At 32.8% G+C, this 132010-nt stretch overlaps 1 protein-coding gene and 1 long non-coding RNA gene across 2 annotated transcripts; both read right to left on the reverse strand.

Annotated features, from left to right (window-relative positions):
* Window positions 1-40458: 40458 nt before the first annotated feature.
* Window positions 40459-95639, reverse strand: LOC143048874 (uncharacterized). The gene is made up of 26 exons (XM_076222743.1): window positions 95487-95639; window positions 91061-91262; window positions 89613-89667; window positions 85938-86162; window positions 85322-85437; window positions 82489-82608; window positions 79671-79739; window positions 77768-77856; window positions 74110-74233; window positions 71718-71823; window positions 69927-69967; window positions 65051-65186; window positions 60815-60913; window positions 59966-60039; window positions 58318-59797; window positions 57071-57127; window positions 56243-56323; window positions 55723-55850; window positions 55030-55102; window positions 53079-53152; window positions 48745-48826; window positions 47794-47883; window positions 45896-46032; window positions 42250-42334; window positions 41364-41459; window positions 40459-40466 (listed from the first exon to the last, which is right to left on the reverse strand). The coding sequence occupies exons 1-26, from the start codon at window positions 95600-95602 to the stop codon at window positions 40459-40461; spliced, it is 3963 nt and encodes a 1320-aa protein (XP_076078858.1). The 5' UTR covers window positions 95603-95639.
* On the reverse strand, window positions 68523-69627 carry LOC143049902 (uncharacterized). The gene is made up of 2 exons (XR_012970353.1): window positions 69228-69627; window positions 68523-68871 (listed from the first exon to the last, which is right to left on the reverse strand). It is a non-coding gene; the product is annotated as an uncharacterized LOC143049902 (long non-coding RNA).
* Window positions 95640-132010: the final 36371 nt, after the last annotated feature.

Below are 132010 nucleotides of genomic sequence, written 5' to 3' on the forward strand. Positions count from 1 at the left end.
CAATATTCTACTTTCTACATTGTAGGAAAAAAAGCTTAGATCATCTTGAGATTATCAAACCTAAATCAAACAGAAATATATTTTACATTCCAACAGTTTCATTGATGATAAAAAAAATAAATAAAAAATACATGTATACATAACAAGAAATTACTTGTTTCCAATTTATAAAAAAATCAATGGTATGTGACCAAAATAGACTTGGTTGAGGAATGAATGAGAACATAACAGTGCAAAACTACACTACTGATTCATTATTAAAAGCATCATTTATACAGAGTATTAAGACGATTGTAATGCAGTGCAATTCAAGAAATAACACCAATGAGAGTGAATACTCTATTGCTGTTATTTAATATGATGATCTTTGTCTATAGTTTCATAATTGGGATTATCTAAAATGGAGGTATGAATAATACAGACAAAGTCACTTAAAGACTACCATTTTTAGAAGGAAACACTTAGATGACATAAGTTTAAAAAGATGTTGTTAAACGGGTGACATTTTAGAAAAGTGTATTTAAAGGAACTAAATGTATGCGTGTATCCAGAAAGAAGGTGTTTCAATGAAAGATCTATGACTCCATTATTTATAAGCGTCTCAAAACATTTGTTTTCTGGATTGACATTTCTTCAAAACAACAGATGGGATCATCTAACACAATTGATGGGCTACCATCCAACATAATTTGAAAATTTCATGAGGACATTTATGGTGAGAAAAAAACCCACTGGCAAGTAATTTATATAAGAAACTGACGACCATATATGGTGAGAAAAAAAAACCACTTGTGTTAATGTCTAACTGATATTCTCTAGTAGGACCCATTCATACAATTACTTGTATATCCATCACCGTAGACCATGACAAAAAACTTGCAATGGCTCTACTTGTTCTGCCTTTCAAATTTAGACAGCAGAAAAGAGGGCATTCAATACATCCTTAAGACAAAGAGAATTGGACAATCTATTCAAGAAACAAATTATAGCTAGTTTTAATACATTAATTGTTTTAATTATAATTTGGGATTATTAATTATTTCACCACCAGTGGAAATATGCTGGCTTAAAAAAAAGTTTAGTAGTCGGGGTATGTGACTACATTAGACTTGGTTGAGGAATGAATGAGAACATAACAGTGCAAAACTACACTACTGATTCATTATTAAAAGCATCATTTATACAGGGTATTAAGACGATTGTAATGCAGTGCAATTCAAGAAATAACACCAATGAGAGTGAATACTCTATTGCTGTTATTTAATATAATGATCTTTGTCTATAGTTTCATAATTGGGATTGTCTAAAATGGAGGTATGAATAATACAGACAAAGTCACTTAAAGTGTTTGAAAGGTAATAGATTAACTGATGTATGACATATGTAGAAAAAAGTCTATCTGATTAGGCTCAATGAACTAACAAAACAATTAAGGATGTGCTTAGATAAGGTTTTGGAAATTGATTCTGATGTTCAAATTCTTTGTTTTTTTCCCTACAATACAGGGTAAAACATTCTGCTCCATAACACTCATATATGACTGCAATATCTGATAAAGGGTCATTTACCAAAATTCAAGGCAGACTAGATTTCTTTTCTTTCGATTTAAGTCCAAAATACTACCAATGCAAAATTTATGGTCTGATCGAGTGAACCTTTTCCTGCTAATTTTTTAAAAATTGAATATCTGGAAAAGGATCTCCCCAACCATCAACATTTTAAGCTTTTTCTTAACCCAAAATTTTCTAGCTTTATGCATCAATTTCAAAATCTAGGTTTTTTTTAGGTTTCACTTCAATACATCCTTAAGACGAAGAGACTTTGACAATCTATTCAAGAAGCAAATAATAGCTAGTTTTAAGACATTAGTTGTTTTAATTATAATTTGGGATTATTAATTATTTCACCACCAGTGGAAATATGCTGGCTTAAAAAAAGTTTAGTAGTCAGGGTATGTGACTACAATAGACTTGGTTGAGGAATGAATGAGAACATAAAGAAATAACAACAATGAGCGTGAATACTCTACTGCTGTTATTTAATATGATGATCTTCGTCTATAGTTTCATATATTGGATTGTCTAAAATGGAGGTATGAATAATACAGACAAAGTCACTTAAAGACTACCATTTTTAGAAGGAAACACTTAGATGACATAAGTTTAAAAAGATGTTGTTAAACGGGTGACAATTTAGAAAAGTGTATTTAAAGGAACTAAATGTATGCGTGTATCCAGAAAGAAGGTGTTTCAATGAAAGATCTATGACTCCATTATTTATAAGCGTCTAAAAACATTTGTTTTCTGTATTGACATTTCTTCAAAACAACAGATGGGATCATCTAACACAATTGATGGGCTACCATCCAACATAATTTGAAAATTTCATGAGGACATATATGGTGAGAAAAAAACCCACTGGCAAGTAATTTATATAAGAAACTGTGACGACCATATATGGTGAGAAAAAAAAACCACTTGTGTTAATGTCTAACTGACATTCTCTAGTAGGACCCATTCAGACAATTACTTGTATATCCATCACCGTAGACCATGACAAAAAACTTGCAATGGCTCTACTTGTTCTGCCTTTCAAATTTAGACAGCAGAAAAGAGGGCATTCAATACATCCTTAAGACAAAGAGAATTGGACAATCTATTCAAGAAACAAATTATAGCTAGTTTTAATACATTAATTGTTTTAATTATAATTTGGGATTATTAATTATTTCACCACCAGTGGAAATATGCTGGCTTAAAAAAAAGTTTAGTAGTCGGGGTATGTGACTACTTTAGACTTGGTTGAGGAATGAATGAGAACATAACAGTGCAAAACTACACTACTGATTCATTATTAAAAGCATCATTTATACAGGGTATTAAGACGATTGTAATGCAGTGCAATTCAAGAAATAACACCAATGAGAGTGAATACTCTATTGCTGTTATTTAATATAATGATCTTTGTCTATAGTTTCATAATTGGGATTGTCTAAAATGGAGGTATGAATAATACAGACAAAGTCACTTAAAGTGTTTGAAAGGTAATTGATTAACTGATGTATGACATATGTAGAAAAAAGTCTATCTGATTAGGCTCAATGAACTAACAAAACAATTAAGGATGTGCTTAGATAAGGTTTTGGAAATTGATTCTGATGTTCAAATTCTTTGTTTTTTCCCCTACAATACAGGGTAAAACATTCTGCTCCATAACACTCATATATGACTGCAATATCTGATAAAGGGTCATTTACCAAAATTCAAGGCAGACTAGATTTCTTTTCCTTCGATTTAAGTCCAAAATACTACCAATGCAAAATTTATGGTCTGATCGAGTGAACCTTTTCCCGCTAATTTTTTAAAAATTAAATATCTGGAAAAGGATCTTCCAAACCATCAACATTTTAAGCTTTTTCTTAACCCAAAATTTTCTAGCTTTATGCATCAATTTCAAAATCTAGGTTTTTTTTTAGTTTCACTTCAATACATCCTTAAGACGAAGAGACTTTGACAATCTATTCAAGAAGCAAATAATAGCTAGTTTTAAGACATCAGTTGTTTTAATTATAATTTGGGAATATTAATTATTTCACCACCAGTGGAAATATGCTGGCTTAAAAAAAGTTTAGTAGTCAGGGTATGTGACTACAATAGACTTGGTTGAGGAATGAATGAGAACATAAAGAAATAACAACAATGAGCGTGAATACTCTACTGCTGTTATTTAATATGATGATCTTCGTCTATAGTTTCATATATTGGATTGTCTAAAATGGAGGTATGAATAATACAGACAAAGTCACTTAAAGACTACCAAATTTTAGGAGGAAACACTTAGATGACATAAGTTTAAAAAGATGTTGCCAACAGTCAGAGAAAAACTTTACCTAATTGTCCAATGCCAAACTATAGGTATTTACAGATGGAGTACTGTGAAGGTACATAAATGTAATATTTAGTATGGTTTTAATTTACCAATAACAAATTCAGTATCTATACCAATTAAAACAATTGTCAAAGATTTAATTACTGTTTTGAACGGGTGACATTTTAGAAAAGTGTATTTGAAGGAACTAAATGTATGCGTGTATCCAGAAAGAAGGTGTTTCAATGAAAGATCTATGACTCCATTATTTATAAGCGTCTCAAAACATCTGTTTTCTGGATTGACATTTCTTCAAAACAACAGACGGGATCATCTAACACAATTTGAAAATTTCATGAGGACATATATGGTGAGAAAAAAACCCACTGGCAAGTAATTTATATAAGAAACTGTGACGACCATATATGGTGAGAAAAAAAACCATTTGTGTTAATGTCTAACTGACATTATCTAGTAGGACCCATTCAGACAATTACTTGTATATCCATCACCGTAGACCATGACAAAAAATGACTCTACTTGTTCTGCCTTTCAAATTTAGACAGCAGAAAAGAGGGCATTCAAACATGAAAAAATGAGAAGAATTTAAATTTTTACTGGGCTGTTAATTCTATTTCATTCTATATTAATGGTATATTGTTTTATTTAGAATTGGTAATTACATATCCTAAGTTGATTGTAGCCATCTAAAATTGTTTTAAAGTCTTTCTGCATTTACAATCAAATTGCTTTATTATAACTATTTTGTTCTTGTTGTTATTGGTTTTGGTAGGTGGCTTACTTATTTAGTTATGGCGCCTTAAATTCATATAACATAAATATTATGTATATGCATTCAGTCCTTAATTTATTTTTTGTATTTCATTTTGGCAAGTAATTTATATATAGATGATGAGTGATGAGAAAAAAACGTATAATTGTGATATTTGTAACACAGCTTTTTTGCAGTCATCATCTCTGAACACACACAAGCAAATTCATCCCTGAACCTGCCTGGAATTCATGTTAGAAAGATTTTTTGTGTAAAGGGGGACTTTGAACGGATTCCCTCTACGAAATCAGTCTGATGAGGCTGTCATGTCATTGACATCAATGTAAGAAAGTACTAGTACTCTCCATTCTACCAGAAGTCTTCTTATTTATCTTTTTTTCTTGCATAAATTTACCATTTGACTTTTCGTTTCAACCATCATTTGTATTGATGAACAGACAACTGCGTCAATCAACAAATAACTACTTGTTTTCAAAGTGCCATGATATATTGATATCACAGATTGTGTTAATTGTAAACGCTGATAAGAGTGTAATTCAACAAAAAAATATGATTTTTTTTTCATTTTCTCTTTAAAAAATTGCAATACTTTGCCAAATAAAACGTGCGATAAAAAAAATCTGCTAAAAATATTATTTTCAATCATTGCCTGGTTCAATCATTTCATGTGTGAAATTATACAGTAGTATCCCTTTCAATGCTTTTGTGAGACAGGATTCCAAGACTTTTACCCAAGAGAATTCAGAACAAATGCAAATTATAATTTCAATTAAATATTGAAGCCATGGTCTTCATGGTAAATGACAAAACATATTTTGATAATTACAATTTCCGATGAGGAGGATAAAAGTGAAAATGGAGAGAAAGGTCTAGAATGAGGAGTCAGATTTTATGATCCTTTAGCTGCTGCTACCATAGTGTGGATAAAAAATCTAATATATGGTATACTATACATTATTTGAGTTAAGTTAAATGGTTTTTAAAATATTTTGATTGCTTCTATTACTTTTTTTTTATTTCATTCTGATGGTGGTCAGTTCACCTCTTAAATGGGAAAAAAGCTGCTTGATGGAGTGTTGTTTACGATTGATGTAGACAACAAAATATATTGCATAGTAGATTATCATAGGTAAATTTCTTATACATTGGGATATAATTTAAGTTCAAGGTCCCACAGAGGGCATTTTTAGTCAACAATTATGATGAAAACATATGCAATATAAGCAACAACTATATGGTGGAAGAAATTAAGCAATCAAATGTGAAACAAGGAGAAGAAATTAAAAATACTAATGAACTATTAATCAATATTGTTTTATTTAGAATTGGTAATTACATATCCTTAGTTGATTGTAGCCATTTAAAATTGTTTTAAAGTCTTTCTGCATTTACAATCAAATTGCTTTATTATTATTATTTTGTTCTTGTTGTTATTGGTTTTGGTAGGTGGCTTACTTATTTAGTTATGGGGCCTTAAATTCATTTAACATAAATATTATGTATATGCATTCAGTCCTTAATTTATTTTTTGTATTTCATTTTGGCAAGTAATTTATATATAGACGATGAGTGATGAGAAAAAAACGTATTATTGTGATATTTGTAACACAGCTTTTTTGCAGTCATCATCTCTGAACACGCACAAGCAAATTTCTCCCTGAACCTGCCTGGAATTCATGTTAGAAAGATTCTTTGTGTAAAGGGGGACTTTAAACGGATTCCCTCTACGAAACCAGTCTGATGAGGCTGTCATGTCATTGACATCAATGTAAGAAAGTACTCTCCATTCTATCAGAAGTCTTCTTATTTATCTTTTTTTCTTGCATAAATTTACCATTTGACTTTTCGTTTCAACCATCATTTGTATTGATGAACAGACAACTGTGTCAATCAACAAATAACTACTTGTTTTCAAAGTGCCATGATATATTGATATCACAGATTGTGTTAATTGTAAACGCTGATAAGAGTGTAATTCAACAAAAAAATATGATTTTTTTTTTATTTTCTCTTTAAAAAATTGCAATACTTTGCCAAATAAAACGTGCAATAAAAAAAATCTGCTAAAAATATTATTTTCAATCATTGCCTGGTTCAATCATTTCATGTGTGAAATTATACAGTAGTATCCCTTTCAATGCTTTTGTGAGACAGGATTCCAAGACTTTTACCCAAGAGAATTCAGAACAAATGCAAATTATAATTTCAATTAAATATTGAAGCCATGGTCTTCATGGTAAATGACAAAACATATTTTGATAATTACAATTTCCGATGAGGAGGATAAAAGTGAAAATGGAGAGAAAGGTCTAGAATGAGGAGTCAGATTTTATGATCCTTTAGCTGCTGCTACCATAGTGTGGATAAAAAATCTAATATATGGTATACTATACATTATTTGAGTTAAGTGAAATGGTTTTTAAAATATTTTGATTGCTTCTATTACTTTTCATACTGATGGTGGTCAGTTCACCTCTTAAATGGGAAAAAAGCTGCTTGATGGAGTGTTGTTTACGATTGATGTAGACAACAAAATATATTGTATAGAAGATTATCATAGGTAAATTTCTTATACATTGAAATATAATTTAAGTTCAAGGTCCCACAGAGGGCATTTTTAGTCAACAATTATGATAAAAACAAACGCAATATAAGCAACAACTATGGTGGAAGAAATTAAGCAATCAAATGTGAAACAAGGAGAAGAAATTAAAAATACTAATGAACTATTAATCAATATTGTTTTATTTAGAATTGGTAATTACATATCCTTAGTTGATTGTAGCCAATTAAAATTGTTTTAAAGTCTAACTGCATTCACACCCAAATTGCTTTATTATAATTATTTTGTTCTTGTTGTTATCGGTTTTGGTAGGTGGCTTACTTATTTAGTTATTGCGCCTTAAATTCATATAACATAAATATTATGTATATGCATTCAGTCCTTAATTTATTTTAGTATTTCATTTTGGCAAGTAATTTATATATGAAACATAAATATAGCAAATTCATGTTTAGGTTCTAAACACACATAGCCCATGATACATGCAAGCTTGAGGCAAATGCGCACATAGCACAAGGTTTATAAAACAGCATTGAGAAGATACAAAGAATTGGTAACACCTAACAGGCATGGCTTAAACATTTGAAACACACCACACCAACATAGGAAGGTGCATAAATACATAATTGTTGAAGGAATTTAAGTCAAGGAAGAAAACTTATATCTAGGCTATTCTGATTTATTAGATTATTATAAACCATCTATTAATTGATTAAAGGGACTATTCCAACAATTGCCTATTTTAATTGCAACTTAAAAATTGTTAGATTAATCAGAATGAAAACAAAACATAATTTTTAATTGATCCACCTGAATTTCTAGATTGGGTAAACGAAAACAAGACATTACAAGATGAAGATAATATGAATTGGAATGAAAATGGTAGGAAACAGCTGAACATGCTGAAAGACTATAAACTTCCAAATGGTGCTGATGTGGTGCTTACATAATACCAGAAGTGCCTAATTTAGCCTAGATCTCCTAATAGTAAGACATGCTTGTATTTATAAAAGAACTAACAGGAAAACACAATGATAACATTTATAGCCAGAAAAGCTAAAAAAAACCTGAAGTGATGCTCACATTTCTTGAAAGTTGTAGAATAGGGGATGAAACACCTACTTGCAAGATGCATACTGGCAAAATCAAGTTTACTAGGCTGGTAAGAAAGCTTACACACTAGTCTGCATACATCCTTAAGACAAAGAGACTTTAACAATCTATTCAAGAAGCAAATTATAGCTAGTTTTAATACATTAATTGTTTAAATTATAATTTGGGATTATTAATTATTTCACCACCAGTGGAAATATGCTGGCTTAAAAAAAGTTTTAGAAGTCGGGGTATGTGACTACAATAGACTTGGTTGAGGAATGAATGAGAACATAACAGTGCAAAACTACACTACTGATTCATTATTAAAAGCATCATTTAACCAGGGTATTGAGATGGAGTGCAATTCAAGAAATAACACCAATGAGAGTGAATACTCTATTGCTGTTTTTTAATATGATGATCTTTGTCTATAGTTTCATATAACAGTGCAAAACTGCACTACTGATTCATTATTAAAAGCATCATTTAACCAGGGTATTAAGACGATTGTAATGCAGTGCAATTCAAGAAATAACACCAATGAGAGTGAATACTCTATTGCTGTTATTTAATATGATGATCTTTGTCTATAGTTTCAAATTGGGATTGTCTTAAATGGAGGTATGAATAATACAGACAAAGTCACTTAAAGTGTTTGAAAGGTAATTGATTAACTGATGTATGACATATGTAGAAAAAAGTCTATCTGATTAGGCCCAATGAACTAACAAAACAATTAAGGATGTGCTTAGATAAGGTTTTGGAAGTTAATTCTGATGTTCAAACTCCTTGTTTTTTCCCCCTACAATACAGGGTAAAATAAGGCAGACTAGATTTCTTTTCTTTCGATTCAAGACCAAAAAACTACCAATGCAAAATTTATGGTCTGATCGAGTGAACCTTTTCCTGCTAATTTAAAAAAAATTAAATATCTGGAAAAGGAGCTCCCCAACCATCAACATTTTAAGCTTTTTCTTAACCCAAAATTTTCTAGCTTTATACATCAGTTTCAAAATCTAGGTTTTTTTTAGTTTCACTTCAATACATCCTTAAGACAAAGAGACCATGACAATCTATTCAAGAAGCAAATTATAGCTATGCATTAATTGGTTTAATAATAATTTGGGATTATTAATTATTTCACCACCAGTGGAAATATGCTGGCTTAAAAAAAGTTTAGTAGTCGTAGTCGGAGTATGTGACTACAATAGACTTGGTTGAAGAATGAATGAGAAAATAAAAGTGCAAAACTACACTACTGATTCATTATTAAAAGCATCATTTAACCAGGGTATTAAGAGGATTGTAATGCAGTGCAATTCAAGAAATAACACCAATGAGAGTGAATACTCAGGCAGACTAGATTTCTTTTCTTTCGATTTAAGACCAAAATACTACCAATGCAAAATTTATGGTCTGATCGAGTGAACCTTTTCCCGCTAATTTTTTAAAAATTAAATATCTGGAAAAGGAGCTCCCCAACCATCAACATTTTAAGCTTTTTCTTAACCCAAAATTTTCTAGCTTTATGCATCATTTTCAAAATCTAGTTTTTTTTTTAGTTTCACTTCAATACATCCTTAAGACAAAGAGACTTTGACAATCTATTCAAGAAGCACAAATTATAGCTAGTTTTAATACATTAATTGTTTAAACTATAATTTGGGGATTATTAATTATTTCCCCACCAGTGGAAATATTCTGGCTTAAAAAAAAAGTTAGTAGTAGGGGTATGTGACTACAATAGACTTGGTTGAGGAATGAATGAGAACATAACAGTGCAAAACTACACTACTGATTCATTATTAAAAGCATCATTTATACAGGGTATTAAGACGATTGTAATGCAGTGCAATTCAAGAAATAACACCAATGAGAGTGAATACTCTATTGCTGTTATTTAATATGATGATCTTTGTCTATAGTTTCATAATTGGGATTGTCTAAAATGGAGGTATGGATAATACAGACAAAGTCACTTAAAGTGTTTGAAAGGTAATTGATTTACTGATGTATGACATATGTAGAAAAAAGTCTATCTGATTAGGCTAAATGAACTAACAAAACAATTAAGGATGTGCTTAGATAAGGTTTTTGGAAATTGATTCTGATGTTCAAACTCCTTGTTTTCCCCCCTACAATACAGGGTAAAATATACTGCTCCATAACACCCATATATGACTGCCATATCTGATAAAGGGTCATTTACCAAAATTTAAGGCAGACTAGATTTCTTTTCTTTTGATTCAAGACCAAAAGACTAGCGTCAATCAACAAATGACTTCTTGATTTCACAGATTGTGTTAATTGTAAACGCTGATAAGAGTGTAATTCAACAAAAAAGATATGATATTTTTTTCATTTTCCTTATATGCCAAATAAAAAGTGCAATAAAAAATTCTGCTAAAAAATATTATTTTCAATCATTGCCTGGTTCAATCATTTCATGTGTGAAATTATAGAGTAGTATCCCTTTCAATGTTTTTGGGAGACAGGATTCCAAGAGAATTCAGAACAAGTGAATCAGATGAGCATTCAAGAAACTCTTGGAAGGATTTGATTTACAATAAACATGGTTCACACTTGAAACAGCAATTCATTATTAAAAGCATCATTTAACCAGGGTTTCAATGGTAATGCAATGCAATTCAAGAAATAGCACCAATAAGAGTGAATACTCTATTGCTGTTATTTAATATGATGATCTTTGTCTACAGTTTTATATATGGGATTGTCTAAAAGAAAAGTATGAATAATATAGACAAAGTCACTTAAAGACTAGCATTTTTAGAAGGAAACACTTAGATGACATAAGTTTAAAAAGATGTTGTTAACAGTCAAAGAAAAACTTTACCTAATTGTCCAATGCCAAAATATAGGTATTTACAGATGGAGTACTGTGAAGGTACTTAAATGTAATATTTAGCATGGTTTTAATTTACCAATAACAAATTCAGTATGTATACCAATTAAAAAAATTGTCAAAGATTTAATTACTGTATTGAAAGAGTGACATTTTAGAAAATTGTATTTAAAGGAACAAAATGTATGCGTGTATCTAGAAAGAAGGTGTTTCAATGAAAGATCTATGACTCCATTATTTAAAAGCGTCTTAAAACATCTGTTTTCTGGATTGACATTTCTTCAAAACAACAGACGGGATCATCTAACACAATTTGAAAATTTCATGAGGACATATATGGTGAGAAAAAAAACCACTGGCAAGTAATTTATATAAGAAACTGTGACGACCATATATGGTGAGAAAAAAAAACCATTTGTGTTAATGTCTGACAAAACTGACATTCTCTAGTAGGACCCATTCAGACAATTACTTGTATATCCATCACTGCAGACCATGACAAAAAATGGTACACTCTTGCAATGGCTCTACTTGTTCTGCCTTTCAAATTTAGACAGCAGAAAAGAGGGCATTCAAACATGAAAAAATGAGAAGAATTCAAATTTTTACTGGGCTGTTAATTCTATTTCATTCTATATTAATGGTATATTGTTTTATTTAGAATTGGTAATTACATATCCCTAGTTGATTGTAGCCATTTAAAATTGTTTTAAAGTCTTTCTGCATTTACAATCAAATTGCTTTATTATAATTATTTTGTTCTTGTTGTTATTGGTTTTGGTATGTGGCTTACTTATTTAGTTATGGCGCCTTAAATTCATATAACATAAATATTATGTATATGCATTCAGTCCTTAATTTATTTTTTGTATTTCATTTTGGCAAGTAATTTATATATAGACGACGACGGACGACTGAAGCCAAATGATGAGAAAAAAACGTATAATTGTGATATTTGTAACACAATTTTTTTGCAGTCATCATCTCTGAACACACACAAGCAAATTCCTCCCTGAACCTGCCTGGAATTCATGTTAGAAAGATTTTTTGTGTAAAGGGGGACTTTAAACGGATTCCCTCTACGAAATCAGTCTGATGAGGCTGTCATGTCATTGACATCAATGTATGAAAGTACTCTCCCTTCTACCAGAAGTCTTCTTATTTATCTTTTTTTCTTGCATAAATTTACCATTTGACTTTTCGTTTCAACCATCATTTGTATTGATGAACAAACAACTGTGTCAATCAACAAATGACTACTTGTTTTCAAAGTGCAATGATATATTGATATCACAGATTGTGTTAATTGTAAACGATGATAAGAGTGTAATTCAACAAAAAAAAATATGATTTTTTTTTCATTTTCCCTTTAAAAAATTGCAATACATTGCCAAATAAAAAGTGCAATAAAAAAATCTGCTGGTATAAAATGTTTACTATAAATTTGACAATTAAGTAAAATTAACTATGTGAAACTTCTTACTTTTATTTAGCTTATCTTTTTATTATAATATAATAATAAAATTACCTACATGATAGCGTCTTTTTAATGAACGGTCATACCATATGCAGAGTTTAGAAGTATTTAAAAAAGTAAACTGTAACAGAGTGTTAATTACCCTGACCATATGGTTGCACCTTTTAGAAAAGGATTTTCAATTAATTTCATATCTCTGGTGGTAATAATGTGTTCTTATAGATGAAATACCCCTATTTGCGCTATTATTTTTACTGAATATTGCGCATTGCTTTTGTGAGACAGGATTCCAAGACTTTTACCCAAGAGAATTCAGAACAAATGCAAATTATAATTTCAATTAAACATTGAAGCCATGGTCTTCATGGTAAATGACAAAACATATTTTGATAATTACATTTTCAGATGAGGAGGATAAAAGTGAAAATGGAGAGAAAGGTCTAGAATGAGGAGTCAGATTTTATGATCCTTTAGCTGCTGCTACCATAGTGTGGATATATGGTATACTATACATAATTTGAGTTAAGTTAAATGGTTTTTAAAATATTTTGATTGCTTCTATTACTTCTTTTTTTTATTTCATTCTGATGGTGGTCAGTTCACCTCTTAAATGGGGAAAAAGCTGCTTGATGGAGTGTTGTTTACAATTGATGTAGACAACAAAATATATTGTATAGAAGATTATCATAGGTAAATTTCTTATACATTGGGATATAATTTAAGTTCAAGGTCCCACAGAGGGCATTTTTAGTCAACAATTATGATAAAAACATACGCAATATAAGCAACAACTATGGTGGAAGAAATTAAGCAATCAAATGTGAAACAAGGAGAAGAAATTAAAAATACTAATGAACTATTAATCAATATTGTTTTATTTAGAATTGGTAATTACATATCCTTAGTTGATTGTAGTCAATTAAAATTGTTTTAAAATCTAACTGCATTTACAATCAAATTGCTTTATCATAATTATTTTGTTCTTGTTGTTATTGGTTTTGGTAGGTGGCTTACTTATTTAGTTATGGCGCCTTAAATTCATATAACATAAATATTATGTATATGCATTCAGTCCTTAATTTATTTTAGTATTTCATTTTGGCAAGTAATTTATATATGAAACATAAATATAGCAAATTCATGTTTAGGTTCTAAACACACATAGCCCATGATACATGCAAGCTTGAGGCAAATGCGCACATAGCATTAGGTTTATAAAACAGCATTGAAAAGATACAAAGAATTGGTAACACCTAACAGGCATGGCTTAAACATTTGAAACACACTACATCAAAATAGGAAGGTGCATAAATACATAATTGTTGAAGGAATTTAAGTCAAGGAAGAAAAATTATATCTAGGCTATTCTGATTTATTAGATTATTATAAACCATCTATTAATTGATTAAAGGGACTATTCTAACAATTGCCTTTTTTAATTGAAAGTTAAAAATTGTTAGATTAATCAGAATGAAAACAAAACATAATTTTTAATTGATCCACCTGAATTTCTAGATTGGGTAAACGAAAACAAAACATTACAAGATGAAGATAATATGAATTGGAAGGAAAATGGTAGGAAACAACTGAACATGCTGAAGGACTATAAACTTTCAAATGGTGCTGATGTGGTGCTTACATAATACCAGAAGTGCCTAATTTAGCCTAGATCTCCTAATAGTAAGACATGCTTGTATTTATAAAAGAACTAACAGAAAAACACAATGATAACATTTATAGCCAAAAAAGCTAAAAAAACCCTGAAGTGATGCTCACATTTCTTGAAAGTTGTAGAATAGGGGATGAAACACCTACTTGCAAGATGCATACTGGCCAAATCAAGTTAAATTGGCTGGTAAGATAGCTTACACACCATGACAACAGATGGTTGGGAGGTGGCATAGGTTACAGCCAACTATAACTGTTGTACTTGCAAATGGTACTGACGACAAACCATGATGACAACATTGGCCTAATGAGAGATTGCAGCTGGCAGATGACTATTCATGGGAGAAAGGATTCTATAAACAATAACAGCAACAGCTTTAAAAGTCATTTAAGATGCACTGAGGAGCAGTACAACAATCATTAATTATTTTTTTTGTAGTTCCTAATAACATCCAACATACTTGGAAAATTTCATTTGGACTGCAATTCTATTCTATAAAATATATGAACTTATTGTATTTTTTTTCTATTTTCTAATAATATGACTAAAAATCTGAAGATATGATATTTTCTTTGGGTATTACTTCTCATTTAGCTTTATATATATATACTGTTAAATACTGTAAATTCAATAATCATTGCTTGCATTTATTATTGCTATTTTGTCATTTTAGACTAAAACGTGAGTTTAAAGTTTGTGATATTGTACAGATGACAAATCACATATCATTACAGATGGCAGTAGATGATACAGTTTAAATTTTGTAATCCAAAAACAGTTAATAGGAATAAGGATTCATGGAACCCTATACAGTTCAACTTGACCAAAGATATGCTTTGATATCAAGACATACATATAGCAAATTCATGTTTAGGGCCCAAACACACATAGCCCATGGTACATGCAAGCTTGAGGCAAATGCTCAATGATCACAAAAACTCTGGATTCCGCTGGTGAGAAAAAGGCAGCCAAGCATAAGGCTAAGAAACCAGCAGCAAAGAAAGCAGCCATTACATATCCCTTTGCCAGCCTCGTTTGCAATCTTTAATTCTTGGGATAGCACATATGGATCATTCTTTCTTTTATTATTAAACCAAATTGTCTTCAACAGCATCTTTGAACTCTGATCTAAGAAGTCTGCATGCTTCCTGACCTAGTCGTCCATTGCACATTGTCAAGCGACATACCACAAGATTCCCCAAGTTAATGAAGTCTGACCATGTCCAGATTTTATATTGAGAGTGGTATCCCTTTAAATGCTTTTGGAAGACAGAATTCCAAGACTTTTACCTAGGAGCATTCAGAAGAGGTGAAGAAGAAGAGCATTCAAGAACTAATGGATGGTTTTGATTGCTTGAATAAATAATCAATTGAATGCAAATTATATATTTCAATTAAAAATTGAAGCCATGGTGTACATGGAAAATGACAATGTAGGTTTTGATAATCAAATTTTCAGACAAGGAGGATAAAAGTGAAAATGGAGGGAAAGGTCTAGCAGTTAGACAGCAAACGATTTAATGGTTTCTAAGGTTAAGACATTGGTCACGTGATAAAAGGTCAGAGTTTACGATATTTTGGTAAACGTTCATGCCTCATGGTTTTTGGATGTGTTTTGTCGTATTTGTACTCGTACATTTATAAAAATCAAAGTGTTCAATTCTAGATTGAATAAGCTTCCTTATTTCATGTAATTATTATTAAAAAGTGTTGTTAAAGTGTTATAAATTCATAGCACATATGGATCATTCTTTCTTTTTTTTATTAAACCAAATGGTCTTCAACAGCATCTTTGAACTCTGATCTAAGAAGTCTGCATGCTTCCTGACCTAGTCGTCCATTGCACATTGTAAAGCGACATACCACAAGATTCCTCAAGTTAATGAAGTCTGACCATGTCCAGATTTTATATTGAGAGTGATATCCCTTTAAATGCTTTTGGAAGACAGAATTAATGGATGGTTTTGATTGCTTGAATAAATAATCAATTGAATGCAAATTATATATTTCAATTAAAAATTGAAGCCATGGTGTACATGGAAAATGACAATGTAGGTTTTAATAATCAAATTTTCAGACAAGGAGGATAAAAGTGAAAATGGAGGGAAAGGTCTAGCAGTTAGACAGCAAACGATTTAATGGTTTCTAAGGTTAAGACATTGGTCACTTGATAAAAGGTCAGTTTACGATATTTTGGTAAACGTGCATGCCTCATGGTTTTTGGATGTATTTTGTCTTATTTGTACTTGTATATTTATAAAAATCAAGTGTTCAATTCTAGATTCAATAAGCTTCCTTACTTTACATAATTATCATTAAAAAGTGTTGTTCAAGTGTTATAACTTTTTTTTCTGAAAATTTGCAGAGGTTTTCGGGAAAATCCCTTATAATTCCTTAAATAGCTTTGGTAACGTATTGAGGGGTATACAATATGAAGTAAAACCATTTTTGACTCTTTCAGATCACAAAAACTCTGGATTCAGCTGGTGAGAAAAAGGCAGCCAAGCATAAGGCTAAGAAACCAGCAGCAAAGAAAGCAGCCATTACATATCCCTTTGCCAGCCTCATTTGCAATCTTCAGTTCTTGGGATAGCACATATGGATCATTCTTTCTTTTATTATTAAACCAAATGGTCTTCAACAGCATCTTTGAACTCTGATCCAAGAAGTCTGCATGCTTCCTGACCTAGTCGTCCATTGCACATTATCAAGCGACATACCACAAGATTCCTCAAGTTAATGAAGTCTGACTATGTCCAGATTTTATATTGAGAGTGATATCCCTTTAAATGCTTTTGGAAGACAGAATTCCAAGACTTTTACCTAGGAGCATTCAGAAGAGGTGAAGAAGAAGAGCATTCAAGAACTAATGGATGGTTTTGATTGCTTGAATAAATGATCAATTGAATGAAAATTATATGTTTCAATTAAAAATTGAAGCCATGGTGCACATGGAAAATGACAATGCAGGTTTTGATAATCAAATCTTCAGACAAGCAGGATAAAAGTGAAAATGGAGGGAAAGGTCTAGCAGTTTAGACAGCAAATGATTTATGGTGACTTGAGAAACACCAATACCACTCAGATTACAATTCTACCTTGACAGGTAAGTTTGTATCTAGCCTATAAAATACTTATTTAGCCTTGAGAATTGAAAGGTCAGTTTATCCCATGCATACAAAAGAAGTTTACCTATGAGGGTCAGAATGGGGTTTACAGAATAGAGAATACATGTAATAGCAACAAAAAATAATAGAGAATAGAGAAAATGAACATCAAAATAAAGAATAGAGAATAATTTACTGCAGTGCAAAAGTATAAGGAATAACTGTGCATAATAAAAAGGTAACTTAGGTAACTGTAAGGCATACTGATAATATAATCATGATCAATGAACATAATTGATAAATAATCTTGTAACAGAAAGACTAAATAGTAAAATCATTTTCATGAGAATTTTACAGAATGAGAGTTATTTCAAGGCTATTAAAAGAAAATGCCCTAAAACTTTAAAGAATACAGATATTAAAAAACCCATCCAGGTCCTCATGTTATTTACCATGTCAAAATATAGGCCACACCATTATAATCTACACATCTAGTCAAACTGGTTTTAAACTAGAGATCTAGTCAAACTGGTTTGGTATAACTGACAGTTTGCTCCTGCCCTAGATGTCTATTTCACACTGACCTTATGTGTTTGTGCTTAGAGTACATTGTACTGTCATATTTATTGGTTTTCTGTTGGGGCATATCTAAACCTGCAAAACAGTGGCTTGAGATTTCAATTTAAAAGGAATCAATAAAATCTTAAAAGTTTATTCTATATGAACTGATTTTAGTATAATAAATTAATATTTGGAATTTCATATCCTGATTGATGATTTTTTTTGGGACCAAGATGTTTTCTTCATTCTAATTCACATTATAATTATTTAACCTTCAATTCACATTAAAAGATAAAAAAAAAATTCAGCTCTCGTTTAGAATATTTTGCAACTAAATTATAATCCTTTAGAATTTGGTGTAAACAAAAAACAAGAGAACCTGCAAGCAGAGTCTATTTCTATAAAGCCGATAGTTTTTTTTATATCTGAAAAGAAAACTAACACGTAAAAAAAAAGGCCGAAAGTAACCCCTAAATTTCAACATTAACATATTTTGAACAATTGAATCAAGATGCACAAAGTTTAAGCATTGGTCAGAATATAGGGTTCTTTTGTACTTTAACAATATCACAATAACAATAAAGTGACCTTAATTTTGGACAAGGTAAATGGCATAAAACCAATTTTACCAACTTCTTTTGTATGAATGGGATAAACTGACCTTTCAATTCTCAAGGCTAAATAAGTATTTTATAGGCTAGATACAAACTTACCTGTCAAGGTAGAATTGTAATCTGAGTGATATCGGTGTTTCTCAAGTCACCATAATGGCTTTTAAGGTTAAGACATTGGTCACGTGATAAAAGGTCAGAGTTTACGATATTTTGGTAAACGTTCATGCCTCATGGCTTTTGGATGTGTTTTGTTGTATTTGTACTCGTACATTTATAAAAATCAAAGTGTTCAATTCTAGATTGAATATATAAGCTTCCTTATTTCATATAATTATTATTAAAAAGTGTTGTTCAAGTGTTATAACTTCATAGCACATATGGATCATTCTTTCTTTTTTTATTAAACCAAATTGTCTTCAACAGCAACTTTGAACTCTGATCTAAGAAGTCTGCATGCTTCCTGACCTAGTCGTCCATTGCACATTGTCAAGCGACATACCACAAGATTCCCCAAGTTAATGAAGTCTGACCATGTCCAGATTTTATATTGAGAGTGGTATCCCATTAAATGCTTTTGGAAGACAGAATTCCAAGACTTTTACCTAGGAGCATTCATAAGAGGTGAAGAAGAAGAGCATTCAAGAACTAATGGAAGCCAGCTGCAAAGAAACCAGCTGGAGAGAAAAAGGCAGCCAAGCCTAAGGCTAAGAAACCAGCAGCAAAGAAAGCAGCCGTTACATATTTCAAGGAATTATGAGTTTTTCAAAGACATACATGTAATTAGATAAAACTTCAACTTACTGCCTAAGGTCATCATCATCTAATAAAATAGTTGCTGCCAATGTTTCTACAGTGAACAAAACTGGTACCAGTTTATTCATCCCTTTGTCAGCCTCATAGGCAATCTTCAATTCTTGAGATAGCACATATAGATCTTTCTTTCATCTTTTATTAAAGAAATTATCTTCAACAGCATCTTTAAACTCTGATCTAAGAAGTCTGCATGCTTCCTGACCAAGTGGTCCATTGCACATTGTCAAGCGACATACCACAAGATTCCTCAAGTTAATGAAGCCTGACTATGTCCAGATTTTATATTGGTTGTACATTTCTACTATTTTTTTAATGCTTTCAATGGTGTATTGTCTGATGGTGACCAAATTATCATCTGTAATTCGATGTTGCTTTCTCAAATTAACCTGTCGATTTTTTCTTTTATTGAATAAAACATCTGAAATTGATAAATTTTTTGATGGTTTCAAAAATATGCAAAAATGTTGTGACCTCCTCTGCTTTATCGTCTGCAAATTTACTGAGATGAAGTAACGGATGATCCTTCTTGACTTCTTCTTTAAAAAAGTTGTATGTTTGAGCTAACCTCCTCATGCATGTCGTTCATCACACTCTTTCTGGCTTGGGATAATTGGTCTTCTTTTGTCTTTTTTTTAACCTACAGTATACTTTCAACTTTTTTTTACCAAATCATCAGATTGACAGATTTTACCAACATCGTCTTTGGTGAATTTTGTCTAGATGTTTTTGCCAAAACTTTCAGATACATCATTATCTTTGATCAAAAATTGGACTGGAATGGCATTTATCTGTTTTGATGATCCTCCCTGGCATGCGGCTCTGTGTCTTGACATAGCTTTTTTGGTTAATATGGCATTGCAGTTATCACACATAACCTGCACAGAATATTTTTTGGAAACTCTTTCCCTTGCAAGGACAGCATGACTATCTTTGCCAAGTTTTTCCATGTTGTTTAAATGAATTCCCTACATGCCCTAGCTCCTTTTTAAATTATGAAAATATTTTATTTTTTGTTCTTGGAGAGACCTTAAGGACTGCCTTTACTCTGTCTTCTTCTTTATGTACCAGTTGTATGTGCCTACTAAGCTTTAGGCAGTATTTGTTGCAAAATATGCAACACTCTCCTGGTCAAGTATCTAATTGGTTGCTTACAGTTGAAGATAAAGTTGCCTTGTCGTTTTTCTTATTTATAATATATATAACAAAAAATCATGCAGTGTGACTGTCTGGTCAGTAAGTTGTGGTGAAAATTTAAATCAGATGAAGAAAAAGACATCATCTGCAGATTTTGCTTTTTAAACACTTATTGAAGGCATACATGTTACTTTATTTTGTACAGTTATACCACTGTGTCAGGTTAGGAGAGGATTGGGATTCCGTTGGTGACAAACCCCTATCCTTGGTGACCGTCTGTGTGATGACAAATTGATTCAAAATGAAGAAAGACATTATCAGGACATAAACTGGAGGCATACATGTTGATGACAAACCACTATACTGTGTAACTATTTGTGTGATGACAAATCGGAGGGATATAACTTAAGAAAGATGTTATATGGAGGCATACATGTTGGTGATAAAAAATTTCCTGTGTGACTGACTGTGTTGAAAATTTAAATCAGATGAAGAAAAAGACACTATCTGCAGATTTTGCTTTTTAAACACTTATTGAAGGCATACATGTTACTTTATTTGACAAAACTTTATCTTATGTGACTGTCTGTGTGATGACAAATTGGAAGAGTATGTAGAAAGATATTATCTGGAGGGATAAATGTTGGTGACATACCATTATCCTGTGTGACTGTCTGTGTGTTGACCAATAGGAAAAATACAAAGAAAGATGTTATCTGAAGCAAACATGGTGGTGACAAAACATTATCCTGTGCGATTGTTCCGTGATTAGCAATTGGAATAACATGAAGAAGGACATTATCTGGTGGCATACAGGTTGGTGACAACGCTATCCTGTGTGACTTTCATGTGTTTGACAACTTTCACGATCTCCATAACAGCTAAAGGAGCTTGATATGTCTGTTTGTTCATTTCTTTGGAATTACAAATATGTGTATAGAAATATTGTCGCTCGTTCTCTGGTATGTCCTTTGCAGCCATTTCAGTGCTGGTAAAATGTCGAATTAAGGTGTCATTGATCTTCTTTGCCTCATCTTCTCTTATACCAGCATCACTTGCAACAAGTTGCATACCTCAGTAGCCGTTTACATATTCCAAGGAATTATGAGTGTTTGCAAAAACATACATGTTATTAGATAAAACTTCAGCTTGCTGCCTAAGGTCATCATCATCTAATAAAATAGTTGCTGACAATGTTTCTAAAAAGAACAAAACTGGTACCAGTATTTTTATCCCTTTGCCAGCCTTGTAGACATTCTTCAATACTTGGAAAAGCACATATGGATCATTCTACCATTTTTTATTAATCCAATTGTCTTCAACAGCATCTTTGAACTCTGATCTAAGACATCTGCATGCTTCTCCACCACGTCGTCCATTACACATTGTCAAGCAACATACCACAAGATTCCTCAATTTAATGAAGTCTGATAGTGTCCAGATTTTATATTCTTTGTACATTTCTACTCTATTTTTAATTCTTTCAATGGTGAATTGTCTGATGGTGAACAATAAATTATCATCTGTTATTCGATGTGGCTTTCTCAAATTAACCTGACGATTTTTTCTTTTATTGAATAAAGCATTTGAAAATTATTAATTTTTTTGTGGTTTCAAAAATATGCAAAAATGTTGTGACCTCCTCTGCTTTATCGTCTGCAAATTTACTGAGATGATCTGCTCTCAAAATCTCTGCTGACTTTTTTTAAAACATAATATAATGCATATTTAAGACCATGTTTTAACTTAAAAGATGTATCTCCATATGAATCACCTACTTCCGTATAATTACATACTGCCTCTTGCAGGTATTTGAAAACAAATCTATTAAACATATCAGCAGCAGTGTTTATTAGTAACGAGTGATCCTTCTTGACTTCTTCTTTAAAAAAGTTATATGTTTCAGCTTACCTCCTCATGTCGTCATCACACTCTTTCTGACTTGGGATAATTGGTCTACTTTTGTTATATTTTTCAAGCACAGTATATACCTCCAACTTTTTTTACCAAATTATCAGATTGTCAGATTTTACCAATGTCATCTTTGGTAAATTTTGTCAAGATGTTTTTGACAAAACTTTCAGATACATCACTATCTTTGATAATCAATTGTGCTGGAATGGCATTTATCTGTTTTGATGATACTCCCTCAGGCATGTGGCTCTGTGTCTTGACATAGCTTTTTTGGTTAATATGCATTGCAGTTATCACACATAACCTGCATAGAATCTTTTTGGGAAATTCTTTCCCTTTCAAGGACTGCATGACCATCTTTGCCAAGTTTTTCCAAAACATCGTATCACTTTATCATTTTCATACGTACTTGTAGAGATGTTCCAAAAAAGTCCAGGAAAAAATTATTTCCCTTAAATAAAATATCGGGAAAAACAGTCAACTTCCGGGCACATAAATTTGAAAGTTCTCAAAATAGTTAAAATCTTTTTATTATATGCTTGAGATGGACTAAAAATGTTATGAACAGTACCAGTTTGATAAATATAAACAATGCCTGCGATCTGACGGCAAAGAAGGCACAATTTCCATAAATTCCATAAGGTCTATTTATGTATTTATAGATAGCAGAAAATAGGGTCGAGTTAGTTGCCTTTTTGTTTCTTAGTATGGATAGTAAAATTTGGTATTTTCACTTAGTCCTTTAAATCACTCGAAACTAATTGAGAAATGCACAGAAGTGATAGATACTTATTATAAATATAGACAATTGAATAATTTAAACAACAAAAAAATACTTTAAAAAAATATGTATCATATTATACCCAAGCGCCTGTGCCACTAAGGGTAAGAATTTTACTATGTACTTTGTCAAATATACATGCAATAGCTTGCTCTGTAGTACCGTAAATCAGAACTCTTTTGGCAGTGACATAAACTTATTTTTATTCTATTGAGGTAACTATGATGAGCTTTTACAGTCTATGAACAGCAGTACAAACCAGATGACAAGCCCCTGTTTTAAAACTAGATTAATCTCACAATAACTGAAAGTGACCAAAAATGAAGATAAATACTTTTAAGGGGGCTCGCCGGTCTAAATCGAAATTTTTATTTAATATAGGACTTCGCTATATTTTTCTATAAATGAACTTTATCTTATACTTAAAAGAAAAATGAAATAAAAAAATGGGGTCACCGTTCATTTACGGTCACAATCTGCCATCGAAAGAAGCATACATTTTTGTTAATGTCCTTTTTTTCTGTTGAACTAATAGGAGAAACAGAAGTAATATCAAAATAAACTAGGGGCTCTAAAGAGCCTGTGTCGCTCACCTTGGTCTATGTGAATATTAAACAATGGACACAGATTGATTCATGACAAAATTGTGTTTTGGTGATGGTGATGTGTTCGTAGATCTTACTTTACTAAACATTCTTGCTGCTTACAATTATCTCTATCTATAATAGTACTTTCTGTGGAAAATCTTCAAATTTTAAGAAAATTGTAAAAAATTGACTATGAAGGGCAATAACTCCTTAGGGGGTCAATTGACTATTTTGGTCATACTGGCTTATTTTTAGTTCTTACTTTGCTGTACATTATTGCTGTTTACAGTTTATCTCTATCTATAATAATATTCAAGATAATAACAAAAAAACAGCAAAATTTCCTCAAAATTACCAATTCAGGGGCAGCAACCTAACAACCGATTATCCGATCATCTGAAAATTCAAGGGTAGTTAGATCGTGACCTGATCAACAATTTTAATTCCTGTCAGATTTGCTCTTGATGCTTTGGTTTTTGAGTTATAAGCCAAAAACTGCATTTTACCCCCATGTTCTATTTTTAGCCATGGCAGCCATCTTGGTTTGTTGGCCCAGTTACCGGACACATTTTTTTAACTAGATACCCCAATGATGATTATGGCTAAGTTTGGTTAAATTTGGTCCAGTAGTTTCAGAGGAGAAGATTTTTCTAAAAGATTACTAAGATTTACGAAAAATGGTTAAAAATTGACTATAAAGGGCAATAACTCCTAAAGTGGTCAACTGACCATTTTGGTCATGTTGATTTATTTGTAGATCTTACTTTGCTTAACATTATTGCTGTTTACAGTTTATCTCTATCTATAATAATATTCAAGATAATAACCAAAAACAGCAAAATTTCCTGAAATTACTATTTCAGGGGCAGCAACCCAACAACGGAATGTCCGATTCATCTGAAAATTTCAAGGCAGATAGATCTTGACCTGATGAACAATATTACCCCATTCAGATTTGCTCTAAATGCTTTGGTTTTTTAGTTATAAGCCAAAAACTGTATTTTACCCCTATGTTCTATTTTTAGCCATGGCGGCCATCTTGGTTAATTGGCCGGGTCACCGGACACATTTTTTAAACTAGATACCCCAATGATGATTGTGGCCAAGTTTGGTTAAATTTGGCCCAGTAGTTTCAGAGGAGAAGATTTTTGTAAAAGTTAACGCAGGACGACGACAACGGACGACGACGACGGACGCCGGATGCCTAGTGATGAGAAAAGCTCACTTGGCCTTTTGGCAATTTTACAATTATTTAGTTTATATACAACTTATTCGAAAACAACAATAAAAAATATAGGTCAGCGATGAGTTAAAAAAGATATTTCAATTTTAATGCCAAACTAGAGGCTCTAAAGAGCCTGTGTCGCTCACCTTGGTCTATGTGAATATTAAAGGAAGCAGATGGATTCATGACAAAATTGTGTTTTGGTGATGGTGATGTGTTTGTAAATCTTACTTTACTGAACATTCTTGCTGCTTAAAATTATCTCTATCTATAATGAACTTGGCCCATTAGTTTCAGTTGAAAATGTTAGTAAAAATTTACAAATTTTATGAAAATTGTTAGAAATTGACTATAAAGAACAATAACTCCTAAGGGGGTCAATTGACCATTTCGGTCATGTTGACTTATTTGTAAATCTTACTTTGGTGAACATTATTGCTGTTTACAGTTTATCTCTATCTATAATAATATTCAAGATAATAACCAAAAAGAGCAAAATTTCCTTAAAATTACTAATTCAGGGCCAGCAACCCAACAACGGGTTGTCCGATTCATCTAAAAATTTCAGAGCAGATAAATGTTGACCTGATTAACAATGTTACCCCATGTCAGATTTGCTCTAAATGCTTTGGGTTTTGAGTTATAAGCCAAAAACTGCATTTTACACCATGTTCTTTTTTTAGCCATGGCGGCCATCTTGGTTGGATGGCCGGGTCACCGGACATATTTTTCAAACTACTAACCAAAAAGATCATTGTGGCCAAGTTTGGATTGATTTGGCCCAGTAGTTTCAGAGGAGAAGATTTTTGTAAAATATTACTAAGATTTACGAAAAATGGTTAAAAATTGACTATAAAGGGCAATAACTCCTAAAGGGGTCAATTGACCATTTCGGTCATGTTGACTTATTTGTAAGTCTTACATTGGTGAACATTATTGCTGTTTATAGTTTATCTCTATCTATTATTATATTCAAGATAATAACCAAAAAGAGCAAAATTTCCTTAAAATTACTAATTCAGGGCCAGCAACCCAACATTCATCTAAAAATTTCAGAGCAGATAAATGTTGACCTGATAAACAATTTTTTCCCATGTCAGATTTGCTCTAAATGCTTCGGGTTTTGAGTTATAAGCCAAAAACTGCATTTTACACCATGTTCTATTTTTAGCCATGGCGGCCATCTTGGTTGGATGGCCGGGTCACCGGACACATTTTTTAAACTACTAACCCAAAAGATCATTGTGGCCAAGTTTGGATTAATTTGGCCCAGTAGTTTCAGAGGAGAAGATTTTTGTAAAATATTACTAAGATTTACGAAAAATGGTTAAAAATTGACTATTAAGGGCAATAACTCCTAAAGGGGTCAACTGACCATTTCAGTCATGTTGACTCATTTGTAAATCTTACTTTGCTGAACATTATTGCTGTTTATAGTTTATCTCTATCTATAATAATATTCAAGATAATAACCAAAAACAGCAAATTTTCCTTAAAATTACTAATTCAGGGGCAGCAACCCAACAACAGGTTATCCGATTCATCTGAAAATTTCAGGGCAGATAGATCTTTTCCTGCTTAACAATTCTACCCATGTCAGATTTGCTCTAAATGCTTTGGTTTTTGAGTTATAAGCCAAAAACTGCATTTTACCCCTATGTTCTATTTTTAGCCATGGCGGCCATCTTGGATGGTTGGCCGGGTCACCGGACACATTTTTTAAACTAGATACCCCAATGATGATTGTTGCCAAGTTTGGTTTAATTTGGCCCAGTAGTTTCAGAGGAGAAGATTTTTGTAAAAGTTAACGACGACGACGGACGACGGACGCCGGACGCCGGACGCCGGACGCCAAGTGATGAGAAAGGCTCACTTGGCCTTTTAGGCCAGGTGAGCTAAAAATGGCATTTTTGCAACAAAGGGATATAATTTGGAGCTTTTTCAATGATATCTACATTTTAAAAGTCACCTAGGGCCAACACAAATTGGTTTTTTGGAAAGATGTTTGTACCATATGATAAAGTAACAACTACTAAAGGTAATAAATAAAATTTGTAATGAAAAATAAATGTTTAATTTTTTCTAAAATTTTATACCCGCGAGCCTCCTTAAAAGAAAAAGGTGAAATTAGGTTTTTCAGTTTAATGTGAACATTTTATTACAACTAGCTGTAGACAACCTTTTTGACAAATAAGGAAAATCAATGAAGCATATGTTGACTTGTACATTATAAATGTACTGGTAAAAATACTGTAGAGTGAACTGTGTAATCAAGTCTGTAGCAGGATCATTACTGTTGGAATTGGACTTGAATCAGGCAACAGGAGCTGTTATATCAGTTGATACGTTTCAAAACTTGAACTGTGCCCAGAGAAAGAGGTTAAACATGTTTTCATGTGATAGACTGAACTAAATTTCTAGGGAACTATATCTAGCTTAATATGACTGTTATTGATAATGAACAAATATAGGTTATGTTCTTCTTTGACTAAAGACTAAATTTAACACATTATTAATTTATATTGTTAATGTAATTAACTCTGAAATTCATTTTTATTCACAGTACCAAAAGTGTCAAAGATACTTTTGTATTGTTATATTCTATTGAACGTATATTTCTATTTGACAAATAAATGTAACTTCCCTTTTAAATACAAGTTATTGAAGTCACAAAATACAAGTTGAACCATGTTCATGTCTTTAGTCATTAGCAAAGTACTTATAACTATTATCCAGTGTTGTCAGTGAGAGATTCTCACGATACCCACATTCCTTTACGTTATGTTAAAATTTTTAACAATTGAGCTAATACTTCAGTTTTAGTCAGGAAACTATATTTGTGGCTGACAATGTTGAACAGCAGTAATACCAATACATGACTGCCAAAATTTATGGTCATATAAAAACAGGGTTGCAAGTTTTTTGTATGTACTATTTTAACAATAATCCTTAAAGCTAAATAAAACAAAACTTGTAATTTCATGCCAATGTTTAAGTGTCATTTATAGAACCTTTAAACAAAATTTTATATAAGCTATGGTAAACCTTTAAACAAAATATTATATAAGCTAAGGTAAAGCAGTAAAATACTTAGCATTTTCTGAGAGTCTTCAGCTGCAGGGCTTTAAAATGGTGAAATATTGGCTAAAATATCTGCTGCAGGTCACAACTAATAGTGTAGGAATAATAAACTGCAATAAAAAAAAAGTTGATGAATTATGAATCATAAAATATGATTTTGACTTAAACAAAAAATTATTACTCTATTACAGAAGCCTGTAATTCAGTAGTTGTCTTTTGTTTATGTATTACATATTTGTTTTCTGTTCATTTTTTGTACATTAATTAGGCCGTTAGTTTTCTTGTTTGAATTGTTTTACATTGTCATGTCTTGGCCTTTTATAGTGGGCTTTACGGTGTGGGCTTTGCTTGCTGTTAAAGGCTGTACTTCTTAATTTATGTGTTAATTGGTCTGCTATGGAGAGTTGTCTCATTGGCAATCATACCACATCTTCATTTTTATATTGACACTGTATTATGGTAATGTGCTGGACACAGTAAGAAATGTCATTTTCTATGACAAATAGAGAAATGACATTTTTGATCCCTTATAGCTCAGAAACCACAAAACCTGAGCAAATCTTATTGATATAGAATGTTAAATAAACAGCTGCGCCATGAGCATATGATACACATGTCATATTTTCAAAGAATAATGTTTGATTACTTCTCGATGTCAATTGATGAAAATTAAAAAGGAGCTTTCATCAATAGAATAATCAATTCACCCAAGTTTCATGAGAACTGCTTAAAGCATTTTTCAGATATTGTTCCTAAATGAATAAAACCCCACAACTCGGATACTTAAAATCAAAACTATCTGTTGGTTGAGAAATCAGTAGTCTGATTCAATACACACCTGTCTTTCTGTTGGTGGAGGGATGATGAAGCTGATTCATAACACACCAGGCTGTGTGTTGGTTGAGAGATAAAAAGCTGTTTCAGTATACACCATGACATCTGTTGGTCACTAAGGAGGCTGTATGAGTACACACCAGGATTTCTGTAAATTTAGAGATGAAGATGTTGTTCAGTACACACCAGGCTGGCTATTAGTTTTGAGATTAAAAGGCTGTTTCAGTATAGACCCAGCTGTCTGTTGGTGGAGAGATGTGCAGGCTTCTTCAGTTCACTGTATGTTGGTAGACATATGTTGATGATGATCCATAACAACCAGACTGTGAGTTTAAAGAGGGAAGAATAGGCTGATTCGGTCCACACCAGGTTTTTGTTGGTTGAGAGATTAAGAAGCTGATTCAGTACACACTAGGCTGTTTGTTAGTTGAAAGAATATTATTATGCACCAAATTGTCAGTTGTGGAGAGATGATGAAGCTGATTCCGTATAAACAAGGCTGTATGTTGTGGACAGCAGATGCTGATTCAGTAGACACCAGACTGTCTGTTGGTCGAGAAATCTGGATTATAATTCAATACACACCAGTCTTTATGTTGGATGAGAGATGAACAGGCTGATTCAGTACACACCAGAATGTATGTTAATGCAGAGATGATGATGCTGATTCAGTACACACCAGAATGTATGTTAATGCAGAGATGATGATGCTGATTCAGTACAGACCAGGCTATCTGTTGGTAGATAAGTGATGATGCTTATGTAGTTGCTTCAGTACACATCATAACTCTGTTGATTGAGAGACGATGATGCTGATTCAATAAAAAAAAACCCAAGCTGTATGATGGTGGAGGCTTATTCAGTAGAGACAAGATTGTCTGTTGGCTGAGAGATGATGATATTGATAAAGTTAAATCAGGCTTTCTGTTGGTGGAGAGATGAGAAGACTGATTAAGTTCACGCAAGGATGTCTAATGATGAGATATGTTTATGCTGATTCAGATCACACCAAACTTTCAGTTGGTGGAAATATGATGATGCTGATTCAGTGCAAAGTAGAATATTTGTTGGTGGAAAGATCATGATGTATATGCCAGACTGTTTGTTGGTTGAAAGATGATGATGCTAATTCAGTATATGTCATACTGTTGGTTGAAAGATGATGATGCTAATTCAGAATATGCCAGACTGTTGGTTGAAAGATGATGATGCTAATTCAGTATATGCCAGACTGTTGGTTGAACGATGATGATGCTATTTCAGAATATGCCAGACTATTGGTTGAAAGATGATGATGCTAATTCAGTATATGCCAGACTGTTGGTTGAAAGATGATGATGCTAATTCAGAATATACCAGACTGTTTGTTGGTTAAAAGATGATGATGCTAATTCAGAATTTGCCACTGTTGGTTGAAAGATGATGATGCTTATTCAGTATATGCCAGTCTGTTCATTTGTTGAAACAAAATGATGATAATTCAGTATATGGCAGACTGTTTGTTGGTTGAGAGATGATGATGGTAATTCAGTATATGCCAGACTGTTTGTTGGTTGAGACATGATGATGGCAATTCAGTATATGCCAGACAGTCTGTTGGCGGAGAGATGAGGATGCTTTTTCAGTATATGCCAGACTGTTTGTTGGTTGAGAGATGATGATGCTAATTCAGTACATGCCAGACTGTTGTTGGTTGAGAGATGATGATACTAATTCCGTATATGCCAGACTGTTGGTTGGGAGATGATTATGTTAATTCAGTATATGCCAGACTGTTTGTTGGTAGAGAGATGATGATGCTAATTCAGTATATGCCAGACTGTTGGTTGAACGATGATGATGCTATTTCAGAATATGCCAGACTATTGGTTGAAAGATGATGATGCTAATTCAGTATATGCTAGACTGTTGGTTGAAAGATGATGATCTAATTCAGATTATGCCAGACTGTTTGTTGTTGAGAGATGATGATGCTAATTCAGTACATGCCAGACTGTTGTTGGTTGAGAGATGATGATGCTAATCCAGTATATGCCAGACTATTGTTGGTTGGGAGATGATGATGATAATTCAGTATATGCAAGACTGTTTGTTGGTAGAGAGATGATGATACTAATTCAGTATATGCCAGACTGGTTCAACGAAGATGATGCTAATTCAGTCTAATTCAGTATATGCCAGACTGTTTGTTGGTAGAGATATGATGATGGCAGTTCAGTATATGCCAGACTGTTTGTTGGTTGAGAGATGAGGATGCTAATTCAGTACATGCCAGACTGTTGTTGGTTGAGAGATGATGATACTAATTCCGTATATGCCAGACTGTTGGTTGGGAGATGATTATGTTAATTCAGTATATGCCAGACTGTTTGTTGGTAGAGAGATGATGATGCTAATTCAGTATATGCCAGACTGTTGGTTGAACGATGATGATGCTATTTCAGAATATGCCAGACTATTGGTTGAAAGATGATGATGCTAATTCAGTATATGCTAGACTGTTGGTTGAAAGATGATGATGCTAATTCAGAATATGCCAGACTGTTTGTTGTTGAGAGATGATGATGCTAATTCAGTACATGCCAGACTGTTTTTGGTTGAGAGATGATGATGCTAATTCAGTATATGCCAGACTATTGTTGGTTGGGAGATGATGATACTAATTCAGTATATGCAAGACTGGTTCAACGAAGATGATGCTAATTCAGTAATTCCAGACTGTTTGTTGGTTTAGAGATGATGATGCTAATTCAGTATATGCCAGACTGTTTTTGGTAGAGATATGATGATGGCAGTTCAGTGTATGCCAGACTGTTTGTTGGTTGAGAGATGAGGATGCTAATTCAGTACATGCCAGACTGTTTGTTGTTGAGAGATGATGATGCTAATTCAGTACATGCCAGACTGTTGTTGGTTGAGAGATGATGATGCTAATTCAGTATATGCCAGACTATTGTTGGTTGGGAGATGATGATGCTAATTCAGTATATGCCAGACTGTTTGTTGGTAGAGATATGATGATGGCAGTTCAGTATATGCCAGACTGTTTGTTGGTTGAGAGATGAGGATGCTTATTTAGTATATGTCAGACTGTTTGTTGGTTGAAAGATGATGATGCTAATTCAGTATTTGCTACTGTTGGTTGAAAGATGTTGATGCTTATTCAGTATATGCCAGTCTGTTCATTTGTTGAGACAAAATGATGGTAATTCAGTATATGCCAGACTGTTTGTTGGTTGAGTGATGATGATGGTAATTCAGTATATGCCAGACAGTCTGTTGGCTGAGACATGAGGATACTTTTTCAGTATATGCCAAACTGTTTGTTGGTTGAGAGATAATGATGCTTATTCAGTATATGCCATGCCAGACTGTTTATTTGTTGAGACTTGAGGATGGTAGTTCAGTATATGCCAGACTGTTTGTTGGTTAAGAAATGATGATGCTAATTCAGTATATGCCAGACTGTTGTTGGTTGAACGAAGAGGATGCTTATTCAGTAAATGCCAGACTGTTTGTTGGTTTAGAGATGATGATGCGTATATGCCAGACTGTTTGTTGGTAGGGGAATGATGATGATAATTCAGTAATTCCAGACTGTTTGTTGGTTGAGAGATGAGAAGACTGATTCAGTTCACGCAAGTATGTCTAATGATGAGATATGTTAATGCTGATTCAGCTCACACCAAACTTTCAGTTGGTGGAAATATGATGATGCTGATTCAGTACAAAGTAGAATATTTGTTGGTGGAAAGATCATGATGTATATGCCAGACTGTTTGTTGGTTGAAAGATGATAATGCTAATTCAGTATATGTCATACTGTTGGTTGAAAGATGATGATGCTAATTTAGAATATGCCAGACTGTTGGTTGAAAGATGATGACGCTAATTCAGTATATGCCAGACTGTTGGTTGAACGATGATGATGCTATTTCAGAATATGCGAGACTATTGGTTGAAAGATGATGATGCTAATTCAGTATATGCCAGACTGTTGGTTGAAAGATGATGATGCTAATTCAGAATATACCAGACTGTTTGTTGGTTGAAAGATGATGATGCTAATTCAGAATTTGCCACTGTTGGTTGAAAGATGATGATGCTTATTCAGTATATGCCAGTCTGTTCATTTGTTGAAACAAAATGATGGTAATTCAGTATATGGCAGACTGTTTGTTGGTTGAGAGATGATGATGGTAATTCAGTATATGCCAGACTGTTTGTTGGTTGAGGAATGATGATGGTAATTCAGTATATGCCAGACAGTCTGTTGGCGGAGAGATGAGGATGCTTTTTCAGTATATGCCAGACTGTTTGTTGGTTGAGAGATGATGATGCTAATTCAGTACATGCCAGACTGTTGTTGGTTGAGAGATGATGATACTAATTCCGTATATGCCAGACTATTGTTGGTTGGGAGATGATTATGTTAAATCAGTATATGCCAGACTGTTTGTTGGTAGAGAGATGATGATGGTAATTCAGTATATGCAAGACTGTTATTGGTTTAACGAAGATAATGCTAATTCAGTAAATTCCAGACTGTTTGTTGGTTTAGAGATGATGATGCTAATTCAGTATATGCCAGACTGTTTGTTGGTAGAGGGATGATGATGGTAATTCAGTATATGCCAGACTGTTTGTTGGTTGAGAGATGAGAAGACTGATTCAGTTCATACAAGGATGTCTGATGATGAGATACGTTAATGCTGATTCAGATCACACCAAACTTTCAGTTGGTGGAAATATGATGATGCTGATTCAGTACAAAGTAGAATATTTGTTGGTGGAAAGATCAAGATGTATATGCCGGATTGTTTGTTGGTTGAAAGATGATGATGCTTATTCAGTATATAATAGAAGATGCAGAAAATCATGCACTTGTGTTTGAAGAACTAAGTTTGTTGATTGAAACTATGAATAAGGTAAATGTCATACTGTTGGTTGAAAGATGATGATGCTAATTCAGTATATGCCAGACTATTTGTTGGTAGAGGGATAATAATAGTAATTCAGTATATGCCAGACTGTTTTTGGTTGAACGAAGGTAATGCTAATTCAGTAAATTCCAGACTGTTTGTTGGTTTAGAGATGATGATGCTAATTCAGTATATGCCAGACTATTTGTTGGTAGAGGGATGATAATGGTAATTCAGTATATGCCAGACTGTTTGTTGGTTGAGAGATGAGGATGCTTATTCAGTATATGTCAGACTGTTTGTTGGTTGAAAGATGATGATGCTAATTCAGTATTTGCCACTGTTGGTTGAAAGATGATGATGCTTATTCAGTATATGCCAGTCTGTTCATTTGTTGAAACAAAATGATGGTAATTCAGTATATGGCAGACTGTTTGTTGGTTGAGAAATGATGATGGTAATTCAGTATATGTCAGACAGTCTGTTGGCTGAGAGATGAGGATGCTTTGTCAGTATTTGCCAGACTGTTTGTTGGTTGAGAGATGATGATGTTTATTCAGTAAATGCCAGACTGTTTATTTGTTGAGACTTGAGGATGGTAGTTCAGTATATGCCAGACTGTTTGTTGGTTGAGAGATGATGATGCTAATTCAGTATATGCCAGACTGTTGTTGGTTGAACGAAGATGATGCTTATTCAGTAAATGCCAGACTGTTTGTTGGCTGAGAGATGATGATGCTAATTCAATATATGCCAAACTGTTTGTTGGTAGAGAGATTATGATGGTAATTCAGCATATGCCAGACTGTTAGTTGAAAGATGATGATGCTGATTCAGAATAAGCCAGATCGTTTGTTGGTTGAGAGATTATGATGTTAATTCAGTACATGCCAGACTGTTGTTGGTTGAGAGATGATGATGCTAATTCAGTATATGCCAGACTATTGTTGGTTGAAAGATGATGATGCTGATTCAGAATAAGCCAGATCGTTTGTTGGTTGAGAGATTATGATGTTAATTCAGTACATGCCAGACTGTTGTTGGTTGAGAGATGATGATGCTAATTCAGTATATGCCAGACTATTGTTGGTTGGGAGATGATTATGATAATTCAGTATATGCCAGACTGTTTGTTGGTAGAGAGATGATGATGCTAATTCAGTATATGCCAGACTGTTATTGGTTGAACGAAGATGATGCTAATTCAGTAAATTCCAGACTGTTTGTTGGTTTAGAGATGATGATGCTTATTCAGTATATGCCAGACTGTTTGTTGGTAGAGGGATGATGATGGTAATTCAGTATATGCCAGACTGTTTGTTGGTAGAGGGATGATGATGGTAATTTAGTATATGCCAGACTGTTTGTTGGTTGAGAGATGAGAAGACTGATTCAGTTCATGCAAGGATGTCTAATGATGAGATACGTTAATACTGATTGAGATCACACCAAACTTTCAGTTGGTGGAAATATGATGATGCCGATTCAGAACAAAGTAGAATATTTGTTGTTGGAAAGATCATGATGTATATGCCAGACTGTTTGTTGGTTGAAAGATGATAATGCTACTAATTCAGTATTTGTCATACTGTTGGTTGAAAGATGATGATGCTAATTCAGGTTATGCCAGACTGTTGGTTGAACGATGATGATGCTATTTCAGAATATGCCAGACTATTGGTTGAAAGATGATGATGCTAATTCAGTATATGCCAGACTGTTGGTTAGAGATGATGATGCTAATCCAGAATATGCCAGACTGTTTGTTGGTTGAGAGATGATGATGCTAATTCAGTACATGCTAGACTGTTGTTGGTTGAGAGATGATAATGCTAATTCAGTATATGCCAGACTATTGTTGGTTAGGAGATGATTATGTTAATTCAGTATATGCCAGACTGTTTGTTGGTAGAGAGATGGTGATGCTAATTCAGTACATGCCAGACGGTTTTTGGTTGAACGAAGATAATGCTAATTCAGTAAATTCCCGACTGTTTGTTGGTTTATAGATGATGATGCTAATTCAGTATATGCCAGACTATTTGTTGGTAGAGGGATGATAATGGTAATTCAGTATATTCAGTATATGCCAGACTGTTTGTTGGTTGAGACATGATGATGGTTATTCAGTATATGCCAGACAGTCTGTTGGCTGAGAGATGATGATGCTTTTTCAGTATATGCCAGACTGTTTGTTGGTTGAGAGATGATGATGCTTATTCAGTATATGCCAGACTGTTTGTTGGTTGAAAGATGATGATGCTAATTCAGTATTTGCCACTGTTGGTTGAAAGATGATGATGCTTATTCAGTATATGCCAGTCTGTTCATTTGTTGAAACAAAATGATGGTAATTCAGTATATGGCAGACTGTTTGTTGGTTGAGAAATGATGATGGTAATTCAGTATATGTCAGACAGTCTGTTGGCTGAGAGATGAGGATGCTTTGTCAGTATTTGCCAGACTGTTTGTTGGTTGAGAGATGATGATGTTTATTCAGTAAATGCCAGACTGTTTATTTGTTGAGACTTGAGGATGGTAGTTCAGTATATGCCAGACTGTTTGTTGGTTGAGAGATGATGATGCTAATTCAGTATATGCCAGACTGTTGTTGGTTGAACGAAGATGATGCTTATTCAGTAAATGCCAGACTGTTTGTTGGCTGAGAGATGATGATGCTAATTCAATATATGCCAAACTGTTTGTTGGTAGAGAAATTATGATGGTAATTCAGCATATGCCAGACTGTTAGTTGAAAGATGATGATGCTGATTCAGAATAAGCCAGATCGTTTGTTGGTTGAGAGATTATGATGTTAATTCAGTACATGCCAGACTGTTGTTGGTTGAGAGATGATGATGCTAATTCAGTATATGCCAGACTATTGTTGGTTGGGAGATGATTATGATAATTCAGTATATGCCAGACTGTTTGTTGGTAGAGAGATGATGATGCTAATTCAGTATATGCCAGACTGTTATTGGTTGAACGAAGATGATGCTAATTCAGTAAATTCCAGACTGTTTGTTGGTTTAGAGATGATGATGCTTATTCAGTATATGCCAGACTGTTTGTTGGTAGAGGGATGATGATGGTAATTCAGTATATGCCAGACTGTTTGTTGGTAGAGGGATGATGATGGTAATTTAGTATATGCCAGACTGTTTGTTGGTTGAGAGATGAGAAGACTGATTCAGTTCATGCAAGGATGTCTAATGATGAGATACGTTAATACTGATTGAGATCACACCAAACTTTCAGTTGGTGGAAATATGATGATGCCGATTCAGAACAAAGTAGAATATTTGTTGTTGGAAAGATCATGATGTATATGCCAGACTGTTTGTTGGTTGAAAGATGATAATGCTACTAATTCAGTATTTGTCATACTGTTGGTTGAAAGATGATGATGCTAATTCAGGTTATGCCAGACTGTTGGTTGAACGATGATGATGCTATTTCAGAATATGCCAGACTATTGGTTGAAAGATGATGATGCTAATTCAGTATATGCCAGACTGTTGGTTAGAGATGATGATGCTAATCCAGAATATGCCAGACTGTTTGTTGGTTGAGAGATGATGATGCTAATTCAGTACATGCTAGACTGTTGTTGGTTGAGAGATGATAATGCTAATTCAGTATATGCCAGACTATTGTTGGTTGAAAGATGATGATGCTAATTCAGGTTATGCCAGACTGTTGGTTGAAAGATGATGATGCTAATTCATAATATGCCAGACTGTTGGTTGAAAGATGATGATGCTAATTCAGGTTATGCCAGACTGTTGGTTGAACGATGATGATGCTATTTCAGAATATGCCAGACTATTGGTTGAAAGATGATGATGCTAATTCAGTATATGCCAGACTGTTGGTTAGAGATGATGATGCTAATCCAGAATATGCCAGACTGTTTGTTGGTTGAGAGATGATGATGCTAATTCAGTACATGCTAGACTGTTGTTGGTTGAGAGATGATAATGCTAATTCAGTATATGCCAGACTATTGTTGGTTAGGAGATGATTATGTTAATTCAGTATATGCCAGACTGTTTGTTGGTAGAGAGATGGTGATGCTAATTCAGTACATGCCAGACGGTTTTTGGTTGAACGAAGATAATGCTAATTCAGTAAATTCCCGACTGTTTGTTGGTTTAGAGATGATGATGCTAATTCAGTATATGCCAGACTATTTGTTGGTAGAGGGATGATAATGGTAATTCAGTATATTCAATATATGCCAGACTGTTTGTTGGTTGAGACATGATGATGGTAATTCAGTATATGCCAGACAGTCTGTTGGCTGAGAGATGATGATGCTTTTTCAGTATATGCCAGACTGTTTGTTGGTTGAGAGATGATGATGCTTATTCAGTATATGCCAGACTGTTTGTTGGTTGAACGAAGATGATGCTTATTCAGTAAGATGCTGATTTAATTAACTCTAAAACTGTCAGTTGGTTGAGACATTAGAGGCAGATTAGGTCTTCATCAGACTGTCTGTCAGTTGAGAGACGAGGAGCTGATTCAGTATTTACCAGGCTGTCTGTTGGTCGAGAGATGATGATGCTGATTCAGTTAACATAAGACTGTCTGTTGGTGGAGAGATGATATACTGGCTGTTGGTAGAGAGATGATAGACTATCTGTTGGTGACGAGATGATGATGCTGATTCAGTTAACATAAGACTGGCTGTTGGTGGAAAGATGATGATGCAGATTCAGTTAACATAAGACTGTCTGTTGGTGGAGAGATGATGATGCAGATTCAGTTAACATAAGACTGGCTGTTGGTGGAGAGATGATGATGCAGATTCAGTTAACATAAGACTGGCTGTTGGTGGAGAGATGATGATGCAGATTTAGTTAACACAAGACTGGCTGTTGGTGGAGAGATGATGATGCAGATTTAGTTAACATAAGACTGGCTGTTGGTGGAGAGGTGATGATGCAGATTCAGTTAACATAAGAAGAAAGGTGTTATCTGGAGGCATAGATGTTGGTGACAAAACTTTATCCTGTGTAACTGTCTATGTGAAGACAAATTGGAATAACATGAAGAAAGACATTATCTGGAGGCATACAGGTTGGTGAAAAAACTTTATCCTGTGCGACTGTCTGTGTGATAACAAATTGATATAACATGAAGAAAGACATTGCTTGCTGAACACTTGCTAGAGGTTTGTTTACCTGTTGTTGGTAACAAAAACATCCTGTTTGACTGTGTGCTGTAACAGCAAATTCAGCAAATTTTCAATTTATTGGCATAACTTGAGAACAACGAATGTGATGCTACTCAAATTTAAACCTGGTCTGTGTTAGGTGGTAATAAGCAATGTCTCACAAGTTTCTCTATATTTGATTAAGACCATTTTTATATGGCTGCACAAATAGGTGGCTGTAAAATGGTATTGCAATGCTGAATGAATCTCTATGAAATTGTTCTTCTCTATTCTTCCTTAATATCAAGTTCATTTCTAGAAGAAAAAGAAACACATACAAATTAATATATATATTCATATCCACTTCCTAACTAACTTAAGAATTTTAAGGATTAAGTGTGGAATCTGCTTACAATTTCATGCATGCATATATCACATAGAAAATAAAACACATACATGTATTTGCTTCTCTTGGACTTACAAGTTGAGAAAAAGAACGAAAAAATTGTTGAAAAACTGGAAATCCCCCCCCCCCTTTTTTTAAATGAATATAACCCCAAAACTTGGAATCCAAAATTAATTTAAAAAAAAAAAAACTCATGTCAATAGATCTACACAATTCACTCAAATTGGTCAAAGGTATACCATAATATGTTCCCTCAACAGGCTTATAAAAAATAAGTGCAAAATATCAATCGAGAAACCCAATGTCAAAGAAATTGCAGAAATTATGTCTTTCAAAAATAAAAATTTCTCCTAAATCCCAATCTTTTGCGCCAATATACTTTCACACCCTACACGTTCGCACCCTTCATGTTCGCGCCCGATTTGTATTTGTAGAAGATTTTAAGTGATTTGTGGTAACGAAATCCCTGACTTAATAATTTATCAGTACTTTTGCTTAGGATGCATAGCGTTCCTGAACAGGTCATGACTGGAAAATATGATTGTTTCCCCCAGCTACTTACATATTTGATCCATTTCAGTCCTTTCTCTATTTTTCTCTTCCTTTCCTTTTTCTCATTCATAATTTTAACTTTAACTTTTTTCCAGTCAAATTTTATTGATTGGTGGCTTGACAAAAACTTCTGAATATCCACTTTGCCTGAAAACATTTGCATAATTTTTGTCATATAAAATTACTGGTTATTGGCAATTGAGTAATGTTATAATAGCTTTAGGTAAGTGTTGTGCATCTGTTAATTTGGTTTACAATTTTAATCGTTATTTTTCTTCCATAAAAGCATATATTTTTTTAAACTCATGAGAAGTTTCCAAAATATCTCAGAGTATTATCGACTCTTGTTATACTGTCCCATAAAGACTCTTTGAATAATTCCATTATAGAAGGCGCACAACCTTAATAAGTTAATCTGAAAATTCTCTGTGAACTTTCAAAGATCTGGATTAAAAACAAAGATTGTACCAGTAATATGTAAATTAGTTCCAATGTCTAGAAAATAGGAGTCAAGAGCTTGCAAGCACTGACTGGTAAAGATAATGCTTCAATTCAATTTATCAGTGAGAAGTAAAATTAATGTCGCATTGGTTGTACTTGATTAAACAACAATTCTAGACAATGCAAAGGAAGGCAACTCCAATTTTTAAAGATAGCTTTAACAATGATATAGTTTATTTTTCTAGAGCAGATAATAGATTCCTGTACCTTGCAAAAGTTATGTAATTTTCTTGAAAGTGTAACATCATTTTGTGCCTTGAATATCTGAGCATATATTACATTTATAAATTTCTGGAAATGTTCATGGACAGGGTGTATAGAATGTTATGATAAATGCACTATATTTTGTGTATCAAAGAGGTAGTGATAAGTCTTGGAAAATTTAGATATCAAGTCAGTCACATAAGGTTTTGATTGCATTTTATGCAATGTTTGTCTAAAAATTGTTCAAACAATTCTAAAATGGCAGTAGCAAAACTTCAATACGTGTGCAATCATTCTGTGTATTGTCATCAATCTTGATTGAAAAATATAGGAATTTTGATAAAAAATTACTTAAAGTTCCCATGTCTGAAAAAAGATAATAAAAATCTCCCACAATTCCATAATAGCACCCAATAGGAAATGCACAACTTCAACATGTGTGAAATCTCTCAGTGAAGAATCTGGGTGGAAAACTGTTGAAGCAGTTAAATTTAAGGTATCCACTTTCCTGGTCACTTTAATAATCATTGTTGAAATTTGTTAGTACATTGTAATATCTCAAATCAAGATCTTTTAATGATCGAGGGGTTGTTGCATGAAGTATGACATTGTGAATATTATTGAAATATGACATACCAGGATATGGCTTTTCACATTTTTCTGTGATGTAATCTTTAAAATACTCCTGTACACATATTGTTTCTTCATCACTCCATCTTGAGTACTGACGTGCTAAAAGAATTAGAATGCATTTATTTTTTCAATAGAAAAGCAGGGATTTGCTCAAATATGATATTTCATTAGCACTCATTAGATTTATTAATCACTAGCACACATTCTATATTTCCTTCTTTGGTCTCTCAGGACTATTAAAATATCGTTTTACTCAAAAATCTTGCAGGTCAGACATTTATAAATAGATAGAAACTTGTGAATTAATTAAGACTTGAAGTTATTTATAATTTGTAACACAAAACAATTACATATGTTCCTTAAATAAGTGTTATCCTAATTCTTTCAAAGATGTATAAAATAACTTATTCAAGTAATAATTTGTCATTATTTTTAAAGTAACCCTTAATCTTTATTCTCCTCTTAAATCTAATAAATTCTTCATTTTATGATACAAAATGCTGTAAAAATTCACGAAAACTACAAATAATCCATGCTTCTATTGATATTTAAAATAACTCTATTAAAACAAAAATTACTTATATAAGTAACTAAGAAAAATTACTTGTTTAAGTAATGCCCCTGACTGAATATAGAATATTTAACACTTTTTATATGAAATATTGTGCAGCAAACAATATTTCAATGGGGACATTATTCATGTTACACTTACTGTTAGTTTTAAGTATGCAACACCTTTGTTATTAAAACATTCATAAGTGAATAAATTTATATCAAGTATAAGAAATGAGTCAAAATACTGATACCTTTTATAAAAAAATGCATTTTCATATAAAAAAAGTTAGATGAAAAATTCCTATAAACATAAATGTTTCCACAGAGAACTTACCTTTTGAGAATCCACTATTACCAACTTTGACGTTATCTTCATCACTTTCTACTTCCTCAACATATTTTCTTTTAACTGTAGGTATCTATATAATATTTAATTGGCACTTTTAAAATTTTGTCTAGAATCAACCCTTTTAGTCCTTAAACTTTGGAGTGAAAATATAACAAGTGAAACTGCGAGCTACTGCTCACTGATGATTATTCCCCAACCACAAGTTGACAATATATATAATAGTGTAAAATATGCAAATGTTAGGTAAACAGGAAGTTCTTGAGTGATGAATCTGAAAAAGCATCACACGGTATATAGATGACTTACATAAACCCTGAAACCAAATTTCAGAAATCCTTGTATTGTAGTTCTTGAGAAAAAACATGTACCAATTTTGTGTCAATAATGATTCATATGATTACTATATGGTTTCCTCTTGCTTCTAAGTATTAGGGCATAAAAATTGGGATGAAAACACAAAAAAAATAATGAGCAGCTGGCTAAAATATTTTTTTGGAAGCCCTGTTTCATAGTATTAATACACCTGCTGTAAACGCTTGAGATAATTCATTAACTGAGCATATCTGGCACATAATTGGTGGTGACATGCGTGTAAGAGAGTTAAATGTTAGTTCAAAACTTCATGGATTTATCTAAATAAAGGCAACAGTAGTATACCGCTGTTTCGAAATTCATAAATCGATAGAGAAAAAACTTTGCAGAAAGGATGGCAAAGACTACATACAACAAATTCAACGCTTGATCCATGTAACGAAACATTCCACATAAATTCAGGAGAAGTGGTAAAATTGTAATCAAAATCAATGTTGAACATTATATTAAATTGAAGCTGATCCATTCTCATTTGTGTATATATCAAAATACTAATATGATGTCCTAATGTCCCCTTGTAAACAAAGCTAATTAGAAAAAAATATGCCTTATGCATGCATGCACACAAACTGACTGTTTACATTCTCGTTATTTCCCTTCTTTTCCAAGTAAATTATATATCTTTCAACTGCTTACATGAAAGGATAATAAATATTGTTATTAAATGACATGAGCAAATCAGCCCTAATACAGACAAATGCCTGTGTAATACTGATGACGTTCCACTGCCTTTATAAATCAAGAGTTCATAATTTGTTTTTTTGAACAAGGCCAATACTGAAAAAAACCTGCATTGGCCCATGACGTAATACTTGGGGTTCACTTTCAGTTTCAATTGTCTTATGTCTAACTTAACTTAAGACTTATATTTAAACATAAACACATTTTGTAATGTACTTCATAACTTTAAATCATAGAATAACAAGAATGTGTCCCAAGAACACAGATGCCATACTTGCACTAACATTTTCTATGTTCAGTGGAGTGTGAAATTGGGATAAAAACTTTAATTTGGCATTCGAATTAGAAAGATCATATCATAGGGAACATGTGTACTTAGTTTCAAGTTGATTGGACTTTAAATTCATCAAAAACTACCTTGACTAAAAACTTTAACCTGAAGCGGGACGAACAAACAGACAGACAAACAAACAGAGGAACGAACGAACGAACAAACGAACAGACAGAGGAAAGGATCCACAGACCAGAAATCATAATGCCCCTCTACTATCATAAGTGGGGCATAAAAAGTTTGGAAGTCTTAAAACGGAAATATTTCTCAGCCTTTTCTGGTGAAGTACGACTTACAATTTTTGACATACTTTCATTTCCGTTGATAACTCACCATAATACACAGACTATCAAAGAGCATGAAAAGCTAAATTGTCTGATTTATTCTTCTTTGCTACTTAAAGGGGCTACGAGATATATAAAAAAATTTAAGTATGACTTTTTGTTTGTTCAATCATTAATGAATGGGAAATAGGGAAATAATAATTTGCTTTTATTAGCTAAAATGATTCAATTTTGTCAAATTAAGCTAATAAACATTGATAATACTTGCAAGTGAATAATTTGACCTCATTAAATTCATATTCATGTGAACTCCAATTTAACCCCGTAGAAAGTGATAGAATAGCGCATGCATTGTCCATGTACGGTTATTTAAAGGAAAAGAATATCAACATTGAAAGTGAAAAAAAGGTAAATAATTTGATTAACTGAATCGATCCAAAAAAAATCATTCTTATAAAGGTAAAAGCAACCATAAACACACATTTTTAATCATTAATACAAAATTTAATAGACCTATAAAAATATAATTGCAGGAGTTGCTAAATCTATTTATATCTGTGTTTATGCTTACATCCCTTATACATGGTCATAGAAGGTGAACTCCATAGTTAATTAGATGGCGTCTTGGCTTAATTTCAGACGAAATGAAGCTACATCTTATTGAGACCATGTCCTGTTTATTGTTTATTTTATACTTTCAAATTGATAATTTGGAAAAATGTTTTACATTGTTATATAATAAAATATGAGAATTTGACTCAAATCGGTGAACATGAATTTGTCAGCTAGTGCCCCTTTAATAATATTTGTGATGTAAAACATAATAAGATATGAAATTCTGTATTTTCTATAGATTCTGGATCAGCTGTGTTGGCTCTCGACTCTTCCAAGTCTTGGTTCCAATACAGCTAACCTCTAATCTATAACAGATCAAATACAGAAACAGCAAGCTAATAACACTATATTATTAAAACATCATATGTTTCAATGCTATTTATTGCGTGAACCCCTGAGGGTTTCACGCATATTTATTAGTTAGAAATATGGTCTATGGAGGAATATTCGGAAACTTTTTTTTTGTTCATTCGGAACATTTTTTCTTCTTATCTGTATAATATATAGCATCCTGCAATTAAGAGCACCTCCATACGGGGTATTCAATATATTTAAAACATGGCAATAAAGAACTTTACACTGATTGCTTACTGACTTATATGCTATATGATAATAAAATATATAGTTGAAAATCTATATAGAAAAAACCCGAAATAGCTATCCATACGTATAATTTTTAAATAATTTTCATAATGATTCAAAACATGGACACATGTACCTCAGTCTCCCAAACATTCATCAATTCATTTAGAAATAATTAATGAGGCATTGCGAACTGGTCAACTTAGTATGATACATAATGTACATTAATTAATGTTCCTTATGACCGATCATCAATAGGTTTTACTCTCCTATCAGCAAGCCGGAGATTTCCCAATTTCGGCATTTAAGCAGGAGGGTTGGCAGGTATGTGCTCTAGGTTCATCATATTAAGGCTCAGTGTAAAATATCACCAAATTTAATGCATACCCATTTTTAAATGAGCATAGAGAATAACATGAAGAAATAATTTCTTAATTTAATTGTACTGTCAAATAGAAAACAATTTCCAGGCAGGTCTGAAACTTGCCATCCCATGGCACCTTAGCATTATAAAATACATGACCAAATGATTGATTTAATAAAATAATTTATTGCAAACAAGCCTCTCATAAGGCCAATTAAAATTAATTGATAGATTTTCATCCCTGCCCACCCTAATTTCTTTTTATTTGGAAAATTATGATTTCCAGATTTTGTTCATTTTGGTATTAGTGTAAGTGTTACTTGATTACTTGATCTGACATATTTCTAATGAGCATAACTTTCATTAAATTGCATAACTATAAAAAAATAATTTATTACTTACAGCATCAATATAACTGAGCTCCCTTTCAAGTTTTCTTTTTCTTTCTTTCTTTTCATTCATAACTTTCACCTTTATAACGTCAACATTACAAGTTATATCAGGATATTTTGCCTTGAAATTGTCAATTTCAGTTGCATCTGAAACCCCAAAAAAATGATTTTTTTTGCTTTCATCTAAACTTAAGCAGTAAGAGCACACTGCATAAGTGAAATTGTTAAATAGGTGAAATCTACGTTGTCAATAATCTTCAGACTAAAGGACAACTTATTGTTGGATTACTGTCAAACTTGTCTGAAAATTTCATCACAGATAGATCATGATCGACACATTTATCACTTTAAGGGAGTTCGCTTCTCAGTTTCAAAGTAATTAACTTTTCAAAGCACTAGTTTATATTGATAGGGAATTGATAAAGGAATCCAAAGAGCAAAAAAAATATATAGGTCACCGTGCTTGTTTTCGAGATATGAGCCATTGAAATTTTGGCGGGAAAAAAATCTCTCTTGACTTTTCATAGCTTTATAATTGACAAGTTGAAGTTCTCAAAAACTGTTAAAAAGTAATTAAAATTTTATAAGACTTTTACAGATGGCTTATCATTACACATGTAAAAGATTTCCAAAAAGAAAAATGGGGGTCACCGGGCAAATTTTTTAAAGGCATTCAAATGGATAAAACCAGAGGATTCCGAAAATCTGACAAAAAATCCAAAACATGACAAGCCAGCTTCCTTAACTCCCTTTCACTTTTGCTTTCACTGTTGAAGTTTTTGAGATAAAAGCCAAGGCCTTCTTTTGTCTTCTATGTTCTATTTTTAGTCATTGCAGCCCGATGATGTATGTTGGTTGATGAATCAAATCCTTCAAATACAATTTAAAAACAAAACACCATAAGGAACATCCAATTAAAGTTTGGAAGTTTTTGACCCAGTAGTTTCAGAGAAGAAGATTTTTGAAAAAGTAATAAACTTGCAAAAAGAATGAAAAATCTAAACATTTAAAGGGCAATAAATAATTAAGGAGTCAATTGACAAAGGAGTAGGTCCGGTAAGGACCGATTTTGGCCTCAAATTTCAGGTTCATCTTACGAAAGATTTTGACCACTTTTTAAACACTTAAGTGTCTATTTCATTTGAATCAATTAATTTATGTGAAAGATTTTAACTGATTTAGTCATTAAAAACGATCCGATTCAAGCTCAAATATGAAAAATCTACCAAATCTGCCGAAAAATGTCACTTTTCAGATGGTTTTTGTCAAAAATGAAAGTGGCCGCATCCGTGTTCATCCTCAACCTTTATATATGTTATGTATTATCATAAAATACAACTTACATTTCAATATTTAGGATGAACACGAAAACTGTCTAAAATTTAACTAAAATGCTAGAATTGTGAAGATTTCAATAATTTAGCATGACTTAATGGTGCTAGTACCCGATATATGTGCATTGTATTGTCAAAAACAGCCCATATTTATGTAGCAAAAGCATTCTACTGTCCAATAAATAACTAAAAGTTTACATTTTAACAATTTTGTAAAACTGCTATATTTTGGGGCCAAAAAGGGGTCTTACTGAACCTACTCCTTTGGTCATTGAAACAATTTTGAAGATCTGACTTTGCTGAACATTTCTGAACCCTGTTAGATTTGCTCTAAATGCTTTACTTTTTTCAGATATATCGTTGTCTACAATAATTATAGTCCCAATGATGGGATTTCTTTATGTGAAAACTGTTCGATTAAAGTTTCAAGATCATGTACAAATGACTTTAAATTTAGGGCTTTTCTAACCCAAATTTAGTTATCCTTTGAAATATATTCTAGATATTATCTTAACTTTTTGTAATGTAGGAATGGAAACTGCAGGAAGCAGTTTATATTGTCTATACACCTTACCTGGACTTGGCATCTGTGCAGAATCTGTTATATAATCTTGAAAATATTGTCTAACTTTTTCAGTATCCATTTGCTTCCATATGTTTCTCTCTTTAAAGAAAGCAGAAGCAAATAATTAAGTAGTTAACAATGTCACAGTTGCTTCTTGAAACTAAAAACAGTTATGTGAACGGCTTTGAGATTATCTTTTTTTTTTCAGTAAAAGATACCATGTTAATTATAACAAGGAGGTTATGTGAAAAGGAGAGGTGCTGAATGATAATTTTACACATAAAATGTTATCGACTTGTCATGCATAATAAAGTTACAAATATTTTTTATATATAGATAAGACAGTTGTTTTTTTCATTTAGAAAGGTTTTACACTAGTCATTTTTGGCACCTTTTATAGATTCCTGTTCAGCGTGAGCCAGGACTGTATCTTGATCTATAATGGATTTTTACAAATTATGACTTGGGTAAAGAGTTGTCTCATTGGCACACATACCACATCTTATTATAGCTATAAGTTTCCACTTAACAACAGACACGTTTTTTTCAAATGTCTATATAGACCTTATCATATGATTGAACCTTAAATAAATTTGTTTGAATGAGTTTTGCATGTGTAAATCTTTTAGGAAAGATTTATCATCACTTTCATTTAAAATAATGCTTAATATATCAGTCATGCTGCTCACGGGGAACCTTTCACTTTTGTTAGAATTTTATTTGTTATAATTAACTCCTTTAGCTAATTTTGGTCACTGCTATATCTAGTGCTTTTACGTTGGCCCTTTGTATCTTTTGTCTTTTTATCAGTTGTTGTTTGAGTCTAGCCCTTCTAAATCTGTTCTTATTTCGCAGTGGTGTCTTGCCTTTGGAAAGGTGAGCTAAAAACAGTTTACATCACTCAGGAGTATGAAAATAAATCACAAAATTAAAAGACTGATTAATACATTGTTTACTTACTATCTTCCATCAGCTTGTTTCTGGTAAGGCCTTCCAAATCTCTCCCATTTTTTTTATCATTTTCTTTTTTCATTATCTGCAGCTGAAATAGGCAACATATTTTGACAAAGTTATTAATGTAAAATAATAATAAAGATCTGTGCTATTAGGGCATAATACAGTCCTTTTAGCTTGTCTTTTTGTTTTTAATGATTTTTTTTCAACAATAAATTTACATATTATTTCCGAAATATAATCAGAAATTATGTAAAAAACAAAAGGGTACTTAGTTCATAAATATATAAAAAAAAACTCACCATAGTTTCATCATAACCTGCTGATAGCATTTTTGATCTTTAGTAAAACTAGAGGCTCTAAAGAGCCTGTGTCGCTCACCTTGGGCTATGTGCATAATTCAACAAACAACAAAGATGGATTCATGACAAAATTGTGTTTTGGTGTTGATGATGTGTTTGTAGATCTTACTTTACTTAACAATCTTGCTACTTAAAATTATCTCTATCTATAATGCACTTGGCCCAAAAGTGACTGGAAAATATTTTGTAACAAGAATGTGTCCATAGTACACGGATGCCCCACTTGCACTATCATTTTCTGTGTTTAGTGGACCGTGAAATTGGGATAAAAACTCTAATTTGGCATTTAAATTAAAAAGATCATATCACAGGAAACATGTATACTAAGTTTCAAGTTGATCAGACTTCAACTTCATCAAAAACTACCTTGACCAAAAACTTTAACCTGAAGTTTGCACTTTCATTTTCTATGTTCAGTGAACCATGAAATTGGGGTAAAAACACTAATTTTGCATTAAAATAAGAAAGATCATATCATAGGGCACATGTGTACTTAGTTTCAAGTTGATTGGACTTCATCAACTTCATCAAAAACTAACTTGAACAAAAACTTAAACCTGAACAGACGGAAGGACGAACGGACGGAAGGATGAACGAACGAACGCACAGACCAGAAAACATAATGCCCCTCTTCTATCCTAGATGGGGCACAAAAATTAACAAACATTTACAAAATTTATGAAAATTGTTAAAAATTTACTATAAAGGGGAATAACTCCTTAGGGGGTCAATTGACCACTTTCGTCATGTTGACTTATTTGTAGCTCTTACTTTAATGTGAAAAATGGTTAAAAATTGACTATAAAGGGCAATAACTCCTAAAGGGGTCAACTGACCATTTCGATCGTGTTGACTTATTTGTAAATCTTACTTTGCCGAACATTATTGCTGTTTACAGTATATCTCTATCTATAATAATATTCAAGATAATAACCAAAAACAGTAAAATTTCCTTTAAATTACCAATTTAGGGGCAGCAACCCAACAACGGGTTGTCCGATTCATCTGAAAATTTCAGGACAGATAGATCTTGACCTGATAAAACAATTTTACCCCCCATGTCAGATTTGTTCTAAATGCTTTAGTTTTTGAGTTATAAGCCAAAAACTGCATTTTACCCCATGTTCTATTTTTTAGCCATGGCGGCCATCTTGGTTGGTTGGCCGGGTCACCGAACACATTTTTTAAACTAGATACCCTAATAATGATTGTGGTCAAGTTGAGTTAAATTTGGCCCAGTTGTTTTAGAGGAGAAGATTTTTGTAAAAGTTAATGACGCCGGACAACGGATAGACGCTGGACGCCAAGTGAAGGGAAAAGCTCACGTGGCCCTTTGGGCCAGGTGAGCTAAAAACAGTAAAATTTCCATAAAATTACCAATTCAGGGGCAGCAACCCAACAACGGGTTGTCTGATTCATCTGAAAATTTCAGGGCAGATAGATCTGGACCTGATGAACTATTTACTCCTGTTAGATTTGATCTAAATGCTTTGGTTTTTGAGTTATAAACCAAAAACTGCATTTTACCCCTATGTTCTATTTTTAGCCATGGCGGCCAGCTTGGTTGGTTGGCCAAGTCATCGGACACATTTTTTAAACTAGATACCCCAATGATGATTGTGGACAAGTTTGGATTAATTTGGCCCCGTAGTTTCAGAGGAGAAGATTTTTGTAAAAGATTACTAAGATTTACGAACTAGAGGCTCTAAAGAGCCTGTGTCGCTCACCTAAGTATATGTGAAAATTTAAGAAAGGAAGCAGATGGATTCATGACAAAATTGTGTTTTGGTGATGGTGATGTGTTTGTACATCTTACTTTACTGAACATTCTTGCAATTTACAATGATCTCTATCTATAATGAACTTGGCCCAGTAGTTTCAGTGGAAAATGTTAGTAAAAAATTTACAAATTTTATGAAATTTGTTAAAAATTGACTATAAAGGACAATAACTCCTTAGGGGGTTAATTGACCATTTCGGTCATGTTCACCTATTTGCAAATCTTACTTTGCTGAACATTATTGCTGTTTACAGTTTATCTCTATCTATAATAATATTCAAGATAATAACCAAAAACAGCAAAATTTCCTTAAAATTACCAATTCAGGGGCAGCAACCCAGCAACGGGTTGTCCGATTCATCTGAAAATTCCAGGCAGATAGATCTTGACCTGATAAACAATTTTACCCCCCATGTCAGATTTGCTCTTAATGCTTTGGTTTTTGAATTATAAGCCAAAAACTGCATTTTACCCCTACGTTCTATTTTTACCTGTGGCGGCCATCTTGGTTAGATGGCCGGGTCACGTGACACATTTTTTAAACTAGAAACCCCAAAGATGATTGTTGTCAAGTCTGGATTAATTTGGCCCTGTAGTTTCAGAGGAGAAGATTTTTGTAAAAATTACTAAGAAGTACCAAAAATGGTTAAAAATTGACTATAAAGGGCAATAACTCCTAAAGGGGTCAACTGACCATTTCGGTCACGTTGACTTATTTGTAAATCTTACTTTGCTGAACATTATTGCTGTTTACAGTTTATCTCTATCTATAATAATATTCAAGATAATAACCAACAAGAATGTGTCCAAAGTACACGGATGCCCCACTCGCACTATCCTTTACCATGTTCCATGAAATTGGGTAATAATCTAATTTGGCATTAAAATTAAAAAGATTATACTATAGGGAACATATGTACTAAGTTTCAAGTTGATTGGACTTCAATTTTATCAAAAACTACCTTCACCAAAAACTTTAACCTGAAACTCCCACTTTCATTTTTTATGTTTAGTGGACCGTGAAATTGGGGTCAAAAGTCTAATTTGGCTTTAAAATTAAAATGATCATATCATAAGCAACAAGTTAACTAAGTGTCAAGTTGATTGGACTTCAGCTTCATCAAAAATTACCTTGACCAAAAACCTTAAACCTAAAACTCCCACTTTCATTTTCTATGTTCAGTGGACCATGAAATTGGGGTCAAAAGTCTAATTTGGCTTAAAATTAGAAAGATCATATCATAAGCAACAAGTGTACTAAGTTTCAAGTTGATTGGACTTCAGCTTCATCAAAAACTTTAACCTGAAACTCCCACTTTCATTTTCTATGTTCAGTGGACCGTGAAATTGGAGTCAAAAGTCTTATTTGGCTTTAAAATTAGAAAGATCATATCATAAGCAACAAGTGTACTAAGTTTCAAGTTGATTGGACTTCAGCTTCATCAAAAACTACCTTGACCAAAATCTTTAACCTGAAACTCCCACTTTCATTTTCTATGTTCAGTGGACCGTGAAATTGGGGTCAAAAGTCTAATTTGGCTTTAAAATTAAAAGATCATATCATAAGCAACAAGTGTACTAAGTTTCAAGTTGATTGGACTTCAGCTTCATCGAAAACCAAAAACTTAAACCTGAATGAACGAACGGACGCACAGACGGACGGAGCCACAGACCAGAAAACATAATGCCCCTCTACTATCGTAGGTGGGGCATAAAAACAGCAGAATTTCCTTAAAATTACCAATTCAGGGGCAGCAACCCAACAACAGGTTGCCCTATGTTCTATTTTTAGCCATGGTGGCCATCTTGGTTGGTTGGCTGGGTCAGCGGACACATTTTTTTAACTAGATACTCTAATGATGGTTGTGGCTAAGTTTGGTTTAATTTGTCCCAGTTGTTTCAGAGGAGAAGATTTTTGTAAAAGTTAACGACGACAGATGACGACAGACGCCGGACGCAAACTGATGGGAAAAGCTCACTTGGCCCTTTGGGCCAGGAGAGCTAAAAAGGGCATAAACTATCCAACATAATGATTTCTTGTAAGCTTATAACTAATATGGTCTCATTGAGATCATAAATAGAATAGATATTGATATGAAAGAGTATTGGACTTTCATTTGTGATTTATTTTTGATTTATTTGTCACTAGCTAAATATTAAATAAATATAATTGACCCACAACTAATTAAAATACTCACTAGTTTTGTTCTTCTTGCTTCTCCATCTTTTAAAAGGATGTCTTCATTCAGTTCTATCAGAGGAATCTTTTCAACTTTTTTTAAATAGTAAAAATGAGATAAACATGACAATAAATGGTATGTAAACCTAACATGTAAAGTAGCTTTTTTACTTTGTTAAAGTGTTCTTTGAGCTTGACACATTTAATATCCTTTTTAGAATTGTATATGCACTGAACATAATCGGGCATAATATTGTGGATTTCTTGGGACAATTCATTTTTAGATTTAATCATCCCAGTGTGTGTTTGAAGTTTTCTTTTTTTGTTAAAATAATAATAAACAAACATTTCTATAACATTCAATCAAGTCAAATCACTGTGCAGGCCAGCTCATTCTGTTAATTCTGTTCCAAGGTACAAACTCTTCGGTGGACTATGCACAATGGACAGGGGCAGTGTCATCTGTGGTGACTGTAAATTTTGATAAATTTTGTCATGATCAATACCAGGTTTTAAAATATGATTTTAAATGAATACTTTATTTCCAGCATGTCTGGTGGTCAATTGGCAACTTCATTTCAGAAGCTACTTTGAGGGCTGCGCCTCCCTGGAGGAGGGAAGAATCTCAGAAAAAAAATCAAATAGCCTTGCAAGGCGTCTTAATTATTTGGACTTGGATTATAATGTATTCCCTATTTGATTTAATCTTCATATCCATTTTTAATTATTTCGATTCTGATTAGGACAATAAAGGTAATTTGTATGTCAACAAGTATAAGTGCAAAGCGTTTGTGTAGGCTCTTGTATGACCCACCTCCCTTTTTTGGCAAACGGCTGGCACTGTGGTTTTTCAGAGGGAGAACAGCCAGCATGAAAGGTTGTTGTATCTAGGTCAAATATGTCAATTTCAGAATGCAACCCATTAGTCATAATGAATGGAATTAGTAACATCATGTGCACCATTTAAGAGTTTGGAAGTGTTTTAAGTTAATGAAATATATTAAGTGCATGACAATTTGATAAAATTCACAATTCTACAGTAGTCAATATACCCATGTGCAACAATTTTAAAAAAAAATCTAGCGCATATGTTTGTTCACAAAGCAAAAGAAACACCTCATACTAAAATTTAAAACAAGAATGTGTCCAAAGAACACAAATACCCCATCTGCACTATCATTTTCTATGTTCAGTGGACCTTGAAAATGGGATAAAATCTCTAATTTGGCATTAAAATAAGAATGATCATATCATAGGAAACATGTTAAATAAGTTTTAAGTTGATTGGACTTCAACTACCTTGACCAAAAACTTTAACCTGAAATGTAATGATTCGATAGGTGAACGAAAGCAGACCAGAAAACATAATGCCCATAAATGGGACATAAAAATAGCAAATCTCCGATACAAGTGTATATTTTTACATTAACAATGTAATTAATGAGTTTTAAATTTGCTCTACCTTTGGCCTTCAGAATTTTGCTCTTTTGATCAAACCATCATGCAATTTAACACCACCTTAAAATGACTTCAAAATTTCCACTAGTTATATCAATTTCTCAGTAAATCTTCTGAATATTTCGTCTGCAAACTTTGGCTAAATTCTTCTGTTCAAACATGTGTGAACATTGAAAACAAGTTTTGTGCTCTATTGCACATGTCTGGGTTATTATAAGCATAATAGTCCCAGCACATGTTTACTGAATTATTTTGAATGCCCCCTCTGACGTGATTTTAAATAGACAAAACTCTAAACATAAATACAGAATGTTGTTTAAATTCATTTTCTTACTTTGTTTTTACTTTTTAAAACAGGACAATTTAAAAATCTTGTTGTTCTTTTTAATGTAAAAACAAAACGGTTAAGTCTTGGAAGGGAGTCAATGGTAAAAGTCTACAGATTGCCTGACAGCACTTGTATTCCAAAAACCTTTTACTACTTAATTATCATAAGGTAAAACTAAACTTACTCTCATTCTCTGAATTGTCTTTTGATCCATCAACTTCTGGTTCTGTAAGTTTTTTGTTTTTAACTGGTTGCTTCTGAAATATGTACAGTAGCAATAAGGATGAAAGAGTGAAATTGTGAGCAGTACCCCATAACCACTGAAATCCTTGTAATGTAGCTCCTGAGAAAGAAGCGACAAAAAAAAACATTCATGTAACAACTGACTGATGGATCACATCATATTTTAACACATGGTATTGCCACATTGATTATGATACATATATTCAAAGAGCATATTGTTCTGAGGTTGAAGAAGAAGCATTTATATTTAACATGAATATCACATGATATCATGTGGCTTTATATACAACATTAATACCATGTGATGAAAGTTTATATCACATTGTGCTCATAACTGAATACTATGTTTCTACTCCTTTCTCATACTACTCACATGGTGTGGAGAACATTAATATCACATGATTCCTATATCAAAATCATGTTGGAAATTAATTGTCTGGCTTAAATTCAATTATTCAAAAAAAATAAGACATTTAAGGCTTTAGAATGATTCAATTATTAATATGATGCAATCAATTAGGCAGTTAGTACCTGAGTAACAGAAGTGGAGGCAAAGTATTGAAATAGCTCACTAAATATTACAATGTTGGTGTCTTATGCTTTGCAAGACCATATACACAGCAATTATACTTACAATATCAACTAGGTCATAATCATCAAGCTCCAACTTTCTTTTACATCCTTTGTTCTTGTTCAAAACTGAATCTGAATTAAGCTCTTCGTCTGGATGTGGTTCAATGTGATATTCTAAGTCAGTATTATCTTTAAAAAAATAAAGCATAAGGTGAATTGATATTATCAAGTACACTAAATAAACTGTTGACACAAAGATATGTTTCACATATGTAACGTCTGACAAAATGGGCCAAAAGCCGTTAAATGTTATTTTGACTTTGATGTTGCAAAGTTAACATCGACAAACTGAAGCACCTTCAAAGTATTCATTCTTTTTCTAAAAACAATATTACTTTATTGAAGAAGCTATTAACATAACAATGTGTTTAATAAACTGTATCATTTCAAGCCTTAAGTCATACCCATACACTCTCCTTGTTTCATTGAAAGTCTTTATTCAAATGTTAGACTACAGTTCTTCCTTTATTTTATCATTATTCACTATATATTCAACTCTATATCTTTTTTGTAGTACCTACCTGACTCTGAAACATGATCAACCAAACTTTGAGGAATATCTAAGGAGGTATTGCTACTGTTTATACTGTCCACAGCTTCAGCTGAAAAATTAAAATATTACAACAATTTTAAAATAATTGTAACAGGTTGCTGTTTCCAAATCTCCCAAACAATGCTCCAATAATTTGTCATTATCCCATGGTTGCCTGTTATTGGGAAAAGTCCATTAAAAGTTGGTTATTATAGCTGACTATGCGGTATAGGCTTTGCTCATTGTTGAAGGCCGTAAGGTGACCTATAGTTGTTAATGTCTGTGTCATTTTGGTGTTTTGTGGATAGTTGTCTCATTGGCAATCATACCACATCTTCTTTTTTATAGTGGTCTAGTAAATTGATATGATTAAGTGACGAATAGTGATTGCTCGTATGGCATTCACTTCTTCTTCAAATGATGAACAGGAATTTATATGGCTAAGGGTGGGGATCTTGACTGTTTACAAGGTTTCAACTAGAGGCTCCATTAGGAACCTGTATCATATATAAATACACCATAGATAAAGACTTGTAGACAGAAATGTACCAATGACATGACAGATTCTATGACCTGTGAGCCAAGGTTATTAAACTAAGGTTTCAACTTCCTCAGGCAAAGTTGAACTTAGATAGATTTGGCTTTTATTTCGTATTTCAAATGTTTGGCTTTGAGCCTTCCTGATGAAGGTAAATCCAGAAAAGCACACTTTGGATGCATAAAAATTAATAAACATGTTGTTTTCAATTTTTTAGTATACTCCCGTCCATCAGAGTTTGAATACAAAAATCAAGGGAGAATTACAGAAAAATCTTACCTGTATAAATTTTACAGGGACTTGAACTGGTGTCTTGATGCTGTCTCAGGGCAAGTGCTGAAAATATTCAATACCATGTCTTAAATTCATCTGTGGAATTTAGTTATGATAATAAAAAGAGACATCATCATGATCATAATTCTGTTCTGTAATTGAAAACAAAAAGATACCAAATTTAAACCAAAGTCCAAGGGACAATGATGTAAAATTCAAATGTCACCATATGGCCTTCAACAATAAACAAATCCATGTATAGTTAACTATAAAAGGCCTGTTGCATGGCATGCAAAAATATGAAATCATATAAAACAAGATGAAAATCATAACAGATACTTATAATATATTTGAGGCCTTATTTGTTTTAATATTGCTATGTATGCTTCGATTCCATTCAGTGGTTCTCTTAAAGGAGACATTTGTATTTATTTCCCATAGGGTCCTATGTCAAACTGTCCCCAACTGGCGGCCATCTTGGTTGATGGATCCGCTACATGGAAACAACACTTAGTCAGCACCTCATAAGAAACATTCATGCTATGTTTGGTTTATTTCATTTAGTGGTTCTCTAAAAGAAGACATTTGTATGTATTACTATTTCCCATAGGGTCCTATGTTAAACTGTCACCAACTGGCGGCCCTCTTGGATGATGGATCGGCTACATAGTAACAACACTTAGTCAGCACCTCATAAGAAACATTCATGCTATGTTTGGTTTCATTCTATTTAGTGGTTCTCTAAAAGAAGACATGTGTATGCATTTCCCATAGGGTCCTATGTTAAACTAAGTCCTCCACTGGCGGCCATCTTGGATGATGGATCAGCTACAAAGTAACAACACTTGGTCAGCACCTCATTTGGAACATTCATGCCATATTTGGTTCCATTTCACTAGGTGGTTCTCTAAAAGAAGTTCAAAATTATAACCGATTGTTGGTTGGTTGCTGTCAACCGATAGTAATAGATAATAGGTTAATAATTTCAACTGATTATCCAACACTACATATTAGGCCTTACCGAACATACTCTTTAAATCTAAATTCTTTGTCAAGTTCTGGAACATATTTGACTAGCTTCATCGTAGGGATGAAATTTTTATTTCTTTATCCTTTTTTTTCCAATCTGTTGTAGAACTTTGGAATAATAAGATTTTATACCTTTGATTAATGCTCAGTATTAATTAACAGGTATAACTGTTTAATTTAAAAAAAAGAAATGAGATATTATAACTTAAGACAAAATATTTTACCATTATCTATGTCTTTTAGGTGTTTGCCAACTTTCACAATCTCCATAACAGCTAAAGGAGCTTGGTAGGTTTGTTTGTTCATTTCCTCGGAATGACCCATATGTGTGTAGAAATAATGGCGCTCATTCTCTGGTATGTCCTTTGCAGCCATTTCAGTGCTGGTATAATGTCTAATTAAGGTGGCATTGATCTTCTTTGCCTCATCTTCTCTTATACCAGCATCACTTGCAACACGTTGCATAGCTGTGTAGCCGTTTACATATTCCAAAGAATTTTGAGTGTTAGCAAACACATACATGTTATTGGACAAAACTTCACCTTGCTGTCTAAGGTCATCATCATCTAATAAAACAGTTGCCGCCATTGTTTCTGGAGTGAACAAAACTGGTACCAGTTTATTCATCCCTTTGCCAGCCTCGTAGGCAATCTTCAATTCTTGTTGTAGCACATATGGATCATTCCTCCATTTTTTATTTACCCAATTGTCTTCAACAGCATCTTTGAATTCTGATCTTAGAAGTCTGCATGCTTCTCCACCACGCCGTCCATTAAACATTGTCAAGCGACATACCACAAGATTCCTCAACTTAACGAAGTCTGACCGTGTCCAGATTTTATATTCATTGTACATTTCTACTATTTTTTTAATGCTTTCAATGGTGTATTGTCTGATGGTAAACAATAAATCCTCATCTGGAATTCGATGTGGTTTCCTTAAATTAACCTGACGATTTTTTCTTATATTGAATAAAGCATCAGAAAAATATAAATTTTTGGTGGTTTCAAAAATATGCAAAAATTTTGTGACCTCCTCTGCTTTATCATCTGCAAATTTACTGAGATGTTCGGCCCTCAAAATCTCTGCTGACTTTTTTAAAACATAGTATAATGCATATTTTAGTCCATGTTTTAACTTGAAAGATGTCTCCCCATATTGATCACCTACTTCCGTATATTTACATACTGCCTCTTGCAGATCTTTGAAAAATATTCTATTAAACATATCAGCAGCAGTGTTTAAAAGTAAAGGATGATCCTTCTTGACTTCTTCTTTAAAAAAGTTGTATGTGTGAGCTAACCTCCTCATGTCATTCATCACACTCTTTCTGACTTGGGATAATTGGTCTACTTTTGTCCTATTTTTTAACCACAGTATACTTCCAACTTTTTTTACCAAATTATCAGATTGACAGATTTTACCAATGTCATCTTTGGTGAATTTTGTCAAGATGTTTTTGACAAAACTTTCAGATACATCATTATCTTTGTTCAAAAATTGCGCTGGAATGGCATTTATCTGTTTTGATGATCCTCCCTGGCATGTGGCTCTGTGTCTTGACATAGCTTTTTTGGTTAATATGGCATTGCAGTTATCACACATAACCTGCACAGAATCCTTTTGAGAAATTCTTTCCCTTTCAAGGACTGCATGACTATCTTTGCCAAGTTTTTCAATGTTGTTTAAATGAATTCCCTCTTTCTTAAATTGTGAAAACATTTTATTTTTTGTTCTTGGGGAAAACTTTAGGGCTGCCTTTACTCTGTCTTCTTCTTTATGTACCAGCTGTATGTGCCTACTAAGCTGAAGGCAATATTTGTCGCAAAATATGCAATACCGTGCTGGTTTAGTATTAGATTGGTTGCTTACAGTTGATGTTGCCTTGCTGTTTTTCTTATTACATGAAGTTGTTGATGCAGCTGCCTTTTTTCCTTTCTTTATTTCTGAAATTGGAGACAAGATACATAAATAATCGTTCCTGTCCTGTATTGCTTTTTGATTGCGTCAAGGCAACACAAAAATTAATGATGATTGTAATTTAAATAAAAGAACAGAGTTTCAATTCCCAGCTTTGCATTTATGTCATATATCAAAGGGGTATAACTCTTTTGAAAAGAGTCAATCCTGAACCATTATAAAACTTGTCAAAGTATTGCTGATATTAACCTATAGTATAAGTTTTATAAAAATCTGGCAACAATTGTACTATGAGAGTGCTAATTAGACCTGACAGACGCCAGGTATTTTCATGTTCCCCACAACACCCTACACAGAAGACAATTAACATAATTTATTGACTAATACCAGATTGGTTTCATTTCATTCAATTGTTCTCTAAAAGTAAAGATGTGTATGTATTGTCTATAGGGTCCTGTGCCAAGTGAATTAAGTCCTCACTGGTTCCCATCTTGGATAAGGGACCAGCTGCAAAGGACAAACACTTGGTCAGCACCTTTTAAGGAACATTCATGCTATGTTTGGTTCCATTCCATTCAGTGGTTCTCTAGGAGAAGTTCAAAATGTAAAAAGTTTCATTCCACTTAATACTTTTCAAAATGTAAAAAGTTTCATTCCACTTAATACTTTTCAAAATGTAAAAGGTTTCATTCCACTTAATACTTTTCAAAATGTAAAAAGTTTATGATGATGTTGAAACTCTGGATTGTTGGTAAGAACATATTGAGCAGATGCAAACATACAACACTTTCATTTACTAACCTTTCAGATGTTTCTGCATATGATCAAGAAAATCTTGAAGATCTGTAAATTCATTACCACAAATAGCACATGGATATCTTACATTTCCCACATTGTCACCTGTAATTATATTTATTTGTTATGATCAATAAACATATATATTCTACATAGCTGGATATTTACAACTGTGTAATTTTTAAATATGTACTACTCAAGTTTGTACATTTTGATCAGGCTGGATTTATCTTACAGTCTACCCAACTTATTTGCACTATACCAGGGTTTCCAACAAAAATTCAAGCAAGCTGTACATTTTATATCTGATCCGTATTCAATTCTCTTAAGACTAAGTAACACAAAGGCAAATATGGTAATCAGTTGGTCAACCCAATGATTGACAATAATCAAAGCGCTGTAAGTGCTGAAGGCAATTAACCAAAAACCAATGCAAACGTAATTATGAAAAGTTGTGGCAATGTTGCTTCAACATTAAACATTCATATATAGTACAATTCATATATCAATGTATATTTTTTTATGGTGAGTCTGCAGTGGTACATGTTTGCAATGACTTCAGTTGTTCTACTTGGTAGTTAACATTGGTTTTAGTTGACTGCTAGTAGTACAAATTGACCTGGTACAAACATGTAATAGTATGAATGGACTGGTTTCCCTGGAAAGAAAACTGAGTTTGTGTTCTATAGTACAAAAGTTATGAGACACGAATCAGACAAATGTTTACTACTTCAGGCCAATATAACTAATTATATAAAAGTATAGGGGGAGTCCCTGGGGTCACCCTACCCCCCCTGTTTGAGAACTTTGAAAATAATTCAGTTATGTTCAGTTACACATAAATCATGCAGCTTGGTCAATTGATTCCAAAACAAAGATTTGTATGTTTTTTTCGAGTTCTAGAAGACAAGGCTTCACTTTATATTCATGTTTTGTATTTCCTAAAATACTTTTAATAAGTATTTACGATTTCTACCGATGCAGTTATAACGTGCCCTTTTGTAATTTTCATGCCATAAATTAAAAAAGGAAACCCCATTTAAACTGGGTTGGTTTTACACCAGAAAACAGGGACGTTCCCTGTAAGCAGGGAATACATGTATCCCACACTTCCTGACTTGTGCCCAACCTGTTCAAAGACAAAGTAGATAGATTTTAAAGCACGAGTCCGACCATTTTTAATCAAAGTCTTTAAGATTTTATCCTTTAAATAGGAACAGATGTTAGACACAAAGCAAATCAAGATGCACTCAGCAGGTTGAAAGATGCTTCAGTTTTTTTTTTATTTTCAAAAAAGATCACCGTTGTACACAAACAAATCGTGTGGCAAAGCATTTTGTTTGTTTTCCTTGATTCCGAATCATGTAGACACTTCAATGCAAACATACCTTGACTACAGCATCAGAAAGATATTACCAATAACCAACATATCAAAAAAAAATTGTGGACAAGAATGGCCAATAAAATTTTTCGGGTCGCAGTGATTTTACGGGGTCGGTCGGGTGAGGGGAAACAAACAATATTTTATTTTTGGCCTTGCAGTAATATGTTAACACTTTAAAAGCATCTCACATGCATTATCATCATTTATTACTGATAAAGAAAGTTTATACTGTGACCATGAACATATATATTGTTAGATATACTGTTCCCAGCTGTCACATTGTACTGGATTTTGAAATTAAAATTTGTCAAAAAGTAGTTTTGAGTTTCTGTATATAAAATATTTTCTGCTTTTTCTTTCTTTTACATATATCTTTTGGTTTACAATTCTAGTGTTTATATTCATTTTCCATGCATAGGTGTAAATTAGATGTGTTTTTTCCCTGCTTGGATTTTTTTGTAGCTGATCGCCAAAACCCTGATTTACCTTATCGGCTTCCGGAATCGGATCCAATATTGCAAAATTTTGTCTTCACGGCAGCCATTGTTATTGTGTTTACAATGTTGTTTTTGTCAATCAGATACGATTTTACTCGAATTTACACATTATTTGTCTGCAATTTTCTGTATAATGCTAGCGGTTGAACAAAATGAACATCTCTGTCATAAATAATAATGATAAAAATAAGTTTTTATATCGTTTATTTGGAGACTTTGGTGAAAAAGTTTGCAAAGTTATTTCTTATTTTCTTACAAGTGAAAGGTGACTACGTCGGGGGTAGCTAGAAACCAACTGTGCAAGTTAAAATTACGCTTGCAAAAACGAAAGATCACTGACCTCGGACCACCACTTATTTGCACCCCTGCCTCCAAATTGAAAAGATTCGAAAATTTCGTCTTCTAATTTGAAATTGCCGCCAACAGCATAAACAGTAGAACTTATCATATAATAGACTACTGACCTAGTTATACTACGTATTGATGACAAACAATATTCCTACGACTTTTGTCATTTGGGAAATCTAAACTACTTGTCTTAAGTGATTTTCGTCGATTAAATATTTCATACAATTGTTCTTTTGACTTCTTAGCCAAAAGCATAATAAACTACACAAGAATTTCTAATGAGCACTACTTCCTATGTGTAACTTCAAAACTTTTGGATGATTTGACAATCATTTAAGGTTTTTCTGGTCATATTTTTTGTAATCCAGAATAAAAAGTATTAAAAAAGTGTTCAATTAGTTATATATAACATAGAAGCCAGCTAGATAATAACAATGGCAAGTATTTCAGCATTTATTGGGTAGAACATAAATCTAGGGTCCTCACATATTATGCAGCTTAACTGCATAAAAAACTAAAGGCTCTTAAGAGCCTGTGTTGCTCATTTTGGTCTGTGTGCACATTAAACAAAGGACACAGATGGATTCATGACAAAATTGTGTTTTGGTGATGGTGATGTGTTTGTAGATATTACTTTACTGAACATTCTTGCTGCTTACAATTATCTCTATCTATATAAACTTGGCCAAGTAGTTACAGTGAAAATTGTTAAAAATTGACTATAAATGGCAATAACTTCTTAGGGGGTCAATTGACCATTTTGGTCTTTTGAATTATTTTTAGGTCTTTTTTTGCTGTACATTATTACTGTTTACAGTTTATCTCTATCTATAATAATATTCAAGATAATAACCAAAACAGGCCAAATTTCCTTAAAATTACCAACTCAGGGGCAGCAACCTAACAACGGGTTGTCTGATTCATCTGTAAATTTCAAGGCAGATAGATCTTGACCTTATAAATAATTTTACACCATGTCAGAATTGCTCTAAATGCTTTGGTTTTTGAGATATAAGCCAAAAACTGCATTTTACCCCTATGTTCTATTTTTAGCCATGGTGGCCATCTTTGTTGGTTGGCCGGGTCACTGGACACATTTTTTAAACTAGATACTCTAATGATGATTGTAGCGAAGTTTGATGTAATTTGGCCCAGTAGTTTCAGAGGAGAAGATTTTTGTAAAAGTTCACAAATGACGACGATGCTGGACGCAAAGTGATGAGAAAAGCTAAATTTATCCAGGTTGTATCAAGTTTATATTACATCGTCAATTTTTTTCATGCTACCTAAGCTATATGTACAGGCCTCTACAATAACTTGTTTTCAACTTGTCCTGTAGGACAAGTACATACCACAATTTACTTGTCCAAATGAAATTGTTACTTGTCCAAAAAATTTCTATTAAAAATAACCCAGAATTTTATGTATTTCTTTTGAATGACGGTATTTATTATAAGCAACAGAATGAGGTAGCAAAATGAGGTACTGATTTGTCTTGGTCCCGAAATGTCTCCTGCCTTGTCAAACTGTCTATCAATCATGTCTACTAAATTTGTCTCATACGTTGCCAAATTGTCTATTAAACTTGTAGCTGAATCTTTCGAGGTGACGAACTTACTGTCCTGTAAAGTTACCTTATCTACAAAGCGCATCATTGATTCGGATTAATAAGACTGGTTTCCTAGAATAGTATACTTTTTACCTGTTAAAAAGTACTTGACTAAGAACCAGTTAAAAATTATCTACTGCAAGTAAACATGTTGAAGAAAAGGTTTTGCATTTGAATGAACAGAATCCAGAAACATGTCAAATTAATATTTGTTTTCTTGTTTTTTGTTTATAATTACTTTGTTCATCAAAATTGGATTAAATATATTTTCTGCAGAATAATTGCACTTGTCCCAACGGTCAAGCTTGATACAGCTTTTACTTGTCCGACCTTTTTTCCCTCTGGTACTGGACAATCAGACAAGCGTTATTGTCGAGGCCTGATGTATAAAACAATAGAAGTACCTAATGCAGAAGTAGTGTCTTCTAAGGTACTCTGTTCATCATCATCACAAATACTTTTGTCCACTGAAATTACGGTCTGTATATGCACATCTTCAGAGCTCCCAGTGTCAGTGGACATCTCACCAAACTGTTCCATCTTGAAAATAAATATTGTTCCTCATTCATTATGTACTAACCTTGTGTTCTGATTCTCAAAACCCTGGTAGCAAATCTCATGTTACAAATTCTGTTAATATGAATTAATAATAGTGTTCTTTATGATCCAGAAGATTAAAAGAGGGAATAAAGAATCGGCATCACTGAAAAATAGGAAATTTACAGAAAAGGTGGAGCAGCAGGCTATAAAGTTTTGTATAGACATTGGAAAAACGCAAACAGAAACACACAAAATTGTTTAAAGTCTGAAAAACATAGCAAAGTTAGTCGTTCATTGGTATTCAAGTGACACATGTTTGGGGACGGAAGAGACATTTGAAAGACAATGAGCCGGAAGGTATGCCATCTTTCAGGCAATTAAATGCCATACAAGATGAAGTTTTGAAAGTTATCAACATTGACCAGCGACTAACAGTTCGCAAAGATGCAGACAAATGTGACATTTCTTTGGACTCCAACACACCACATTTTAGCAAATGATTTAAATAATTTATGTATTGAGTATGTGACTTCTTACAGCAGAACATTAGATTAAAAAAGAATGGAATTGTCAAATCAATTTATTAATTTTTTATCTCTTGAATACATACGATTTCTAGACAGCATATCAACAACCGACGAAAGCTGGTTTTATAACTACAATCCAGAATTTAAACAACAGTCACCAAGACAATGCACTGTCCGACTCTTCTCTAAAAAGTCATCAAGCAATTAATTTACTTGGATTTGAATGTCTGGAAAATCCTCTGTATATAGCCCTGACTTAGCGTCAATGGATTTTAAGGTATTCCACGCATATCTTTTCTCCGTGGACAAAGGTTCGACGATTTACCTGTACTAAGACAGGAAGTAATGAACATAATCTTTAAAATGAAAACAGAACCGTTTGAGAACATTTTTGATGACTGGTTAAAAAGATGTAATTAATATGTTGCTTTGAAAGGAGACTATATACGTAGAGAAATGTTGAAATGTTGAGGTTGTGGAAATAAATATAAATATATGTTTGGGTTCTCCAGCTGAGAGTTTCTTATGATTTTTAAATTGATGAAAATATGATTATTTAGGCAGATACTGAAATAAAATTTGTTATAGTTATTGACCAAGCAAGTCGGTATATGGGATTTAATCTGCACGGCTGTGTGACCCTATTTAACCTGAACGATGTAGTTTGGGTTAAAGGGTCACACGAGCCATGCAAATTAAATCCAATATACCGATTTGATTGGCCAATAACTGTTTAAACACATGATGCAATCAATTTACGTGAACCTTTTGGAAATGTGGACGATATTCCACAATCCATGTATCCTATGAAAGTCTCTTGAAGGGTAAAGAAAGGGAGAAATACGACTTTGGAAATTTTTAAATTAATAACTTTTTTTATATTTAGACTTATTCTAAAATTGCGATTAAAAAGTAGATTTTTTTTTTTCATTTTTGTTATTAAAATTAATTCCCAATTTTTACGTAATTAGCCATGACGATTAAGACTTTAACAAATTGTGTAATTTGAAATCAGTGTATGAAAAAAAAATCATAATTGAAAGATTAATTGCTTTTGAAATTATTTCCCCGGCTCATTGATATGCTTAGAGAAAGATGAACCGAGAAAGATGTTATATCATCTGAATTTAAAATGTTACATAAACAGAAAATACGTTTCTATTTCCAATCTTTTACTCCCCTAACCCCACAAATTTCTTTTTTATCTACTGTATTAATTTTTAAGACACGTCCATCTAAATGAAGTCTAATTTTTCTCCAGCTAATCCCCCTGTTATGAAACAAACTTAAATATGATCCTCATTAATTTGTTTGAAATCACATTAAGGTTGCTCGAGTGTCTTCCTTCATCTTGGATTTTGAAGAAGCAGATAACTAAAATTGGTCTAGATATTTGATGAAATGTACAAAGGAGTAGGTCCGGTAAGGGCCGATTTTGGCCTCAAATTTTAGGTTCATCTAAAGAAAGATTTTGAACACCTTTTAAACACTTAAGTGTCTATTTCAATTGATTTAATTCGTGTATGTGAAAGATTTTGACTGATTTAGTAATTAAAAACGCTCTGATTTAAGCTTAAATATGAAAAATCTATCAAATATGCCAAAAACCGTCACTTTTCAGATGGTTTTTGTCAAAAATGATATTTGTGCATTGTATTGTCAAAAACAGCTCATATTTATGTAGCAGAAGCATTTTACTTTCCAAAATATAGCTTAAAGATTACATTTTCACAATTTTGTAAAACTGCTATATTTTGGGGACAAAAAGGGGTCTTACTGAACCTACTCCTTTTGAAAGTTGTATATAATTTAAAAGACTTTTGATATAAATATAGAAAATTGTGTGTTTTATCATAACTACAGTTGTAATTTCTCAAAAACACTTTGTTTGTGTTTGATTCGATTTTTTTCAACTTTGCCAAATAAGGGGAGATCACTCAGATAAAGTAATTTTTATAATAGAAAGTGTAATAAATTTACCTATATTGATATGTAGCAAGAAAACAAAATTGATGACCTCATTTTTTCTTTTTCTTATCTGAAAGCATGTTATAAGAGCAATCTTCTCACATTTTATCAGTTCTAATAGTACGTTTTCTTTTTATTACACACAATTTGATTTTCCATGCATAATCTATACACTATCTGACAATTTTGCACAACCTGTAGAGTGAAAAAAAGTCCGGTGACCCATACTTTTATGAGAAAGGTTTAAGCAATAATAATATATTGTTTTGTAGTTACACCAGGACATGTGGACCCCCCCCCCCTTTTTTTTTTTTTTTTACAAAAAAACAATATATAATTAAAATAACATTTTGAATTAAAACCAAAAGTATACAGATCTTTAGATTAATATAACAAAGAAGTGTGTAAAGTTTAAAGCAATAATCATAAATCATTTTTGAGATACAGCACATCATGTGTAAACCCCCTCCCCCTCTTTTACAAAATACTCAATAACTCAAAAATGAAAATTTAATCATCACCAAAAAATTCAGATTTTAAGATTATTATAACTAAGAAAGTGTGTAAAGTTTTAAGCCATAATCATAAATCGTGTCTGAGATAAGGTGCAACACATACATGTCAACCTCTGACAATGGGAAATCATGTCATGACATGACATATGTCAAAAAGAGTGTGAAAACGCATGACGTAGATGCGGACTTGTTAATATGAATGTGGTAATGTTGTGAATATAAAAAACAATATATATTCTACTGTGAACTTTTATTGTATTAAACACTGGTCTGTTATGTTGCTTTTAAAGCACCACCACTAGGCACATATTCAAAACAACTGCCAGTTTCAAGTTTAGTTGCATTTATTCGATAACAGCACACAATACAAATGTAACATAGTCAAGTTCTGATCAGAATCCAGTGTCAATTTCTTTATAATTGAAAAGGCTCTCCCACAGTAGGAATTGATATTAGCTTCATCAAGATTTGAAAGAATGTCATAATGTTGGGGTTTTTTTTGGCAATGAAAATGTCATCTATTATCTCTGCCATTGCTCCCACTGCTATTGCCTAGTTAAAACTGAGTAGTTCATCAGAAGAAAGCGGGTACTATGAGAGCTGATCCAACAGTTCTGTGATATTTTTATCCCCATGGCCTGTAGAAATCTGTTGCCGTTTTGGCTAGATTTGAAACTGAAATTGAAAGAGAAAAATGTTTTATAAATTTGATTTCCATTAGATAAACATGTTAAATGCTTATTCAAATAGCTACATTGTATATCTCCTCTCACATGTATTGTTTTTTTATCATTGCAACATAGAATGCACAAATTATGCGTTACTTGTCACTTGATCATTTAAACTCGAACTCAAAAATATAATTTATAAATCTTGTACCTTGCCGTACACATCGTTTTGGCTTAACAATCGGCACTTTAGACGATGGTACAGGAGGCCCTGAAAGTGACCTCTTTCTGTGCACATTTCCACTATAAAGTGAATTTGAAAGAAAGTCACAAAATTGTTAAAACTAATCACAAACTACTTACCTTTTACTGTTTGTCATATAGAAAAATAAACAATGTGGCAGCCAAACAATTACTTCGAATTTTTCGGTATTTATCGCCGAATAAGGAAAAAACCCGAGAATAGCAATATCACTAACGACCATAAAATGAAAAGAACGAAAAAGCGTGTAATTGCGTGTAAAGTGGTGAAAAGCGTGTACACGCCATGTGACAAAATCCTTGCATGTAAACCGTTGAAAAAGCGTGTATTACACTCGAATATCATGTCACTTGACATGTATGGTGCAACATGTGAAAAAAACACATCCCTGTTTTAGTTACAAAGTCCTGTAACTCAAAAAGTGTTCATCTTATTTTCACCAAAAAGTATACAGATCATTTGATCATCATAAGAAACAAGTACATCAAGTTTCATAAAATTTGGATAAATCGTTCGCAAGTTGCAGTGCAACATGTTTACGCCGGACAGACTGATAGACGGACGGATGCCAAACATTTGTATACCATAATACGTCCCATCAAAATTTTGACGGGCATATAAAAATTTGGGCAAGTATCCTGTGATATAAAAATGTCATAACTAACCAAGCAAAAGATAAAATAGAATCTAACCACTAGCAAATAAATTGTTTACAACTTTGAATATACATATTTCAAGATTTGTCTACTTATTATGCTTTAACTACACTTGTTTCATATTCTAAATTCTTTAATACTCACAGACGAATCTATAGATGTTATATCTTCTTGAAATGATGAAACTACAAAACAAATATTTTTGTTTTATTTTCAAAACATTAAAATCGAGAGTGCCCAGGCTGAAATGAAATGTCTTGCCTACTTTATGATCATAAAAAAATTAATTCTCATTAAATCTAAGAGAACAAGAATGTGTCCATTTGAACACAGATGCCCAAATCAACCTATCATTTTCTATGTTAAGTAGACCTAAAATTGGGGTCACAACTCTAATTTGGCAGTGAAATTAGAAAGATCATATCACAAGGAACATGTGTACTAAGTTTCAAGTTGATTGAACTTCAACTCATCAAGAACTACATTGTCCAAAAACTTTAAACTAAAGCGGGCATACGAATGAACAGACAAACAAACGGACATACAGACAAGAAAACATTATGCTCATAAATAGCCATTAATATTGGGCATAAAAAATGTATGTATTTAATGAAAATTATTATTGCACACCACTTGAAACATTTCCACAGAGCCATCTCCTATTAGTCAAGTTATTTAAAAAAAAAAGATCAACAGTGCCTAATAGATATAGGAAGATGTGGTGTGAGTGCCAATGAGACAACTCTCCATCCAAATAACAATTTAAAAAAAAGTAAACCATTAGAGGTCAATGTACGGCCTTCAAAACGGAGCCTTAGCTCAAACCGAACAAGAAGCTATAAAGGGCCCAAAAATTACTAACCATTCAAACGGAAAAACCAATGGTCTAATCTATAAAAAAAAACAACAGAGAAACGAGAAACATGTATGGACACCATACTTAAGCTTAAAGAAGTTCTGAATTTGGATTGTAATTGAATATTTGACACAGCACTGACTTTTGAACCAAATATAGTTGATAGACCAACTGCCTAAGAAAGAACAAGGTACAATAAGGCCTGTTTTCAAACAAAATTTGAAAAATGAGAAAATAGAGGGGCCAAAAACAGGACTTATCTTACTTTGTCCTTTAACCCTTTCGCCGATGAGTCCCGGTTTACTGCTGACGACGAGTCCCGTTTTACCGGGATCGGAATACATCTTTTATGTTTCCCGCTCAAACAGTGCAAACATGAGTTACCTTTCTTTGATGAATAACCCGGATGAAAGTGTAAACATGACGCTTCAGTTTGTTGAAAACCGTGTCAAAATCAGAGGAAATTTACGGAATTTACGAGAATTTGAAATGAGGGAACAATTTTTTGGAAAGAATATGGAAGAATTGAAGCCAAACTAGTATACTTTTTTGACATAAAATGTCGTTTTATGTTCAAAACACTTGGAATGGACATCGTTCAGTGTGAGGAATTTGTACAGCCTCATAATTTTTTTCAAAATTTTGCCATTTTGGGTTAAAAAAATTACGATTTGGGGTCAATAAGCAGAATTTTGAGAATTTCACTGAAATAATGCCGAAAAATTGAAAATTTGAATATTTTATGAGGAAAAAATTATCAAAACATAAAAAAACCTGTGAACTTGGTGTAAGTGAATGAAATAAATAAACAAATAACTACAAACAAGTTTTTATTGACATTTATTATGAAGATCTCCCACTTGAGTAAAAGTAGCCAGGGAAGCCATCGTCTCAGAGTAGCTTCTGTCTGGGCAGCAATCGGTGAAAGGGTTAAGATAGAAACTGGACAATAAAAAACTTAATTTTACCTAAATCACTAATCTATAAAATGAGATTGATAATGACAATAACAACTGTACTTTTATGATTTTCTATCCCATTTGATAGCAACATTTCTGATTATTTGTATTACAATATACCTTTTCCAGTCAGGAGACATTTTCCCACATACATTCTGAAGTCATTCAAATCTTTTTGAGACATATCAAATTCTAGCGTTGTTCCAGACAAAACATTTTCAGCCATCTGAAATAAAAGTCATGTTTAGAGCTGTTCCTTTAAAACATACATACTTTATATAAATAAGGATGTTAGTTGTCTTGTTTGAATTGCTTTACATTGTCATTTTAGGGCCTTTTATAGCTGATTATGTGGTATTGGCTTTGATAATTGTCGAAGGGCCTTACCGTGACCAATAGTTTTTAATATCTGTGTCATTTGAGCCTCTTGTGGAGAGTTGTCCCATTGACAATCATACCACATTTTTTTTTATGGTACTAAGGGAAGGCACTTGGAAAAAGATGTTAAAAACCTAGAGCCATTATTTTACAATTTCACTTACCACCTTTTTATCATTACAAATTGCAACTAAGATGGCCATTGTTATAATATAGTTCGTTGTGTTACATTTTAATGTTGTGTTTCCGTTGTGACGTTTGTTTTCTCTTTTTTTTTTAGTGTGAATTCACATTACTATAAGACGTGTCACGGTACTTTTCTATCCCAAATTCATGTATTTGGTTTTGATGTTATATTTGTTATTCTCATAGGATTTTGTCTAAGGCTTAGTCCGTTTCTGTGTGTGTGTTTTACATTTAAATGTTGTGTCTTTGTTCTCCTCTTATATTAAATGCCTTTCCCTCAGTTTTAGTTTGTTACCCGATTTTGTTTTTTGTCCATGGATTTATGAGTTTTGAACAGCGGTATACTACTGTTGCCTTTATTTCTCATTGGCACTTATACCTAATATTTATTTAAGCTGGATAACTTGATGTGCTTTCTTTAAAAAATTGACAGGGTCATTTACACTTTCATTCGATTTAAGTAAGAATTATTTTTTCAAAATCCTGGTAAAAACTATAATAAATCTCAGACTTTTGACAGTAATAATGTAGTTTTAACAATGATTTTTATTCTGTATTTTCCAATTTCTAGAAAAGCACAATAATTCATTGTTCCTTATATATAAATTCTATTGCTTAATAAAATATATGGTTGACAATGGCTTGTTAAATTTATCCCAATATGTGTAAAATCTTTCTATGAAATTTCAGTTATCTGAGTTGAAAGCTGTAAGAGTAGTTGATTGAACACCTCACTTTTTTGCTTTCTTTCCAGCTTTTCCCCGATTTAAGAGGTTAACTGACCACCATGTAAGACTATTTTTCTCTAAACTTCCTGTGTCAATTATAATTCAATTTGATTTTGGAGATAGAACAGTTCAGTTATGACAAAAACCTGTAAAATGTAGAAATCTGGTATTATAGATAAGTAGGGAGATATACCACCTGGAATTTTTTACAATGGTACAAGATAAACGATACCATAAAGTTCCTGTGATGGTTACCCGATCTTTATCCTATATGCTTCACATTTTGTGATCAAGATATCTATTTTAAAACTATTATAGTTTGAACATTAAATTTTACATATTCAAGTTTTTGCACTAGAATGGGAAATTAAAATCATTTTGATTTTAGTAAAGCAGGAATTCAAGTGTTTACAGATTCAAATAAATAATAAGTTGTCCCCTAATAGAAATTGTTTTTGCAATGAGCTATTAATTGACACCCGAATCTTTCCTATATATTGCTCCTTATTCTATTAAGGGACTATGTTGCAAATACTTGGATGCTTTCTCTTTTGGGGCTCGAACCAAACGCTGAAAAAATGCTGTGCAAATGAAATCATCTGTTTTACACTAATCAGAGATCAGTAAAGACATGTTAAACGATTCTTGCTTAGAAGTAGAAACAGAATAAACACAGGTTTAGGACAAAGCTGTTGAACTTGGTTTTTCATTTTATATAAGCATGCACTATTTTCAATCATGAAAATGGGTCCTACTTTGTAGAATTTTATTGCAAACCAAATAAAACTTTTCCACGGATTAATCTTCTAATTTTCACTCTATTTAAACTTTTGTCCCATTCAATAGATACAAAAGCTATTGTTCTCTGTGTAGTTTTAATTCACAGGACCATTAATTCTGCTTAGAAAAATCTATCACTCTGATATCATTTAACCCCATTAAAAAATCATCTTCTAAATACATGTTTTAAATTAAAATAAACTGCATGTGTCATGTTTAATATTTTCAATATCAATAATATTTTCTCAATCTGTTCATACTGACAATAAATTGACCAATAGCAGATGACACTGTGGTTAAGTTTCATTTGATTCTCAATTGGACATAGCTGTGACCATTGAATCTCAAATTATATGATCTAATAATTTTAGAGAGAATTAGGTAGACATGTTGTTTAATCAAAAAAAAAAAATTCATCCAAATTTAAACATAAAACTTACTTTCAGAACGTACAAGCCACACGATATGTCATCCTCTTGTTTAGAATGGAGGAGACTGCCTATATTCCATTGTGTGGTAGCAATGTCCACTAAACCTAGTTTAGACCTCTCTTTTAAAAAAAAACTGGAAAATATAAAAAATTAACATTCAAATTACTTCTTTTCAACTTCAACTTTCTTTATAATTTTAATTACAGTATGTACTAAAATAAATTGTATAAATTATCTTTCTTAAATTCTTTTTTTTGTAAATTCATTAGGGTGTAAAAGTGTTGACTGAAGTTCATTTGGTATGAAGCATATGGAAGCACTTCATTCTTAAAATGTGTACACGGTCAACACTTTTAAAACCCTATGAATAATGATGAAATTACAAAAAGAAGTTTTCAATACTTATAACTACATTTTTTCGCAATGTTCATGAAAACCAGTGCTTAGCTTTTGCGCCAATTGGCATTTCATTTGCACCACAAACCATATTTCATTTGCTCCAATAAGAAAAAAGTGAAATTACCAATAAATATTCTATACCATTTATTATCGCTATTTTGTGCATTTTCCTTTTGATCTTTTTTTGTGATAATTTTCATATCATGCTTCTCGCTTGAGATGGAAAAATTATCGCTAGAAACTAAGGAGACCACGTGGCGTTGCTAACGAAATTGACATGAAATTGACAACGTCGCCAAAGGTAAAATAGCGATAAACAGATTATCATTGGTCATCTCAACTCGATTGCTTTTCTCACTTTCGCTGTACCAGCTCAAGCGAAAAAATCAAGCTCGTTGAGATGATCAACGATAATCTATAATTACGTTAGGAACATATATATAGAATAACCATACATTGTCTCGAAATATCAATGTTATTTGTACAAGGCTTAGAAACAGGTAGAAAGCGAGGCTGTGCCGAGCTTTCTACCTGTTTCGAGCCGAGTACAAATAACAGATTGATATTTCGAGACAATGTTTGATTATTCTTTATATACTGCAACTCTTATAACTGTTAGGCGAGTGACATTTTCAGAAAAGACGCTTAGTGACTTTAATGCACCTCATTCTTATGAATATAGAACATGTTTAGAAAGAAAAACTATATGAAAGCTTAGTTTGGACATTTTTATAGCAATTCAAAATAATAACAGTTCCTTCAGCATGGAAATCACTATAATATACTTATACAAACTGATAAACAGATTTTGTTATAACATCATTAAAGTGGAGTTAAAGTCTTATAGGATTGTAAGTATGTTTTATTTTATCACCTTGCACTTTCACTACTTGACTGTGGTTTTCTACTGCAGTTAGTTCAAATTTCTGACCAGTTGAACAATTTGATTTTATAAAACAAATTGCAATTTGGTCAGAATTTTGAATAAGTTGCAATTGGTGGATAGCAACACTTACAGTCAAGTCACTGTAAGACATTAATACTTGCATTTTTAACTGCAAACCTTTTGACTGCACAAACGTGAGTGAAAATAAATGCAGTCCTAATAAAAAAACAAGTTAAGAAATTAAAGTATACAATCCCAATTGTCAAAATAAAGGTCATCTTGGGACCTAACTTTAGTTAATTCACCGCATTCTAATTTTGCATCTGGGGTCAGTTTCACAACAAATCTTTCGACTAAAGCTGGTCGTAAGTCATGAATAGTTCAGTTTACTTACGATTAATCTTGTCTTAAGTTTTTTTGTGAAACCGACTTCTGTATCTGAAGTTTGGTAAACCTTAGTGTTGCAGCTATATATATATATATGTCGCGGAAAGGATTCCATTATGGTTGGATCCATATAAAAAAAAAAAAATAACTGAAATATCCAACGGTTCAAAAGATATGGACCGGACACAAACCAGACAAAGACGAATCAAACAATGTTTGAAAACTTGACGGCTCAAATGTCAATGCCAATGTCAAAATGAACTGATTTAGTTTATGAAGAACCACATGCCATCCCATAATACATCTCTGAACTTAGTGTGTTTAACATCAGTTCTATAGTTCAAGGCAATGCATTTTATATTTGAAATCATTGGTTTTTGGATGAACTGTATACATGTATGAGTTACCCGATTTAATTTGACATGGGCCGCAAACAAGTGGGGACTGACGGACGGATAGACTTAAAATGTGGTTCATATATCCTCTTTAACTTTGCTTGTGGTCAAAATGAAGTATTTAGGTAAAAACCGTCATTCTTTAATTGTGAGAGGACAATGTAAAATTGCGTGAACCTGTATGTTTTATTGACGTCATAAATAAAACTGTACGGAAAAGCATTGTCAACGTCATAAACAAGGTGATATACGGTCAGTGACTGTATATCACATATAAATATACAGTCAATACAATTTGACTGCTCAAACAGCACAGCTGCAGTATATACTGTAATATTCATTCCTGTGGAAATAATATTCCAGAATATATGTTCCTTTTGGAACTAATATTATGAAACCATACAAGGTACATGTTTGTTGAAACTTCATTAAAACACAGTTACTTTGAACATATTGAAAAGAATGTTAATTTGTGACACAGTTCTAAGAATTATACAGTATAGTAAAGTTATAATTCTGTCCATCTCAGTTGTTATTCTGGCTTTAGAAATTTAGAAGTTATCTCAACGATTTTTTATATGATGCATATATATAAGCTATTAACCGTATGTGTGACCACAAAACATACAGACTTCTTTCCTCTGTCTTTGAACTGATAATGTCCATCTATACACCTCATACATGTGAACACTAATTGACTTTATAATTTTTAACCTCAGTTTTGTATTAGAAATGAGTACAGGAGAAATACTGAAGAAACAATTTTTATTCACAATACAACAATGAATATTTAACTTTTTCGTTATGTTACCTGTATTGCCTGTGAAATGGCGCAAATGAAGTTTTTATATTTTGGCGCACTTGAAATTTAACCTTGTGGCGCAAATGAAAGATTGGATTATTAAAAAATTGGGGCAACTACTATCAAGTTTTTCTTTTACATACCTGTGAACTTAATTGTGAAAACATGTATCGTTATATGTATGTTTAAATTCATGCAATTCATTTTGAAATGAAGAATGACGCGAGCTTGCTGTTAGCCAATCAAAATAATGTATAATAATAATACATACATCTAATGTAAATAAATGTTATCTAAAAGTATGACTCAATAAAAAGAACATTTGATACGATAATTGATTACCGGCAGTCTTCAAAGTTGTTAATGCAGCAATGTTTCATAATATTTGTTAGTTTCAAGGGGGAAAAAATGAAAACTGTATCAACTATAGTGATTTAACAAAATGCTTCCACAACTATGTATAAAGTAGAACCAAAAAAAGGAATTTCAAAAGTTCAAAGAAAATGAATATAAGATTTCAATAATTAATATGATAGAATCTTTTGAGATGGTCTTAAAATTAGCAGTTCAGTTAACTTTTAAACTATGTTGTTCAAAAGGTGAAAAATTTTCATTATTGGGCTACCAGAATCAAATATAATATATCAGAGATCAATTTAAATTACAAATGTCACCATGCTTGTTAACTGAAAAATATTAATCCCCTAAAATTTTAAATCATTACTGCCTCATAGTTTTACAAAAGATGTAATTTTTTTCCTCATTCTTCACATGTACTATTCTAAAATTTTAACTTACAACCAATTCTGAAGAAGTTTTTGTTCTGAGAGAAACAGCTCACCCATTGGATTGAAATACAAGATAATTTGTTGTTGTAGTAGAATAACCTAAAATTAAATCAGACAGAGTTAAGACACAAATAATCATAAAAAAAAATTATCATCCTTATACAACCAATTGTTTTCAAATCCTCCATTTTGTTTGTAACAAGTATTTTTCTCACAACATTCTTTGAAAAAACATTGTATTTGACGCCATATTTAAGCAGAAGGTCCAAGGACACAGTTATAGTCCTTTGGTTTTCGTTGTCTACGAATATAGTCCCTAGTGTAAACAGTGTATAACTTGCATGTTTTATTTGATACACTTTCCCAATTTATTTCTTGATATTAAATGCATGAAATATTAAGTAGGGGGATGTATTTACATGTTAAAAAAATTTGGGTGCTGAATCTTTATGTTAAGTAGTGATTTGGTTCAGTTCAAAAAGGTCAAATTTTATCACGTCTGAAGCTGTCAAACTGAATTTTACACCCCCTTAACACAGAATTGTCAATATTTTGAGTTTAGAGCTGGTAGAAGTTTCTATAATTTTGAAATTACTTGTTTCACTGGAAGTACACTACACTGTAAAAATCTTTTTGAGAAAGAGCAGGTGCAATTTTTTTAATTTGAATTTATTGTCTTAAAGAAATGCACTACGAAATGATTGTGTTCTCGGGCCAGAATATAAATATACCAAATGTATTTAATTATATTATTTATGAATCAAGTGTACAAGAGGCTCGTTTGATATATTTACAATGTGACAGTCTAAATATAGAAATTTATGTATCCTCGAGGATAATTTCGCCATCAGCATGTGCACTGTAGAGCGAAAAGGATAATTTTGGCTTGTGGTGCCAAAAGGAGCATTTCCTTAAGAAAGCCTTTAAAGGGATTTATAGAGGAGGTATGGTAAGAGCCATTATTAAACAACTATACCAGGTTGTTTGTCTCTTGGTTAAATTCAAGGCAAGGATTAAATGCCATAACCCTTTGTTAATATCTAGCCCTAGGTTATATTCTGTTGCCTATGTTGTGATTAAATTTAACCTTTTGTTAATAGATTACTTGATTCAGATTTGACCTTGCTTCAGACCTCAATTAAAATATTAATCAATCAATAGTTGTGTATATATAAGTATAATTCATTGTTTACACTGAAGATGAGAGAGGTCTTTAAATGTCCGATAGATATAAATTATTGGGTTTTCTACACATTTATATATCACAACATATCAGCTGTGAGCCACAGTTTAAACTTTTTGGTAAGTGAGCACAGATCAAGCTTAAGAGATTTACATTGTGTCCAGCAGCTGAAATTTTATGATATCTATATGAAGAAAAACCCAAATATCTGTTTATTGTCTACTACTGGTCTATTTCCCCTCCCTTAGACTTGAGCAAGCTGATAACTTCTCCTCACTTTGTACAATAATTACAGAGCAAATGAGTAGGGTAATGTAGGCATAGGGAAGGACCATAAATCAAATTCTTCCATTTCTTAAAACCATTAACAATCAAAAACTGAATTTTCAGATTGGAACAAAATACCAACTTTATCTGTTACTTGTCATGATTAAACAATAAACCAAATATCAAATCAATATCATCAAGCATGAAAAAAAAGTGTGGAAAACTGAATATATCTTATTAAGAAAAAATCGCAAAATCTTGGCAGCATTTACAGTTTAACATCTTATCTGTCACCGGTCCCAATATCTGTGTTTTTAGCGCTCACAGGGGAAATCTTTTATAGCTGGCTATATGGTATGTATTTTTTTCACAATGTAAGGAGACCAATTTGTTATTTGAACTCTGGTGGATAGTTGTCTCCATGCATTCATACCAGATCTCCTTTTATATATTATGTACATACCATAAGTGTCCAGTGGTTATCATTCTCATGAACAGCACCAATTATTGTATCAAACTCCTTGAAGTCATACTGTAAGATGCAAAAAACAAGAATTTACAGAAAACCAGAACAATAACTGTCCATTATTTACTCATCAAAAGGCATAGAGACTGTAACTTGAAAAGGTGTGTCTACTATTTTTGTTAAAAGTAAATGCTTGTATGGTTATATGTATGTGAAGGCCTTAAGGAAAAATAGTTTGTTGAAAAATTAACTGTGTTTACCTCATTAAAAAGAAATATCAATAAAATACTAAACTCTGAGGAAAATAAAATCGGAAAGTCCATTATCACATAACAAAATCGAATGACAAAACACATCAAAAACAAATGGACAACTGTCATATTCACAGGCACTTGTCTCAGAAAAAAATTTCCTATATACCTTAATATAACACAAGGTACTTAACTAAATTTTTTGAAAAATGACACCCAGTCCCGAATTCCCGTTATTTTTCGATTTCTCGGTTGTCAAACCTACTTAAACTTAATATGCCGTAAATCTAAATTGATTTATCTACACAATGGTATATGACACGAGTATCATTGTTGTCGGGATCATTAGTAGCAGGTCTCAGAAGTTGGTCAACGGGATTTTTTTTGCATTCGTCTCAAACTTTGGCAACACTCAGTCCACATGTAATTTTATACTGGTTTCTCATTGGTCAATCGTCTGGCTAAAAATAAATGTGGGAAATTTTGGTCAATTTATAACTCTACATTAGTGGCGTTGTGTACACGTGTGTTTCATAACAAAATGAATGTCAAACAGCTTATAGCATTGAATGAGGTAAAAAATGGTCATAAAATTTTGCTTTTGGGGCAAAGTGGAACGGGGAAGAGCCATTTGGTCTGTACTATAGAACAAGAACTAAAAAAAGGGGGGGGAATGGTCGGCAGTCACAGGAACAACGGGAGTGGCTTCCTTGAATATAGGTGGGATTACTGTCCATTCCTGTTCCGGTATAGCAGATGGTCATTTTTCAAATGACGAACTATTACAAAAATTGACTATTGATGAATATTTTCGAAAATACAAGGGGTTCTGCAAGTTTAGGATTTTAAAAATGTCAATTTACCATTCAAATAAGGATTGACATATGTTTTTGTTTTGTTTTCCCTACTCAAAATAAAAATAAAATGTTTATATTAGAAATATACATATCATGAACAAATAGCATCATTAGCTAAATACATCTTTTCATGATACTTCAAAATTTCTCGCTTTTCAAACCTTTTGGAGTTATCTCAATATCTTATGTAAAGTCCAGAGAGAGTCTGAATGATGTCAATAAAATGGGAAAAATCTGAGTTCTAAAATTAGAAACTCCTGACACATTCGACAGACCTCAAAAAACACTTATTTGGGTTTGTTTGACATACTCTGTAAAGAATTTACAATAAAGATAATAATTTATAGTCAGAGGGAAGCTGACAGTTTTTATTTTAATAATTTTTATAATAATTCAATCACTGTGGGCTGGGTGTTGCCAAAGTTTGAGACGAATGCAAAAAAAATCCCGTTGACCGACTTCTGAGACCTGCTACTAATGATCCCGACAACAATGATACTCGTGTCATATACCATTGTGTAGATAAATCAATTTAGATTTACGGCATATTAAGTTTAAGTAGGTTTGACAACCGAGAAATCGAAAAATAACGGGAATTCGGGACTGGGTGTCATTTTTCAAAAAATTTAGTAAAGTACCTTGTGTTATATTAAGGTATATATAAAAAAAATATTCTGAGACATATTCCTGACTTGAAACAGGCATTTTAAAATGTAGAAAATGGGGGATTGAACCTGGTTTTATAGTGCTAAACCTATATCACTTGTACAAAAGTCTCTTCAAATTCCATTATATACTAAACTGCAAAAGAAATGTCACAGTAATTTGAGGCAAACATAATGGAAAAATTAATGCATTTTTAATTGAATGGGCGTATAAATACCCTTGTTATTTAACAAATCCGCATTATTTTAGTTCATTAATAGTTTTCCACTATCATATCCAAGATTTATTTAATTCAGGTCTGCCATTAGTGTTGAATACGTGGACGGTCATTTGTACTGTTTGTTGAATTGTGGTGTTCATGTAGACGTTGGATGGTGCCTACATTGCAGTTAAATGCATATGCAACGACTTGAGGTCGCTGTCCAGCATTCAAATGTCCTATTAGCTGTTCTCTTTATGGTGGGTTAAGTCATGGCATCAGTACTGCATCAAACAGATAATGATGACACGAAAACTTAGCACCTCTAAAATACCCTTATAGAGGCATGGACAACTTGCATCTCATAATCATGAAATGTGACTGTGAAACGTGTACAAGGACCTAAAGAGACAACTATTAGAACAACCAAATTAATGAACACAGCCAGCCATAAAGGAAATTTCAACATAATCTTAGCATCAACATGATCAATTGAAGAGAATTTACCTAAACAAAAAAATAGATAGATATTTTTTTTTAATACATATGAAATTGTTTTTTTTTTTTTTTATTTTTAAATATTCATTTGAAAATTTAGGCTTTCGACAAATACAAAGTTTCTTTTGCGGTTTAGTATATTTACAATGATAAATTTATCATAATTATCATTATTAACCTTTTATGCAACAATTTTACAAAAATTATGTCATCTGATACAAGATTTTAGATTTTTCAGCAACTAGGGGTGTATCAGGCCTTTGAAAACATACTACTTTTGGAAATTTTCAAAAGTATATATAGTAATTAAATAAACCATATGATCATGCCTTAAAAAAAAATACCTGATGTAATAATGAATGAATTTGTGGCTGATCATTAAATACAGCTGTCATAAGCACACTGTTGATATGGCAGACCTGGGGGAAATTTTCAGACAACATATACAAGTAGGCATTCATCACCTAAAACAAAAAATAAAAAGTTATAAATAGATAAACAAGCATGGTGTAGAAATCTAATTACTTGCAGGAATTATGCAAAAAAGGTGATGTTCAATTTTCGTCTCACAACACACAACAGTGGCACGATGCTCAAAATATCGAGCAACTGTTGTACCATGATTGCAGATGACCTGCGATTAGACAAAATTTTATGTTGTGGCCCTGCATAAATGTATTTTGGGTTCGTTGTGACCAGGGCTTAAAGGGCCAATTAACCGTATTGGTAATGCCGACTTATTATTAGGAATTACTTTGCTGTACATTAGTGCTATTAACAGTTTATCTTTATCTATAATAATACTCAAGATAATAACTAACAGCTGCAAAATTTTCTTACAATGACCAATTCAGGGGCAGGAACGCAACAACAGGTTGCCTGAATGAGCTGAATATTTCATGGTAGATAGATTTGGACATAAAAACAATCTTATCTTGTAAGATTTGCTCTTACTGCAAGATATAAGCCAAAAACTGCATTTTACCATGTCCTTATTTTAGCCATGTTGGCCATCTTGGTTTCACAGGCGGGGTTATCGGACACAATTTTAAAACAAGATACCCTTTTAGATAATTGTGGACAAGTTTGGTTAAATTTGTCTCAGTAGTTTCAGGGGAGAATATTTTTGTAAAAGATTACAAATATTAATGAAAAATTGTTAAAAATTGACTATAAAGGGCAATATCTCCTTAAGGGAGATTTGGTCGTGTTGACTTATTTGTAGATCTTACTTTGCTGAGCATTATTGCTGTTTACAGTTTATCTCTATCTATAATAATATTCAAGATAATAACCAAAAACCGCAAAATATCCCTAAAATTTCCAATTCAGGGGCAGCAACCTAACAACAGGTTGTCTGATTCATCTGTAAATTTCAGGGAAGATGGATCTTCATCTGATAAACACATTTATCTCATGTCAGATTTGCTCTGGTTTGGTTTCAGATATAAGCCAAAATCTACATTTTACCCTGGGCATTGTTCTATTTTTAGCTATGATGCCAGTAGTTTTAGAGGAGAAGATTTTTGTAAAAGTTGAGGACGATGGAAGAAGACGGATGACAGACGCCAAATAATGAGAAAATTTGCTTGGCCCTATGAGCCAGGTGAGCTAAAATAGGCAAAATTTCCTTAAAATTACCAATTTATGGGCTGCAACCCAACAACAGGTTCTCCAATTCATCTGAAAATTTCAGGGCAGACAAGTCTTGACCTGATAAACAATTTTACCCCGTGTCAGATTTGCTGTAAATGCTTTGGTTTTAGAGTTATAAGCCAAAATCTTCATTTTCTATTTCATCTATGGCTGCCATCTTGGTTGGTTGGCCGGATCTCCAGACACATTTTTCAAATAGATACCCTAATAATGATTGTGGCTTTGTTTTGTCAAATTTAGCCCAGTAGTTTTAGAATTGAAGATTTTTTGTAAAAGTTAGCAGATGATGGATGCAGGACGCCCAACCATGGATGCCAAGTGATGAGAAAAGCTCACTTGGCCCTATGGGCCAGGTGAGCTAATAATTTTCTTACCTAAAAACTGAATTTTAACTTGGTTTATTGACTGCATAAATTAAGAATGTTATCTGTGTTGAACTGTATTTTTTTTAAAATGCATTATTTAACATGTTATATCACTCTGTTTTGATTATAATTATAACTCTAATAACAAAACTTAGAACATTTTCTTAAGTTCTTAACTTTTCTTTTATAAAGTTTAAGTTGAGATTTACATTTATCAAGAAATGTACGGAGCCCCGCTAGGGACAAAATAATATATTGTGCGCACAATTTAAATATATTGTGCGCACAATTTAAATATATTGTGCGCACAATTTAAATATATTGTGCGCACAATTTAAATATATATTGTGCGCACAACTTAAACATATTGTGCGCACAATATGATGTGGTGTGCGTCCAAAATTAGGAAAACAGTTTTCACTTGACTCATTTTACTGATCATTCAACAAAGTTAAATGTTCGTGGTTTAGACATAATCTCAGATACCAAATGCAATAGTTCTTCTATATTTGGTTGTATGAAACGATTTTAATGTCTAAATGTCAACTTGACAGGTATCATTTGACCTTGACCTCATTTTCAGGGTAAAGTGGTCCAGCAAAGTAATTTTTTGTTTTTGGTGTATTTCTCGGATACTATAAGCATTTAGCTGGATATATTTGGTGTACGGAATGCTTGTATGGTGTAATATTAATCTGAAATAAACGTAATTTATTCAGTATTCATGTCAGGAGTCGATACGAATGCACTGATGATTTTTTGCAAGAGTATTTTCATGTATCTAGCTAGCCCCATTTCAAAAGAAAACCTTATGCATTTTTCCATTCTGTCACTTTAAAAAGGACACATTGTGTAAAGTCAAAGAATTTAACGCACACTATATTATGTTGTGCGCACAATATGTTTAAGTTGTGCGCACAATATATTTAAATTGTGCGCACAATATATTATTTTGTGTTCACACTATATTATTTTGTGCGCAGTGCGCACAATATATTTTTTTTCTTTGCATGTCCCTAGCGGGGCTCCATATGTGACTTGTAGTTCATGAGAAAAATAACACTGTACTTCTTCAAAAAGCATATTTCTTTTAAAAAAAATGCAAGTACAGAGTATTATCTAATTTTTAAAACTATTTTGCCTCAGATTTGCTTACCTCATCTGAAAGCCAATGTTGGATGGTATTCAGAGCATCTATTGAGATAGAATATGGTCCTACTTTAGATATAGTGTTTGCATCTCTTGATTTAGATCTCCAAATCTCTGACAGAACTGAATAATTAAAAGATATACCATATAGCATATAGTTAAAAAGATAAAATTAATCCTTCACAATAATGTCAAAAATTGAAATTAGTATACATATTTAATGCAACTAAAACTTTTTCTAGAAATGTATTAAAAACCTTCATCAGATCAAAAGCTTGTTATTTGGATAATAAAACAATTAATAGTGCATAATTTGTTACACAACATGAAATAATACTTTTTTAAATATTTCAATATTATTTTTAAAGAAATCCACATTTAAATGTATCTCTTATTTGTTTTACCCCCATGCCTTTGTTATTATGTAATGGCTGCTATGATTATTGAAACTTCTTTTTTTCACAATTTCACAATTAAGTTGAGTAACAAATAATTAATGATCCAAGACATTGAGATTTTAAAATATTGATGTAGCAAGCAAGTTGAAGATAGACAAAAGGTAGAGCAAAGCTATAACAAGCACAAAAAATATCCATCTACAATTTTGATTTTAATTCACCAACCTTCTTCACAATCAACCTGTGACAGACTTCGTTTTTTGACATCCTCCATTGATGACATCTTTAAAGTTGTTGCAGAAGAATCTTTCAAGGGTGATACCCTGGTATGTTGTGTTGACAAAACATCATCCTCTGTGTCAGACTGGTCAGCAGCAAGTTGTGTTGACAAAACATCATCCTCTGTGACAGACTGGTCAGCAGCAAGTTGTGTTGGCAAAAACTCATCCTCTGTGACAGACTGGTCAGCAGCAAGTTGTGTTGACAAATCACCATCCTCTGTGACAGACTGGTCAGCAGCAAGTTGTGTTGACAAAACATCATCCTCTGTGTCAGACTGGTCAGCAGCAAGTTGTGTTGACAAAACATCATCCTCTGGGACAGACTGGTCAGCAGCAAGTTGTGTTGACAAAACATCATCCTCTGGGACAGACTGGTCAGCAGCAAGTTGTGTTGACAAAACATCATCCTCTGTGACAGAAGCAAGTTGTGTTGACAAAACATCATCCTTTGTGACAGACTGGTCAGCAGCAAGTTGTGTTGACAAAATATCATCCTCTATGACAGACTGGTCAGTAGCAAGTTGTGTTGACATAACATCATCCTCTGTGTCAGACTGGTCAGCAGCAAGTTGTGTTGACAAAACATCATCCTCTGTGTCAGACTGGTCAGCAGCAAGTTGTGTTGACAAAACATCATCATCTGTGATAGACTGGTCAGCAAGTTGTGTTGACAAAATATCATCCTCTGTGACAGACTGGTCAGCAGCAAGTTGTGTTGACAAAACATCATCCTCTGTGACAGACTGGTCAGCAGCAAGTTGTGTTGACAAAACATCATCATCTGTGATAGACTGGTCAGCAAGTTGTGTTGACAAAATATCATCCTCTGTGACAGACTGGTCAGCAGCAAGTTGTGTTGACAAAATATCATCCTCTGTGTCAGACTGGTCAGCAGCAAGTTGTGTTTGCAAAACATCATCCTCTGTGTTTGACTGGTTAGCAGCAAGTTGTGTTGACAAAACATCATCCTCTGTGACAGACTGGTCAGCAGCAAGTTGTGTTGACAAAACATCATCCTCTGTGACAGACTGGTCAGCAGCAAGTTGTGTTGACAAAACATCATCCTCTGTGTCAGACTGGTGAGCAGCAAGTTGTTTTGACAAAACATCATCCTTTGTGTTTGAATGGTTAGCAGCAAGTTGTGTTGACAAAACATCATCCTCTGTGTCAGACTGGTCAGCAGCAAGTTGTGTTGGCAAAATATCATCCTCTGTGACAGACTGGTCAGCAGCAAGTTGTGTTGACAAATCACCATCCTCTGTGACAGACTGGTCAGCAGCAAGTTGTGTTGACAAATCACCATCCTCTGTGACAGACTGGTCAGCAGCAAGTTGTGTTGACAAAACATCATCCTCTGTGTCAGACTGGTGAGCAGCAAGTTGTGTTGACAAAACATCATCCTCTGTGACAGACTGGTCAGCAGCAAGTTGTGTTGACAAAACATCATCCTCTGTGTCAGACTGGTCAGCAGCAAGTTGTGTTGACAAAACATCATCCTCTGTGACAGACTGGTCAGCAGCAAGTTGTGTTGACAAAACATCATCCTCTGTGTCAGACTGGTCAGCAGCAAGTTGTTTTGACAAAACATCATCCTTTGTGACAGACTGGTCAGCAGCAAGTTGTTTTGGCAAAACATCATCCTCTGGGACAGACTGGTTAGCAGCAAGTTGTGTTGACAAAACATCATCCTCTGTGTCAGACTGGTCAGCAGCAAGTTGTGTTTGCAAAATATCATCCTCTGTGACAGACTGGTCAGCAGCAAGTTGTGTTGACAAATCACCATCCTCTGTGACAGACTGGTCAGCAGCAAGTTGTGTTGACAAAACATCATCCTCTGTGTCAGACTGGACAGCAGCAAGTTGTGTTGACAAAACATCATCCTCTGTGACAGACTGGTCAGCAGCAAGTTGTGTTGACAAAACATCATCCTCAGTGTCAGACTGGTCAGCAGCAAGTTGCGTTGACAAAACATCATCCTCTGTGTCAGACTGGTCAGCAGCAAGTTGTTTTGACAAAACATCATCCTTTATGACAGACTGGTCAGCAGCAAGTTGTATTGGCAAAACATCATCCTCTGGGACAGACTGGTCAGCAGCAAGTTGTGTTGACAAAACATCATCCTCTGTGACAGACTGGTCAGCAGCAAGTTGTGTTGACAAAACATCATCCTCTGTGACAGACTGGTCAGCAGCAAGTTGTGTTGACAAAATATCATCCTCTGTGTCAGACTGGTCAGCAGCAAGTTGTATTTGCAAAACATCATCCTCTGTGACAGACTGGTCAGCAGCAAGTTGTATTGGCAAAACATCATCCTCTGTGTCAGACTGGTCAGCAGCAAGTTGTGTTGACAAAACATCATCCTCTGTGACAGACTGGTCAGCAGCAAGTTGTGTTGGCAAAACATCATCCTCTGTGACAGACTGGTCAGCAGCAAGTTGTATTGGCAAAACATCATCCTCTAGGACAGACTGGACAGTAGCAAGTTGTGTTGACAAAACATCATCCTCTGTAACAGACTGGTCAGCAGCAAGTTGTGTTGACAAAACATCATCCTCTGTGATAGACTGGTCAGCAGTAAGTTGTGTTGACAAAACATCATCCTCTGTGTCAGACTGGTCAGCAGCAAGTTGTATTGGCAAAACATCATCCTCTGTGACAGACTGGTCAGCAGCAAGTTGTATTGGCAAAACATCATCCTCTGTGTCAGACTGGTCAGCAGCAAGTTGTGTTGACAAAACATCATCCTCTTTGACAGACTGGTCAGCAGCAAGTTGTGTTGACAAAACATCATCCTCTGTGACAGACTGGTCAGCAGCAAGTTGTGTTGACAAAACATCATCCTCTGTGACAGACTGGTCAGCAGCAAGTTGTGTTGACAAAATATCATCCTCTGTGTCAGACTGGTCAGCAGCAAGTTGTGTTGACAAAATATCATCCTCTGTGACAGACTGGTCAGCAGCAAGTTGTGTTGACATAATATCATCTTCTGTGACAGACTGGTTAGCAGCAAGTTCTGTTGACAGAACATCATTCTCTGTTTTTTGAGAAAAAAAAATATTATTAAATAACATTGCATTATTTTCAAATTTTCAAACAGCAATAAATAAACTTAACTTTTAAAAATCTTCAAAATTGACACTCCTCATTTCTTTTTATTTGTGTGTCAGAAATTTTCAGATATTTTTTTTATTGATGTCATGCCTATGATCTATACCAAGGCAGGAATATGACAATTGCATCAATTTGTCTGATATAATTGAGCTTTTGATTTTGTGATTTGATTAGGGATAAACAAGAAACTCAAAACCCAGAAGGTCAAAATCATATGTAATTTACAAAATTACACTCAAAGTTTAAAAATCTAAAATAAAAGGGAAAAAAAAAGAGTTAATATTGCAATGCTATATTTAGCAGCCTAAGTGAACAGCTCAAATAAATGAATATTTGGTATTACCACTGCAGGACAATTTCAATTTTTTTTCTATATTTGTCTACACTTGCATTTCATGAAGTCTTTTAGTTATTTTTTTTTCTTAATTTCAGAAGTGACATATAAAGTTTTAACCTTTTTGGATGTGAAAAAAACATTTAAATTAAATACTAATAAGGTAAAATAAACCTTTAAGATCAGCTAAACACATCTTCTCCAATACTACAGAGCACCTTTGGGTTGTCTGAAAACAAATTATTGAAAACTTTTTCAATTATGTATGCATGAATAGTTTCTTGAATACCTACATTTGGTGAAAATAAGCTTGGCATTTAAAACAAATGTTTTGCTTGCATATAAAGATATAAAGGGGATAAAATAACAGAGTTCTAATTTCCTCCACATAACACTTATTTAAAATTTCTAAAGGACATAAATCATTTAAACCAGGAGCTCCGCAGGTCGCAGATTTTTACGACCGCACAGGTCAAACATTGAACAGTTGGGGCAAGTATGGACACAACATTCAAGCTTGATACATCTCTGAATTTGGATTGTGATCAAATCTTTGACACAATATGAGTTTCTGACACAAAACAAATGTCAAGATCTTACAAATCTATTGCACAGTATTGTGCAATTAAAGATTTCTTCTTCAAAAATGTGGAATTTGAGAAATTTGGGGGAAAAAATGAAAACTACTACCATCCCCCTTTTTTTGCCAATTAGTCCAAAACCTGACATTACTTTATACATATTTTACAAGTAGTGTAAATGAGGTAAATGCCAAACATACCCAACATTGTATGTTAAATGTTTTTGCTCCCTTACACTGCTTTTAAATTGTCATAATTGTCCATTGACCAGACAATCCTAGTTTCCCCCCTTTTTTGCCCCTAATTCCAAAACATTTTGAGCCATAACACCCCCCCCCCCCTGCCCAAGTCAATACTAACCATCCCTTCATGGTATGGAAGCTTATAGTATAATTTCAGAGGGATGCATACACTTAAACATTAAACACATGTTATTGTTTGAAAACTACAAAAATGCTTATTTCGGCTTCTAATTCCTAAACTATTGAAACCATAACTCCCAAAATCAATCACAACCTTTCTTTAGTGGTATTGAACCTTCATGTAAAAATTTATAGATATTCATTCACTAAAACTAAAGTTATTGTCCGGAATCTAAATGTGTCATCTGACTCTACTGTGGTTTTGAAAATCATGAAAAAATACATATACCCAAATAATGATAGAGGTCAAATTTGGTTAAACACATAGATGAAAATAATACATATACCCAAATAATGATAGAGGTCAAATTTGGTTAAACACAGGACCAATATTTTAATAAAAACACCAGGATGCTATCTTGAACAGTTAATCCCAACAAAGTACAAACACTTCATCAGCCCCTCATAAGGAACATTTATGCAATGGTTAGTTTCATTCCATTCAGTGGTTCGAATCTCTAAAAGAAGACCTCTGTATGCAGATCATTCTAAATTTTTGAAACAATGATCAGTTTGGCATAACATGTAGCTCACAAATAATGAGTCTTAGGATAGCAGAAGGGCAAAAAGTAATTGCCTTGAAAATACATGGCAAAACATATTCCTTCTAAGTACTTACTTTTGAAGTACTTTGCCTCCATGGAAGGTCATTTACACCATAATCGTACAAAATTTCAGTTCCAGGGGAAATATCCTGTACAGCATATATAGCAACCCTTGGTATGGTGTCTACAATGATCCTTCTAACTCTGGCATTTTGGCAACTTTTTATGCCATCGTTTACGTACTTTCCGATTCTTTTAGAGAATGTTGCATCAACACTACAAAAAATAAGTGCATATAAAATCAAGCAAAACTGGTGAAATATCATAAAATAAACTAGAGGCTCTTAAGAGCCTGTGTCACTTACCTTGGTCTATATGCATATCAAACAAAGAAAACAGATCGTCATATGGATTCATGAAAAAAAATTGTGTTTAGGTGATGGTGATGTGTTTGGAGATCTTGCTTTACTGAACATTCTTGCTACTTACAATTTTGTCCATCTATAATGAACTTGGCCCTTAATAGTTCCAGAGCAAAATATTTTGCAAAAACTAATGAAAATTGTTAATAATTGACTATAAAGGGCAATAACTCCTTAAGAGGTCAACTGACCATTTTAGTCATGTTGACTTATTTGTAGATCTTACTTTGCTGAACATTATTGCAGTTTACAGTTAATCACTATCTATAATAGTATTCAAGATAATAACCAAAAACGGCAAAATTTCCTTAAAAATTACCAATTCAGAGGCAGCAACCAAACAACCAGCTGTTCAATTCATCTGAAATTTTCAGGGCAGATAGATCTTGACTTGATAAACAATTTTACTCCCATGTCAGATTTGCTCTAAATGCTTTGGTTTCAGAGTTATAACCCAATATCTACATTTTCTACTTTTAGCCATGGTGGCCATCTTGATCTGTTTGCCAGGTCACTGGACACATTTTTAAAACTAGATGCCCTTATGATGATTGTAGCCAAGTTTGGTTTAATTTGGCCCAGTAGTTTCAGAGAATATTTTTGTAAAAGTTAACGATGACAGACGACGATGGAGACGACAATGACGCCAGACGCCAAGTGACAAGAAAAAGCTCACTTGGCCCTTTGGGCCTGGTGAGCTAAAAACTGCAAAAATTTTGTTAAAACTACCAATTCCGTGGGTTGTTTTATTCGTCTGATAATTTCAGGGCTGATAGATCTTGACCAATTCAAAAATCTAACCCCATGTCAGATTTGCACTAAAAGCTTTATTTTTTTAAGATATAAGCCGAAAACTACATTTGACCCCTATATTCTATTTTTAGCCATGGTTGCAGTGTTTGTCAATGGATCAAAACTTCGTGTAAAATTGTCTTTAAGGGGCAATAACTCCTTAAGGGGTCAATTGACAACTATGGTCATTTTAACTTGTTTGTAGGTCTTACTTTGCTGAACATTATTGCTGTTTATAGTTTATATCTATCTATAATAATATTAAAGATAATAACAAAAAAACTGCAAAATTTCCTTATAACTACCAATTCAGTGGCAGCAACCCAATTACGGGTTGTTTGATTCTTCTGAAAATTTCAGGGCTGATAGATCTTGACCAATTGAACACTTTTAACCCGTGTCAGATTTGTTCTAAAAGCTTTAGTTTTTGAGATATAGGCCAAAAACTGCATTTGACCCCCTATGTTCTATTTTTAGCTATGGCGGCCATGTTTGTTGATGAATAAAAACTTCAGATACAATTTAAAAACTAGATACCTTAAGGAACATTACCTTAAAGCTTGAAGGAATTTGTCCCCGTAGTTTCAGATGAGAAACTTTTTTAATAGTTTACGACGACAGACGCCGACGGACGCCAAGTGATGGCATAACCTCACATGGGACACTTCCGAGCCCTGGTGAGCTATAAATCAGCCCAATATCTGAAGGCATATACGAAAAAAGTCTGTATAACAGTGTTTTTCAACAATTTATCAAAGTCCAAAGATGACCTTGCAAGGTACGCAAAAATCAAATATACCGGTAATTATTCTATTACTTATAATAGGTGGGAATTCAACATCACAAAACCTTTTTAATCAAGTAGTCACTGAACCATGAAACTGAGGTCAAGGATATTGGTCATGTAACTGATGGAAACTTTGTAACATGAGGCAGTCTTCGTCTCACAGCGTATAATACTTTAGCTATTTGACCAAAGTTGTTTAAAAAAAAAAGACAAAAAGAATTTTATGTCATCTTTTCCTATTTTTGATTGCAATTATAAGTCTGTTTTAACTGTCAAGAATACCCCTTAAGCGGACAACTTGAGCAGTTTATTCTTTAAATTGCTGTCATTGAATATCAAGAAAGGAAATAAATCCCGAAATTGATATATTTCTGGTATGTTCCAATCTGTCTTTTACTACAGATATTGACAACGAGTATATATTACATTTTCCCAAATTTACCGTTGGAAAAAATATGTAAACAGATTTTTATTTCATCAAATCTTTTTTTTTTTTTTGGTATTATTTTTATTTTTTATAAATAATATTCTTTACATCCAAGATGTTATTTATAAACAAGTGTATGAGTTTAGTAATGACTATTAATTACCTCCACCAAAAACTTTAACCTTCAACATGACAGACAGGCAGACGAAATAAAAAACGGATGCAGACCAAACAACATAATGCCCCTAAATGGGGCAGAATAAATAGGGCATAAAAAGAAGCTGTTTGATGACTAATTTTAGGGTATTGTGGTAGAGGGTGTTTGCTTTTTTCCATCAATAAACAATAGCCATGTTTAAACAATTAAACACCCTTGGCTTGTAGGTTGAAGAGTTTATTGGGAAATCTGTGAAAGTTTTATCAATTAAACATGCCTTTAATTGCAAAAATTTGAATTGACTTAAGAGTGCTATAAGTGACGAATACCAGCTATGTAATGGAATGTAGCAGTCTCTTGACAGATAGAACACTACTTATTGACAAGAAATACATAACGAACTGTAATCTTTTAAAATTCAATGCTATTATGAACCAAAAACAGAAATCTAAACTTCGAAAATTGTGCCAATTCATTTGAATTACAAGAATTAATTGTATCAGGATGCTGTTATGAAGTCTCCCAAACAAAGCTCCCATATTCATTTGATTTGTTTAATTGTCCCATACAAGAATATATATGGTTTACGGGTTGGGAAACTAGACCGTTTACAAGTTTTCAAACAAGAGAGGGTGTGGTGACCCCATATGGACTTCCCTTTAATTATTTCATTTGTTTTATTGTCCCCTACAAGAATATATATGATTTAGGGGTGGGGATCTGGACCGTTTACAAGATAATAGCACATTCTCAAATTGAATGGGGTGGGGGTGACCCCAAGGGACTCTCCTTCAATTTCATTTGATTTATTTCATTGTTCCCTACAAGAATATATATGGTTTAGGGATGGGGATCTGGATCGTTTACAAGATTATAAAACATTCTCATTTGAACGGGGTGGGGATAACCCCCATGGATTCTCTCTATATTTCATTTGATGTGTTTTATTGTTGCATACAAGGATATACATGGTTAAGGGGTGGGGATATGGACAATTTACAAGTTTTCAATAAGAGGGGGTGGGGTAACCCCCTATGGATTTCCCTTTTATTTCTTTTCATTTGTTTTATTGTCCCCTACAAGAATATATATGGTTTAGGGGTGGGGATCTGGACCATTTACAAGATAATAGCACATTCTCAAATTGATTGAGGGGGGGTGACCCCTAGGGACTTCCCTTAAATTTCATTTGATTTGTTTAATAGTCCCCTTCAAGAATTTATATGGTTTAGGGGTGGGTGATATGTACTGTTTACAAGATAATAGCACATTCTCAAATTGATTCCCCTTTATTTCATGTGATTTGTTTCATTGTCCTATGATCATTTCTGAAGACTGTGTGTGTTTATCACTTAAAGTTTTCAAGTTATATTCATTTGAAAATTTTCAAAAATAAAATATTATAGGGTTCTATAGTAAACCCCTTCCTACTTTCGGCCCCCCAAAATACCCCTTAATAGACCTCAATGCACAAACATACGATTGATGGCTCACCTAGACATATTAATCTAACATTTTATGAAACCCTAAGTAAATCTGACAAGTGGTTTTGGAGAAACGCTGCGGACAAGTTCATTTTTTTAAAGTGGTGGAAGAAAAAGAAAAAGAAAAAATTAAAGGAAAAACATGAAAAAGAAAAAGAAAAAGAAAAAGAAGCAGAAGAAGAATAATAAAAATAATAAGAACTGAGCAAAAACAATAAGTCTCCAAACTTTGTTTGGGAGACTTAATAAATGACAAACTGGATTCTCTCTGATGTTAACCTGTCGGCTATACTGATCATACTGTTGTAAAAAAACTCATATTTAATGCTTCCTCAACAAACGTACATATATGCAATGTAATGTAAACTAATGTGTTTTTCTGTATACCTTTGTCCAACTTAGGTGATACCAGAATAAAATGATATACTTACCACATTTCTTTTTCTGCAAATCTGAAGAACATGATGTAACTTCCAACGGAATTTGGATATTGTGTGAGCCGTCTTTTACCATCATTGCCACTTATCAATTCCCCATGATATTCCATTAGAAAGTCACCTTTCTTGAAAAACTTTGAAGCAAACACTCCTTTACCTAAATCAGATAAGACAATGTTTTTTTTCTCTCTAAATTTAGTTTAAAAAAAACACACAAAATCCTGGAATAAAAATATAACTGTTAATATCTGTGTCATTTAGTCTCTTGTGGAGTTGTCTCATTGGCAATCATACCACATGTTCATGTCATATTATCAGGTGAGAAAAGAGTGAACTTAAACCGCTAACTACTAAAGCAAGTTGAAAGTTGGAACTGCATGATCTGCCCTTTTTTTTTTAGTGAATAAATGATTTATTGTTGAAGACTGCATGCTGACCAATAAGTGAGACATTTAAAATGTATTGTGTTTTAATGTTAATAGGCTGCTGTCTTGTTGATGTTTATAAAGAGGTTCAATGGGTAACCAGATGCTCCGCAGGGCGCAGCTTTATACGGCCGCAGAGGTTGAACCCTGAACAGTTGGGGCAAGTATGGACACAACTTTTAAGCTGGATTCAGCTCTAAATTTGGAGTGTGATTAAATAGTTGACACAGCATAGGTTTCTGACACAGAATGAATGTGGTCTAATGAACTTAAAATATTTTTTTTGCCTTTGAGCAATTCACTATGCTGTTGAATATTAATCCTCTCAAAAAAATGTTTGAAGAAATTTTCTTTTTATTTATGAAATCTGAAATGAGAAAAATTTAACCCCCCTTTTTTTGTCACATCCACCTTTCCCTTTTTCCAAAACTGATCTCAATTCAAATTCCTAATGGAGTTTGCAACAATAACTACTCATTTAAATACATCATAAAATATCAAAATGTAAAATAAAGTGCTTGTTATCACTGAATGGTAAAGATTGTTTTAATTTATCAGTTGGTAGTAAAAGTGAATATACATTGTATATTGTATAAAACAATGATTTAAGTTGATTCAACTACTATTCTGGACAAAGAAAGATAACTACAATTGAAAATTTCTTGCTATTGCGCAATATTGTGCAATTAGATATTTCTTGCTACTGCGCAATACTGTGCAATTGAAAATTGCTTGCTATTGCACAATACTGTGCAATTGAAGATTTCTTGCTATTGCTGAATACTTAATATAATAATTTTGGATCCTGATTAGAACCAACTTGAAAACTGGGCCCATAATCAAAAATCTAAGTATATGTTTAAATTCAGCATATCAAAAAAGCCTAAGAATTCAATTTTTGTTAAAATCAAACTTAGTTTAATTTTGGACCCTTTCGACTTTAATGTAGACCAATTTGAAAACGGGACCAAAAATTAAGAATCTACATACACAGTTAGATTTGGCATATCAAAGAACCCCAAATATTCAATTTTTGATGAAATCAAACAAAGTTTAATTTTGGACCCGGATTTGGACCAACTTGAAAACTGGGCCAATAATAAAAAATCTAAGTACATTTTTAGATTCAGCATATCAAAGAACCCCAAGGATTCAATTTCTGTTAAAATCAAACTAAGTTTAATTTTGGACCCTTTGGACCTTAATGTAGACCAATTTGAAAACAGGACCAAAACTTAAGAATCTACATACAGTTAGATTCGGCATATCAAAGAACCCCAATTATTCAAATTTTGATGAAATCAAACAGAGTTCAATTTTGGACCCTTTGGGCCCCTTATTCCTAAACTGTTGGGACCAAACCTCCCAAAATCAAACCCAACCTTCCTTTTATGGTCATAAACCTTGTGTTTAAATTTCATAGATTTCTATTAACTTATACTAAAGTTATGGTGGGAAAACCAAGAATAATGCTTATTTGGGCCCTTTTTTGGCCCCCAACTCCTAAACTGTTGGAACCAAAACTCCCAAAATCAATCCCAACCTTCCTTTTGTGGTCATAAACCTTGTGTTAAAATTTCATAGATTTCTATTCACTTTTACTAAAGTTAGAGTGCGAAAACTAAAAGTATTCGGACGACGACGACGCAAGACGACGATCTTTGCAATACATGCAGTATATAAATTTTTGTTTCGTTAAACTCCCTCTCCCAGCAAACTGTGGCATGGAAATTTCTAGCTTTCATCTCTTATCATTTTCAAATATATATTGATGTCATGTGGAAAAGACAATTTCTAAATTAAATTAAATTTATTTAAATACCTTTAACATTATCAATTTGTCTCACAACAAATCCATCCTTATCTTGAGCCAGTTGAATATCTTGGCGAGCTTCTTCATCTGGAGTGCACTTGAATGTAGGAAATGAACAAATAATGTACAATTTTGTATTTATAATATAATTAGTATGCCTTCATATATGTAAATGAGAAACATTTTGCAAGCCACTGCTTTGAAAATAAGAATGCGTCCAAAGTACATGGATGCCCCACTCGCACTATCATTTTCCATGCTCAATGGACCATTAAATTGGGTAAAAAATCTAATTTGGCATTAAAATAAGAAAGATCATACCATAGGGAACATGTGTACTAAGTTTCAAGTTTATTGGACTTCAACTTCATCAAAAACTACCTTGACCAAAATTTTTAACCTAAAACTCATACTTTCAATTTCTATGTTCAATGGACAGTGAAATTGGGGTCAAAAGTCTAATTTGGCTTTCAAATTAGAAAGACCATATCATAAACAACATGTGTACTAAGTTCCAAGTTGATTGGACCTCGGCTTCATCAAAAACTACCTTGACCAAAATCTTTAACCTGAAGCAAGACAGACAGACAGACAGACGAATGGAAGAACAGACAGACAGACGAACAGATGGATGCACAGACCAGAAAACATAATGCCCCTCTACTATTGTAGGTGGGGCATAAAAAAAAATATTTTTGCAATGTGAATTATTTGATTATTTATGAGAATAAATAAGTATATAACTTCATTTGGTATATGGATTTTTTTTCAAGGTCTTTATGTCAGTCAAACAGGATTCACCTGACCTCATTAGGTTTTGGTATGTGCCAAGTCAATATCTCATAACTAAAGCAATAGGGCACTGTAGCGTATTGAATGATTGTAGAGTTAACAGGTCTGTTTTGCAGGGTTTCATATGAACTGGACCTGATTGCATATGCCTGATTGTCATGGTTAATGGATGAATGTTTTAAAGTTTTCATGGTTTTGTCCAATAATCAGATTCTATATGAAATAGGTTAGTTATAATCAGTGTATTAAATGAATGTGAGGTGTACATATCTGTCTCCCAGTGTTCATCTGACCTTGACCTTAATTTCATGGTGGGTTTGTCAAGGCTCAGTTTTCATGATTATGGTTGTTACTTATATTCTTTAAGGATATAAACTAGAAGTAATCACAAACTAATATATCGTTGAAGCAGTCATTGCAGTCACTGTTGCAGGAAACAGCTTACCTATATTTTACTTTTTTACTCAAGGCAAGACAAAAATGAAAGTTTCAAGTTAATATTAACTAATGTGGGAATGAGGATTCATTTATGGGATTTAATCTGTTTTGTTAAATGACAAGAAATCAATGTATTTCTATTTTTATATTTATAGTTACCCGTAAATGTGTTTGAATGTAATTTGTTATAGTCTTGTTTAATTTATTAATAAAATCTTTATTATAAAATCAGAATTAGTGATGGTCTTTCCTTAAAAGTTAATTACTAAGTGATCAGAATTTTTATAGAACAAAAAAAATTCTTTATAATATAAGCAATATATTAGTTTTGAGCTTAATCACTTCTGTCATAGTTAAGAACACATGTGAAAAAAAATAGGTAATAAATTATACTTACTCTTAACCTCAAATCTGAAAACAAAACTTTATTCTCTGAAGAAAAAGGAAAAAAGTGTATGCACTGATTGCTTAACTGTTGATTGCACTTACTTGTTTTTTCTGACCACTTCTTGTCTTTTTTCTAAAAAAAAATTAGGTTATATAAAAGTCACTGATCAACAACTGTCTATTGCAAATTGGAAATACAAAATCTGATATCAATGAAATGACCTAGCTGAATTATATGGTCTAACAGAAATACTGATCTACATTATGGCAATCACCCTTTCAGATTAGCTCATGTCTGGCAGATACAATCATTGCTGGACCCCTAGGTAATACTACATATATTGTATTTCTTTTTTTAAATTCATTTTTCAACTCATACTAACAGATAAAAAATAAAGGGCTGCGCTTTAGCGCATGATACGCCCGTTGCTCTTTTAACTTGTCTTTTATGCTTTAAATGAATTTATATGATCAACTAGAAATATATATATACAAATCAAAAAAGGGATGTTACATTAATATATTCACCAAAGTTTCATAAAATCCCCCTTTTTTAAGTATAAAAATTCATTACTTAAGAAAACGTAAAATCTAAAATTTATAAAAATGGAAAGGGAGCTTATGTCAATAGATATAAACAATTTTTCAAAGTTGCATAAAATTTTGTGAAAGTGTTAGTTATTGTCCCAATATTGGAAAATCCCCCCTTTTTTAAGCATAAAAATTAATAACACAGAAATGTAAAATCTGAAATTATAAAAATTGAAAGGGAGCTTACAACAATAGATATAAACAATTCACTAAAGTTTCATGGACATTGGTGAAAGCCTTTTTGAGTTATTGTCCGAAGTGTTAAAAATCCCCCTTTTTTTTATAAATAAAGCCCCATAATTCCAAAACTTAAAATCTGAAATTTATAAAAATTGAAAGGGAGCTTACATCAATAGATATAAACAATTCACCAAAGTTTCATGGACATTGGTGAAAGCCTTTTTGAGTTATTGTCCGAAGTGTTAAAAATCCCCCTTTTTTTATAAATAAAGCCCCATAAATCCCAAACTTAAAATCTGAAATTAAAAAAAAACGAAAGGGAGCTTACGTCAATAGATATAAACAATTCACCAAAGTTTCATGGACATTGGTGAAAGCCTTTTTGAGTTATTGTCCAAAGTGTTGAAAATCCCCCTTTTTTTATGAATAAAGCCCCATAAATCCAAAACTTAAAATCTGAAATTTATAAAAATTAAAAGGGAGCTTACATCAATAGATATAAACAATTCACCAAAGTTTCATGAACATTGGTGAAAGCCTTTTTGAGTTATTGTCCGAAGTGTTGAAAATCCCCCTTTTTTTATGAATAAAGCCCCATAAATCCAAAACTTAAAATCTGAAATTTATAAAAATTAAAAGGGAGCTTACATCAATAGATATAAACAATTCACTAAAGTTTCATGAACATTGGTGAAAGCCTTTTTGAGTTATTGTCCGAAGTGTTGAAAATCCCCCTTTTTTTATGAATAAAGCCCCATAAATCCAAAACTTAAAATCTGAATTTTATAAAAATTGAAAGGGAGCTTACATCAATAGATATAAACAATTCACCAAAGTTTCATGGACATTGGTGAAAGCCTTTTTGAGTTATTGTCCGAAGTGTTGAAAATCCCCCCTTTTTTATGAATAAAGCCCCATAAATCCAAAACTTAAAATCTGAAATTAAAAAAAAACGAAATGGAGCTTACGTCAATAGATATAAACAATTCACTTAAGTTTCATGGAAATTGGTGAAAGTGTTTTTGAGTTATTGTCCCAAGTGTGGACGACAGACGGACGGACGGACAGACGGATGGACAACGGTATACCATAATACGTCCCGTCTAAAAGACGACGGGGGTATAAAAATTGAAAAAGGATTCACTGCAGAGCTTTGAACTATGTACTATCTTACTGTTTGTATCAGGAAATTGCCTGAATATTCTTATCCGGATTTGCGGATTTATTCTTATATCCGATATTCAATTACACAATTAAATAAACATATAGGGAAGGGTTTGGTGTTTTGAAATAAAATTACAATAGCAGATATATTCTTTTAGCTGATAGCTGTTTAGGTGGAGTCTACTGTATAAAGCAGGATAAGATGTTTTTGTAAAAAAAAAAAAATTGTACAGAAAAACTATTCAATGATAGATGGTTTTTATAAAAAAAATTAAGTTCCCATTGATTCAACTCCACAAAGAACAAACTGATTCATGGAAAATAAATGATTTATATCAACATCCTGTTGACAGGTTTAATACATATTGAAAACAGGATAGTTATTTTTAAGTTTAATGAATCTGTAAACTTACTGTAAGGTTGTTATGGGAATTACTGAATATGGCCGTCTTTTCTGTCCCTCACATTTTCCATTTGTTTTCTTGTAAGGTCTTTTCCAAATGCTTTTCTTATTGAATTTGTCAATCTCCAGAGAAGGAAGCTTTACTGCTAAAAATAAAGAATATTTTTTCAAGTTCACTCTTCAAAATTTTTTAACATAAGTAAGCCATACATCTATTTCATTCAAACAGTGTATTATTTGTCCATAATGATAATGATATTGATTGGAATGATAAGAAAGGGATAATAAAAAATTTAGTTTCAGAGAAACCAACAATATTAATGCAGAAAGAATATTAAGGCAAATTTAAATGTAGGTTTTTTTCAAGAATTTATAGTAGTCTTTAGAAGACAATAAGTCTTCAAAAATAGTTTCTTTTATCAGAAATGCAAATGTTTATGAGATTCCTGCTTTTAAATAACAGCTGCAATAAAAGATGAACTAGAGGCTTTGAAAGGCATGTGTCATTCGTCTATATATACTTGCATCTTCAACTGTGGACACCAGTAAACAATTTAAACTAGAATATAAGGCCATGTTCACACCATACGCAGTGTACAGTAAACATGTTTACATTTGGTTTAATGTAATGTACACTAGTTTCACATTAAATTTGTTCACATCTATACACCTTGTTTAGCTACCTGTACATAGAATTTGTTCACACTTGTAAACTATATGTCATTTAAATGTCAAAATTTTAAAACAACTTTTCTAGAAGACCATTTGACTTGAAAACAAAAGGGTGTCACAACGACAGCAAACCGGATTTATTAATATTTATTTGTGTCCTGGCAATATCAAAAGAACCATTACTGATGAATGGTGAAAGTGAAAATCGTCAATATCAAATTTGACCTCCATTTTGTCATCAGTATCAACATCTTAAAATTTGAAAATCTTAGATTGAATGGTTCATGAGTAAATGCAACGTGAATGGAAACGCCATTTCACAATCTTTCAAGAACCATAACTCCTGAACGGTAAAAGTCAAAATCGTCATTATTGAACTTGACCTCTAATTTGCCATCAGTAACAACAAATAAAAATTTCAAAAGCTTTGGTTGAATGATTCATGAGAAAATGCATGGACACAACTGGAAACACCATTTTTCAATCTTTCAAGAACCATAACTCCTGAACGGTAAAAGTCAAAATCGTCATTATTGAACTTGACCTCTATTTTGTCATCAGTAACAACATATTAAAATTTGGGAAGCTTTGGTAGAACAGTTCATGCGTAAATGCACGGACACGACTGGAAACACCATTTTTCAATCATTCAAGAACCATAATTCCTGAACAGTAAAAGTCAAAATCGTCATTATTGAACTTGACCTCCATTTTGTCATCAGTAACAACATATTAAAATTGGGGAAGCTTAGGTAGAACAGTTCATGTGTAAATGCACGGACATGACTGGAAACTTCATTTTTCAATCTTTCAAGAACCATAACTCCTGAACGGAAAAAGTCAAAATCGCCATTATTGAACTTGACCTCCATTTTGTCATCAGTAACAACATATTAAAATTTCAAAAGCTTTGGTTGAACGGTTCATGAGTTAATGCACTGACAACATTTGATTGCCGCCCGTCCGCCCGCCCGACCGACAAACGGCCTGCCCGCCGTACATCCCCAAATTAATAACCTATATTTTTGTCACAAAAATCACGTTAAAAAGGGGGATGGATTTTTCCACAATTTGTTTTTTTTTAAATGGAGTCATGCAGATGATTATATATATAATTGGAATGAACAAATATTCTGAATCCAAAGTTTCCCCATACATTATAGTGTTAAATATTGAATAGGTACCATCGAAAAAGAACTTAATATAAAAATTAGTTTAGATCTCACGTGAAAAAAAAATCGGACTCAGAACCACCCCCTTTTTTTTTTAAGTAAAGTGGTTGTTCCTTTAAGAAAGTTATTTTGAATGACTTGCAGTAGTTAAAAGATATCTCGATTAAGCATTAAAAAAGTAGGCTGCATCAGCGTGCTTACATACGAAGGTACACAGTAATAAGAGTTATAAGTACAAATTTTATATAAGAATTGTTTTTTTTAAATATACAAGAGAAAATTATAAGTTCTGAATGCCTAGTTATTTTAATGCAATAACACCTGACAATTTCAGCAATGCTGACTAACTTGTAGAACTTGTCTTACTGCTCATTTTTAATAATATTTTGAAGTTTCTATCTATTTATATAATTGGTAAAAATCATCAGAAAAGAGTAATAACTCAAATCAAGAGTCAACTGACGATCTTGGCCATTTTAATAATTTATAGATCTAGTGCTGCTGATCATTCTTGCTATTAAATTGAATTTTCTATCCACCGATTATAGTTACCAAGATAATCAGCAAAAATGAAAAAGAAAAAAATCGTACTTTGTCATTTCAGGGTAAAAAATCCAAAAAATAAAAATATGCTGTTTTGATGTAAATGCACAGTAGGCAGATCTCAACATTTTGAAAAAATCTTACCTTTGACTATAAAAAACGTTTTTCAATAGAGTCTAATATATTCTCATTATATTCTATGAGTTCTATAATTCTAAAGTTACTAGTTATAGTTGTCACAATAACTAAGCCGTACCAATTTAACTGAGAATGTTCTTCTGCTTATAAAAAATGAGAAAATTGTCCATCAGTTATGTCAGTAAAAAATGTTTAACAGCCCAGCTATATACTGATACCATGTTTACATTCACTGCACCAGTGCATTATACCCTTTTTTTTCAAAAGCACAAACAATATTTTTATTTCTATTAATCCACCATTTTCAGTGACAAACTTGCATTTATCAAGATTTTGAAATCTTCCATAATTTAACTGCAAAATTAAAACAACATTGAACATCCAAAAGATTCATCATCTGTAAATGCATTGCTACGAAATATATAAAGGAAATATAAATTTGTTGCAAATTTTGATGCTTTTTCAGATAAGCCTAACATTGTTTTACTTCACTGGATTCCTTAGACAGTCAGAAATGATATATCTTTTTTTCTTCAACTTTTTGGCCTTAGTTAAAAGTCCAATCTTTAAAATATATTAGGTAATCAAGTCTTTTTCTATATATTTTACATAACTTTATGTATTTCAAATATATCTATATCATGTAACATATGTCCTTCTTTCCCTTTTCCCTATGAAAATTCCGATGTCTTTTTGATTGCACAATTTGATGGGTCATTACTGGTCCTTTATCTTGAACTAGCAGAGTGAATATGACTAGGCATATGCTCTATGGTCGGGTGGTTGTCGCTTTGACATATTCACCATTTCCTTTCTCAATTTTATATTCAAATATAACTTATTTAAGCCCATTTATTTAAATTTTCTCAATCATTTTTTACCTGTTGTTGGTCTGCTAGTTAAATTCTTTTTGACTACATCACTATATAGCGCTTCATTTTCTTTCTTATCTTTGATAGATTGTTTGCTTGTTCTGGCTTTCTCAATAGCTTTCACTGTAAAAAACAAGTTCTAAATTACCAGTATGGCCTGAATTTTGAACAATAATCATGATAATATGATAGATTAACTATAGTATATGATAAACACCCTTAAAATCAACAACCTGATGTTTGTTATACTTATGACATATGTTGAATTGTTCATGTTTGTTATACTTATGACATATGTTGAATTGTTCATGTTTGTTATACTTATGACATATGTTGAATTGTTCATGTTTGTTTTACTTATGACATATGTTGAATTGTTCATGTTTGTAATACTTGTGACATATGTTGAATTGTTCATGTTTGTTTTACTTATGACATATGTTGAATTGTTCATGTTTGTTTTACTTATGACATATGTTGAATTGTTCATGTTTGTTATACTTATGACATATGTTGAATTGTTCATGTTTGTTATACTTGTGACATATGTTGAATTGTTCATGTTTGTTTTACTTATGACATATGTTGAATTGTTCATGTTTGTTATACTTGTGACATATGTTGAATTGTTCATGTTTGTTTTACTTATGACATATGTTGAATTGTTCATGTTTGTTTTACTTATGACATATGTTGAATTGTTCATGTTTGTTATACTTATGACATATGTTGAATTGTTCATGTTTGTTATACTTATGACATATGTTGAATTGTATGTTGAATTGTTCATGTTTGTTATACTTATGACATATGTTGAATTGTTCATGTTTGTTATACTTATGACATATGTTGAATTGTTCATGTTTGTTATACTTATGACATATGTTGAATTGTTCATGTTTGTTTTACTTATGACATATGTTGAATTGTTCATGTTTGTTTTACTTATGACATATGTTGAATTGTTCATGTTTGTTATACTTATGACATATGTTGAATTGTTCATGTTTGTTATACTTATGACATATGTTGAATTGTATGTTGAATTGTTCATGTTTGTTATACTTATGACATATGTTGAATTGTTCATGTTTGTTATACTTATGACATATGTTGAATTGTTCATGTTTGTTTTACTTATGACATATGTTGAATTGTTCATGTTTGTTATACTTGTGACATTTGTTGAATTGTTCATGTTTGTTATACTTATGACATTTGTTGAATTGTTCATGTTTGTTATATTTATGTTCATTATCAGGTTGTTATACTTATAACTTATGTTCATATTTTCAAGGTTACCTATTTAACACTGTAATTAGATCTTTAAATATTGTTATATTTGGTATAAATATTGATTTTGTTATCAGCAAATTAGACCAACTTGTAACTACACATAGGTACTTTCACTGTAAAACAACCAGTTGATACATATAGTTTGGCACTGCACAACGGCCTGAAAACAAGAATGTGTCCAAAGTACACAGATGCCCCACTCGCACATTATTTTCCGTATTCAATGGACCATGAAATTGGGTAAAAAATCTAATTTGGCATTAAAATTAGAAAGATCATACCATATAAGGTAACATGTGTACTAAGTTTCAAGTTGATTGAATCATCAAAAACTACCTTGACCAAAAAATTTCACCTGAAACTAGCACTTTCATTTTATATGTTCAGTGGACCGTCAAATTGAGGTTCAAAGTATAATTTGGCTTAAAAATTAGAAAGATCATATCATAAGCAACAAGTGTACTAAGTTTCAAGTTGATTGGACTTCAGCTTCACAATAGACAAAAACTACCTTGACAAATTTTTTTTTACCTGAAGCAAGACAGGGACGAGTGTAGGTGGGGCATAAAAGTATTCAACACAAAAAGTACACAGAAAAGAGCTATGTTGTAGTGGGACAGTAGTAGGAACTCACACATAAAAATAGCTGAAAAATTTAAATTAGCAGTTTCAGAAAGATCGTATTTATACTTACATTCAGGTATTGTCTGGAAACTATAAAAATGCTTATTTTTGCCCTTTTTTGGCCCTTTATACATTAACTGTTGGAACCAAAACCCCCCAAATAAATCCCAGCCTTCCTTTTATGATTTCAAACCTCGTGTTAAAATTTCATATATTTCTATTTACTAATACTAAAGTTATTATCCAGTTGAACCATATATAAACTAAAGGCTCTCAAGAGCCTGTGTCGCTCCCCTGATTCTATACTTGGGATTTTGAAATAATATTAAAAAATGTAAAAAATTGTAACAGATACTTATAATGATGTTTTAGGCCAAATTTTATTTAATATTGTTATGTTTGATCAGTAGTTCTCTTAAAGAAGACATTTGTATGTATTTCCCATAGGATCCCATATTAAACTAAGTCCCCCGTTGGTGGCCATCTTGAATAATGGAACGGCTACAAAGTAACAACACTTTGTTTAGTACCTCATAAGGAACATTCATGATACATTTGGTTTCATTCCATTCAGTGGTTCTTCAAAAGAAGACATTTGTATGGATTTCTCATAGGGTCCTATGTTAAACTAGGTCCCGCCCCCTGGTGGCCATCTTGGATAATGGATCCGCTACAAAGTAAGAACACTTGGTCAGCACCTCATAAGGAACATTCATGCCATGTTTGATTTCATTCCATTCCTTGCTTCTCTAAGAAGACATTTGTATGTATTTCCCATAGGGTCCTATGTTAAACTAAGTCCCTGCTGGCCGCCATCTTATATAATGGATCGGCTACAAAGTAAGAACACTTGGTCAGCACCTCATAAGGAACATTCATGCTATGTTTGGTTTCATTCCATTTAGTGGTTCTCTAAAAGAAGACATTTGTATGTATTTCCCATAGGTAATATGTTAAACTAAGTCAGCCATCTTAGATGATGGATCAGCTACAAAGTAACAACACTTAGTCAGCATCTCATAAGGAACATTCATGCTATGTTTGGTTTCATTCCATTCAGTGGTTCTTCAAAAGAAGACATTTGTATGGATTTCCCATAGGGAACTATGTTAAACTAAATCCCCTGCTAGTGGTCATCTTGGATGATGGATCGGCTACAAAGTAGCAACACTGGGTCAGCATCTGATAAAGAACATTCATGTCATGTTTGGTTTTCTTTCCGTTCAGTGGTTCTCTAAAAGAAGACAATTGTATGTATTTCCCATAGGGTCCTATGTTAAACTTAATTCCCCCCAGGCAGCCATCTTGAATGATGGATCCGTTACAAAGTAATAACACTTGGTCAACACCTCATAAGGATCATTCATGCTATGTTTGGTTCCATTTCATTCAGTGGTTCTCTAGAAGATGTTCAAAATGTGAAAAGTTACGCCGACAATGACGAACGCCAAGTGATGAGAAAAGCTCACTTGGCCCTTTGAGCCAGGTGAGCAAAAAACAAAATTCCTAAACTTTGAATGAGAAAGTTAGAACATAATATAATATTGTTTTCCCATATTATCAACGGAGATTTTGTATTTATTGATCAAGTCATGCGAGTAAAAAAAGCTGGTATCAAGATAGTGCAAGAAAATGATAACACTGGATTAATTTAGTGTTTACGTTAATTGCACTTTTCTGATCATGTCTTTTAAAAGTTACAGATAATTCAAATTTAACTTAATCACTCAGGAACTAAAAAAATCCAATTCAGCCTTTAATTTTGAATGAACTCAGACAGAACTTCAATTTACCTGGCTTTTGATGTTGAACAACAGGAGACTCTACCTCAGCTGCTGGTCCTTTACCAACTTTGTTTTCAGCACTGACACTACATACATAATGTTTGTCCAGCTTCAGATTTTTAATGGTATAGGAGGTGACAAATGATCTGCCTCGTCCAATCTTTTTCCAGTCATCAGAATCAACCATTTTCAGGGAAATATTGTACCCAGTAACCTTTGAACCGCCAATTGCCTTTGGCCTTGTCCATTCCAAAGTCAACTTGTCATTGGTCCTCGTCTTCACCTTCAAATTTTCAGGTGCTTGTGGTACCTCTGTTGTACATGGAGATTAAATATTTAGTTGATTTCTTATCTTAAATTCAAACACATAAGTATGAAGCAGGGGAACTAGAGTCTCTAACAAGGTGGGCTTGCTCACCTGCATCTTCAACAATAGCAATTTTTTTTAAAAATTAGGGGCTAGCTCTCATGGGCCTGTGTCGCTTAAAATCTTCTGTGGTTTTGGAAATCATGTAAAATAAGGTTTAAATCATAATAAATAGTATAAGATACCCTAATAACTAAATTAAAAAAGGTTATCCCACTAGTATCTCGACTTAGACAATACTTACTGAAGACCTCTTATCATTATTCAAATTAGTTTTCAAGTATTGACTACTTGAAATTGTTTTGATTTTTTTTTACAATTTTCCCTTACACCTCAATAATAAATCCCTATGTACTTTATTCAGATAGATTGCCATGTTAGTTGGATGGCATTGTGGCTTAGTTTTATTCTAATTGGCCCTGTAGATTAACTAGAGAATATTTTGGTAAAAGAAAAAATTAAGAAAAAATTGTTAAAAAATCACTTTATAAGGCAATACAATTTAAGGGGTCAATTGAATATCTTTGTCATATCAATATATTTTTAGATCTTATATACATTATAAAACTGCTAAATTTCCTTAAAATTACAAATTCAGGGGCAGTTATATCCAACAAAATAAACTCATCATAGATACCAGGACTAAATTTTGTATATACGCCAGACACAGGTTTCCTCTACAAAAGACTCATCAGTGACGCTCTAATCCAAAAAAGTTAAAAAGGCCAAATAAAGTACGAAGTTGAAGAGCATTGAGAACCAAAATTCCCAAAAGTTTTGCCAAATACAGCTAAGGCAATCTATGCCTGAGGTAGAAAAGCCTTAGTATTTCAAAAATTCAAAATTCAAAACAATGGGTTGTCTGATTAGTCTTAAGTTTTCAGGGTTAATGGATCTTAATCTGATGATCATTTCTATCCCATGTCCGATTTGCTCTAAGTGCTTTAGTTTCAGAATTGTTTACAAAAAAATGCATTTTACTCCTATGTCCATCAGGGGCAGTTATATCCAACAAAATAAACTCATCATAGATACCAGGACTAAATTTTGTATATACGCCAGACACAGGTTTCCTCTACAAAAGACTCATCAGTGACGCTCTAATCCAAAAAAGTTAAAAAGGCCAAATAAAGTACGAAGTTGAAGAGCATTGAGAACCAAAATTCCCAAAAGTTTTGCCAAATACAGCTAAGGCAATCTATGCCTGAGGTAGAAAAGCCTTAGTATTTCAAAAATTCAAAATTCAAAACAATGGGTTGTCTGATTAGTCTTAAGTTTTCAGGGTTAATGGATCTTAATCTGATGATCATTTCTATCCCATGTCCGATTTGCTCTAAGTGCTTTAGTTTCAGAATTGTTTACAAAAAAATGCATTTTACTCCTATGTCCATTTTTTAGCCATGTCTGTCATCTTGGTTGGCAGGCTGGATCATCTAACACATTGTTTTACAAAGATACCTAAATGATGATTGTAACCATGTCAGCTTAATTTTGTCTCAGTAGTTTTAGAGGAAAATATTTTGATAAAAGTTTATTTATAAGTATATGACAGATGCAAAGTGATGAGAAAAGCTTGATTACAGCCCATTTAGATATGTGACGGACACTGGTGCACTTTTAAAGGGAAGATGTCATGAGCTAAATCTTTAAAGGGAAAAAGCTCCAATATCAGTAGACTAAATATTTCTTCCATGATGGTCTATTTGTAGATCTTATTTTGCAGATGCTGATCATAAATATAAGGTTTTCAAAATAAAATAGGAACAAGAAGTAATTGTAACAGGATGCTGTTATGAAGTCTCCCAAACAAATTTACGGGTGGAGATCTTAACCGTTTACAAGTTTTCAAACAAGAGAGGGTGGGCTGACCCCCTAGGGACTTCCCTTTTGTTTCATTTCATTTGTTTTATTGTCCCCTACAAGAATATATATGGTTTAGGGGTGGGGATCTGAACCGTTTTCAAGATAATAGAACATTCTCAAATTGAATGGGGTGGGGGTGACCCCAGGGACTTCCCTTCAATTTCATTTGATTTGTTGTATTGTCCCCTACAAGAATATATATGGTTTAGGGGTGGGGATCTGGACGGTTTACAAGATAATAGCACATTCTCAAATTGAACAGGGTGGGGGTAACCCCCATGGACTCTCCTTATATTTCATTTGATGTGTTTTATTGTTCCATACAAGAATATATATGGTTTAGGGTTGGGGATATGGACCGTTTACAAGTGATATGATATGAATTTCATGTTCGGATGTAATTGTTAAATTGGCAGGGCATCATTCAAAGTGTGCACATCAGCGTGCTCATATCTGACTTAGACTTTTTATTTGTGCAAAATGACATTGTCAAAAACTTTAATTTCGTTTTCACATTGTTCTAACCGGATGTTGACTTGACAATGGTAAAACATGGACCATAAATGGATACGTAAAATCCGTGTACGTCTACAAAGCATGACTGAGTGAAGAAGCTCTTTCCACGTTATTTCTTCAACAAAATACTTGAAATGAACGCAAGATACAGGTATCAATGATAATTTTAGCATTTTTGAAGAAATGTAGGATGCACAATTAAATTTCCTACCTGCGCACATGCACACACATGTTCTAGTTCATACGACGTAGTTCCGACGATTTTTCATTTAAAACCTTTTTAAATTTTTCATCAAATCATGTTGATAAACTAATTTTTAATAATTTTAATCTTTTGGACTAAATCAATTAGAAACAAACTGCTGAAAAGTAAGAAAGAATTGTGAATAAACCGATCAATTTATATGATGTCCGGTACTGAACATAGTTCACCTGTCACCTGAACAGGTAGATTTCAGCTGTCCAACTACTAATTAGCCTTGATAAAAATTAAAAAGTATTGAAGTAGGTGTTGTTTTGATAGTAATTAATCATCATGTCACATTTATGACCGGAAATGTGTTGATCATGTTGATGTTAAAGGCAAAAGGTTGGGTCAAAAAGATCGTGAATTATGTAAAAATGACCGAAAAAAGCCTTGAAAACTAAAAAGTATATGACCGTTTCATACTTTGCCCAGCCAGACTTTTACCGGACATTATACAAATGACCGGAATATATGACCGTTTTGGAAGCCCTGGTGGGGTGACCCCCAGGGACTTCCCTTTTATTTCATTAAATTTGTTTTATCGTCCCATTCAAGAATATATATGGTTTAGGGGTGGGGATTTGGACTGTTTACAAGATAATAGCATATTCTCAAATATTAAGGGGGTGGGAATGACCCCCAGGGATTCCCCCTTTATTTCATGTGATTTGTTTTATTGTCCTATGATCATTTCTGAAGACTGTGTGTGTTTATCACTTAAAGTTTACAAGTTATTTTCATCTGAAAATTTTCGGAAATAAAATCCCATAGGGTTCTATAGTAAACCCCTCCCTTCTTTCGGCCCCCCCAAAACACCCCTTAATAGACCCTAATGCACAAATTTGCTTTCTATCTTTCTATACGTAAAATAATATAGAGTAAAAAAAAGGAAAGATTTGAAAGCCACCATTGGTTGCAATTGACTGTTGAAACAAGGTGACCATTAGTGCAGGTTTGACTGTATAGCTACATTTATCCCAAGCAGAATTTTCTAATCCTTTAAAAACACATTTTACTCAAATAATTGTTACCTGCTATTGGTCGACTTGTTAAATTCCTTTTAAATTTATCACAATATAATACTTTATTTCCTCCTTTCTTATTCTTGAATGATGGTTGGTTAGGGCTGGCTTTCCCAATAGATTTCACTGTAAAACAAGAGTTTGTTGACACACAAATGTCTTCACTGATACAACTATTTTCAAAATAAAAGGCAAAAATGCAAAAAGCTGATAATAAAAAAGTCATTTAGGACAATAACTTCAATAAAGGGCCAACTGACAATTTTGGGAATGTTCACTTATTTGTTTCAGATCTTGACTTTTTGATCATTTTGCCTATTAACATTTGCTTTCTACATGTATATATTTCTATGATTCTTAAAACAAAAACATAAGACAAAAGAAATAAAAAAGATATATTTTCATTTAAGATCAATAACTTCAGTTTATTTAGAAGCGACTTATTGAAAATAACAATAATTAAACGGTACCAATTTGACTGAGAATGGTTTTCTAAGGCTTATAAAAAATGAGAAAATTGTCCAACAGTAATGTGAGTTAATCAAGTCTTTTTTCTATATTTTTTACATAACTTTATAATTTTCAAACATATCTATATCATGTAACATATGTCCTTTTTTCACTCTTCCCTATGAAAATTTTGATGTCTTTTTGATTGCACAATTTGATGGGTCATTACTGGTCCTTTATCTTGAACTAGCAGAGTGAATATGACTAGGCATATTCAAAATATAACTTATTTAAGCCCATTTATTTAAAAATTTCTCAATCATTTTTTACCTGTTGTTGGTCTGCTAGTTAAATTCTTTTTGACTTGACATCACTATATAGCGCTTCATTTTCTTTCTTATCTTTGATAGATTGTTTGCTTGTTCTGGCTTTCTCAATAGCTTTCACTGTAAAACACAAGTTCTAAATTACCAGTATGGCCTGAATTTTGAACAATAATCATGATAATATGATAGATTAACTATAGTATATGATAAACACCCTTAAAATCAACAACCTGATGTTTGTTATACTTATGACATATGTTGAATTGTTCATGTTTGTTATACTTATGACATATGTTGAATTGTTCATGTTTGTTATACTTATGACATATATTGAATTGTTCATGTTTGTTTTACTTATGACATATGTTGAATTGTTCATGTTTGTTATACTTGTGACAAATGTTGAATTGTTCATGTTTGTTATACTTATGACATATGTTGAATTGTTCATGTTTGTTTTACTTATGACATATGTTGAATTGTTCATGTTTGTTATACTTGTGACATATGTTGAATTGTTCATGTTTGTTTTACTTGTGACATATGTTGAATTGTTCATGTTTGTTTTACTTATGACATATGTTGAATTGTTCATGTTTGTTATACTTGTGACATTTGTTGAATTGTTCATGTTTGTTTTACTTGGTGTACTAAGTTTCAAGTTGATTGGACATTAGCTTCATCAAAAACTACCTTGACAAAAAACTTTAACCTGAAGCAGGACAGGGACAAACGTAGGTTGGGAATAAAAGTATTCAACACAAAAAGTACACTTAAAAGACTATGTTATAGTGGGACAGTAGTAGGAACTCACACAAAACAAGAATGTGTCCATAGTACACGGATGCCCCACTCCCACTATCATTTTCTATGTTCAGTGGACCGTGAAATTGGGGTCAAAAGTCTAATTTGGCTTTAAAATTAGAAAGATCATATCATAAGCAACAAGTGTACTAAGTTTTACGTTGATTGGACTTCAGCTTCATCAAAAACTACCTTGACAAAAAACTTTAACCTGAAGCAGGACAGGGACGAACGTAGGTTGGGAATAAAAGTATTCAACACAAAAAAGTACACTTAAAAGACAATGTTATAGTGGGACAGTAGTAGGAACTCACATAAAAAAATAGCTGAAAAATTTAAATAAGCAGTTTCAGAAAGATTATATTTATACTTACACCGATGCTAACAACAACGTGGACTAGAGTTTGGACCATAACTTCCAAAATCAATCCAAAAATTTTTTGAACCATATATAAACTAGAGAATCTCAAGATCCTGTGTGGCTCACCTGATTCTATACTTGGAATTTTGAAATAATATTAAAAATGTAAATAAAAAATTGTAACAGATACTTATAATGATGTTTTAGGCCAAATTTGATTTAATATTGTTAAGTTTGATCAGTAGTTCTCTTAAAGAAGACATTTGTATGTAATTCCCATAGGATCCCATGTTAAAATAAGTCCCCCAATGGCGGCAATCTTGAATAATGGAACGGCTACAAAATAACAACACATTGTTTAGTACCTCATAAGGAACATTCATGATAAATTTTGTTTCATTCTATTCAGTGGTTCTTTAAAATAAAACATTTGTATGTATTTCCCATAGGGTCCTATATTAAACTAGGTCCCCCCCTGGTGGCCATCTTGGATAATGGAAAAGCTACAAAATAACAACACTTGGTCAGCACCTCATAAGGAAAATTCATGCCATGTTTGATTTCATTCTATTTAGTACATTTGTACGTATGTCCTATAGGTATGGTGCGGAATCAGGGTCAAAAATACTTCTTTGTGTATATACATAATTCGATTTACGTATATACAAAAAAAATTACGTATATACGTTAATCCAATTATGTATATACAGAAATAATTCCGTATATACAAAAATAGAATAATTAACGTATATACAAAATTAATTTCGTTTACATAGAAATCGAATTACGTATATACAGAAATAATTATGTAAAGACAGAAAGATAGTATTTCTGTATAGTTTGACAAGGCAGGAGACATTTTGGGACCAAGACAAATCTGTACCTCATTTTGCTACCTTATTATGTTCCTCATAATAAATACCATACCGGTAATTTTTTCACAAAAATTTTTTTTTTTATTTATCATAAAATTCACAAAATCATATTTGATCATAAGTAGAAAAAAACATTACTTGCAATATGGTGACCTATAGTTGTTAATTTCTGTGTCATTTGGTCTTTTGCAGAGAGTTGTCTCATTGGCAATCAGACCTTATGATGGCTTATCTTCTTTTTATTGATTGCATTTGAATAAACTTTTTTTTTAACTTAAAAAAAAATAAACAGAATACAAATCCAATGAGTGTACAGGCCTATCAGATGGTGCCTCATGATTAAGAATCTGATGAGACTAGCATTGATGGAAACTAGAACCTAATTCCTGTGATATGACTAGTTTCGCAGTTGTACTTGACTCATATTTTTGAAAAGTATTTTTTTTAAAATACATCAAATTCTGTTATATTGTTTAAATTCGTTTTGTTCCTTTAATCAACTAAAAATGTAAAAAAGGTTATTTTTAATAAATTTTTGGACAAGTAACAATTTCATTCGGACAAGTAAATTTTGGTATGTGCTTGTCCTACAGGACAAGTTGAAAAAAAAGTTATTGTAGAGGCCTGAGCGTTAACACTTGGTCAACACCTCATAAGGAACATTCATGCTATGTTTGGTTTCATTCCATTTAGTGGTTCTCTAAAAGAAGACATTTGTAAGTATTTCCCATAGGGTACTAAGTTTAACTAAGTCCTCTGCTGGCAGCCATCTAATAGATGATGGAACTGCTACAAAGTAACAACACTTAATTTTTAGTAAGCATCTCATAAGGAACATTCATGCTGTTCGGTTTCATTCCTATCAGTGGTTCACTAAAAGAAGACATTTGTATGTATTTCCCATAGGGTCCTATGTTAAACTTAGTCCCCTGCTGGCAGCCATCTTGGATAATGGATCAGCTACAAAGTAACAACACTTGGTCAACACCTCATAAGGATCATTCATGCTATGTTTGGTTCCATTTCATTCAGTGGTTCTCTAGAAGATGTTCAAAATGTGAAAAGTTACGCCGACAATGACGAACGCCAAGTGATGAGAAAAGCTCACTTGGCCCTTTGAGCCAGGTGAGCTAAAAACAAAATTCCTAAACTTTGAATGAGAAAGTTAGAACATAATATAATATTGTTTTCCCATATTTTCAATGGAGATTTTTTTGTTTTGATCAAGTCATGTGAGTAATAACTGGTATCAACATAGTGTAAGAAAATGATAAGAACACTGGATTAATTTGGTGTTTACGTTAATTGCACTTTTCTGATCATGTCTTTTAAAAGTTACAGATAATTCAAATTTAACTTAACCACTCAGGAACTAAAAAAATCTAATCCAGCCTTTAATTTTGAATGAACTCAGACATAACTTCAATTTACCTGGCTTTTGATGTTGAACAACAGGAGACTCTACCTCGGCTGCTGGTCCTTTACCAACTTTGTTTTCAGCACTGACACTACATACATAATGTTTGTCCAGCTTCAGATTCTTAATGGTATAGGAGGTGACAAATGATCTGCCTCGTCCAATCTTTTTCCAGTCATCAGAATCAACCATTTTCAGGGAAATATTGTACCCAGTAACCTTTGAATCGCCAATTGCCTTTGGCCTTGTCCATTCCAAAGTCAACTTGTCATTGGTCCTCATCTTCACCTTCAAATTTGCAGGTGCTTGTGGTACCTCTGTTGTACATGGAGATTAAATATTTAGTTGATTTCTTATCTTAAATTCAAACACATAAGTATGAAGCAGGGGAATTAGAGTCTCTAACAAGCTGGGCTTGCTCACCTGCATCTTCAACAATAGCAATTTTTGTTTAAAACTAGAGGCTAGCTCTCATGAGCCTGTGTCGCTTAAATGAATCTTCTGTGGTTTTGAAAATCATATAAAATAAGGTTTAAATCATAATAAATAGTATAAGATACAGGGGTCGAAATTAGCGCTAGTCCGGTAGTCCGGGACTAGTAAAATTTGCGTCGGACCAGTAGATTTTGTCATCTGGTGGTCCGGCGGACCAGTAGAAATTTGTCGATAAAAATCACTGATTGCATGGCAATCTCCGTTTGTTTACAAAACAATTTACCTGTGAAATCAATTACACGATACTGGGGGGTATTACAATTGATCAAGTTAATTAATATCTCGGGTGAGCGTCCTTCACAACAATACAAAATGTGGAAATTCCTTTGTTACTGTCTAACTTATGTAAACAAAAGCATCAAAATAAAATTAAACATCTGTCATATATATTAGTGTTTGTCAAATTAATGTCATTTTTGCAGGACCAGTAGATTTGGAGCCGGACCAGTAGAGTTTTCAGTCCACTGGTCCGGCTGGCTAGTACACAAAAAAGCTTAAATTCGACCCCTGATAAGATACCCTAATAATTAAATTTAAAAAGGTTATCCCACAAGTATCTTGACTTAGACAATACTTACTGAAGACCCCTTATCATTATTTAAATTAGTTTTCAAGTTATGACTATTTGAAATTGTTTTGGGTTTTTTAACAATTTTCCCTTACACTTCAATAGTAAATCCCTATGTACTTTATTCAGACATGATTGCCATGTTAGTTGGATGGCATTGTGGCTTAGTTTTATTCTAATTGGCCCCGTAGATTAACTGGAGAAATTTACAAAAAAAATCACTTTAAAAGGCAATATCAAGTTAAGGGGTCAATTGAATATCTTTGTCATATCAACTTGTTTTTATATCTTATATACATTAATATCTTTGTCTATAATAATACATTAGATTATAAACAAAAAACTGCTAAATTTCCTTAAAATTACAAATTCTGGGACAGTTATCCAACAACCGGTTGTCTGATTAGTTTTCAAGACTAATTGATCTTAATCTGATGACCATTTCTATCCCATGTCAGATTTGCTCTAAGTGCTTTAGTTTCAGAACTGTTTACAAAAAGATGCATTTTATTCCACTGTCCTTTTTTTAGCCATGTCTGTCATCTTGATTGGCAGGCGGGATCATCTAACACATTTTTTTTCCAAGATACCTTAATGATGATTGTAACCACGTCAGCTTAATTTTGTCTCAGTAGTTTTAGAGGAAAAGATTTTGATAAAAGTTTATTTACAAGTATATGACAGATGCAAAGTGATAATAAAAGCTTGATTACAGCCCATTTAGATATTTGACGGACACTGGTGCACTTTTAAAGGGAAGATGTCATGAGCTAAATCTTTAAAGGGAAAAAGTTCCAATATTAGTAGACTAAATAATTCATCCATGATGGTCTATTTGTAGATCTTATTTTGCAGATGCTGATCATAAATATAATGTTTTCAAAATAAAATAGGAAATATGTAAACAGCTGAAAATAAAATAGTCATTTAAGGGCAATCAATTCAATAAGGGGTCAACTGACGATTTTTGCCATGTTGACTCATTTGCTTTAGATCTTGACTCTTTGATCTTTTGTCTATTTAAATTTGCTTTCTATCTTTCTATACGTAAAATAATATAGAGTAAAAAAAAGGAAAGATTTGAAAGCCACCATTGGTTGCAATTGACTGTTGAAACAAGGTGATCATTAGTGCAGGTTTGACTGTATAGCTATATTCATCCCAAGCAGAATTTTCTAATCCTTTAAAAACACATTTTTCTCAAATAGTTGTTACCTGCTATTGGTCGACTTGTTAAATTCTTTTTAAATTTATCACAATATAATACTTTATTTCCTCCTTTCTTATTCTTGAATGATGGTTGGCTAGGGCTGGCTTTCCCAATAGATTTCACTGTAAAACAAGAGTTTGTTGACACACAAATGTCTTCACTGATACAACTATTTTCAAAATAATAGGCAAAAATGCAAAAAGCTGATAATAAAAAAGTCATTTAGGACAATAACTTCAATAAAGGGCTAACTGACAATTTTGGGAACGTTCACTTATTTGTTTTAGATCTTGACTTTTTGATCATTTTGCCTATTAACATTTGCTTTCTACATGTATATATTTCTATGATTCTTTAAAAAAAATTAAGACAATAGGAATCAAAAAGATATATTTTCATTTAAGATCAATAACTTCAGTTTATTTAGAAGCAACTTATTGAAAATAACAATAACTAAACGGTACCAATATGACTGAGAATGGTTTTCTAAGGCTTATAAAAAATGAAAAAATTGTCCAAAAGTAATGTGAGTTAATCAAGTCTTTTTTCTATATATTTTACATAACTTTGTAATTTTCAAACATATCTATATCATGTAATATATGTCCTTTTTTCACTCTTCCCTATGAAAATTTTGATGCCTTTTTGATTGCACAATTTGATGGGTCATTACTGGTCCTTTATCTTGAACTAGCAGAGTGAATATGACTAGGCATATTCAAATATAACCTATTTAAGCCCATTTATTTAAATTTTCTCAATCATTTTTTACCTGTTGTTGGTCTGCTAGTTAAATTCTTTTTGACTACATCACTATATAGCGCTTCATTTTCTTTCTTATCTTTGATAGATTGTTTGCTTGTTCTGGCTTTCTCAATAGCTTTCACTGTAAAAAACAAGTTCTAAATTACCAGTATGGCCTGAATTTTGAACAATAATCATGATAATATGATAGATTAACTATAGTATATGATAAACACCCTTAAAATCAACAACCTGATGTTTGTTATACTTATGACATATGTTGAATTGTTCATGTTTGTTTTACTTATGACATATGTTGAATTGTTCATGTTTGTTATACTTATGACATATGTTGAATTGTTCATGTTTGTTTTACTTATGACATATGTTGAATTGTTCATGTTTGTTATACTTGTGACATATGTTGAATTGTTCATGTTTGTTATACTTATGACATATGTTGAATTGTTCATGTTTGTTTTACTTATGACATATGTTGAATTGTTCATGTTTGTTATACTTGTGACATATGTTGAATTGTTCATGTTTGTTATACTTGTGACATATGTTGAATTGTTCATGTTTGTTATACTTATGACATATGTTGAATTGTTCATGTTTGTTATACTTATGACATATGTTGAATTGTTCATGTTTGTTATACTTGTGACATATGTTGAATTGTTCATGTTTGTTATACTTATGACATATGTTGAATTGTTCAAGTTTGTTCTACTTATGACATATGTGGAATTGTTCATGTTTGTTACACTTGTGACATATTTTGAATTGTTCATGTTTGTTATACTTATGACATTTGTTGGAATTGTTCATGTTTGTTATACTTATGTTCATTATCAGGTTGTTATACTTATAACTTATGTTCATATTTTTAAGGTTACCTATTTAACACTGTAATTAAATCTTTAAATATTGTTTTATTTGGTATAAATATTGATTCTGTTATCAGCAAATTAGCCCAACTTGTAACTACACATAGGTACATTCAATTAAAACAACCAGTTGATACATATAGTTTTGCACTGCACAACTGCCTGAAAACAAGAATGTGTCCAAAGTACATAGATGCCCCACTCGCACATTATTTTCCATATTCCATGGACCATGAATTTGGGTAAAAATCTAATTTGGCATTAAAATTAGAAAGATCATACCATATATAGGTACAGGTGTACTAAGTTTCAAGTTGATTGGACCTTAGCTTCATCAAAAACTACCTTGACCAAAAACTTTAACCTGAAACTGGCACTTTCATTTTATATGTTCAGTGGACCTTGAAATTGGGGTCAAAAGTCTAATTTGGCTTTAACATTAGAAAGATCATATCATAAGCAACAAGTGTACTAAGTTTTACGTTGATTGGATTTCAGCTTCATCAAAAACTACCTTGACAAAAAACTTTAATCTGAAGCAGGACAGGGACGAACGTAGGTTGGGAATAAAAGTATTCAACACAAAAAGTACACTTAAAAGACTATGTTATAGTGGGACAGTAGTAGGAACTCACATAAAAAAAATAGCTGAAAAATTTAAATAAGCAGTTTCAGAAAGATTATATTTATACTTACACCGATGCTAACAACAACGTGGAGAAGAGTTTGGACCATAACTTCCAAAATCAATCCAAAAATGTTTTGAACCATATATAAACTAGAGAATCTCAAGATCCTGTGTGGCTCACCTGATTCTATACTTGGAATTTTGAAATAATATTAAAAATGTAAATAAACAAGAATGTGTCCTCAGTACACGAATGCCCCACTCGCACTATCATTTTCTATGTTCAGTGGACCGTGAAATTGGGGTAAAATCTCTAATTTGGCATTAAAATTAGAAAGATCATATCATAGGGAACATGTGTACCAAGTTTGAAGTCGATTAGACTTCAACTTCATCAAAAACTACCTCGACCAAAAACTTTAACCTGAAGCGGGAGTACACGAATGCCCCACTCGCACTATCATTTTCTATGTTCAGTGGACCGTGAAATTGGGGTAAAATCTCTAATTTGGCATTAAAATTAGAAAGATCATATCATAGGGAACATGTGTACCAAGTTTGAAGTCGATTGGACTTCAACTTCATCAAAAACTACCTCGACCAAAAACTTTAACCTGAAGCGGGACAGACGGACGAACGGACGAACGAACGGACGGACGAACGGACGCACAGACCAGAAAACATAATGCCCCTCTACTATCGTAGGTGGGGCATAAAAATTGTAACAGATACTTATAATGATGTTTTAGGCCAAATTTGATTTAATATTGTTATGTTTGATCAGTAGTTCTCTTAAAGAAGACATTTGTATGTAATTCCCATAGGATCCCATGTTAAAATAAGTCCCCCAATGGCGGCAATCTTAAATAATGGAACGGCTACAAAATAACAACACATTGTTTAGTACCTCATAAGGAACATTCATGATAAATTTTGTTTCATTCTATTCAGTGGTTCTTTAAAATAAAACATTTGTATGTATTTCCCATAGGGTCCTATATTAAACTAGGTCCCCCCTGGTGGCCATCTTGGATAATGGAAAAGCTACAAAATAACAACACTTGGTCAGCACCTCATAAGGAACATTCATGCCATGTTTGATTTCATTCTATTCAGTACATTTGTACGTATGTCCCATAGGGTCCTATGTTAAACCATCGATTAACGTATATACGGAATTCGATTTACGTATATACGTAATTATTTCTGTATATACAGAATTCGATTAACGTATATACGGAATTCGATTTACGTATATACATAAATCGAATTCCGTATATACAGAAATAATTATGTTTATACGTAAATAAGTATTTTTGACCCTGATTCCGCGCCATACATAGGGTCCTATGTTAAACCAAGTCCCTGCTTGTGGCCATCTTATATAATGGATCGGTTTCAAAGTAAGAACCAGGCCTCGACAATAACGCTTGTCCGATTGTCCGGTACCAGAGGGAAAAAAGGTCGAACAAGTAAAAGCTGGATCAAGCTTGTCCCTCGGGACAAGTACAATTATTCTGCAGAAAATAAATTTATTCCAACTTTGATAAACAAAGTATTTTATTATCAACAAAAACAAGAAAAAACAAATATTAATTTGACATGTTTCTGTATTCTGTTTATTCAAATGCAAAACCTTTTTCTTCAACATGTTTACTTGCAATCGATAATTTTTAACTGGTTCTTTGTCAGGTACTTTTTAACAGGTAAAAGGAATACTATTCTCAGAAAACAGTCTTACTGATCGGAATCAATGATGCGCTTTGTAGAAAAGGTAACTTTACAGGACAGTTCGTCACCTCGAAAGATTCAGCTCCAATTGTTTAAGAGACAGTTTGGCACCGTAGAAGACATATTTAGTAGACATGATTGATAGACAGTTTGACATGGCAGGAGACATTTTGGGACCAAGACAAATCTGTACCTCATTTGAACCTCATTTGCTACCTTATTCTGTTCCTTATAATAAATACCATACCGGTAATTTTTTCACAAAAATATTTTTTTTTATTTACCATAAAATTCACAAAATCATATTTGATCATAAGTAGAAAAAAACATTACTTGCAATATGGTGACCTATAGTTGTTAATTTCTGTGTCATTTGGTCTTTTGCAGAGAGTTGTCTCATTGGCAATCAGACCTTATGATGGCTTATCTTCTTTTTATTGATTGCATTTGAATAAACTTTTTTTTTAACTCAAAAAAAAATAAACAGAATACAAATCCAATGAGTGTACAGGCCTATCAGATGGTGCCTCATGATTAAGAATCTGATGAGACTAGCATTGATGGAAGCTAGAACCTAATTCCTGTGATATGACTAGTTTCGCAGTTGTACTTGACTCATATTTTTGAAAAGTATTTTTAAAAAAATACATCAAATTCTGTTATATTGTTTAAATTCGTTTTGTTCCTTTAATCAACTAAAAATGTAAAAAAGGTTATTTTTAATAAATTTTTGGACAAGTAACAATTTCATTCGGACAAGTAAATTTTGGTATGTGCTTGTCCTACAGGACAAGTTGAAAAAAAAGTTATTGTAGAGGCCTGAGTGTTAACACTTGGTCAACACCTCATAAGGAACATTCATGCTATGTTTGGTTTCATTCCATTTAGTGGTTCTCTAAAAGAAGACATTTGTAAGTATTTCCCATAGGGTACTAAGTTTAACTAAGTCCTCTGCTGGCAGCCATCTTGGATAATGGATCAGCTACAAACTAACAACACTTGGTCAACACCTCATAAGGATCATTCATGCTATGTTTGGTTCCATTTCATTCAGTGGTTCTCTAGAAGATGTTCAAAATGTGAAAAGTTACGCCGACAATGACGAACGCCAAGTAATGAGAAAAGCTCACTTGGCCCTTTGAGCCAGGTGAGCTGAAAACAAAATTCCTAAACTTTGAATGAGAAAGTTAGAACATAATATAATATTTTTTTCCCATATTTTCAATGGAGATTTTTTTTTTTATCAAGTCATGTGAGTAATAACAGCTGGTATCAACATAGTGTAAGAAAATGATAAGAACACTGGATTAATTTGGTGTTTACATTAATTGCACTTTTCTGATCATGTCTTTTAAAAGTTACAGATAATTCAAATTTAACTTAACCACTCAGGAACTAAAAAAATCCAATTCAGCCTTTAATTTTGAATGAACTCAGACAGAACTTCAATTTACCTGGCTTTTGATGTTGAACAACAGGAGACTCTACCTCGGCTGCTGGTCCTTTACCAACTTTGTTTTCAGCACTGACACTACATACATAATGTTTGTCCAGCTTCAGATTCTTAATGGTATAGGAGGTGACAAATGATCTGCCTCGTCTAATCTTTTTCCAGTCATCAGAATCAACCATTTTCAGGGAAATATTGTACCCAGTAACCTTTGAATCGCCAATTGCCTTTGGCCTTGTCCATTCCAAAGTCAACTTGTCATTGGTCCTCGTCTTCACCTTCAAATTTTCAGGTGCTTGTGGTACCTCTGTTGTACATGGAGATTAAATATTTAGTTGATTTCTTATCTTAAATTCAAACATATAAGTATGAAGCAGGGAAACTAGAGTCTCTAGCAAGCTGGGCTTGCTCACCTGCATCTTCAACAATAGCAATTTTTGTTTAAAACTAGAGGCTAGCTCTCATGAGCCTGTGTCGCTTAAATGAATCTTCTGTGGTTTTGAAAATCATTTAAAATAAGGTTTAAATCATAATAAATAGTATAAGCATTGTGGCTTAGTTTTATTCTAATTGGCCCCGTAGATTAACTGGAGAAATTTACGAAAAAATTGTTAAAAATTCACTTTAAAAGGCAATATCAATTTAAGGGGTCAATTGAATATCTTTGTCATATCAACTTCTTTTTAGATCTTATATACATTATCTTTGTCTATAATAATACATTAGATAATAACCAAAAAACTGCTCAATTTCCTTAAAATTACAAATTCAGGGACAGTTATCCAACAACCAGTTGTCTGATTAGTCTTAAGTTTTCAGGACTAATTGATCTTAATCTGATGACCATTTCTATCCCATGTCAGATTTGCTCTAAGTGCTTTAGTTTCAGAACTGTTTACAAAAAGTTGCATTTTACTCCTATGTCCTTTTTTTAGCCATGTCTGTCATCTTGATTGGCAGGCGGGATCATCTAACACATTTTTTTTCCAAGATACCTTAATGATGATTGTAACCACGTCAGCTTAATTTTGTCTCAGTAGTTTTAGAGGAAAAGATTTTGATAAAAGTTTATTTATAAGTATATGACAGATGCAAAGTGATGAGAAAAGCTTGATTACAGCCTATTTAGATATTTGACGGACACTGGTGCACTTTTAAAGGGAAGATGTCATGAGCTAAATCTTTAAAGGGAAAAAGCTCCAATATCAGTAGACTAAATATTTCATCCATGATGGTCCATTTGTAGATCTTATTTTGCAGATGCTGATCATAAATATAATGTTTTCAAAATAAAATAGGAAATATGTAAACAGCTGAAAATAAAATAGTCATTTAAGGGCAATCAATTCAATAAGGGGTCAACTGACGATTTTTGCCATAAGACTCATTTGCTTTAGATCTTGACTCTTCGATCTTTTGTCTATTTAAATTTGCTTTCTATCTTTCTTATAATACTTAAAATAATATAGAGTAAAAAAAAAGAAAGATTTGAAAGCCACCATTGGTTGCAATTGACTGTTGAAACAAGGTGACCAGTAGTGCAGGTTTGACTGTATAGCTACATTCATCCCAAGCAGAATTTTCTAATCCTTTAAAAACACATTTTACTCAAATAGTTGTTACCTGCTATTGGTGGACTTGTTAAATTCCTTTTAAATTTATCACAATATAATACTTTATTTCCTCCTTTCTTATTCTTGAATGATGGTTGGCTAGGGCTGGCTTTCCCAATAGATTTCACTGTAAAACAAGAGTTTGTTGACACACAAATGTCTTCACTGATACAACTATTTTCAAAATAATAGGCAAAAATGCAAAAAGCTGATAATAAAAAAGTCATTTAGGACAATAACTTCAATAAAGGGTCAACTGACAATTTTGGGAATGTTCACTTATTTGTTTTAGATCTTGACTTTTTGATCATTTTGCCTATTAACATTTGCTTTCTACATGTATATATTTCTATGATTCTTAAAACAAAAATATAAGACAAAAAGGAATAAAACAGTTGTTGGCTGATGACACGGGTTATGTTTTTCTCATATATTTTATGATAAAATTGAGAATGGAAATGGGGAATGTGTCAAAGAGACAACAACCCGACCAAATAAAAAACAACAGCAGAGGGTCACCAACAGGTCTTCAATGTAGCGAGAAATTCCCGCACCCGGAGGCGTCCTTCAGCTGGCCCCTAAACAAATATATACTAGTCCAGTGATAATGAACGCCATACTTATTTCCAAATTGTACACAAGAAACTAAAATTAAAATAATACAAGACTAACAAAGGCCAGAGGCTCCTGACTGGGGACAGGCACAAAAATGTGGCGGGGTTAAACATGTTTGTGAGATCTCAACCCTCCCCCTATACCTCTAACCAATGTAGAAAAGTAAACGCATAACAATACGCACATTAAAATTCAGTTCAAGAGAAGTCCGAGTCTGATGTCAGAAGATGTAACAAAAAAAAATAAACAAAATGACAATAATACAAAAATAACAACAGACTACTAGCAGTTAACTGACATGCCAGCTCCAGACTTCAATTAAACTGACTGAAAGATTATGATTTCATCATATGAACATCAGGCACAATCCTTCCCGTTAGGGGTTTAGTATCATACCATCATAACATATATGAGAAGAACATAACCCGTGTCATGCCAACAACTGTTTTTAGAATAAATGTGTTTAGTTCCGATGCAAAGACCTTATCAGTGACTCAATATTAACGCCAAAATATGCAATCTTTAATGACTTGACAACAGTATCGTAATTATGTCCCTTCTTAATAAGTCTATTCAAAGGTTTTGTAAGTTTCTGAGGTGAATACTGACACCTTTGTGCTTTATAAAGAATATTTCCATAAAAAATTGAATATGAAATACCTGAACGTATTAGAAGTCTGCATGTTGAGCTATATTTACGAATGATGTCTTTATACCGATGATAAAATTTAGTAAATGTTTTGACTAGTTTGTGATATCGAAAACTCTGGTGTAATAATTTTTCAGTAATACATAAATTTCTCTCGTTAAAATCTAAAACATTGTTACACACACGAGCGAATCGTACAAGTTGAGATATATAAACACCGTAAGATGGTGACAAGGGAACGTCACCATCTAAAAACGAATAATTAACGATAGGAAATGAAAAATCATCCCTTTTATCATAAATTTTAGTATTCAGCTTTCCATTAATGATATAGATATCAAGATCGAGAAAAGGGCAGTGGTCATTGTTAGTATTAGCTTTATTTAAAGTAAGTTCAACAGGATAAATTTCATTAATATACATACTGAAGTCGTCATTATTGAGAGCCAAAATATCATCCAAATATCTAAAAGTATTATTAAATTTGTTTATCAGATGTTGTTTCGATGGGTCTTTGCTTATTTTTGTCATAAATTGTAACTCATAACAATACAAAAACAGGTTCCGCAATAAGTGGTGCACAGTTAGATAGTATGATACTGAACCCCTAAGGGGAGGGATTGTGCCTGATATTCATATGATGAAGACATAATCTTTCAATCAGTTTAATTGAGGTCTGGAGCTGGCATGTCAGTTAACTGCTAGTAGTCTGTTGTTATTTATGTATTATTGTCATTTTATTTATCTTATTTTGTTTCATCTTCTGACATCGGACTCAGACTTCTCCTGAACTGAATTTTAATGTGCGTATTAGGGGTGTGGAAATGCTATGCCTGACTCGCCATTTGAACAACCGGAGAAGTAATTATTTTTGTCTTGGTTGCCGGTGGACAAGTAAAAAAATTTACAAGACAAAGTCCAACAAAAACATAAAATTAATTTCAAAACGTATAAAGATGTTTAATTTATGTAAAAGAAACCAATGTTCAGCAAGTAAAAACATCAATGTTCATGACGATAAATATTACATGATACCTGAAATAGATCAATAACCAAAATAAATAAAAATAAGTATGCGAAACCAGAGTCGCGTAACATTGCATTGGCTTTGTCCATTGACCCGGGATTGTCGATTAGGTTTTATCCATCATTTACCAGAAGTGTCATTTCTTTAAATTTTGTATCGAGATTCAGATTGATAAATACAGTGAAACCTGGGTAAACCGAACCCTGATAAAAACGAATTTCAGTTTAAACCGAACAATTTTCAAAGTCCCGAAAAATTTCCCTATCAATTAACGTTAATCTAACCTGACAAAACCGAACCCTGTCAACACCGAATTCCGAACGCTTTTTGAAGGCTAGTAAGTAAATTTGTCTTTAAAAATTACCTGTCAAAATCGATCAATAGCAATCAAAACAAAAAAGCATTTTTAATTATTTGCATGATTTAATTAAACAAACACAGGAAGACAGAGTATCCCAGAGGGTATTTGAGGTTAATTAACTGGTGAGTTGTTATTACAAATTAATTAGCATGTTTGTGTCCATGTCTAAAGTAATTTTTTGTAAAGAAATGTTAAACTGGTCAGCTACCCCCATGGCCGATAATGACAAGGAAGGAACTTTCAGATCAGTTAAATGCACGTTACTCAAATAATTACGACCACAAACTCGCAACTGCCATTTTGTAGCTAAACTGTTTAATTAAATAATAGTTTTAAAGCTTTTCACTGGATTACGAAGTCATGCAACACAACAAGGTATATGGCTTTCGATTGTCGGATTCTCGTTAGAGGCCCTATATATTTGATACACATGCTCCCAAAGACTTCCGTTAGCTATTCAGCAACGATAAAGTCCGAGAATAAACTGGACCCCTGCTTTTGTTTCACTCTTATCGTGTGTCGAAGTATCAATCAGCAGGTGACCAGGTTAAGTGGAGAACTCATGTGTACAATGACATTCCAGATTCAACTACGGAATCGTCATTTGAAAGCGTCTGCGAACCTGAATTAGTCAGTGAATTATAGATGAGAAAATAATTATCAAAAGCAAAATTTCTCTTTGTCGGACATCTCACAACGACGAGCGTGATTGACGGAGTTGTGTTTGATTTATTAACAAAAATGAAGCAAAACGTTGATCATCTCTACTTTTTTACATTTACATTTAAATCAACACAAAAATAATTTGTCGTCTATTGTGTCACCTATAATCCCGTGTCAGTAAGTGCCAAAATTATTTTGGTGTCAACTTCCGTTTATCTCTATAATCCGAACACCTGTGAAAACCGAACAAAACGCAAAGTCTCGTGGGTGTTCGGTTTGGACAGGTTTCACTGTACTTAATAAAAAGCTGGGCAAGCAAGACAAAAAGAGTCATGAGTCGAGTAGAAAACCTTAAATGCAAATGGAGGACACAGAGTATTTAAAAAAAAAACCAGAAGCGAGAATTTCAGACATCGTGGATATCAGATTGACCCTGGCTATCTATGGAAATTCGGAAAATAAATTAAGTTTTGTCTTATTTATAGATGTAAGGTCAACATTATTTGTTGTCAAGTGGTAAATAGAAGGGACGTTTTAATTGCCCATCAATACAATAATAAATATTAATCAAGAAATAGTTAATCTATTATTCAGTTTACATTTCTTCAATCACTGTCCTCAAATTTAGTATCTGTAGCTACTGGCTACAATTTTTATTAAAAAAACTGCTGCAAAATTGTTCTTTACATGTCATTTCATTGGTTGGTTTGCTGTTAGGTTTTGTCCCATTGATGTTTATCAATTTCCTAATTTTTTACACATATTAACAAATGAATTTCATGTGTTTATAATGAACAACAGTGCTAAGTAAGAATCATATATTAGCTAACAAGAAATACTTCAATATTTATTGAAATCATCAGGGCAAGTAAAAAAAATTCTGGACAAGTAAAATTTTTGTTTTACTTGCCCAGGGACAAGTGCTCACAACAAATATTTCCACACCCCTGCGTATTGTTATGTGTTTACTTTTCTACATTAGCTAGTGGTATAGGGGAGGGTTTAGATCTCATAAACATGTTTAACCCGGCCGCAATTTAGCGCCAGTCCCAAGTCAGGAGCCTCTGTCCTTTGTAAGTCTTGTATGATTTTCAATTTTAGTTTCTTGTGAATAATTCAAAGTTTAGTATGATGTCCATTATAACTGTACTAGTATACATATTATTTAAGGGGCCAGCTGAAGGACACCTACGGTTGCAGGAGATTCTCGCTACATTGAAGACCCTTTGGTGGCCTTCGACTGTTGTCTAATCTATGGTCGGGTTGTTGTCGCTTTGACACATTCCCCATTACCTTTCTCAATTTTATTAACAGCCCAGCTATATACTGATACCATGTTTACATTCACTGCACCAGTGCATTGGTCTAAGATTTCTCTAAAGTCTAACAGCTTTTATTTTTTAATGTTTTGTAAGGGTTCAATGTTGTACATTAAAGCGAGGCTAGTCCCTATAGAAAACATGGAAATTTCTGACCAAAACATTGAATGGCAACTTTTTATCTCTTAATTGATAAAGATCCTATTTCAAACTTTCTAAGCTCCTGCAGCACAAACAATAGTTTTATTTCTATCAACCCACCATTTTTAGTGACATACTTGCATTGATCAAGATTTTGAAATCTTCCCTAATTAAACTGCAAAATTAAAACAAGATCGAACATTGGAAAACTTCATTAACTGTAAATATATTGCTACAACAGTTATGTAAAGGAAATATAAATTTGTGGCAAATTTTGATGCTTTTTCAGATAAGCCTAACATTGTTTTACTTCACTGGATTCCTAAGACAGTCAGAAATGAAATACCTTTTTTTTCAAATTTTTGGCTTTGGTTAAAAGTCCAATCTTTAAAATATATGAGTTAATCAAGTCTTTTTCTATATATTTCACATAACTTTATATATTTCAAACATATCTATATCATGTAACATATGTCCTTTTTTCACTCTTCCCTATGAAAATTTTGATGTCTTTTTGATTGCACAATTTGATGGGTCATTACTGGTCCTTTATCTTGAACTAGCAGAGTGAATATGACTAGGCATATTCAAATATAACTTATTTAAGCCCATTTATTTAAATTTTCTCAATCATTTTTTACCTGTTGTTGGTCTGCTAGTTAAATTCTTTTTGACTACATCACTATATAGCGCTTCATTTTCTTTCTTATCTTTGATAGATTGTTTGCTTGTTCTGGCTTTCTCAATAGCTTTCACTGTAAAACAAAAGGTCTAAATTACCAGTATGGCCTAAATCTTGAACAATAATCATGATAATATGATAGATTAACTATAGTATAATGATAAACACCCTTAAAATAAACAACCTG

The sequence above is a fragment of the Mytilus galloprovincialis genome, chromosome 10 (genome assembly GCF_965363235.1).
Source record: "Mytilus galloprovincialis chromosome 10, xbMytGall1.hap1.1, whole genome shotgun sequence".
In the NCBI taxonomy this organism is placed as follows: Eukaryota; Metazoa; Mollusca; class Bivalvia; order Mytilida; family Mytilidae; genus Mytilus; species Mytilus galloprovincialis.

Bases quoted from the DNA above. Each gene is read 5' to 3' on its own strand.
- LOC143048874 (XM_076222743.1), bottom strand. From the start codon at position 95,602: ATGGAATATCATGGGGAATTGATAAGTGGCAATGATGGTAAAAGACGG. The intron at 85,438-85,937 runs GTTGGTGAATTA...TTAATTATTCAG, and splicing joins ACAGGTTGATTGTGAAGAAG to TTCTGTCAGAGATTTGGAGA. The intron at 53,153-55,029 runs GTAAGTTTAGTT...ATTTAAAAAAAG, and splicing joins AGACAATTCAGAGAATGAGA to TTGAAAAGATTCCTCTGATA.